Raw genomic sequence first — 144,179 nt, forward strand, 5'->3', positions numbered from 1 at the left:
CTTGGTGTATGTACTCTAGAAAACATTAATACCAGAAGCAGCAATGGGACAAAAAGAAATAATCCCCGTGAAACACAAGATCTACGGCCCTCATCTCGGGAAAATAACCAGGAGACTGGCTATAAGACACAGATGTGTCATGGTGGAAACAAAATGAAAGACAGTACATCAGCAGTAGCAAAAGGTGACCCTTTGAGTGGAAATTCCTCATGGCAGGAACCTCGTCTTCGACCTGTCTGTAAAGCCCCCCACACACTTATGGCACTATGTAAATAATAGAGTTACTGTCAAGTTGGGCAGCCTTGATTTCCAAAAACAAAACCTCTCTAGGTACGGTATACTGTGTGAACATCAAGTGCTTGAGAAGCAGAGCGCGGGTTGCATGGAACTAGCTGGAAATGCAGCTCAATCAAGCAACATTTGGCATAACGGCAACATGCATTATTTTCACAGCTAGTGCGAAGCGCAGGCAACTTTGCACGTCATGAGGCCACATAGGGCCAACCTGCAATCATCAAAAAATGGTTCTGCATGATGCAGCATCTTGCCGTGGCTGTGTCTCCCAACAGGGCTGTCACCACGGCATGCGTCTGGAAGTTATAAAAGGGCTATAAACAGACAAGGAAATGGAATCACTGAAGCCATAACAAGATATAAATATGATATTTATGATATCCAAAACCGCTGTGTGTTTAAGGAACATTTTGAATCGACAGTATATTCCTCAGCCCCAGATGGTTCTATTTTCCCACTAAGTTTTAGTCCCACTAGGAAATATCTGGCAAAAAAAAAATTCTAAGAGCAGTATAAATTTTGATATCTGAACATTTCCATTAAGAAATTAACTGCAAAACAGCCAGCATGAAAGGGAAGAGAGCAGAGTTGAAATCAGGACCCTGAGAATGGCTATGTCAAGATGCCCAGAAGATGCGTGGTTGAGGAATGGATAAGTCCTCCCATGGGCAGAGCTGCTGGAGTCACGAAAAAAAGCACAGAGCACTTGTAAAGAAGACGGGCAGCACATCAGCTGATCTACCTTGGTCACTAGGAGCTAGCTACAAAAAGTAAACAAGAACAGAAACGGAACATCCCTGGCTGGAAAAACAAAGCAGCTTGCCAGCCCACTTGGAGAAGGGTAACCCCTGCCCGCCTGCTGAGGCCCACACAAGGTCTCAAAAGCACCAGATGGTTGTAGTTCTGCTGACCTAGGTCAAGGAGAAGCCAGAGGGACACTGCCTCGGGGAATGGTGCACAACACAACGTGCTGCGGTTGCACAGTGCGTGTCGGCACACAGGGTTGGGAAGAAGGAATGTGTTTGGATCAGTGTCGTCAGAACGCACTAGCCGATATTCCAGACATGGGCACAGATGCAAACAGCCAGTAAGGTCTAGCTAATGGCCCCAGAGTGCATGTTTCTGTGCTCTGTCTGGGGGAGGGGGGCAGGTTCTATCCCCCAACCCTCAGGGAAGTCTCCTGCACAGAGCTAGACCCTTCCGGTTTGGGGCTGAAAAAAATCAGCATTTGGCCTCTAGGAGGGACCTCTGCAAATTGCCACATGTCCTCCTAGTTAAACGAATGGTGTGGTTTCCAGCTGGGAGGTGGAGGCCATTACCCAATGCTGCAGTCCCAGCCAAGCTTCCAGAGAAGAGTTGTTCTTATGGGGCTTTTGTTCCTCTACTTAAATTCTGAAAGGAAAAAAAACAAACACAAGCCGCAGCAAACAAAGGGATCAAAGGAAGAAGGCACCTTCTAATCTGCTGCTGCTACAACAACACAATGCACATTGGTAACGAGATTCATCTAGTTCTCACTTAAGTTCAGGCAGAGCTGCATTGTATGTCTTCTGCTGCTTTCCAGACACAGCTGGCAAGGCCGAACGGGAGCGAGACCGTTGTGAGAGATGCAGGGAAGAGGGAGGAATGGAAGGAAACCAAAATCTGGAGAATATAGAAAGGAAAAGCTGAGACAAGAAGGGGTTGAAAACAGACAGAGAAATGAATGGCAAAGGGGAAAAAAGCATAAAGGAACAGAGACATTGAGGGAGAAGGTGCTTTTAAAAAGCCCTGATTAAAACTAGTGAATTCCAGTATAGGGAAGAAGAAAAAAAACCCTGGAATCATTAAAAATTAAAGAGCAGAGATTGTGTCACTGGTTATTTTGTTACCATGTCAGCTGTGATCAGTTGTCTAGTCAACTTGGCGTCTTAAACTAAACAATGAGATCTCTCACTGCCAGCCATCAGTTGCCAGAGATATGATAATCAGTCCCCAGAGGCCTCTCAGATATTCACCACGACTCAGATAAATTTTCCACTCTGGGGCGGGTGGAGTCTGACAATGGGTTTGCACTGTAGCAGGCCCCCCACTCTCCTGAATCCACCAAGCACATTGGTCAGCAAGGGGTCTGCGCTGTAATGCACGCCAGCTCTTTCTAACGGCAGCCCAGTGTTTCCCTACTAAATACTGTATTGGGGGGAGCAAGGGGGGACTGGAGACTTCCCTGGGGGGGATGTGGGTACAGAGGTCCTCTGAGATTGGAGGCTGTGTCATGCCAACTGAAACCATCCCCTGCCCCAAGTACTATGGTCGGAACTGGGCCAAAACCCCAGACCTGCGACGTGGGTCTGGATCCAGATTTTGGATGTGCCGCAAAGTGCAGAGCGGCCGGGATTCCACGTTCTCGTTCAGTCCATTACAGAGACTGGGGGTCGGGTCGAGAGTTCAAGCAGGCCCCAAAGCTCAGGAATGCTCGGGTCGCAGGCTGGCTCACGAACAGTTTTATAAGACTGCAATGAGCAAACCCCATTACCTCGAAGGAGGAAACCACTACAGGAGAAGCCAGAATATTAGGCCCATACCCATGCCTTTCGCCAGGACCTTTGCTTAGCCTCTTTGGGTAGGCCTAGCACTTTTGCCATGGCCCCTAACCGGACCAATTCCGGTTCACCAGGACCCCACCATAATGCACATTGCTGGTCTCAGGACTTGGAGGGGAGAGGGGTCCGTGAGGCAATCCGTTGGGATATCCCCCCAAAGTGAACTCACTCCTTTTACATGAGCATTCGGGGGAAGAGGGGGGAGTGTGTTAATTTGAATCCTCCAAATCCTAACAGCAGTGGTTCCCAAACTTGTTCCGCTGCTTGTGTAGGGAAAGCCCCTGGCAGGCCGGGCTGGTTTGTTTACCTGCCATGTCCGCAGGTCCGGCCGATCGCGGCTCCCACTGGCCGCGGTTCGCTGCTCCAGGCCAATGGGGCTGCAGAAAGCGGCGCAGGCCGAGGGACGTACTGGCCACCGCTTCCAGCATCTCCCATTCACCTGGAGCAGCGAACCGCAGCCAGTGGGAGCCGCGATCGGCCGAACCTGCAGACGCGGCAGGTAAACAAACCAGCCCGGCCCGCCAGGGGCTTTCCTCGCACAAGCGGCGGAACAAGTCTGGGAACCACTGCCTAACAGCCTTCTCTGCAGAAGTGGAGTCCAGTTGCTTGTTCCTTTTTTTTAAGGTTCATCTTTCCATTCTAGCTCCAGGATCAAAACCAAAGGGTGTGAGGACGTGACCCCAGAAGCAGCTCTGGCTGCTTGCCTGAAACCTTCTCCTGTATTAGAGATGAGTAACACTGGGGTAAAGGCAATGTAAGATTTCTGTGCTTCCCCCCCACCTTGATGATTTGCCATTTACCTTCCAATTAGAGTGAGGCAACATTTCAAACAAAAATGCAGATTCTGGTCAACTGAAATATTTAGTGAATTTGTGCCAAACTTTGCAAATTGTTTTGGTAAAAAAAAATATGGAAAAAAAATCCAAAAAGGTCTAAGTGATTTGTTTTAACAATTTTTAAACTAAACATTTCAAACTTTCCAATGAGAAATGACTCTTCATTTTGAATTTTACTTCAATTTTATTTTAAAAATTTGTAAAAAAAAGTTAAAGAAAAAACCCTCAGAAACAAAAACGTCCTGTTTAAGGTCAAAAGAAATGTGGTGTTAACCTAAAATGATTCATTTTTCAGTTCAGTCACTGAACCAAACAATTGGTCATTCTCAGAGCTTTAATTCCAATAGCACCCCCCAGGGCACCATCTGAACACATAGGGAGAAATAGTCCCTTTGCCCTGTACAGCGTAAACTTACATCCTAAGGCCCTGGTCTTGCAATGAGTTCATGGAAATGAACACTTACGCCCATGCAGAGCCCAGCTGAAGTCACTGGAGAATCTGCTCCCACATTGCTCATTATAAACTGTGGACAGCTTATGCGAGGCTGGGCTGGGCATTGGAGAACTGGTGCCAGAGTAGAGTCCCAAGCAGCACGCATCTGGTTTTGCTCAAATGAAAAGTCAATCATTCAGGCCTTATCTCAAGCAGTCACTGTGTCAGGATCATTTCACGTTAGAGTGCATCCCAGGCTGCCAAAAGCATCCATCACTCTGACACAAGGTGGCCTGCCAGCTGAATCAGGGTCAAACCCAGGCTGAGAGAAGTAAAATGTGATTGTCAGCACAGTGCGGTACACAGGCAGTGGTGCCCGTGAACTAGACGGATACAAGAGCATGAACCCAGCGTCTGAACGCCTCTGGGGTAGATCGGCTGTGGCTTGGTTTGGTATCAGCATGAGCGCCATGCACTTCCTTCCCCAGGGCTGGAGCAGCAGGAGATCCTTTGCAGGGGAAAGGAGGGAAGAAAAAGTCTAGTTGAATTAGCCCATTTAATTCAACTGTCTCGTTATGCAGGATACCCGCTTATGGCCACAAGTGCTGCAGATCAGTTGTATCTAATAAGAGGTTGCATTTAAAGCTGGCCACTCCGCACGAACGCTGCCTTGGCTCATTCCCGGGGGGCCTCGCCTGCTCCCCAGTCACTATGGCTGCCCCCCACCTCAGCAAACAGTTGGCACAGATGCTATTTTAAAGCAGTTCCTGTCAGCATGGCCATGGCCCCCACCCCGGAATGCCCTATTGCCCAGTGGTCAGGGCATCCACCCGGTCTGCCACATCCCCAGGGAGTGCCCTCACACTGGGCTATTGGCCATTCTGGGGTGGGGTCTCTCTCTCTGACCCAAGGGATGTTTAATTCTTTAGACCAAGTGGAGCAGCTCCAGCAGGAGAGGCTGTCCGAGTGAGAGCCCGGCTCGGAGGAAGGTTTGGCTGTCTCGGATACGTTGCGGCACAAAGTTTTGGTTTCACCTAATCTGCATTTGCCGATGACAATTTTCCCTACTCCTCTACTGTCAACAGGCACAGCAGTGCCAGGCCAGTTCTGGTCGCCTGCCCCCCCTCTTTCCCTGCACCTCTTCACTGCACCCCGTTGCAATGCCAGCCAGGACAGGAGATCGGGGTTGCAGTCAGAGCATTGTGGTCAGTCCTCCCAGCTCAGTCACACCTTCAGGGACAGGGCCGCCCAGAGGATTCAGGGGGCCTGGGGCAAAGCAATTTGGGGGCCCCTTCCATAAAAAAAAGTTGCAATACTATAGAATACTATATTCTCGGGGGAGCCCTGCAGGGCCCGGGGAAAACTGCCCCACTTGCCCCCTCTCTGGGCGGCCCTGTTCAGGGAACGCTTGGTGACCTGCCCCCGACCATTCTCCCGTTCGCATACCACAGGCCAGGAACTGCAGCAACAGCATCTACTTCCCCGGACAATCCCTTCCCAGCGGTGCACTTGTGCACGGTACGACACAGTAATGCAGCCGCATGGTCAGAGGTGTGTTCAGGGCGCGGCTGCAGCGGCACCTGGGACAAGTGCTTTGCATGGATGTGGCACACCAGTTTTACAAGGAGCTGCCTGTGAGGGGGCTGTCTGCATCCAGCACTGATCCGGCACAGCAGCGCTGTTTGTATCCACATTCCTCCAGGCCTGACGTGCCCTCAGCTTTTGCCTGTTGACAACTGGTACTGCAGTGAAATTGCCAAGGCAGGTCTGGGAGCACAGAACATCCTGCTCCGAGACAGGTCTAGGCCCTGGGAAGTGGCAGGTTTTGCAGAGCAGGTTCTATAGCAAAGCTCATTGGTCCCTAGCACCATTAGAGAGAGGGGCAGGAAAAACCAGCCCTGTATCTGATAGCAGCACATGGCTGAGGAACTCTCCTATTTCCCAGCAGGATTCTTTACAAAACAGAAACACCAAAGCAGCTTTTGTCTGCCTAAGAACTTGATCCCCACGGGGCTGTGGCCGTCTTAAGCTGCCTAAGTTAATTTCACCAGTGTTCAGAACACAGCCTAATTAGTCTTGCAGTGTTTGCTAGTCACTTCTCCAGGAGGTATGTGCTCCTTTCTCCCACCCTTTCTTTAGGAGCTACAGAACAGTTGATGTGGGGTTGGGGTTCTGACGGGTCATGTTCTTTCTGATTATTTCTCTGTTTACCTGTGCAGCGAGGATTGGCCTGGGGGTGACTGTGGCTGCATGCCCTAGCGTGTGCAAGTGCTCTCCTGAGGACACCATACGCTGTAACAGAGCCGGACTGAGAACTCTTCCTACAGAACTAGCAGCAACTGCCGTTTCTTTAAACCTGTCTAACAATTTGTTAAGGATTCTTACTGCCAACACGTTCCGAAATCTGACTTTCCTCCGCAGCCTCTGGCTGGATCGCAATAACCTCACCTTCCTGTACCCGGGAACCTTTAGTGCCCTCAGCAATTTACGGGAGCTGGATCTCGGCTGGAATTCACGCCTGACACACCTGCATGCTAATACTTTCAGGGGGCTTTCCAACCTCATCAGCCTGGATTTATCGAGCTGCAATATCTTCGAAATCCACCCAGTGGTGTTTTCGTATTTGCTCTCTTTACAGGTACTTGACCTAACATCCAACAACCTGCGTTACATCCCGCAAGCCTTCAGAAGCCTGTCCAGCCTCACGAGACTGTCTTTGGAAAGAAACCACATCGAAGCCATCGGCCGAGATTCTCTGAAGGATCTGAAAGCCCTGTATGAGCTGAACCTCCGGAAGAATCGGATCTGGACGATTCAGAACGATGCCTTCGCAATGCTGAACAGGCTGGGGGTGTTAGATTTAGGGCACAACCATATATCTGATTTGCCTAATCAGCTTTTCGATGGTCTGATCCAGCTCAAGACCATGCACCTTGAGGCCAACAGGATCACCAGAATCAACTGCTCTTTCAAAAGCCTACTTAGCCTGAGAAACCTGTACCTGAACAACAACCACATCTCAGCTATCTCCCACGCTGCCTTCTCCGATCTAAAGAAGCTGCAATTCCTTCACTTGAACAAAAACAATTTAAGTTCCCTTCCCAAGCACTTGTTCGCAGAGCTGCCCAAGCTGAAATACGTGTTTCTATCCCACAACCCCTGGAACTGCGGCTGCAACATGCTTTGGTTCCCTTCCTGGATAGCAACATACAAAGGGGCGGTTGAGGGGATGCCATGTGCCCTTCCAGTGCTTCACAACCAAACCCGGCTTGACGTCTTCACTCACAGCGAATTAATCAACTGCTCAATACCACCTGGGCTGGCAAGTGCAGACAAGTGCGAAGAGACCAATGCCAACACTGCTGCCACGCCACATGCTATTTCTGACACATTACTTTGGATCACACTCGCGTGGTGTGCTTGGCATTTGGCAGAGACACCGGGCAAATCATTTTCTGGGCTTGGATCAGATGTGTCAGCATTTTTTCTGTAATCTGTTTATAAAAAGCGAACAATGGATTTAGTTGCAGGAATGTGCTGAGGTTTTGTAAATGAATAAACTATTGACAAACAGCATTTCCATCTTGCTATTGGCATTGCAAAACTAATTAACACAATTACTATGGTAACCGGATTCTAATGGGATTGCAGCATTCCGGGGGGGGGGAGGTCAGGTTATCAAGTTCTATGCCAGGGCTCAGGCTGTTAATCTGTATTAACGCTGCAGTGCATGACTGGAGGGAAAGACTGCTCCAAGCAGCACTATACTTCACATGAGACAAAACCAAAGTCCCCTTCGCTTGTTTCTTGTTGGCATCTAGTTGAAAGCTGAAGATCCTACTTTTTGGTCGGTATTCCTTATTTACAAAAAGCTTCTCATGTCCTTGTCTGTGTGAGCTGCTGTTAAATGTAGAGTGTCTTCACCACCAGCCTGTGATGTGGCACTTTGCACAATGCTTTGAGATGCCCCGAGTATGAGCATTCCTATATATATATCTCAAGCTCTAGTCTCTTTAGTTTAGAATTAATCAGGTTAACACAGGCTTTCCTAGGGATACAGAATGTCATCCTATGCATCTGGACAGCACTTCCCACATGTATTTGCATTTCTTTAGTGTGCCCAATGTCCCATCACATCTCAAACATCTATAAAACCACTTCAATAATTTAGGGTCTACTTAAATGTGCAGTGTTTTCCCCTCAGCTGGTACCCGGGAATGTGATACTGTATGAAACTCTTCTGCAATAAGAATTTAAAAGACAGTGAGTAACGGAGCACCAGCGAGTGCGTGCCGGTCACAGAACGGTGGCATAAAACAACAGTATTTTAGCTCTCAATTATTCCTCACAGTATCTTAAGCCTCATGTAGCACAAGCCTCTGTTTAGGTGCTTGAAGATGTGACTGTGGTGCACCCATTCGAAACCAGATTGGCCTTGTCACCTTTTATCAGTAAATATCCAGCACAGTGTAATTTCATCTCACACATTCCTAAACACCATCTCCAGCTTCAGGGAGTTTCCACAAGTCCCTGATGGTACCGCAAGACCCCTCCCCCACTATTTGAGCCATGCATTCTTTCCTCCCTGTCCAAGAAATTAGCCTCATTTATCTTCCCAGGAAGAATGTTCAGTGTATGTGGGTGTTTAAAACAACAAAGCCCAAAGCCCAGTGCTGGCCAGGGGACCCACTATTTGAGAGCTCTGATGTCCTCAAAGTACTATATTTAATACTAGCAGAATTGCACAGACGTGAAATAAACCTTTTTAGCTGTAAAAACCAAAGCAATCTAGAAGTAATTGTGTATTTAGTGATTTGGTATTGGTGGGTTTGTTTTCAATCTTGATCTGTGACTGTTCCTCTCTCAGCTCTGTGCCGGCTGGCCCGGGTTGATTTACTGCCTTTCTACTCCGAAATACCCCCTGCAAACCAGCTTCAAACATTCCATTAATATCTCTTGAAAATTGGCAAGCAGCCACCATCGGCCAGGAGGCTGCTTTCTGCGGAGACTCAAGTGAAGCAACAGGCCCGGCACAGAAATTCTGTAAACAGAATCAGTCAGAAATGGATTCCGGCTGGACAGCAGAGCCTGGCTGCAGCTGGGAGACCGTATCTGAAAGCATCCAGTGTGCCCTTTTGTGAGCTCATCCACTTTCTACATGCTACTAACCAGACATACCTCACTAGGGCTCTCCACAGACCGACGGCTAACTGCCCTAGGGGATCCCTAAAGCCCCAGCTTCTCACCGGCACACGGCGCAGTGCAGCTCCACGAGGGAAGGCAGAAGTGGCCTTTCTGGGATGACCACCATCTTTGTCCAATATTTAGGACTGAATCAATGTCCTCCAGAGCTAAGATCATAGGCCAGGCTGTGGAGACTCCAAGGGTACGTCTACACTACAGTAAAGGATCCGCAGCTGGCCCACGTCAGCATTGCAGTGTAGATGTTTGGGCTCGGGCTGGAGCATGGGTTCGGAGACCCCGTGAGGGGGAAGGGTCTCCAAGCCCAGGAACCAGCCTGAATGTCTACACTGTTCGTTTAGCCCCACGGCCCCAGCCCCGGGAGCCGGAGTCAGCGGCCCCGGGCTCTGAGACTCGGTGCCGTGGGTTTTGTATTGAAGTGTAGATGTGCCCAAAGAGACAGACTCACACACTGGGGCCGTAACACATTCACACCCTCTGCACCCCGGGCATGGGGGCACACAAGACACTGATCCTGGGCTGGCTGCATGCCATGCTGGGTCCCTGGCATACGGCAGAGCAGCCAGCTACCCATGCAGAAGCAAGGGGTCACTAAGGGTACGTCTGCACTGCACTGTCAACCTGGGCTTGTGGGACTCAGACTTGTAGACTCAATGTTTCCAAGCCCGGGCGTGAGCATCCGCCCTGCATTGTAAACCTGCACTTACAATCACCGGGCTGGGGTCCCACCGGCGCGCTAACACGTCCACACTGCACTACACAGCCTTTCTGACTTGGGTCTGCGGCGCGAGCTGTGGCCACACTGCGAAAGTCACAGCAGGACTCGGGCTGTGACCCACCCTCCAGCAGGGCCCTGGGACTCAGGTCCTGAGCACTGGCTGACCCAAGTCAGACCGATTTGTGCGTGGATGGAAAGGGGGCTGAGCTTCAAAGCTGAATCAGAACCTAGGCTTGGCGTGCAGTGCCGACGTACCCACAGGCACCCCACACCTGGCCACACTACCTACCCCAGCTCCAGCCCCAGCCCTCCCTCTGGAGCGATCCTCCCTCTGCACCAACACTCCAGTGAGAATCTGCCAGCACAGCAGTGCCAGGAGGCCACAGCACAAGCCCCGGGTCCAACCTGATTGGAGAGAGGGGCAACTGAATTGAAGGCAATTTAAATAAGTGATTACAGCACTTTTCCAGTCATGGGCGGCATTCTCAGGAAGTGCGTGTCCACAGTTTTAGCCACAAGGTTGTTGAAATTTGCGATGAGCATTGAGCAGGACTTTGATCACAACATAGCACGCTTCGTATACAATACACGACTCTAGAGAGTCACGCGACACACACAAAAATTGAAGGAGATTTCAGAGGGCCTTCGTAGATTACAGATTGATGACACTACTGAGACAGTCTCACTAGCAGGCTGGGTTGATCTAAGTTACGAAGAACTGGAACCACCCGAGGATAGAAGCAAAGTAAGGTTTAGAAAAACTATGGAATAATTCCAACTACTTAGCCAAAATCACTGAACAGAGACAGAGACCAGAACAGGAAACAGAGGTTGAAATGTGGGTGATAGAACATAATCCTCCTCTTCTAGCATTTCAACACTGAAGATCCAGATTTCTACTTCAGATCTATATTTTCAAAGAAGATTGAGTTGCACAAAAATGGTAGAAAACTGTGGAAGTAAAATCTTAAAATCTCACAAGACAGAACAGTTACATTCAGCACTTTGTCAATTTTTAAAAGTCCTGTGCTCCTTTGCAGGCGGCTGAGTGTCACTCAAGTGCCCTTAGTATTGGAAATTACATAATAGGATTGGTGCTAAAAAGTAAATATGTTGGTAAAAGTGTGTTCTTAGCTAAGGGCAGGTAACTGGAGTGGAAGGAGTAACTAGTTAGTAGACTAGGGACAGTTCTTATCAGCATTTCCTGTTGGACATGTGTGTGAGGATTTCCTATTGTCGCGTGTGGGGATTAAACATGCTTACAAAGTGAAGCGCACAAGGTGTGTTTTGTGTTTCAGCTCACAACAGCTTTCTTGGTTTTCTTGCATTTTCCTCAGAAGAAAAGGCACTGGGTGGGCAATATCCCAAGCCTGCCATACTTCCACCATATGGGGCTACTTCTTATCCGAGAAGTGATCAGAAATCAGGAAAACTCCCAATCGCAGTTCAGCCGAGGTGCAGCGTCCCTTAGGTTCCTGTAGATTATGGGCGTGCAAGGGATGGGACTTGGCTGGAAGTCATACAGTGACTTCTGCTTCCAGGAGGTTCTGCTCATTAATATCAGTTGTACAGCACTTGTCATCTGAACATCTCCAAGCACTCAAACGCTGTACACGGATTACAAATCTGCCCTCCACAGCATACGTAGGACTCCCAGGGACTTCGGTTGGAGGTGTGAATTTGGGAGGCCAGGGTTTTGCAGAATTATATTTCAATGTAACACGTATAGGTGTACACACATGAAAAAGTTTCTGCCAGTGAAATGCACCCATCTCTAGGATAGACGGCAACAGCCCGGCAGACCAACACAAAGTGAAAATAGCACATACAGCCGAAACTCCAGGAAACGTTTTAGTTCAGCAGACTAGAATCACAATTACACAGTTTGAATGCGGCCGGGACCTCCCTTACCTTGCAGAGAGTGTCAGAGGAGGTTCTCTCAGCTGCCGTGCTCAGGACCGAGGGGTGATGCTGGATTTGGGTGGGAAATGGCTCACCGCCAATAAAAACATTCAAGATTTCAAAAAACATGTCCTATTTCACATTGGGACAAAACGGAGACCTTTGCCAATTGCTCACGCAGAGCCCCCGAATAGCCAAGAGCCCGGTGGGAAAGGCCGTCCCCGAGGATGTGGGAGACCCAGGTACAAGCTCCTGCTCCAAACCAGGCAGAGAAGCTGTCAAGGCTGCGTCCCCACTCTGAACTTTAGGGTACCGATGTGGGGGCCTGCATGAAAACTTCTAAGCTTAACTACCAGCGTAGATCTGGTCCGCTGCCACCACTCCCAATGTGCCAATTCCCTTCCCTGGGTAGCCTTGAGAGACTCTTCACCAATTCCCTGGTGAATCAAGATCCAAACCCCTTGGATCTTAAAACAAGGAGAATCAATCAGGTTCTTAAAAAGAAGGCTTTTAATTAAAGAAAAAGGTAAAAATCATCTCTGTAAAATTAGGACGGAAAATAGCTTTACAGGGTAATCAAACTTAAAGAGCCCAGAGGAATCCCCTCTAGCCTTAGGTTCAAAGTTACAGCAAACAGAGATAAACACTCTAGCAAAAGGTACATTTACAAGTTGAGAAAACAAAGATAAACTAACACGCCTTGCCTGGCTGTTTACTTACAAGTTTGAAATATGAGAGACTTGTTCAGAAAGATTTGGAGAACTTGGATTGATGTCTGGTCCCTCTCAGTCCCAAGAGCGAAGCACCCCCAAAACAAAGAGCACAAACAAAAGCCTTCCCCCCCCCCCGAAGATTTGAAAGTATCTTGTCCCCTTATTGGTCCTTTGGGTCAGGTGTCAGCCAGGTTACCTGAGCTTCTTAACCCTTTACAGGGAAAAGGATTTTGGAGTCTCTGGCCAGGAGGGATTTTATAGTACTGTACACAGGAGGGCTGTTACCCTTCCCTTTATAGTTATGACAGGAGCACTTTAAGCACCACAGAATCCCTCCCATCAGACTGGGAGCTTAGTTCAGGACCAGTGACAAGGGACGCGTGCTGCTGCACCTATTGCATCTGGGATGCTTGTAGGCCATGCTCTCGTTTTATAGAATTGTCTGTCTAATAACAAAGTTGGACCCTAACAGTAAGTCTCTAACCGCTGACCCCACCTGACCTTTCCTAAGCAAGAAAAAGAGAAAGATCAAATATTTGACTTGAACTCAAGCTAAACAACCGTTTCCTCGACCAGTCAGCAATCTTGGCTGTTGGCAGTTTCTCGATTGAGGATCTTGTGACTAGTTTCATATTGCAGAGTTGCTGTCAACACCCCCTTACCCCTCACTGCGCCCGGCAGGCTAGCCAGGGGGTCTCCTGCAGGATGCAGACGCAGTGACGTGAGAGACGGCGCACTGCAAGAGCAGAAGGTTTCCATCTCTGCTTTTCCAGCTGGATTGGAAAGAGGGAAACATCTCAACTGGGAAGTTAAAAAGTGGGAGCACAACAACTTTGCACTTCCACGGCTACTTGCCAACTCTGCTGTTTGATACCCTGATTATTGCTCACGTGTAGCAGAGCTGGGCTGGAAAAAAGAGGACTCTAAAATCCTTAATTTGCTGCTAATTCGTACATTAAGTCCCATGATTTCATAGCTGGATTATGTTCCCTACCTGCTCAGTGAGTTACCTGGCGGGCAGTGCAGCCCAGTGGCTGGAGCACTGGACTGGGAGCCAGGAGACCTGGTGGAACTCCCAGCTCTGACACAGACCTGCTGGGCGACCCTGAGTGAGTCACTTCCTCTGTCCGGACACCAAGCTCCTTGGGGCAACCTGGGACAGCTCAGAGGCTCTGTCCACGTGTGGACAGACTGGAGGCAGCCCCACGTCGGCCCATTGCCCAGCAGGATTTCTGGAGCCTCCCCACCCGCTCCCCTGCAGCACTGCGACAGCTGCAGCTCTCAGGAGTCCCCTCTTGCTCCCCGTCCCAGACCAACAGCATTGGCCTAAGCCTGCCCCAGGCCCCTCTCCCGTCCGTCAGTCTCCAGCTGGTCTCCTCCGCGTCGGCAATGGGAACTGGGAATTTGAATTTTCCATGCAGGCCGGCAGACAGGATGTTCAGTATGCTCCCTTCTGGCCTTAGAAACTTACAGCTCTCCTCCCTCCATCTCGCACCTTCTCCCAAGGCTCCGGTTCCTCCCAGCCCCCCAGGCTTCTCTCCCCTCCACAGCTCTCCTCTTTCTTCCAGAGTCACCTCCCTTCACTGCCACCAGCTCTCGCCTTCCAAGCCTAGTTACGTGGCAATTAAAGTCGTCTATTCACACAGCAAGAGAACCCCAGGAGTTCGACTCTAAACTTTGAGAACTGGCCCAAGCACCCCTGCACTTTGGGGGACAAGGGATCTAGTGCTGGCTCGCCTCTGCTTAGAGCGCGGCAAAAGCTCCTTGATGCTGGCCTGTTGCTGAATCCAGTCTACCTGGCAGCAGGACACACCCGAGATTCCTAGCTAGGGGAGTTACCCTCCCAGTCTCGGTCAGTCCCACTGTCCGCAGCACGGGGTGTCTCTGCAAAGGGCCCTGCGTGTGTCTGCCACAAGGCTGACAATAAGTGGAACCTGAAGTGAACTCAAGGGTCAATGCAACCAGGGGCAGTCCTTAGGGGGATCATGTGCCGAAGCCGGACCGCCAGACACTTTTGAACAGGCCCCCAAACTTTTTTATTTACTTATTATTGTTAATTTTTTAAAATTATTTTGTCTGAAGCCTGGACCTTGACCAAGAAATTTGGACCTTGACAAAAAAAGAAATTGACTACCCCAGCTGCAACCAACAGAAACCAAGTTCTCTCCTTTCCCTGTGGCGTTGCTCTGGCTGGTACAATCCTTAGCCCTGGAGTTTGTAGCTGAAGATTTTGGCTGGCTCTATGCTCCGGCTAAGGTTCAATCACACCTCAGGATAGTCTGTCCCTTCACACGACACTCTAGGGCCCAGGCACCAAAGGTGATTTCCATTTACGTCTCTGGAAGTTAGGTGCTGAAAAGCATTTGAGGGTCTGGGCCAAAGCGCTTAGCAGGTGTCCCCTGGTGGCACCGCTTCCTCTGCCCCTGTGGTGCTGCAGACTTGGGGGCTTCCTTCATTATTTTCAGGTTTTTGACACTGACCGTTTCAGATCTAATTATTCTGCTCATAAACCAGAGCTCTTCCCACCCACCATTCCCACCACAACAGGTCTGGGAAGCCCACTCAGCCCCCGCAGATTGGGAGGACTTCCTTGACTATAAAGTGCCATAAGTCAGACAATATGGCATCACCCGACATGAAACGGAGGGATGGAAATAACAAAACACAGAGCTGCCTTCCCCATCTCTCTGCTGTTTATGTAACTGTTGGTACCACTATTCCCGGACTCCCAGCAGCCAGGCCCCAGACGCTGCATGGTCCAGACACACTTGCTAAACGCACGTTAACAAAACAAGGCTTTAGTGTTCCCACCTGCCTGAGAGAAGGCCATGCAGAGAACAACCCTTATTTAAGCAGAGAGACAAGACCCAGAGACCCCGGAAGGCAGCTCAGCAAACAGGCTGACTGATTCCTGCCGGCTGGCCTTGCCCCGCTCAGCACAGCCACCTTCCCTATCTCATACCCCACACATTTTCTCCTGGCTCAGCGATAAGAGAGAAGCTGCTAACTCAGCTTGCAAAGTGGAGGAGCAGAGAGAAAGTTTGCTGAGTGGGCTCAGGGGATACAAACGCAGAGACTTCAGCCCTGGTATTTGCCCTTACACAGTCGAAAGGAGCTTATCTCTTGAGTTCTTGGCTTTCCTTTGTGTTGCCGCCAGCTACCCTCTTGAGCAGTGCATTATGGGAGTGAGATGCTAATCCTGGTCCGACAAACCTGACAAAATGTCATGGAAATTGTGAAAGCATTGTGTTCTGTTTTCCAAATGAACCAACCTTTTATTTCTGAATATTTTCCAGAGAATATTTTTAAACCAAATCATTTTTCCCAGCCTGATTTTTTTTTTAAATTACACTTTTATTGTGAAAAATGTCACGACTAAGCTGACCAATCAAAACTGACAATGCAAAAACACAACTGGAAACAAACAAAAAAGCCCTACTTTGATGGGCAATACAACCCCCCCCCCAAAAAAATTAAAAAGAAAAACACGCTGACTAACCTTTGCACTTACAGTTCCTATGGAAAACATTTAGATTTTTATTTCAAACCATTTTATTTCTTAACCTTTTTTGTGAAACACGGTCTCATTTTTTAAAAACGGTCGTTTTTGGTGAAATATTGTCCCACTCCAACACTCCCCAGATCTAGCAGAATTTCTGTTTTCCTTCTAAATCAATGGCTGCTCCATGGCCTGCGTGGCTGATCATTCCTCACTGACTGTTCCCCTAACCTGCAAAGCCAGCGACCGCGCTGGAGTTCTGACCGCCACTAGAAAGAGCAGGGCTGGAGCAGGGTATTAGGCTCCCGCTGCAACACACACACACACACACACACACACACACACACACACACACACATTATGATCTCATCTGACCTCCTGCATAAGCCAGGCCACAGGACTTCACCCGGGAATTTCTGCATCAAGCCCACAACTTCTGCCTGAGCGAGAGCAGCTCTGGTAGAAACCGTCCTCCCCAGGCGTTTGAGACCTCACCCAGCAAGCTGCTGAAGGGGGTTACCACGTAGGCTGATCCGTAGGGTTGCGTCCGTGGCTTGGAGAAACAAGATGCTTCTTTTGAACAGCAGCCTCATACCACTGCTGTACAAAGCCAGTCGCCAGGTCAGGCCACAGCTGCAGAGGGGGGAGGGCTAGCTCAGTGGTTTGAGCATTGGCCTGCTAAACCCAGGGTTGTGAGTTCAATCCTTGAAGGGGCCACTTAGGCATCTGGGGCAAAATTGGTCCTGCTAGTGAAGGCAGGGGGCTGGACTCGATGACCTTTCGAGGTCCCTTCCAGCTCTAGGAGATAGAATATCTCCATAACACACTGAGCTGTCTCCAGAAAAATTAAGGCCCAGCTCCCCCCGGTGTCCTAATGGGGCTATAACATGCGGGTCATCCTAGTGAGGATTATTGTTATATTTGTTATTTGCTCATCTTAGCAGGGAAGTAGGGTGACCAGACAGCAAATGTGAAAAATCAGGACAGAGGGTGGGGGGTAATAGGAGCCTATATAAGAATAAGACCCAAAAATCAGGACTGTCCCTATAAAATCAGGACATCTGGTCACCCTACAGGGAAGATTCCTGCAAATAAAGGACACAGGCCGTTTGGGGCATTGACTTGTATCACGTTTAGTGTAGACAGGTGGTCAGCCACATCTCCCCTGGGTCTCCTGGAAGGGCAGCGTAGTTCTTACTGATGGTTCAGAGGGTCGGACAGGCTGGGAGAGAAAGGAGGGAGAACTACATGTGCTTATCAGGCCATGGCATCCTCTCCACTCCCGATGTAGCACGGCACCTGGGCTGCAGGAACAGAGCCAGGCTAGGGAAAATCAGCTCCGTGCTGGGCTCTGCAGTCTGACGAAAGCTCTGCTCCTGGACAACAAACAGCGCATCGGTGATACTCCCGCTGCACTCCTCTGGTGGGGGGGGTGTAGGGTTCATGCAGCCACCCACCACAGAGAAAAGCAAACTGCGTCCACACTGTGGCATGTGGCTACACGAGTCAGCAAAAGGCTCCTCTCCTCCTACAAGGAAAGGCGCAGGCCGGGCGAGGCAGTGGGACAGTATTTTAGCCATGTAAATGGAGCGTGCGTACTCAGGTACGTACCCACCCCATTCAGGCGTCTTTGCTATACTTGCCTAAGCCATGCTTCGCCGTCTACACTATTTATACACCTGGTATACATACCCTCTGAGCCGCAGAAAGCAACATGCAGTATAGACGTACCCATAGATTTTAAGCTCCCTGGAACAGAGGCTTTTTTGTTGTGTTTGTACAGCACCTTGCACACTGGAGTCCTGGTCTGTGACTGGGGTCCCAAGGTGTTACAGACATGCGACAATAACATTCACTAGCAACGACCAGCAACCAGAGCCCAGACCTAAAATCCCCCACCCTGCAGAGATCAGAATCTAGATTCAAATTTTGCCACTCCAGCCCCCGCACTCACCCGCTCCAGTCCATCTCTGCTATTCACTGAGGTACCAAGCAACATATCAGGGCTCTGTAGAAGTCCTTCCCTAGTGCAAAGAGAATGCAGGCCAAGGGAAAGCAAGAACACCGTGCATTTCCCATCCAGCAAGGGGCAGTCTACAAGAACACCTTGCTCAAACTGTCAGCACATAACGTACCCATTGCACAGCCTCATCCAGCTACGCGTGGGCACCCAAGCACACACTGTCCCTGGGGCCAGGGACAATCCGTTAGTTCTGTGTTCTTACAGCACCTACAGGAACAGGTCTTAGCCCATGATTAGGGCCCCTAGGTGCTACCGCATTACAGATAAACACCAATCTCTGTAGGAAGATCAATATTAGACATGATTTCAAAACACTTTGCCCTTTGCTGCCTACTGCCACCCCCCGTATGCCATCACCTTCCACGTGCCTTCTCTGCAAACAGGGTCATCCGCATGAGATCCACCCCATCACACAGGCAGCTACTGGCCTTTCAAGTAGCAACCAGTTGTACCCCTGTTACAGTGCACCCAGTCTGTACTGGCCGAAGTCACAAGGCTACTGCCTGGAGCAGCACGTGGGGAAAGGAGAAGAAAGAACATGTCAGTCTAATTTCAATTTTAAATGGTTTCACTGCCGGTAGCAAACTCAGCTGATTTCAGTACTATGGATCCGTGTGTTGGCAGCACTGCCTTGCTTTCCATAACCTGAGGTTTGTTTGTTAAACCCAGCCAGAATATAGAGCCACTCTCGGTTGCTTTTCTTTTTGGACCTTGCATCCGACTTCTATAGGTCAAGGATCTGGTTAGATCCATCGCAAAGCCGGAACTCCTTCACCGCCCCAAGTCTGCACAGAAAAGCGCACCAGAATTACCTTTTCCAATTGACATCTCATTTGGGGTGTTCAGACTCAATAGGATACACAATGTAGCCAGCTATGAGCGAATGCTTTATGTACATCAGAAGATCCCCCATCGCCAGAGAGATCCAGGGTTGGAGGTCTGCAGCCACCAATCGTTAGCATGTGGCACCAATCATTCTCCTGCACATGGTCCTGCCTATTTACGAGAAACAGCAGCTGATAACAAGTCTGATCTTCCATGGACGTGATGGGAGCCCTCAGATCCCCACCCCATCCTGCCCTCTCTCTCGCTCTCCCACACTCTACTTCACGCAGCTTAGAGAGAATGGCCATTAGCACCTCTTGACTCACGTGGCATCGCTTCTTTAAACTGTTGATCCATCAGGGAGGGCAGGAGATGGAGTCTGGCCTGGTGGGAGAAGGGATGAAAACACACAGGGGTGCGGTGACTGAACCAGCTGCCTTCCAAACTAAAACCACTGCAACCAAAGCGGCAGGATTTACACATTCCGTTTAAAATTGTATTTTGACTTCAAGGGAATAGTTTTAAGTTGTTGAAATTCATCTCACCAAAGACATGCCTGGGAAGGCCAGATGTTGCCCTTTGTTTGTAAGTTCAGCACAACCTGCCAAGGTGAGGACTGGATAGTAAAGATTCACTATTTGGAATATGTTAGGAGCTACAGACGGGGGGTTGTACACGTTCCTGAGAGGCGGCTCGGTCCAAAGCCTGGGACACGGGGCACAGGACTGGGACTCTGGTGATCTGGGTTCCAATTAAAGGACGCACTAATTCCAAACGGCACCAGACCCGGCCAGAACAGATACAAAACCTGCAGACACATCTCTGTTGCTACAATGATCAACACCCCCCACAACACACCTTTCAAGATCCATGGGTCCTACACAAGCCTATCCCAACATGTGCTGTACCTCGTCCAGTGCACTAAATGCCCCAATAACTCCTGTGTGGGTGAAACCCGACAATCACTACGCTCTCGAATGAGCTCACACCGGAAAATGATAAAAGGCAAAAACACCCTGTCACCTGTGGGTGAACACTTTCCCCAAAGCGATCACTCTACATCTGACCTCTCAGTTCTCATCCTCCAGGGAAATCTGCACAACACCTTCAAAAGACGAGCCTGGGAGCTTAAATTCATAACTCTGCTAGATACTAAAAATCATGGACTGAACAGTCACGCTGGATTTATGGCTTATTACAACAATCTGTAACCCACTTAACCCCCTCCCACCCCACAGCTTTCTCCCTCCCCTTCTGTGACCGGAGAGGTATTAATGGGCCACTTCACCTTGAAATGTGTGTTAGCTACTTATGCTGAACAGTCTGTTCCACCTCGTGTTTAGCTGTGGCACTCGGAGTCCATTTCCAGCCCTGAAGAGCTCTGCGTGCAGCTCGAAAGCTTGTCCCTCTCACCAACAGAAGTTGGTCAATAAGAGAGATTCCCTCCCCCACCTTGACTCTCTGATATCTTGGCACCAACATGGCTCATTATGAAAAAAAGACACATTTTCATTGCAATTCAGATGGAATGAAAATGAAAAAATATGTTTCCAATATCCATTTTTTGTATAAAGAACAGGAGTACTTGTGGCACTTTAGAGACTAACAAATTTATTAGAGCATAAGCTTTCGTGGGCTACAACCCACTTCTTCGGATGCATATAGAGTGGAACATATAGTGAGGAGATATATTGGAGTACACATGGCTGCCCCTTGGTGGCACCAAAAACAAAGAGAATTGATGGGTTATTCAAGCAAATTCCCGTTTAAGAATGAGAAATCACCTGAGTTCTAACTCAAACGGCCAGAGCACACGTGCTGAGGTATCCCGGAGGTAAAGTAATTGCATCACATGCCTTTCCTGAGCTGAACACAGACCGGCTGGGATCCCATCAAAGGGCTCCGGAGCGGTTTTATTCCCTGCACTATACGGCCCCCATCGCTACAGAGCTGGGGGGAGCAGAGCCTGCCCGTGGAGATAAATGCAGCGTTTCACCAGAGGAGGGGGCCAGGACATAATGGACAAGCTAGAATAAAATCTGCATTGGGAGAATTGCCCGGCTAACAAGAGCACAAGAGATGTCTATAAGGACAGTACAGGTGTGATTCTAGTGTAGACAGAAAGCAGACCTGAGGCATGGAAAAGTGCCCATCTTAGTCTCTTCCCTGAGTAGACTAGAGCCTTATAAGTGTGAAAAGCAACAGAGGATCCTGTGGCACTTTTGAGACTAACAGAAGTATTGGGAGCATAAGCTTTCGTAGGTAAGAACCTCACTTCTTCAGATGCAAGTTGCATCTGTACTTCTGTTAGTCTCAAAGGTGCCACAGGACCCTCTGTTGCTTTTTACAGATTCAGACTAACACGGCTACCCCTCTGATACTTATAAGTGTGAGACCCCCCACACCTCACAAGAGGGAGAAGACAAGGGGCCATCTGACAACAACAAGCCATAGCACAGTGTGTTGGAGGTAAGAGACGAAGGGGTTAAGTAAAAGGAGGATTTTGATGTTTTTAAGTTGCTCATCTCTTCCTGAGCCACCATTTGAGGAACTGCACTGCCTTTCTCCAGCTCTGTTAGCGAGCTCTAATGTGTGGCTGAATTAAGAAAAGCAGAAGATGAGTTAGTAAATATTTTATTTCCACCCCACTTACCATCACCCTAGGGACATGTCAGCACATTTATCTCCAGCCACTTCAGGGGCTCTTCTTCCATCTGTTGTCCAGCACACAGTGTCTCACGCCCCCTGGGAGCGACTACTTTGCAAAGTGTGCAGCAACGTGCCAACAGTAATGGCCCTTCACCCTGGGCAAGTGCCAAGGGTGACGTGACACGCCGTTTGCTCCTATTACTTGCCCAGTGGGCAAGCAGATGCCGGTATATTCCCCCCTCCCCCTCTTGCCGCTACCAAGGATGGGCTGGAGAGTGTTGGTAGAATGGACCCGAATGCTAGGAATAGCCGTCTGGCAACCCAGATTCTTTCTGGAGACCTAAGAGCACTTAGCGGCGTCAACTGCGGCTTCGTGCCTTGGCAGCAAAGTAAAAGTGATGTTGCAAAAATGAAGACAACGAGAGCTGTGGCGCAGTGGAATGAAACGAATATATAGGGCTCAGCTTTGCTGCTTCCGCTGCCCCATCCGGCACGGGGGTACCCGAGTGCCTAATACTAGTGCGAAGAGTCGATGGTGGGAAGTGGAACTGCCCAGCTAACATGCACCACAAGGGCAAAGGTGGTGGCTTGGGAAGAGACAGGCAACAACCCTGCAGTGACTCAGAGACTTGGGCCATCACCGCTAAGAGCAACGGATTCAGAATCTCATATGGGAGTTAAGACTTCACAGGACTCCCAGGCCCTCTGCCCCCAGGCAAAGGCTTCGTTATTCTCCATGGGTGAATCCGGCCCCTGTGGAGAAAGGCAGGGCGTAGAGACGTCACAAGAGCTATCCACCACTTCAGTGCTATTCGCAAGTCTGAAGAGTGCGCTGGCCTCATGCTGCCCCTCAGCACGGCAGTGAATTTCAGTCTTACTGGTTAATGACGGTGAAGAAATGTGGCCCAGAGCGGTGTAGACAGGCCTTCCGACCGGATGATCACAATGGTCCCCTCTGGCGTTAACACCCATGAATCTAAAGATTAAGCCAGCGGGTTAACTCACCACCTCTGTGCTGGAGCACACTGGCCAGCCACGAGATTCTAGTGCCCTCGTCTTCAGGTTTATTCCTTCAGCACTAGAACGGTTTAACGTACGTTCAACACGCCAGTCATTTCCTTTCCCACTGGCCCTGGGTCGTCTGCAGAAGCCTATCTGCATTGTGTTCCCACATTAAGCAGCGGCCTCCCTTTCCCAAGCCCAGGATATCTCGCCCTCAACATAGGGTAGAAGAGTTGGCAGAGGTCATGACTGATGTCTTCAGTTTGATTGGAAATTGCACCTTGACTCCTACCATATCACGTCTGTAGCTGCCCGCACGCACGCTAGCTGGGGTGGGGGCCGCCCGTCAGACCCCATTCTAACAGCAGCAGCAACCCAATATATAGACCATCCCCCTATTCATTGCTCTTACCACCTGATGCCTCCATCCCTACTAATGATGACTTTGTGGCTGAGGTAGGTTCTACTGATGGACAATCCAGTTTAAGGACCTCTCCCCTCTTCCAGTTTTTCTTCCTGTGCCAGTCTCTAAAGCGTGTTTCCATTCCCTACGCAGGGAACGTTGATCCTCACTGAGCTGACTTGCGAGCAGATTAGCTCTGCGTTTATTCTTACTGGACAGCTGCCAGTGCCGAGTGAGAGAACCTGCCTGCCGGCTGATGGGCTTCCCGGTTCCCTTCCACTGCCACCCCCCTTCTCAGCCGTCTGACCCAGCTGTCCATCACTACAACTTAATGAAAGGAATGGCACATCTCCCAGCCACTGCACTATGCTAATCCAAAATCACACCGGATACTGTAGCCTTCCCTCTCCCCATTTGTTTATTGTTTCTGGCCATAAACTTATAGCATAAGATCTTTGGCTCTGGGATGGTCTTTGTTTCACCCACTTGGACAGTGCCTACCCCAACGGGGCCCTGACTGGGTCTATAAACAATGCCATAATACAAACAAATAGCGAATGAATCCAGTAAGGTGCTTTTCTAACCAGAAGTTCACTTATGGAGGATAACTCATATGCTTCAGCTAGCAACCAAGCCAACCCCCACACCACCACCTTCTAAGGCACGTTAGGAGCCAGGAGATTTGCTTGCCACTGGTCTTCGAGAACATTTGCTGTAAAGATTCTGATTGATTGAACAGAAATGCATTTGAGAACGGCGTCTCTCCGGAGGCAAATCGTAGCATTTATGGAAAGCTGCGTAACTGGAGCTGCTCATGGATTGTATTCACTTCCCGGCCGTCAGAAAGAGGAACATGTTTTCAATCATTCAAACAGAACAAAGAGAGACTGTGCCTAACTTCCGTTTAAGCTGGGATCGTCCAAGGCCTTTCGTGGTGAAAGGGATTTTAGAGGTTCAGGGTAAGATTTTTCAACACTGGGAATGAAACCTGGGCTCTACCTTTGTAGTGTCCAGGAATTCTTTTCCACTTTGCTGCAGAGAATGACAAATCCCGGACGTGCTCTCCTCTCTTGGAAGTGCCTGGCCACGTGCTGCTCCCAGGAGCACAGCATTGCAGCACTCTGTCTCCCAGTTTATGGCCATAAAGGAGAGACAAGCCCCCACTTACTGCGGCCCTTTTACATGCTCAGAGTTTGGGGCTCACTCTCCTATTAACACATACATTCGAGACTGTCTGAGGCCCTCCTCTTGGCCAGGCACCGTTCTCACAGCTCAGAAACGGGCTACTCTGTGGCCTGGATCTCGGCAGACAGAACTCACAGGCCAAGCCTTCAAGTACTATGGTCTCTTCACCCCCAACTCCCTGTTCTCTGGGCTTTGGTCTGGCGTCCTCACAGTGGATCACACTGGATACCTCATTGGGCAACAGACGTGGGACTTGTTGGCCTTTGGTGCAGGTCTTGTTATCGACTTCACCTGCTCAACATACAAAAAAAAAAAGCCACGACACACTGCCCCTGCTGGCAGTCTGCAGTCACAGCATAGACGCGGTGATTGAGGATGCAGGGGAAATAAACCAGGAGCCAGGATAGACAGACATCTGAGAGGAAATGCTCACACTATTCGTGCCCAGGTACCTCACAAAATGGTGACATTTATCAATAGGTGCACCACACTGTAACCTAAGCACTTTGCTTCAAAAGCTACACACATCTGACTGGACATTTGCCGCTTCGCATGGCCCTTTGAAAACAGACATGCTTCTTAGTTTGAACCGGTTTCCCTTTAAATACGGCTCTGCTGCCCCATTACACGGATCGTAAATCTGACAAGGAATGCAGCTGATGTTAACTGTAGTCACTCATCTGCAGCTCAAGTCCAGAAGTGAATTCAGTACGCCTAGCGAAGCTGAGCGCTCAAATCATCTTTTGTGTGTGTGGATACTGCTAAGAACAGCAGGAATTTAGAGAGAAAACCAGTAATTAAGAAATAAAAAGACAAGACAGATACGGGTTTCAAAGTAAAACATTGGAGAGGTTAGAATGCTACTCAACTAGTCACACAGCATTTATACCCACGAATACCTAGGAAATGCTTTTGCTGAAGTATAAAAGCCGCCTCTTCCCAATACACTAGCTAGAAGACATTAGCAGCATTATTACAAATAATTCCAGAGAGGAGTTGCGAAGGCTTCCTCATTACTAGATCCAAGCATAATAAATCTGACTGCACAGAACTCTTCCTAGATGAATCTCCACGCTGGCTCTAAAGACTACAGTTACTTGCAGCAGCAAGTCTTTAGAGAAACGAAATCATCTAGACAGTAAAAATGTCATCTTTCGCCAAGAATTGGAAATATTTGGACAGCCTTATCAGGCAGTTGACACAATAATACTCAAAATATAAAGCACGTATTGCAAAAACAAACAAACAAACAGCAGACTGCACACAGAACAGCCCTGACAGGGCACATCTCCCTCCCGAGACCATCAGGATGGCAACTTCATAGACAAACCAGAACCAGATGCTCTGATAATGGAAGTTAAACATGTAATCACAGATTAAGTGCATCATATCAATACTGCTTCCTATCATGATCTCCAAATCATCATCGCCTGGACTTCCCATACGGAAATATTTACTCGATCACAGTACGCTCCATAGCAAAGCAAGGTCCTCACATGTTGCCAAAATTCTGCAAACACTAGCTTACAGCCTTAATTATGGATGAAAACTTACAAAAGCTAAAAGACAGAGGTCTAGGTATCTTTGTGCACTTAAACCATGTGGCATGCTGGCCAGGCCTGGAGCAAAGATCTTCGCGCAAACAGCTTTGACAACTATTGACAAAACAAAAGTTAGTCGAACATGCCCTCTGAACAGTTTTATATTGCATTGTGGAAGTTGGGCTATCCTTAATCTGTCACTGAATTCAGTCTTAAGGCACAGACTTCAACCACCTCGTTAATGATGCTTATGAAAAGCTTGCATGAAGTGCAGAGTACCATCAAAAGTGTTTGAAAACCGAATTAACAAATTTGCATCCACGCCGGCCATGTGGATCAACATGCCGACGCTTGACTTACGACAGTACCCAGCCTCTGCTCAAAAGCCAATGTCTTGCCTCTTTTAAGGTCCCACAACATCTGGCTGCACAACTGACTTCTCCGTGATGTTGCAGAACGCGTGGCATGCACCGTGCTGGCGATGTTACAGCTCCACCAACCCCTGTGGGAAGTTAGATCACAGGGCTGGCCAAGCAGCTACCAAACAGGAGAGGCCAGAACCCAGGCCTATTCCCTTTCTCCTCATTATTTGGCCTTATTACACCCTTTGGGATGAGGTACTACTAGTCCCCAAACAGCATTTACCCAGCCTCTGTGACCTAGGAGCTAGTTCCCTAATTCAAGAGGGTTCAGTGGTAGCTGGGACATCTCCGGAAGGGCACATGCTGGGTAGGCACACTGGAGTGGGAGACAGCCACAGAAGATTTCAAATGGTTAGCGTCCTTCCATAAAGGATACTAAGGATCAAGGTGGGGAAGGACACTAAAGTTGGATGGGATAGGATTCCCTTCGCAGGTCGTTTGAAACAACAAACACAGTTATAACTAACAAAGTTTTCACAAAGTAGCTAGTCTGAGATCAAGCAATTACGTCAACCCTCCTTGCCCCCAACATTACTGAGCAAAAGGGGAAAAAATTGTTCTTACGCAGCTCCCAGAAAGCAAACCAAAAGATCAGCACAAAAATCCCACACATCCAAACCATGGAAGTAAGTTGAAAAATTGAATGGTCAATAAGGAGAGACAGACAAGTGTGAATCAGATTAAATATGCAAAAAAAGAAGCTTGTATTTAAATGTTTTTATTTCAACTAATGCTTTGCCACCATATTACATCATTTGAATAGCTCAGAATAGCAACAGGATCTCAAAATATAGCAAACAGCTTGCCAAAGCAAGAGTACATTGACTCCTATGGATACAGCTCCTTCCTTCTTTGGTGACACCACTTCCTGCATAGTTGTAAAAAATAGTTTTGTGTCTCGGCCCTTTGCAGTTCAGATTACTTAACCCTGCTGCTGTTTGTAACATTTGCCTCTTCCCTTCACAACCGCCCTACAAGGTTTTATTCCCAACAGAATTTTAAATAAAAAAGTAATAGAAGTTTACATGCAGGATTTGTAAAAATTATTTTCTAGGTGCACACAAAATTGAACCAAGATGCGTACAAAAATGCATTCATTTTGATTCTCAGATTTAATGATGCCATCAGCATGTTATCTGATGCCATCCGATGTCCAGTACTGCCAGAGAGGCTGAGTTTTATGGTGGTATTCTCAAATATAGTCTATCTTGAAAGACCTTTAAATAAAGGTAGCAAGAAAAAAAAAAACGCTATGCTTTATTTGTAAAGTAATCAAAATATTTGTTATGTGTATAAAAAAGCACCATGTAGCGAGAATACTGCAGGAAGACTGATCTTCAGAAATACAATTTTCTCATTTAACCTTATAAATTGCGCTACAGATCCCAGCTTCTTCTGTAACTTTATGGTTACAGAGGCAAGGAATAAAAGCTCAAACCCAGAACACACAAGATTTGACCACAAGACGCAAGTTAAACTGTCTTTTAGAAAGAAAGTGAGATTTGTTTCTATTAAGATTCATGCCAACCACCTTAGCAACCCTCAGAAGAAAAACACGGACTATCTGAGAAACAGGTCCAGTGCAGCATTTTTTAAGATGCTGGTCTGATATGAATGCATTTCCGTGAGCACTTTAAATCAAACTTCCATTCTGGGAAAAGAGCAAATCTGTTGGTTAAAAACTCCTCTCCCTGAGAATGTTGATAATGTTCTAGTCTTGCAAAGCAAAACTGAGAGTCCTTGAAACTTCAACAGTTCTTAGGCCAACAGCATTTCATCCCGGACACAGCTGATCGCCTAGTCATGCACGGGGGTGGCAGGTTGGGATTTTTGCACGTGTCTCAGCATCTTACACTTTCTTCATTCCTCTGCCCATCAAACAGGCAAACACGGTCATAACCATCTTTGGTTTCACCTCCACAAGGTCCTCTGGAAGAGCATATACTCTGGCTCCAATTCTTCTGGCCATGGACACAGCATACCTGTTCAGCAGTCAAGAGAAATGAGTACATGTAAACGTTTGAAATCCCCCCTTTATCTGAACTTGCTAGCCAAACAGCCAGCCTTTGCAGTGTGATTTCAGTGATCACTAACACAATTTAACAAGAAGGTATTAACTCCGATTTCAAGGTGTGATTGTTTAGATCTGGGAAGTAGATTTGTTTTATATATGCATTTTTAATGTAGAGCAACTGGTTTTAAAATAACCTTATTACAGAGAATTAGCCGTTTTTAATATACACGTTACTTGATATTTTGAACCTAAGTCCATTCTACAAACAGTTAATGAGAAAGTGTAATACATACACCTTGAGTTATTCGTTGCATATTTAATATTCCTTAGAGATAAGTAAATACTAACCCTTATTAGTTCAGAAACTTAACTATTCACCATCTCCTTCTGTTCATGCTCCTTGTGTTTGCTTTCTATCAATATTCAAGCAAGCAGAGTACTGAAAGTTACCTGAAAGTTTGCTGTTACAGTTATTACAGAATCTTAATGGAAAGCAAGTTTCAACTTTCCAGTTCAGTACTCCCACTGGAAAATTATTTTGAAGATGACTCGTGCTGATCTCACCAGGAAACAGACTCACCATAGTGACCCATGTGTCTAAGAGTTCAAATATCAAATATTGAGATACAGGCCAAGTATTTATTAAATCAATCTGAATCAAACTGGAGAGAATCAGATCTGTTCACAGGGCTATCTGCTAGGAACTGTTCAAGCAGTTCTCTATTCCTTCCAAAAGCTGGCATCACAAGAAACCTGCCCTTCTGATATGCTAAGTGGGACGGTGTCGCTGGATAGTCCCAGTATGGCAAAAGATTGAGAACACTGGTTTTGGAGCACACCCATCTGCAGCCTGAAGGTCAAGACACTTACATAGCATTATTCTGTTTGTCATCTTCTGATAAGTCCCCTGTCTTTACAAGATCATAGTTGACACAGCCAGGCTGTATAGCATCAATTAAATCCACCACTGCCAAGCTAGTGCTGATAGTCTTGTCCTAGAAGAATACATAGTGACATACGGTGAGGATTTAACAAGTCTGGCTTCTCATTCCACAACAGTGGAATGAATTGATTGTGGAATGGGTAACAAAACTAAGGGGTTTTTTAACAGTCACAAAATTGCTACCACCTACTAATAATTAGTCCCCACGGGATCCTTTCCAAACCAGTTACAATGCCACATTACCATTATTACTCTGTTCAGCTGCGATGAAGTGCTTAGACTGTGCTAAACAAACAATAACTGGTTTACAGGCAGCAAATCTCCACCCATGTCCCTCAACGGCCTGCAATGGAGTTACCCAAGTCTGTGGCCAACACTGCAGCACAACGCATGCAAAGGAGATGCCAGTCCCCCTCCCATTGGAAAAAGGAGCCCTGTACCTTAAAGCTCTGAATGGAGGTTGACTTGCCAGCTTCTCTCAGTGTCCTGTTCACCCAGTTTACTATGATGTCATCATTTGCTTTCTGACCATCACCAAGGTCCTCGAGAACATTCAGGGTGTATCTGAGAATGAGTGGAAGACAGTTCCTTACAGCGCAGGGTAGATATGGTTCAGGAACAAAGCCATGGTCTGAATGCAGTACAGGATTCAGCATAGGGGTGGGTGGCTACTGAGCCCCCCCCCCAAAAAAGCAACCTACAATAGCAGACCCACCTTGGGAGTCCTGACTTCAGCCTCTGCTCTGTGTTACCTTTGGTGCACAAGGGAAGAGAAAGATTCTGTCTCACTTCCTCTCAAGGTGCCCCACCAGTTAGGACACCCTGAACAATACTGAACTGATGCCGTGTATTTAGTCACTTTCTAAGCTGGGTGGTCCCCATCGGTTCAGATGAAGTTAGTGACTGCACTGTGATTGACCTGCATTATTTCAGAGGGGTAACGCACCTAAAGCTTTGCATTATTAAAAAGGCAGATACAATTCTTTAGAGCGAATCACAGAAATATAGGGCGAGCTCTGGTTCTCAACTTGTGGCCTGCAATGATAAATAGGGTGAGAACCACTGGTTTAACCCATTCTTAAAAACCTCCAATGAAGGGGATTCCACAACCTCCCTTGGAAGCCTATTGCTAGTGCTTAACTACCCTTAGAGTTAGAAGCTTTTTCCTCATATCTAACCTAAATCTCCCTTGCTGCAGGTTAAGCCCATTACTTCTTGTTATCCATGTCCACTGAAGGTAGGACAATTGATCATATCTCGTTGCCCTTAACATAGTTGAAGACTTAGAAGGTTCCTTCTCACTCTTATTGTCTCAAGATGCCCCTTTAAAAAAAACCAAAAAAACAAAACAAAAAAAAAAAACACCCACCTTTCCTCATAGGTCAGTTTACCTAAACATTTTAGCATTTTGGTTGCTCTCCTTTAGATACTCTCCAATTTTTCCAAATCTTTCCTACAGTGTGTGCCCAGAACTGGACACAGAACTCCCGCTGAGGCCTTACCAGTGTCGAGTAGAGCAGGATAATTGCCTCCTGTGTCTTATACACAACACTCCTAACGCACCCCAGAATGACGTTTGCCTTTTCACAACTGCATCGCATTGTCGACTCATTCAATTTGTGATCCACCAGAACTCCCAGATCCTTTCCAGAATCACTCTCTAGCCAGTAATTCCCCAATTTGTAGTTTTGCATTTGCCTTTATTGAATTTCATCTTGTTGAATTCAGACCAATTCTCTAATTTGTCAAGGTTCTTTTAATTCTAATCCTGTCCCTGAAAGGGCTTGCAACCCCTCCCAGCTTGGTGTCCTCTGCAAATTTTATAAGCATCCACTCCAATATCCAAGTCATTAAGGAAAATATTGGCTAGAATATTGAATGTTATTAAGTGGCCTCATTTTATCTGTACAGTACATATTTTCAGTTTTGTATCTTACTAGAATCATTTAGAACTGGGTTTAAAAAGCAATTTTCGAGGAATTTATTGGGGGGGAGAGGAAGGAGGCTTTTTACTCCTACAATTTCAGAACAAAAAATTTCAGTTAAAAAAAAAAAACTTTGAAATTTGTTGCAGTTTTTCCCCTTTTAGAATTTTGAAAAAAAAAAAAAAAAAAAAAAGTTCTGACCTCTAGAAGTATTTTGTCAGATCTCCATCTGTGGTCTCGCCCACAGAGGGAGAGGGAGAAAGTCATGAGCATGGGATATACTATGTTACACTCAAATGCTGCATTCACAAAGTTTAGACATTTTAACCAAGCTTTGTACCTCCTCATCAGCTGCCAGACTAAAGCTAGTGTCAGTGTTTGGTTTCCATCATTCAGGTCCTGTCCACCAATGCCCACCAGAGAGAATTTGGCCGCATGCTTTCCCAAATCCACTGCATAGTTACAGTTTTCGAGCTACACACACAGGGAAAAAAATATATATATGTACAAGAACGGAAAAAATTAGAAATGCACAGGTCTGTCACATCTTACATGCATTTAACATGCACAATTTCAGCTTTACATGGTTGGCAAAAACAAACCAAAAAAAGAAAAATCACAATTTTAATACTGTACCTGTAGTGCGGGTGATTCCGCCCACCATTACACTCAATGTAATTTTGACTATACGCGATTTTTGCTTTATGAGCTGACTGCAGAACGTAACCCCAGCGTAAGATGCGACAGACCTGTACCTATAACAAGGCTTCCAAAACTTACATTTCTAACCCAGGCTTATTGTTATTGTTATTTCTAACCCAGGCTTATTGTTCTTACAGTAACTTAAAGTTCTCACCTTCTTCATGTTTGCACCAAGCTTGGGGTATGGTGGCTTGTTAACCTTATTCCAGTCAACAGGAACTTTGATCTTTTCGTATAGTTGTAATATTACTAGTGCATCTTGCAGGTCACTAGGATGGATTAGCATTAGTTAGTCCTGGTGTTCTGAGAGTGAAGCATACCTTGACTTTACATTTAACGTTATGACTAATTATGTTACAACAGTACAAAAAAGAAGCAAACAACCACCCCAGAGTAAAATTTCAAACTTCTCCCGCCTTCTGACATGGGGAGATAAACCCGGGTTATCATATGGCAAATCTAGATTCCAGTGCATCTCCAGACCGACTAGCAGCTAATATAGTCACTAGGCTTGCGGTTTTACCGAGGAGCACCTGTTTTAGGTAGTTTTAATTAAAAAAAAAAAAAAAAGAAAAGAAAAAGAAAAAGAAAAAGAAGAAAAAAAGACACCTATCCAAGGCTCTAGGTGCCCTAACATATCATTAAACACAATCAAAGATCTGAACAGGTTCAAATACCTATTTTACTTCATTTACATGTAAGGTTTCTTTTTTGGTCGATTAAGAACTGAAGTTGCATTCGATTAAAAGCCAACTGCTCTAGTGGAAGAAAGATGCAGAAGACCTACCCATACAGATGGTTTACGTGTGGATTCACACCGAGAGAGTTCATCCAGTTACGGAAGGTCCTTTCTTCACGTGTCTCTCCTACGTTAAAGGAGACAGACGTTATAATGCTGGCACGGCTGCCTCTCACCAATCTGGAGAGAAATCTGCCTTCGGGACATGGAGCATCCCACCGGCCCTGACAGGAAGTTCTGCACCGGGCAGCTTATTTTTAAGGTTGAAAAACAGTTGCCTCCATAACGATTCATAAAGGACCCACTTGTGGGGCAGCTAACTGGACATCTTTTCTCAATGCTGAAAGATCGAACTAGGGTTTGGGAAGTTAAGGAGTTTCGGGTCAATACAATGAACTATGACGTATGCACCACCTGTAAGAGGTGCAATATCCCAGGTGAGAATACGCAGCAGTGAATTTAGCATTAATAATAAATGGCTGAGAACCTGGCAGCCCAGTACTTTCAGTGATGCCTCTGAAAGCATCGTCTCAGTGTCTCAGGTAACCCATCTACCTTCCCAGCCTCTCAGCACGGTCGTGGGGGTTGGGCAGTCTTGTTAAAGCACACTATATATGACTCTACGTTCAAACTTCAGTGCAGAGCCTGGTATCTGACCCCTGTGCCAATATGCAAGAAGAGTTGGTCACATGCACATGCCTCATCTAAAATCCATTGGTAAACAGCATCGCTGAAAATGAAATACTACAGTGCTGAATCTTTCGATACTGCCACTCTTAAAAGCCTCCTGGCTCATCAGAATGCTAAAAGCCTTTTGTGGTACAAAACATTTCCATCAGGTATTTTTCCTTCAAACATCATGATAGGAGAGACATTTTATTACCTTCCAGTAGCGTCCAATCGATGTCCTGATTTTCCGGCTTGGTAAGCGCCGGATACTTGTTGAACAAATTTGCAACAAAGGCTAAATTCAGTTTGGGATTACCACTGACAACATCGGCAGGGGTAACAAACTGTCTGCAGCCCAGTCTGTCTGCCTGCTGAAGCATGTATTCTGCTCTCTTCAAGTCATCCTTCTCCTGCGGGGAGTGACAGAAGCATGAATAACCAGCAGACTCTGAGGAGGTCACTCAACTTCTTCCTGACCACTGCCTTTGCTGGACTGAATACACAAGTCCGCCTGCTTTCAGGCGGCATGGGGCATTTACTAACCAGACTGAATAAAAACAAAGCAATGAAGAAATATTGTAGTAATAAGCCATAGCATTATGGATGCACTGGTCATCATCTACCCGCTTTGTTCGAAAGCTCCACTCTCAAGCTTTATAGTAGCCAGCTGGAATCATAATTAGAACTTGTGATTCAGCGTGCTCACTAATACATCACCAGGCATAAAGGCGACTGAATCCTCAGACATTTGGCTTACTCCAATCGTTGCACTGCTCTTAATGCCCAGGTCTAAACACATCCTCATTTAACTGTATGCCAGAAATGTGTCTGTCTCGGTTTGCCCACTGATCACGGTGATCAAGAGGCCATAAGCAGACTGCAAAGTCTATACCCAGCTTTCAGTTTTACAGTGTAAGGGCAAGGGAAAAAACCAGACAGACTTACTGAGTACTTACATTGAAACCAGACATGTTAATATCAATCTGCGTCTCTCCTTCTTTCTGCCCCTTTGGCGCAATTTGGTGGAGGAGATGGAAATAGGCTCTCGAATCCTGAAATGGATTAAGTGGCATATTCAGCTCTCCCACATGGTGCTGAACACACACGAACATTACGTCACAGACTCATCTGAATCAAGTCACTGAATACGATTAGTGTCTGTACCTTGACTGAATTACTGAAGTCAATGAGCTTGACAGACAAGAAAGCAAAGAGGGAAAGAGCACCACAGCAGAAATCCCAGAGGCATGAGAGGAAAGAAGAACAAAGTTAGAAACGTTAAGCCAGTGTTAGAGCCATAAACCAGCACTTAAACGGTCAAAATAACTGGTCAGTATTGAATATTTTACACCACCACAATCTGCCAAAAAATGCAAGTTGGACGTCCTAGTCTTAAACAAGAGATCCAGTAGGCAGCCCATATATATTGACCTCTAGAGTAGCTTCATACTCCTGATGCCAATTACTATATAATTTCTCAGGCGTATAGACACATCCTCCCCACCTCAAATCAGAAAGGGATCATTCTGTAGGACTACAACATTGCTAAAGGAAACCAGTAAAGAGAAGACAATGTTGTTGATATTTTGAATACATGGAGCCTGCAGGTTTTTCTTGTTGCATCACATTTACACAATGCAGGGTTTTGGGTTCTCTCTTAAGGCAGATCCCAAGACAAGATATGAGTTTTGTGTATTCACATCAAGGTTTTAGCCATTCCGGAGATGATTTGGGAGTACAAACCTTTTGTCTAGTGAGAAGCAGGGGGGGATACAGGCCTGAGCTTGTTTTTTTGAAATAGAGGAAAAAACAAGAACTAAAACACTTTCCCTTACTGGGACCATGAAGTGTCCCATGAGATCCTACGAGCTGGGAGCCTGCACTGAGCAGAGCCATCTGGACAGAGCTCTTGGTGGAGTTTTTCTAAGGGTACGTCTATACTTACCTCCGGGTCTGGCGGTAAGCAATCGATCTTCTGGGATCAATTTATCACGTCTTGTCTAGACGCGATAAATCGATCCCGGAAGTGCTCACCGTTGACGCCGGTGCTCCTGCTCTGCAAGAGGAGTACATGGAGTCGACGGGGGAGCCTACCTGCTGCGTGTGAACCCGCGGTAAGTTCTAACTAAGATACTTCGACTTCAGCTTAGTACCTTAGTTCGTAGTGGGGGGTTAGTGTGGACCAGCCCTCATTTTGAAAATGGAGGGGGGGAGGGGGAATTGAAAGTTTCTGCAACATTCTCTGCACCTCCAGCCAGCCACCCTTAGGCGTCGATTTACTTCCTGCACTAAAGGAAGCTCCCTTTAGGTAGAAGAAAGTTTAAAATAGTGTAAAAGTCACATAAATCTCTTGCTTCTAACCCCCCAAACCGTAGGCATGTCACTGGATTCCAGGCATGTTTGGAGCCCTTGCTGTAGAAAGTGCACAAGAAGTCACGCCCAGGAGGGCTGCTAGCTGGGAGGAAGCAGGGCCGGCTCCAGGCACCCGCGGAGGAAGCACGTGCCTGGGGCGGTACATGCTAAGGGGCGGCATTCCATCCATTCCTGGGGTGGCGCAGTCCAGGTGGCTTTTTTTTTTTTTTTGCGCGCTTGGGTCGGCAAAAATGGTAGAGCCATTGGCATCAGGGTTGAGGCCCTCTAGGAGACACGTCTTCTCCCACCTACCACCCATTTCACCAGGTCCCCTGTGACAACTACAGGACTAGATTTCTCTGCAGTGCCATCTCAGGTAAAGTATCAGTATTTGCTCACAAGAGTTAGCATTTCCATACAATTAACAAGCTCTCCACTGCAGAACTGGGCAAAACATTTCGTGAAATATTTCCCCATGTTTTTGGATGAGTTCTAGTCCAGTGCTTCCTACGGACCCTTGAAAACAGCTTCTGAAAGAGAACGGTCTCGAGAATGTGCCTTTTAACCACATGAAAGCGTCCTAGCTATGTACTGCTTCCCTGCTGGTGCAGTAAAAACCCTGAAGGGCTTTTGAACTGGTATCTGCAGCTTTTGAAGATGAAGGCATCCATAAACAACAAAGACGCACCAGACTCGGTTTTATGGCTGGATAATCAGTACCAAGCAGAGAGGATTCAAGGGCAGAACCCCCGAGTACGCTAGTCGCCATTTCTCTACCGTACGAGGACAGCGTCGGCTCTTCTATTGAAGTAAAGCAGGCCTGGATCCTGCAAACACTAACAGGTGCTCCGCTTCACCAACCTGAGAGTCCCATTGAAATCAAACGCAGGGCAGGGAAGTTAAAAGCAAGTGTGTGTTTGCAGGATCAGGGCCTAACTGGTTAACGATTTATGTAAGAATTCAGGAGAGAAGTAAGTACTGCACAAATCGCTCTCTCTCTCACACACACACACACACACACACACACACACACACTTACACTTCACCCCAGCAACCTGGCTCAGATGCATCTGGCTGCTCCTCACAGAAGCAACGCTCCAATTACCTTGATGTCGGAGCTGAAGTTATTGATTTTCTGCCACCCTGCGTTTTCCAAATGGAAGTTTGCCCATCTTAGAAGCAGCTCTTCTGGGGACAGTTTCATGAGATCCTCCAAAGTCTCACCATCACGAAGTAAGGCAGCCAAAGCTAGAGGCAAACAGACATGCATAAATACAGGACAGTCTTGGTTTAAAAAGAGGCCTTCTTCTAAGTTGCAGTTAGAGCTGGCTGAAAAAAATTTCACCCAAGAAATTTGGACAAAAAAAATGACTGACCATATCTAAGTTTTTCCTCTAATAATTTCTGATTCTGCCAACATACCTTGGTTTTTCCAATAAAAATATTTTTTTAAAAAAATCATAATATTCCATATAACATGTTTCTAGAAGGATTTACCCCTCCCCCACTCCCGAAAATACTTACATTTGTTGATCAGCTCCAGTTACAACATTGCAGGTTGAGGCAATGTAACTGGTTTATTTGGGACATGCCCTTCCAGTTTAAATATCAGTGTGTAAGCGATTTCACATCTGTTTTTCTGAAAAATGACTACAACTACAAATACACCACTGCTGTAAGTCCATTGCTGATGGGTGTTAGGGAGCAGATTTGGAAATTCTATACCCAAATGTTACTTACAATGGTAGCGATGGGGGAAGGGAAAATGTAATAAAAAGGAAACCAAAGTCACACACAAGTCTTTGTGCGGCACGGTTAGTCCACAAGGATCCCAGAGCTTGTTGACTGGTGGGATCACTTAGCAGCTACGTGTGGTAGGCATCCTGCAGCATCACTCCATGGTCACTGACAAGGGAAAGGAAAGCTAAGCTACCCTACTGAAAGGTGCCAGGGGAATTTAGGTGGTTGAAGATGGGAAATGGCCAACGTGCAGTTATTTGTGATCCAAACATCTTCTGAAGTCTGTCCCTAAGAATCAGCATTTCGAGCTCTACCAAGAGAATGCCACTCGCCGAATCACTAACACCACTGCCTGCAGGCAGGGGGCCCCCATCCAAGTTCTGCCTCGGTCCAATTCTGCCTCATTCAGAAGAGCTGATGATGTCAAAAGTCCAGGTGCCCTAACCACTAGGCGGCCAGACATTTTGCTTGATTTAACATCCAAGCCAGTTTCAAGTTTATGGTTTAAAGATTACACCTTTTATTTTAGTCAGCTGGCTACATATTCAGTAAGCAAGATCTATCGTGTAACAAACTTCAACAACCGGAGAGGTGCATCAAGACATAACGAAGGAGAGAGTTAATGTACTTGTTCTTTGCTGCCTGGTGTTTTAGAGCAGGGAGAGCATTAGCATCGATACTCAGGTGATGCACCCTGGACACTAATAGACCTGGTTGAATATTTTTCATTTAATCTGGTCAAAAAAATGTTCTGTGAAAATTTCCATTTGGTTTAAAAAAAAAAAAGAGAGAGAGAGAGAGAGAGAGAGAGCGCGCGCGCAAGAAACAGTTTTGGGAGGTTTCTGTCAAAAAGCCAGAAAATTTTAGTTACAAAAAATCTGAGAAAAGAAGGTATGCTTTTTGACCAGCTCTAAGCATCACACAAGGATGCCCTGTGATTTGAGAACATCTACTTGCAGATAGAAATACATCCAAGTAATGGTCTATGGACATTTAGTGGTTCCCCCATTCCCAGTCAGAAGTTCTCATTGCTCACAGAACACGAGCTCATTCACACCTCTCAAAGCTTGCGCTGATTTAGCTCAAGGTGGGCCCATGACAAGAAAACCTTGTCGCTATTGCTACCACTGAAATGCAGCCACACTACCAGCGCGTGCCATCCAGCCTATTCAAGCCAACTCCATAAAGTGCTGGGAGGGTTCAGGACATCTCAATCTGAGAACCCAAAGCAGTTTCTTCACAATCAAAACCAGGGGTAGGCAACCGAAGGCACACGTGCCAAAGGCGGCACGCGAGCAGATTTTCAGTGGCACTCACGCTGCCCGTATCCTGGCCACCCGCCCGGGCGGCTCTGCATTTTAATTTAATTTTAAATGAAGCTTCTTAAACATTTTAAAAACCTTATTTACTTTACATACAACAATAGTTTAGTTCTATATTATAGACTTATAGAGAGAGACCTTCTAAAACATCAGAATGTATGACTGGCACGCGAAACCTTAGATTAGAGTGAATAAATGAAGACTCGGCACACCCCTTCTGAAAGGTTGCTGACCCCTGATCAAAATGATCAGTAAGAGAAGTCCCTTTGCAGAGAAGGGGAAGAAAAATGAAGAGTAGATTGGCTGGATGAGAAGAATGTGGCATGAAGGACCCACAGCTGAAAGGCAATGTCCCTCAGGCTGAGCAATGCCGTTGAAATGAGTAATTTCAAGTCTCATTCATATATTCCCCCTCCCCACAGGACAGTAATGTGAGACAGTTTAGGCAGGGTGACCGGGGCTGTGTCTTATATAAGCAACCTATTACTGCCCACCGCCATCCCAATTCACACTTATTATCTGGTCACCCTAAGGTTAGGCTTGACTAAGGATAAACAATCATTGACAGTTTGTTGCTACCTTCATTTCTGCTGAGTTCGATGTCGGCGAACAAGCCAATCTTAATAATCTGCCAGAGAAGCCCCAGCACCAGATGTGGTTTCCCTTCCCTCAAGTCCTCGGCTCCAATATTGACAACATGACACCCAATGGCGGAGGCGGAATTCAATGCCAAGTTCAAGTTTTCCTGTAAACAAGACAACTCAATGAGAGGTCGCGCTGCCTTTTGTTCAGTGCGTACAGCCTGGGGACTTCCCTGCTTTTAGCAGAAGAAACCTTGCAGTTTTATAGTAACTACAGCTGCATTAGACTCCAAGGGAGTTTTTTAAAGGCATTCCCAACGAAGGACTGAATTAATAAGAATTGAATTAGACCCAAGGGTTTAATTTCAGTGTCTGGTTTTTAGTTTCAGCCTCTGAATCAAATCTAGTGGCATCAACAAGATTAAGACTGGAAAATCAAATTGTTCATTAAAATATTGTGTGTGCACACAGGTACATAGTTTGTGTATTCAACATGTATCAATTTACTATGTTGTGTATTCTAATACAAACATACATGCACACCTATGGGCCGCCCTTCTGATAATAGCAGCATAAACCTAGAGGTACGTAGATAGCTACAGTATTTCAGTTTGAATAAAGCCTGTGAAGGGGACCCTTAGCAGCTTTTAGCATTACATCATTCCTCTTGCCCGTATGAATATTTACAGAACATTACCCATTTAATGCACAGTACAGAGATTCCTTTAAATTATTAAATACAATTAAAACTGATGTCTGCTCTGGACCAGAGTCATGAATTAATTCCATGGGTTGCTGTATTCAGCTCCCCTCACAAGCCCTGCATGATTTCAATCTTTGTCAGAGATAATGAAAGTCTTTTTATTCCATACCTGAACTATAAATGGTGTGAGTTTTTTCTTGTTGATTGCTCTTTCGTCAATTGTATCCGGAACAGAAAGATTGATCATTTTACTGACAAAAGACAAAAATATTCAAACACCATTAAGCGTTTAATCCTAACACAAGTTGTTGCAAATAAGCAGAATAATAATGAGATTTGATTAGATACTTTGTCCTCAGTTGTTTAAAATAAAAGGTTTAGATTTGTGACATCAAGAATGTGTTTGTAATTTATAGTTAAGCCTGATGAAACTTTCAACACAGTAACAACCATCTCGGAACTAGCTCAGTTGCTTGAGTTTTTCGCCTTCCTCCGCAGCATGGGGCGGGGGTCGCTAGCTGGAGGATTCTCTGCGACTTGAAGTCCTTAAATCACAGGATTTGGGGACTTCAACAGCTGAGTCAAGGGAAAGGGGGTGGGTCAGCTTTTGTGGCCTGCATCATGTGGGAGATCAGACTAGATGATCATACTAGTCCCTTCTGACCTTAAAGTCTATGAGTCTATGAGTAAAAACACATGAATTATTCACAATACCGTCAGCAAACGAGTGAAGACCCATTGTTCTACTGTACAGTCTAGAGTGAAGATTTGTTTTCTTCCAATTTAACCACGTTATGTGGTTCAGCATACTTAGAAGGGAGACACCTTGCTAATATTAAACATGAATTCCAAAATAAAAACCTAGACAGTGCACACATCCGGAAGAGATGGCATGTGAAGTGAATTCACAAAAGGCTCAGAATGGGTTTTTCCACTAGTCAGTCTGTAGAGCAATGCTTCAGGCATCACCTGGCACGATGAATCGAAGCAGACTTTTTGCTTTACATTATAAATTGTTCCCCACTTAGTCCTACTTCTATATCACAGAGGGGCAGGTGTCAAAACAAGGCAGGTAAAGACATCATCAAAGTGAAAAAAGGCAATGCCTAACCTACAATAGATCTTCAGCCTTTTGCTACAGTGCCACTGGAATACCATTCCACTTTGCTTTTAAATCTAAAAGCCGTTTCTACAGAGTAAAAATGTAGGCTGTTTGATGGCCCTGGAGAGTAGACTCCAAATTTTGCAGTGAACATCAGAGCAAGTTTCCATACTAAGGGGCCCCACCTTAGTCCTAGACCTAGAGCCTAATCCAGCTACCATTAGAGTCAATGGGAAGTAGATCAGGTATTCAGAGCTCCTATTGCTAGACACATTCATCCTTAGCCTCTGTTGAGGCTTCCAACAAGGGACATGATAGTGATTCGAGATACAGGTAAGTAAGGAAACTGGACTGATGTCAGAACATGCCCCCACAGGTCACTGTCACACATTTCTGTGCATCTGTGAATGTAGCTGGGTTTTTGTAAGACAGTCTTTTCCAAAGTCACTGTGTGTAATGAGATGAATGTGCCAAGCTAAATGTTGCTAATATAATATCCAAGCCTCTGAGGGGTAGCAGGGAGAGGTAAACTACATTTCAAACCCAAAGAGAAGTCAGAGTCGACAGACCATAGATAACTCCAGTTTCCCCCACATCATCAAAAGCTAGCATCAAAGCAAAAGCACTCTCTTGCCGGGAAAGTCTGCAGTGACTACATACCCCTTTGTATATGGGCAAAGTATTCTATCCAAACATACCGGGGCAGAAAATCAGTCTGGACTGAAGAGCCAAGTCCCAATGACAGAACTTCTGTAGGAAAGAGACTTACGACTTACCATAGTACAATCCCATCTCCAACAGCTTTGAACAGGTCGTCTGTATTTGGATTCATTGGAATAACATGCCTGCAGTCGGGATCATTTTCCAAGGCTTTGTTTATCCAGTTTACAAAGGCATATTTTTCTTCCTCTAAAACGAGTGCAATCGTAAAGCAAATGCAGGCTTTTTACAGCAGAGCATACAATTGAACAGTGCATTATTGCACTACATTTTCATTTGATTGGTCACAGGGCCTAATTTGTGCCAGAGCTTGCCGGGGGCTTGGCAGTTCATAGCCCCGTCACTTTTGGGTTGCTGCATCCATTATCAATGTAAAAAAACAACTTGAGCCCTGGCACCTAATTGTTTGAGCCCCAGTACCTCTATCATTACAAATGAAGCACTGATTGGTCATAAAAGTCAAATTCACAGCTTTTTATCCTCTGTCGTAGTAGAGGAGTTTTCGAAGTACAAGTCACTCACTGAGCTGGCTATAGTCAAATGCACTACGACTAGATCAGCAAACTGAAATCGCTAGCAGGACAAATCTAAAACAGGAATGTGGACATACTCAACCACTCGACTTAAACAGAGCTAACGTAGCATCACTTGATATTTAGCCTTGCTCGTCTTTCAATCTGACTATTCAGGGGGGAAAACAAACAAACATATGAGCTTGTTTTCTGCCAGTTCACTAAACTTGCTAGTTCTAGGGTTTGGTTTGTTTACTCAAGAAAGCATTCGAATGTCAGAGAAATACCTGAATAAGAATGTTGTGTTCCTTCACTGGAGAGCTCGGAGGTTCCACCAATAGCACAAATTCCCTCTTTTCTGTTGATGGCTTTTCTGAAAGTCTTAGCAATCTCACTGCTTTTCAGTTCTTGGAAAATCTACAGTTCAAAAAGTTTTGTTTAGACAAACATTCATTTTTATAAACTGGAAAACACGTGTTTAAACAAACTTTGTAATATAGTCAGTAAACATAAGACTGGTCTCGCAAAATAATGCCGGATTTAAATTTACTATGGGGGAAAACAATGTGGTTCCATTAGATTGAATCAAATCAAGTAGTACAAATACCTACTCAAATGGAAGCCTTAAGAAACCAGTAACTTACATACATTTATTATTTTAGTTCGGTTTCAAGAGGCCACCAGAAGAGCTCAAAACTCTGCAGTCTGAAAGCAAGTATACATGCATTCTCCATGTGAGCAAAACAATTCAGAAAGCTGTTGCACAATTTTAACCAGTTTGTGTAAGCAGGACAGCTCATGTGGATGTGTCTTTAGTTCATACAGATGTGACTTTGTCCACATCCCACAGAAAACAAAAACCTGAGTTCTTTAAAGCAAATCTGAGCAAGTGTGAAATAATACAGCTCTAAGATGGACTGCAGCAGTGACTTTCTTACCATATTTGTTACCTAGCAATAGCCTAACTTTTCAACAGACCAAATCAGTACACGCTCTTGATGTTTGAGGTTAAGAGAGAATCTTCAGCATGGAAAATCTCATGCTGGGATTTCTTTGCAGATATTAATGTACTGTCTATTGAGCTAATTATTAGGAAAGAAAAACTAATTCACATCAAGAAATCACCATCATCTCAGAGGTTACCTCTGCCTAGAACTATCGTAACCCAATCAGCTGTCCACACCTCCAAGAGCTCACCATTTTGCTCTCCTCGTGCTAGTCCCTGCTGAGCCCCAGTCCTATCTGCTCCTCCACGTGGGCTTACAACAATCTTGCCTCACACCTTGTATCTTCCATGAAATATTTGCCTAAGTGAGACTCAGCCATCCTCTTGGGGTTTTGACAATCATCCAGTTTTTCTGCACTCTTACTGAAAGCTTCCCAGCGGGCACATCCTCCTGGAAAAGCACCCAAGCGCTCTAACCTCCAGCTTCTGCTCCACAGAGGAACGCTCTCCATGCAGGACGACTTTGCCCCTTTCCCTGGTGCATTAAAGATGCATGGTGTCTTCTCGTATTTCCTTTTCCTCTTTACACAGTTCCCAGGTACACACATCTCCCCCTCTGCCTCAGCAGTAATACTGCACCTTCTGCTTCTCGTGTGTAAAAGGCACAGTTTTGGCACTGACGAGCTGAAGATAAGCCCCCATTTCTTGTAACAATCAGACCTTGTTCCCAGCACGGCACAATTCCACACACCAAGCTGGAGCAGTAGCGTTAGTCACACACCGTAGCTAGTCTGCCATATCCTGGCTAACTCAAAGCTACTACTCCAAGGGGGCCTTATGATGGGCAACAGAGATTAACCAAGAGGGCAGCAGGCCAGTGTCCTGTCAGGATTTCAAACCCATCCAGTATTTTGGCTTAAATCTAATGTCTACTCTCCTGTGCAGCTCTCGGCAGCCTTGCCAAGCATTTCAGAATTCCAAAGGCAGCATTTGTGGGCACACTGAATGCAAGTCCAGGAGAACTGGGGTAATGTCAGAATCTCAGAAGAACGCTGGGTATGGAGCATCTTTCTAAAAGCCCTCAGGCCTGGGACTCTTGGTGAGGTTGGGGAGAGGAGAAAAGGAAGAAAGTGCATGTCAGAACATCTCTACCCAACCATTCTCAATCGACTTCGACCCTCCTGAAGGGACTGACTTCTGTCTTCAGCAAGGGGCGCCTACACCCGTCACTGAAAGGCTGTCAATACTGTGTAGGTGTCAGACAGACTCCCATGGTGCTCAGGGGCAAGGCTCGGGTAGGGCTCTCAGTTACCATCTCAGATTTCAGTGTCTGGTGCTCAAGCTCCTCCCTGCCCCCAGTGCGCACTATTTTTTGATATGGAGATATCCCATCTCCTAGAACTGGAAGGGACCTTGAAAGGTCAACGAGTCCAGCCCCCTGCCTTCACAGCAGGACCAAGAACCGTCCCTGACAGATTTTTGCCCCAGATCCCTGAACTCACAACCCTGGGTTCAGCAGGCCAATGCTCAAACCACTGAGCTATCCCTCCCTCCCTCTAGAACATCGCTGTTCCTTACCGGTCTCAGCAATCCCCCTTCTTCTGGTACAGCTTGTAGTGGGATCCTTCGGCATGGGCAGGACTAAGCATTTCTCTAGTGGCCCAACATATTTTTCAATGTTTTCTTTATCTGCAGCTCTGGTTGCAGAACACGACTGTAAGCCCCCAGTAGCAGAGTGACTGTAGCTAGCTTTGTCCCCATTCCCTACTCCTTAAAGCCCTCTGCACCAGAGACATGGCCAGTCAACACAGCATTAGACACCAAACTGAATCAGCCCTTGCTGCCACCAGGATGGGGTAGCACAAAGGTGGCACTCAGCAACATCGCCTCTCCCCCCATCGCGCCTGCACCAGAGACAGCTTGGCTGGACCAGAGGATCAAGGCTCCACAGGGGATGGAGTGAGTTTGTGCCACAGATCTTTTGATTACAAATTTGGAAACGTGCAGCCTCGCACAGTGAACGATTTGTTGGACTATTCAAACGGACCCTTTAAAATCCTCTTTTAGAAGCAGTGCACTTCAGATGGCAGGTTTACTACGACCGCTTTGCAAAGTAACAAGCTGCTCACTAGATGAATTACTTTCATTTTAATAAGTTACCTAGGTGCTTTTATTTTATTTTCCATGACCAATCAAGGAGCTGCTCCAGCACCCTACTGTTGGAGTCATTCAAATGAACAAGGCTAGCCAACCCTTCATTTCAAGACCACTTTTTGGCAATGAAATCCTGGTCAACCTCAGATAAGTCTTTCTCCTCCTTCATATTTTTTCTCCAAGTAATTATACTGAAACTGTAACATGCCCTCTTTCTACACTTTTATAAATAAACTTCATAAGCAGAATTGTGCTAGATCTGATGGTCTCCACACAGAGGTTAGTTGCTGGTAGGAGATCTTCATATTATTAACATACAAAATTATTAAACACTTCACTTATGTGGATGAGAATCTTTTAAACTGTGTTCTAGTGCAAGTTAGAATTATGAACCAGTGCAAACTGGCATTTGAAACATGCACCCAACATGCAAGTGCTCACAAACGGCAAATGAACTCCCACTTACTATTCTGCTCCGAACTCAAGAGTTCAGAGGGTCTGAAAATAACTGAGGAACAAAAAGTTAAAAGAAATCAAGAGAAGTTTTGCACATAGAAACAGCTGTCCTTCTCACCCCACACATTCTGTGGCATTGCTGTCACATCACCGTCAGAGTGTAAAAAGGGTACAGGCTTTCAGAGAAAGCCTTTGCCAGAAATACTTCACTTTTTCTGATCCCTTTTTAGAGTCAAAGGCCAGCTTCTAGATTTGTCTTCCAGATTATCCTCCTCAGAAGGGAAAAGCAGGCCAATGGTGAAAGTTAAATCAATCAGACCAGCACCTAGAACTAATCACTAAGTGTACCTTATAAACCTGCCTCCCACCCTCATTTGTAACAAACAGAAGATTCTCAAGTGATTTGTAGTCACATGCACTCGAGAGGTAAGAAACTTTCCTTTCCTTCTGCTCCACTAGTCTGGGGAACCAAGCATTAACTAGCCACGATCCAGGAAGTAGGACAGGACTTAAGGCTTAACTACACTTAAAATTATCCCACTGGCGTAGGTAATCCACCTCCCCGAGGGGCAGTGGCTAGGTTGATGGAAGAATTCCTCTGTTAACTTACTGCAGTCTACACGGGGACATAGGTCGGCTTAACTCCGACATGTAGAGGTGTGGATTTTCCGCACCCCTGACCAACGTAGTTATGTTGACCTAGTTTTCTAGTGGAGACTAGGGCTTAGCAAGATGCGAAGTGGCATGAGTGCATAGATCCCATCACATCAATCCTGGTTTGGGTTGGGGACCTAAAAAGCGTTTGGAAAGATCAAGTCAATTTCAAGTCAGGATCTTCTGAGGTTTGATAAGTGAAAGAACCTTTCCCTCTACTCAGAAAAGGCCAAGTCACCCTAGAAAGGAACGACCTTCAGCCTCTCTAAGGCAGACAGATTTCATACTGGGAAAGTTGTGAGACATTTTCTGCTCCATTCCTTCAAAAGTAACCCTGCTTTTTCCCCTGGGGAAGGCCAGTACTTTGGTAGGAAAGGCTGGGCCTATCAGACAATGTTTCTAGAAGCACTAAGCATTAACTTCAAACTGTCTTAAAAAAAAAAAAATATCAAGCCCTAATACAAAGTAGACAGTCTGTGATCCGGGTGAATGGAATGAGAAGTTACACCCATTATTATTAGACTTCATCTAAAGCAGTTCAGACTGTGTCCTTGTCACAAAACCCTACAGCAAAAACACGGTTAGCTCAATTGCAGGGAAATGCAGAAATATACTTACAAACACAAATTCTTCAAAGCTAATCTTCCCATCCTTGTTCTTGTCACTGTCAATCATAAGATTCTGAATGATCTCTCTCACTTTGTATCCTGGGAGAGGCAGATTAGCTTCCTTGAAGAGTTCATGCAGCTCATAATCACAAATGAATCCATTGCTGTTGAGATCTTTACATAATCGGGGGGAGAAAAAAGGAGAGAATTGTAGAAACAAGTTAATCCTCCTGGAAGCACATCCCTGCAGTCACCAAAATAAATTAACCCCAAATCCCCCAACATGCTCTACTGAAACGTAAAATGGGTCTGCCCATTTGTTTTGTCATTTCTGTAAGGCACAGAGATGCGATGATACTGAACATGAGATAAATATCCTAAGTAGTCTACTCATTTTAGATCCAAATCTACCTGCAACAAACCGGCTGTTCCTAACTGTAAACCGGATTCACCAAGAATGTGAATTAAACAGAGGGAACTAAAGAAAAGTTGCCCATGCTGAATGAGCAAGCTGGCACAACATCCTCGTTTTTTGTGAGACGCCTGATTCCGTGCGTGACCAGGGTCAAACCCGGGCCTTGGAGGTCCTGCATTCAATGCATGGGCTTTAAATTTAGCAGGCAAGCACAGGCAGTGAGGCGCTGATCCTGCACAGACTAGCGGGCTTGATTTTACATGCTGCACGTAAGCCAGCTGACGTCAGACTCGATTTGAAGGGGATTGCTCACCTGCACAAGGTTTTGTATTGCATAAGTCTTTGTAGTACCAGCACCCACGTCTTGTATAAGACTCATTTTAATATATTGTCTGAGTAAGAATACACATCCTAAACACCCCCCTCTAGTTTAAATTATTGGTGTAAGATCCCATGCTTTCTGAATCTAAAGATGTTTAAAAAAAAAATCAAATACAGAACTGATTAATCACTTTGGTAACATTTACTGTGAGCTGCCAAAGAGCGCTATGCCATGACATTTGGTTTGATAATCAGCTATCAAGTTATAGCGCCACTGGATACTTAGTAATAGGCTTAAGTAAGCACCTACTTGGGTAAGGAGGAGGAGACTGGGACAAGACTTTCAGTTTATCTATTGCCTTTGATACAAGTGGATCCCCACTATTTTACAGTCACACAATGCCATGTAGCAAATGTTTTCCCTGCCACTGAAATACAGGCATATGTGGCATTGCAGGTCAGAATTAACACCAACACACTACACAACAGTTCAGGGACAAGAAACAATTATCCTGCATCCCACAGAAATCTTAAGAGTAGCTTGGATCAGCAGAACATAATTGTGCAATTTAGAATTTACCAAAGGTGCTGGGTCTAGTGCCCCCTACAGGTCTCATCTGGAAGACTGCTCCTCCTCCACCAGCCCTGAGGGGTGTTGGTTCACTGGCAGAGCGAAGAGTGCCACCTCCTGACTCACCCACCATTCTTCTTCGTTGTGCACTGGTTCTCTTTGGAACCAGTTTGGAAGAACGCAGCGTCGAGAGTACAGTGCCTTCACAGGCTAACCGCTGAGGCCAACAGCAGCCCCGCGTCGTTAACAGACTGTGCCCTACATCAACGCAAGGTGCGGGGGAGAGAGGTTAATCCAGTTCCTAGGGGATGGGACCACTTCACCAGTGACACCCTGGATAGCACTTAGACCAGGCCCGTATAGAAGCCGAGCTGCTGCCCACGTGGAATTAGGAGTTGGAAGGAAGGACTTCCCTCTCCAGTGCTGTCCACCGGCCTGCTCAGTAGCAAAAGAATCACTTAACAGCCACAAGCAGTCTCTGAAATAACAAAGGGCCGTGGTCCCAGAGAAAATAGCCGAGACCGGCTAGTCTCCTAGATACAGCAGCTGCTCTTGTTTGAAAGTGAAGCAACTGCCTCTATCTCTCTTTCCCTCCTCCCCTCCCCCAGGACAGGCATTAGGGCCTTCGTCTTTCATTCTTTTCCCTCCACAGCTCTGCAGTTACAGCCACCAGTCACATCAGCTGAGCACTGCCAAGCCTGCCTCCCCCAGAGAGCTGGTCTGCTGCAGAAAACGGAGACCACAGCTCCTCGCAGCTCCGGCAGCCACAGGTATTTTCAGCTGGATTCAGCCAAATGCATCTGTGGGAGTCACCCATGTAAGTTCTTATGCCTTAAGATCAACAAGCGCACCCTAGTCTTCACTCCTCGTACCCTCTCCGGGAGGAGATCAGTGCTTTGACCAAATGTGCGTTCTAGTCACAACACAGGCGCCTTCCTACGAGAGCGCAGAATTTAAACAGCCTGCCCCAGAAGCAACGTCTGTCACTAGAGCACGTTCAGATGCCAGGTTGTTGCAGACTCTACTGGATTGTGGCAACAAACAGAACCACTCGGAACTAATCCTGCATTAATCTAAGACCCAGCCAAAAAAATAATAATCAAGGTCAGTCTTTACTGATCTAACACAACCACCTTTAAACAAAGAAAAAACAACAGCACATTAAAATCATTGACAAGTCTGATTGATTATCTAAATTTTAGTTAATTTAACAACAGCGCTGTAAGCCTGATTAGATCTTGCCTAGCAAGTGTTCTAGTAAAGAAACCCCTCATTTGACCCGACCCCAACCGGCTCCGTTTCCCAGCTCCATGTGGTATTTTAAAGTAAGTTCACAAGAAAATGAAATGTAAATGGTTTAATGGCAGGTGTCCAAGGTACCATGGTACAACCCTATAGTCACTCCTAAATTCTTCCTTAAAATGTAATACAATCAAAAGTATTCCAACGTGAATTACTAAAAGATTAAAATCCTATACACAACTGCAGCACTTCCAGTAATGCTGACAAAATACAACGTGATTTGACCAAGGAGTAATTTTAGTGAAAAACACTGCTGTCTGGCCTTCAATTTTAGAACTTTATTCCAAAAATATAAGCTTACAAAGCAAGCTTTATTAAGCACAGCAGTGAGATGTCATCAGCAAGCTATTTCCCCTGGAGATAAATCACAGCGTCTTTCATTAAAATGTCTCATTTTTAGCACAGACTAGCTCCTTAATGTAGATCCTTTCACTGCCTAGAAGCCAATGAAAATGCCCAATGCATGAAGGAGGCAATTCACTCCTGTGCAGAGGGCCAGCTCTGGCCTTAAGAGGTCCTTCAATTTCACCCCAAATACCTCTGCAAATCAGTGCTAAGTCTTGGGTTCATAATGACCCACCAGAACCTTCTGCACTTGTGCCAAATAAGTCAGCGCAGCCCAGAGACACTTGTGCAGAGTTCTGCTGAATCTTAAGCTAACATTTGTCCAAGTCATGACTGCCAACCATTGTCTACAAAGGAAATAACCAAGCCAAAAGCTGCCTACTTGCAGCTTTAAATACATACTTTAGCCAAGACAGGAGGGCAGTTGTGATTTTTATTTCTATTCCTCATTTATTTTCATTTCGGACACCTCAAACTTGTATATAAAAAAATATTTGCAACCCAGGTTTGCCTACAGCACATCTGTGTTTATCCAGAGGTGTCCCGGGACAGGGGACGAATGGGATTTCACACGATGGGAAGCTGGCTGGAAGATAGTGAGGAAGTTTTACTTGCAAAGTCCCCAACCCTAGAGCTCAGGAAAGAGGCCAGCCAACCTTCAGGGCTGGCCAGCTGCTTTGGATCCACACCCTGCATCACAGAGGAGAAAGCCTTTAATGCCAGCGGGCATTATTTGGAGTTCAGGCCTATGTCAGAGGTCCAGCAAATTCTCCTCTCCCCTAAAGGTACAGACCACTCCAGGAATGTCACCAGCTGCGGGTTCACAACGTTTCCCCCTGTATTTCTTGCAGAACAGAAGAGAAACCACCACTTCCAGAATTAGAGGAGATACCGTAAGTAAGGACTGGCCACAAGAGGGACTTGCAATTTTAGCTAGTTTGTTTCTAAAGCCCTGGTTTGCTCATTTGAAATTCCATCCAGTCTATGCAAAGTGCTTTCCACAGCCTTTCAGGTGCTTTCAGATGAAATTAGAGTTACCTTTAAAAACAGACGGGAAAGCTGGGCCCTCATAAGTGCTTTATTACGGAAGACATTTTCACTAAATGACAGCTCGCTCTCCAGTGAAAGGCACAGAGGGGGAGGGGGAGGGGGAGAGAGCGAGAGAGATGGAAGCTTCTTTTATTTCAGAATGATGGGACAGCCTTATAAGAAAACCAAAAGGCCGACTTGATGCAGACAGATAATACAGAACTTCAGTTGTCATGCCTGGTTCACCATCTCTTGGCAAACGATTCATTCTAAAGCTCACCAACTCTATCCCAAAGGCAAAGATCACAGACGTACAATGCTACTTTAAGCTAGTCCCTTAACAGAGACATTTCAGCTGATTATAATCACAATTTAAGCTAATCACTAAACCAAATTTCTCATGCTTCTGATAATCATTTACTCTGGGATTTCTTACAGATCAAAAATTACTCCAAAATAATCAAATATTTGTTTATTGGAAAAAAATTATTTATATCACCAACCATATCCTGGATGGCTGGTCATTTCAAAGGAACCCAATGGCACATGCTCTTAATCAGGTTCTCAGAACACTTATGGAAAAAATGGATGATGAATTGACCAAGAATTCCTCCTTCGCCTGCAAGCAGACAGACCACCGCTAGACACTTAGACACTACAATCACATACCCACGGCTGGCCTGTCTCAGCTGACTCCGGCTCAGGGGCAGTAAAACTGCAGCGTAGCCGTTTGGGCTCGGGCTGGAATCCAAGCTCTGAGACCCCACGAGGGGGAAGGGCCCCAGAGCCCGGGCCCAAATGTCGACACCGCAATTAAACAGCCCCAACCGCCTGAGCTCCACGAACGTGAGTCAGCGGATACAGACGTGGGTGTTTAATTGCTGTATAGACTCGCTCGGGCTCCATCCACACTACCACACACCACCGGCGGCAGCGTGTAGCGTACACGTAGCTACATGCTGCGTCCGCACAGCCGTGCGTAGTTACACCTGCCGGGGAAAGGCTCTGGCAGAAGGCAGGCTGTGGGGAAAGGCTGCTGTAGCCTTTCACTGCGGAGGGGAAAGGCTCTAACAGAGGGAGTCAGTCCTTCTCTCCCCCCCCCACCCCTGACCAGAGCCTTTCTCTGGGGGCGGGGGAGAGAAGGACTGAGGAGCCTAAGTCCCTCGGTCACTTGCGAAAATAGGATTTGGGCCATTTTCGAAGTTTTACCCCTTGTCTCACATCCTCAGCCCTTTTACACACTGACTAGTAACACACAACCACGGAGCGTAACACGTATACCACCATAACGCCGATAACACTGCGGGCGTGTCCAGGCAGCACCTGGGTCCGCGCGAGGGGAGCATAAACTCTAGGTGGCATCAGCATGTTGTGCACTAACTGGCATGTGTGGACCCTACTGGTGCGCACTAACAAGTCCCATGTCAAACAGTACCCATTAACGCACACCAGGCAACTTGTAGTGCACACCAGCAGGGTCCACGCGGGCCGGTTAGTGCACATCACATTTGGGGTGGACTAGAATTTGCACCCCACTCATGTGGGCTAACGCACCATGTAAACGAGCCCCACCGTCCCTTTCTAGCTTACGTTAACGTTATTTAAATCTTTTCCCAGCTCGGTTGAGTTTGGTTGTAGTTACAATGATACGCCAGGATCACCTGCTTGCAAGAGTTACTGCTCTGATCAAAAACCTGGGGGAAAAACACCACAAAAACCCCTTATATTTTAACACTCTGCATTAGGGTGGGGCCATTGTGCCTTGTTTTATAAGGAGATCAGTGTCCCAGCTGCTTTCCAATTGGGATTTACAACTTAAATAGTTCTTCTTGCCCCAGCTGCAAGCCACCAGGCCGCACAGCACAGGGTTTACAATACACAGAGACTTGCATTTTCAGCCTTAACTCCTTGGCAACACAGCAATGGATTTAGGTTTTTAAAGTCTGATGGATACGCTGCCCCAGAATTTAAACCGTTTTAATGCAGTCAGAGCAGAACCCAGGAATGTCCGGATAGCATCCGTCTGAATAACTGAGAAGCACCCAAGCACTTAGAAAAACTGTTGAGAGTAATCCTGCAGACTGGACCTTAAACACCTTAAAGATCAGTTCTAGAAAGTTACTACGTCTTTACTGGGCAGGGCAAAGCCACAGACCATCTTTGTGATAGAAAGCAACAAGTCTACGATTTACCTTGTCATGGAAGGGGCCTATTACCTTATCGGCATGGTCACCATTGCTCAGAGCGAATTGTAAGCTCCTGTGTACTAGGTGAAGTTTCACATTTAGTTACAACGTGATTCAAGCAATCCAACGGTATACAGAACGCCTGTTCTGGAGAAAAGCGAGAGTGGAGATATGGGCAGAAGAGAGTTTGAGAAGGGGAACGGATAAGCAGAATGGAGATGCATATTAGTATTGGCTATACCAGGGGTGGGCAAACTACGGCCCGCAGGACCGTCCTGCCCGGCCCCCGAGCTCCTGGCCCGGGAGGATCACCCCCCGGCCCCTCCCCTGCTGTCCCCCCTCCCCCACAGCACTCTGGGCTCCAGCCGAGCAGAGCTGCAGCGTGTCTGGCTCCGGCCGACGCGGCAGCCAGACATCCTGCTCTGCTCAGCGTGGTAAGTGGGCCAGGGCAGGGAGTTGTATAAAGGGCAGGGGCCCTGGGGGGCAGTCAGGGGACAGGGGGCAGTTGAATGGAGCGGAGGTTCGGGGGCGGCAGGGACGAGGAACAGGGGGGGGTTGGATAGGCGTGGGGCCCCAGGGGGCCTGTCAGGGGGTGGGGTTGTGGGTGGGGTCGGGGTCGGGGCAGTCAGGGGACTGGGAGCAAGGGGGTTGGATAGGGGATGGGGTCCCAGGGGGGCGGTTAAGGGCGGGAAGTCCCGGGAGGGGGCAGTTAGGGGGACAAGAAGAAGGGGGGGCTGGATGGGTTGGGGGTTCTGGAGGGGGCAGTCAGGGGGCGGGAAGTGGGAGGGGGCGGAGGCCAGGCTGTTTGGGGAGGCAGAGCCTTCCCTACCTGGCTCTCCATCCAGTTTTGCAACCCCAATGTGACCCTCGGGCCAAAAAGTTTGCCCACCCCTGGGCTATACAGTCTAGCAACCTTAATATGGGAGAGAGAGAGCGCGCACACAGATACACAGCCTTAATTTATATGGTCTGGAGACATAACCTTTTCCCTTCAGATATCAGCAGGTCCTTGTGGTGACCCAATGAAAGTAACTCCCATAAAAAGACAAAGAGCTCTAGCCCCTGAACCAAGGGACATTTACTCTTCCAGAGGCTTACTCCGCACAGTGCCAGAACTAGTGCATCAGAGATTTTCAAGATTACAACAGCACATAGGATTCAAGACTTGTTTACAAGGGTCCTTATTGTGTGCTGGCAAGTTCTAGTAGGCCACCGTACACCATCTCCACAAACGCACTGCATGCTATCTGCCGTATTCTCTACTATTTGGCCAGACTTAAGATAGGAGGTTGTCTTGACATCAGCTCATTATTAGTGGAGTGAAGTAGTTTAAAAAAAAAAAAAAAAAAGTTATTCACTGGCTGAAGGTCCCAAGCGAGAAAGCCTGTTCCAGAACCAACACTTGGCCACCAGAAGAGCCAAGACTCCAAGGAAGCAAATATGAAATCGTTCTAACAGGCAAACTACAGACTGTGATCATTACACTTTGATGGAAAGGAAACTACAGCTCATCCGAAGTTTCCTATTTCTCCTGAAGGACGTACCCACGCCAGCATGCTGGACCCACTAAAAGGTCACTGCAATGATATATGGCATCAGGCTCTGCCCATATGCAGGTGGCGCAACAAAACCACAAGCAAAAAAATCAAAGCCACTTCAGTTCTGGCTCAGCTTCCTCCAGACAAAAACTTAAAATAGCTTAAATAACAGGATGCAAGAGGGGAAAGTAACCCACACATTTCCTTTTAAGGACATGTGCTCTTGGCGTGACAAACTCCTTCAGGATCACAAATCCTCTCTTTATTTGCTTTAAGTTAACTTTCTGGAGCATTTTTTATTGCCTTGCCAACACTTTTTGCTTGCTCTGAAGTAAATGACAAATGTTAAATCCTTGGTGTTTCCAAGCCGGAGGCCATCACCGGTATAGAAGTACACGAAATCAGGAGAAAAGAAGTTGAACAGATTTTGTTCTAGGTCGTTGGGGGGGGGGGGGGGGGGGGAAGAATGCTACAGACCGATAAAGAACCCGACATTACGATGAGACTGCCCTTATTTGAGATTTGGAGCAAGCCCCAAGCGCTGTGCATCACTCAAAATTTGGACGCAGCCAGTCAGGGCACCACCTTTCAGCAGCCCAAGTCGAGTTATTTCCATAAGCTATTGCATTACAAGCACACCAATCAGGGGCCATTTTAAAGGTTGCACTTTCAGCCACTGGTCCCTTTCAAAGCTGCCATTCACTTCCATCCTCCCACCCCACCCCCAACGACAGCCCCTGTTTTTGTAGGGCTTGTCCACACGGCAGCGACCTCCATTTTGTTTTCACATTCCAAACAAACCCCAGCTCTCCTCTGCCTGCTGTGCAGCTTCTGGAAGGCATCTCCTCTCCCCTCCGTTGTGCGGCAGAGTCTGAGGTGGAGCACACCCTCCACGCTGGCTTTGCAGACGGCATGCATGCATCCCTCAGATGCTGAAGAGAAAGGAGATGGCAGGAACAGTTCTGCACAGTGAAACTGGCCAGGGCGCGAGTCCTTTTAATTCTGGATGAAGCCAGTTAACCAGAGCAACCAGATTACTACCACCTGCCCAGTTCTTAGAGAACCTTTCACAGGTGATCTCCTTCCTGGATTTCTTTATGGCAAGGAGAGATCTCGGACACACTCCAGCAGAACTGAAGCTAAGGGATTGGCTACACTTAAAACGCGACAGCAGCACGGCTGCGCCGGCGTAGCACCTCGGTGTAGACACTACCTATGCTGACAGGAGAGATTCGCCCGCTGGCGTAGGTCATCGATGGAAGAATTCTTCCCTCAGCCTACTGCTATCTACACCGGGACTTAGGTCAGCTCCACTAGGCTGCTACGGGTTTGGATTTTGCACACCCCGGAGCGATGTAATGATGCTGACCTAATTTTCAAGAGTAGACCAGGCTTAAGACAAACAAACAGTGACAGAGAACAAGGTGACCACCAGTGCTCCTTCTGCCTTGGAAAGGAGCACTGACAGCTGCTGGTTTGGGAAGTTAAGATAGCCACACATGGAAACATGCACAGCGTTCGCAGCCTCGCACATAAGAAGCTGCTGCGAGTTACCAATGCAGCGAGAGAGAGAGGTTGGAAAAGCGAAGAGTGCCAGATGTTATGTTTGTTCAATACTGCACCCAGGAGCTCTTAAGAACAAGAGGCTACCAAAAACCCACCTCAGCTCAGGTGAGCCCATCCCCGGCTAGTCTCACCAGCACTATAAATGGAAGTCCACTGAAATGGAACAGCGATTTGCTAGATGCTGTAATCAAAGTGGTTCTGACAGAATGTAGTTTCACTTCATTGGTAGGATGCTAATAAAGTCAAGTATCAAAACCCCGGTGTGACTTACTTATTAATCACTCCATGGAATTCCTGCCCGGCCTGCGCGCGCGCACACGCACAGAGTCTAAAAACCCCAGGAGCTCAATTGTCCAAGGATCGTAGCTGGACTCGCCATAGTGAGAAGACGATTTCTTTGGAAACAGAGTTACATACTTTCACACTTGTTAAAGAAACCGAAGAAAGATTCCCAGAAAACAAGTCATAAATCCTGAGGCAAAAAAAAAACCCCATGACAGTCAAAACATTTCAGATGGCTTCAGGCTTTTCCATTGTTAAACAAGACTGCCCAGTTGTTATGCAGACAAGATGGTTAGAAGAGAGAAGAAGGAATCAAAGAAATCTACTGAGGGACAACAAGGAGTCCAGTGGCACCTTAAAGACTAACAGATTTATTTGGGCATGAGCTTTCGTGGGTAAAAAAACACTTCTACAGATGCATGGAGTGAGGTTGTTTACCCACGAAAGCTTATGCCCAAATAAATCTGTTAGTCTTTAAGGTGCCACCGGACTCCTTGCTGTTTTTGTGGATACAGACTGACACGGCTACCCCCTGATACTGAAGGACAAGCTCCTAAGTCACCCTTGTTGCAACTGCCTGAAGACAGCGATGATGTTTCAAAAGGTTTATACGTCACTTTTTACCTAAAGAGAGACTATCTCCAGAATTATCAGTGACCTGGAATCTCCCAGAGTAAAATCGTTTTTGACTTGGATCCTTCAGTCTTTGGCTGCCCTTGGAAATTCAGCTCAGCAAGTTAGTCTCTTTGCCCTACCTACCTGGAGCATATCTGGAGGTAGGGCTAAAAGAACCAGATGGGGAAATGCACAAATGCATAGGCCAAAATAGCCATTTTAATTTCTGCAGACCAGAACTGAAAAGTTTCGGAAGGGATCAAAGAGCAGCGAGCTCACAACAAAAGCCATTATGTACGTAATGCTCCTTGTTGCCTGGCTCTCTGTCTTTAGCGTATGTCTAAATTTTGAGTTTGTTCAAGCCTCTGCCTCCTGGAAGGTCAGAGTAAAACTGACTAACGGCACACAATACGTGACGAATTAAAACAGAAGAGATCTCTGCATCACGTACCTGAAAGACTTTGGTTTTGTTCTCTTCAATTTCCCTGCCCCCACAGCTCGTTTTTATAGAAATAATCAGTGAATGGGGTGGGGTAAAAGTCAGTATTTTTTTAAAAGCCAAAAAAATATTTTTTATTTACAATTAAAATACATTTTACTTTTTAAAACATTTCAAATGAAATTTGGAACTATGGCAACCTATGTTAAGGCCTAAACTAAACTATAATTATTACAATCATTTCAATGAAATAAAAATATTGAGCAGGACATGTGGCTGCCAAAGTCAAAGCCCTAGACTGGTGGACGTCACTGACTAAGGACTCCAACCAAAGACGGCTGAAGAGCTTAGCCAGATTTTGACAGCTGCAGTCTCTTCTGCAGGTTCAGAGAGAAAGTATTTTCTTCACTTCAGTTTATTGAACTAGCTCAATTCAGTGACTGCTTCATTTAAAGCAGAGGAATCAATTGGGGGTTGAAAAAAGCAAGAAAACTTGTTTTATTCAGAGACTGGAAGAGGAAAAATGAGGTGTGAGCAGATGAGACAGACAAATCCAAAAAACACAAAGGACACAACCAGAAACCGTCAGTTCAATTAATTAAATTCATTGTTTAAGTAAATCAGTTTTAAATTCAAATGCATTTTTTGAAAACCTTACTTGTTTCTTACAGATCCTGCACATTTAAGGTAGTTTTGTTTTAATAAAATTTTGGTTTTGTGCATTTTTAATTGAATTCCAATTTCGTCCAAGTGCCATCTGAACAGATCATGCATAAAAAAAAAAATTGATCTTGCAAAAGTAATGCATCATTCTCCATTTTCTAACACAAAAACATAAAAGTTAACCATCTGAATAATATGTTAAGTTCTATAATTAGCTAGCTAACTGTGTATAGATATAGTTATCCTTCCGGTTAGCAAAAGAATTCCAAATTCAGTGTAAAAATTCTATGTAGTTGCAAACCAACGTGTTGATTCTCAGGTGGTAACCATTAAACCCTCTCTCTAGGAAAATAGCTAAGAAGTACAAATGCGAAAAAAAAGTTTAAAATCAGTTATTTAAATCATTTTGCTTTAAATGAATGCTCCATCAGTCAATAAAACGCCTTAGACCATAGTCTCACCATGTTCATACAGCAGAGAGATTTCATACTGACTGATCTTAAACATGAGCGAAACAGAGAAAGCTTATAGGAACACGACTGGAAGTGAAACGCTAGGCCGGTCTTCATAGAAGGAGAAGAATTGGATCCCTGCCTACTTTGAAATAAGTCTGAAGTATGTGTAAAACTGGGACTTCCTCATGGACTGAATGCTGCTTACTTCCCAAGGAAACGCCATTAAAAAGGTAAAGTTAATAGATGGACTCAGACCTGCTCACCTTTGCAATTCATTGACACTTAGCACTAGATCTCCGTAGACTAACCTGGCCCCTAAGAAAGGTTTCAGAGTAGCATTAGCAGGCCTAAATCCATCCAAGAGCGGGCAGCAGTGTACATACACCAGAGTCACAATATGACAGTACCTTTCTAACCAATGAATGTCTTCCCATCGCCACAAGTTTGGTGTCCCCACTCAGCTGATTCATGCTCTAAGGGCTGTGACCAGACCCTCAGAGCTGCAGCTTTCCTGCCAGCTCTAATCCCAAAGATCACGAGAACCTGCTTTCTAAAATGTCACGTCTCACTCAATGCCTCACTTGTCCCCATAGGACAGGTCGTGCCCAACTTCTAGCAAGGATGGAGCGAGAGTGAGCCAGGGAGAAGGAGCAAAGACGCCAGACTGGAAGCACGCTCACAGGAACACTTCCCATCAGGAGACGCAGTTGTGCAGGGCCACTTCTCCTGGAACAGGCAGATCAGGCTGGACCCTGCTCGGATGGCAAAGCCTCCTGGCAGGTGTTGAAGGATCCCAGATGGAACTGCCCCCCGGTGGCTACAAGGGAGACCTCTTGCCAGTTTTGTTATGTCCCCACGTTTTAGCCAGTCCGGAAGGTTCAGTGCTGTGCTCGAGGGTTTTTCTCCGAAGTTGGTTACAGCACGTGGCAGGCCTACAAATGCTAAGACATCACCCAAGCCACATGCCTAAAATAATGTTTGTTTGTTTTGAGAATTCCACCTCCACTGGGGTCAGGAGATAACGAAGAACCTGGCCAAAAAGGGATCAGAGCAGATTGCACCTGCTGGCTAAGACAGGACTGCCCAAGGAACAGGCATTGCATGTATTCCACCGGCTTGCCCACGACACCATGGGGGGTGCTGTTAAACGGTTCACACGAGAAGGCACAAGTGCAAGGCACTACAATGGCACCAATAGCCCACCTATCACTTCCCTGGTGTTGCTGCTGACAGAGAGAGAACGAACCCGTCGGTCTGCGTTGGTGGCTCTGAGTGTGCAGACACGAGCGAGGTGGTAGGATCTCACCTCTATGAGCTACTTCTTACACTAAAAGCAGGAAAAGCGACTTACCAACTTTGGCAAAGGCCTCTCTCAGTTCTTCCAGCTCATCTTTGGAGATCTGCGTGGTGCTGGCCATCTCACAAACTTAGTAAGTGCCTGCCGGGAAAGAGGAGAGTTCATGAAACAAAAAAGTTTGGTTCACGTGCAGTTATGCTACAAAAGACTCTGCACGCAGATAAAGGCAAGGGTGATTCTTCCAAACACTTATCAACCCGGTAGGTCTGGTAGTTGAATTTCTCTAGGCGGCAAAATAAACAGCTGTTGAGCACAGATGGAAAGGGATGCCCAGGCCTGCCAGCCTTGTTAATATTTATCCATCTGGGTGTTCGTTTTACAAGCGGCAGCCCACACCGCAACTGCTCTTCGTGTTTCATTGAAGTGTCTGTCACAGGTGTGTTCTGTAGTCAGAGCTGCTTGAAAAACGAAAAGCTAGTTGTGTGAAAAATCTCAAACCACCCAAAACTAGAACCACCGATGGTTCCTCCCCTGTCCCCAATGCAATTTCAAAATATTATTTTCTTCCACGTTTATCTAAACAATTAAATTGCTATCAAAAATTTTCATTTACCAAAACCCGGTTTTTGGCAGCAAAACAAAAGATTCAAAAATATTTGGAAAGACGTTTCCAGAAAAGGCCCCAAATTCTTTCACAAAAACCCAAACTGGCACAAACAAAAACTGCTTCCAAAACCAGGCCATTTCTAATTTGTAAAACCGGTTCGAAAACCACCAGTTGTCTTTAGCCGTCAGCATCCTGAGGGGAGGAACGGAGGAGCCAGGGGCTGATTTCCACTGACACAAGCCTCCTGGCGGCAGGGTTCTGCCAGGCATGGGACAGGGGCGAGCACATTGAGGGGCTCTATACCATGCTTAACATAAGAGCGTATGGACACTGAGTGTTATTTTGTTCAGACTAATAACAGTTCCTCTGCCCTGGGTGCACTTCAGACGCACAGAGCTGAGCAGTGCCTCTCCGTGGGCTGCAGCTGACCCCTGCACAAAGGCATTTTTGGAGGAACACACAAGGATGGGGCCAGCAATGGGAGTTCTAGGCATAGCACGCATAGGCTGTGCCTATATTGCAATTAAATACCTGCGGCCGGCCCGGCTTGGGCTATGGGGCAATGAAAGAGCCCCATGAGCCTGCGTCAGCTGACCCAGGCCACCCAGGGGTGCTTACTTGCACTGTAGACATACCCACAGGGCCCCCTTTGCTCTGCCCCATCCCCTCCTTGGAGTGGAAACGTCAGGGCCCACGCACCACCACTCTTTGTGGCAAGCCAAATTCTCTTTCCCCACAGGCCACTATAGCTAGCCTTCAGTAGGGCTGGCGTCTGACCTGGAGAAGGGAGAACTCTGCCTTCACGCTGGTGGCGGGGGGCTGCTGCCACCAACAGGGGAGTCACGAGGGGGTGAGAGCAGGGAGGGCACCCAACACACCAGGGTCCGCTCTGCTGAGCGGTGCTGGCAGGAGGGGTCAGCACCCACACCTCGCTGAGGTACTGGGGTAGGGTCATGTGTCAGACCTGCTGGCAGGCTGTGCGGCTCCGTTACGCTGGTTAAATATTTACAAGGTTTAGAGCCGGGACAGATTTTATTTGACGAGAGCCAAGGTTCTGTGGTTTGTCACTGCCTCAGGGCAATGCCTAGGCACAACTTGGCAGTACCTCTGCCTGCCTTAATCCTGCCCCAGCCGGACACACTAGGCTGTAACACAGGCCCCACGTTCACGAGGGCTTGGGGACGTGACAAGGCAGCTTTGAATGGGATCAACTGGAGAGATCCAATCAGAACAATTTCTTCCCCACTTAGTGGAACAGCCCCATGGGCCGGGGGAGGGGAAGGGAGTTCAATCTACATTTTGTGGGCTGGCACAAGGAATATCATGCTCCGCTTTAGCGCCATTTGACCCGACAAGCCTACGCACGCACTCTGATCTGCAAGCTGCATTTGTTGCCCAGAGTTGTTCCAAACCATGGCTCATTGGGATTCTAAAGTTTGGAATGTGTGTTTGCCTGGGGTTGTAGATATGAAGTTTTACCTTGTTAAACTATTTATTGCCTCCAAACCACAGAGTGTAACAAAGCAGGAAAGGTTGGGCAGAGGCAGACTGATGGGAAAGCAAAGCAGATGGGAGCTAGTCACCACTGCCGTATTGCAACATACTTTGCAGGGGGGCAACTTGTTAACTTACTGGCTTTCAGCAGATGGAAGTTGAAGATGGAATTTTATTTACACTCATTTATAAAAAACCCGAATAATATTGCAGTCACAGACCGGCTGACAGTCCCTTAGCTATGGCAGGACTAGAAGCGTTATCCTGCTGCCACTTACATCCACGGCAGCACTCAGTGAGGTCAGTAATTGGACTATAGGAAATAGGGGGAAAGTACAGCACAGGGACGGGGCAAATTCTATGGCAAGATGTCATCCAAACTTCAGCAAACTTTAATATCAAAGCCAAACAGGCAGCAAAGACGGAGGGCTTGTCAATATCCAGTTCAATGCATGTAAACTGTGTGAAACGCACTCATCCACGGCTCTCTGGCTGTCTAGTCTGTACACGTCAGACCGCGATTTCATTTGGTTATTGAACTTTTACTTGAGCTTTCCCAGAGATCGGGAGTTGTTTCCCAGGGTAAACCCAAGGTGTTTGCTGTGGCTAATAGATGTTTGCCTCCAGTTGATTTGAAGCATAAATTTAATAGATTCCTGGATGTGCTGATTACACACATAGCTGAAATTCTATAAACATCACAACAAGGTCATTCAGCTGGCGAGCACAGCCAGCAGGAAAGCCGTACGTTTGACTTGCCACACTGTACTCCTTAAAGAACAGGGGCTTCAGCAGAAAGTGAATCTTGAACTTGAGGGAGCAAACCCAGAGTACTCCCAGAAGTGAGAATGCCAGAAACTCGAATATGGTGCAGATTTATTGCTTGAAAAAGCTTCAGGTTTTATTCTGCATATACAGAAGTTTTCTTGTAAATTACTGCAGGTTAAGGAGACTTCCGACATTGAATTACCAACCTTTCCTTCTCATTCCCCGAATCCTTTTATTTGTACAGCTCTGCTACTGTAAGGTTTTGTTAAGGTTTTCCTTACAAAGCCCTTTGAGAGGTTTGTAATTCAACCACGTTAGGATTCCAAAATAATGTTGACAACTTAAGTCTGAACGAAAATGTTCTAGCTACTATTGTTACAGTGATCTTAGGGGTGGCATGTAAGTGACAGCTGCTCAGCTGAGTCAGTTTACTTTGTGCGTATGCAATACTGGATATACGCAGTGTCACTCACGCTTTAGGACAAACAGTCATTTCTGTGGGTCTTATGACAACAGGGGAGGAAGAAAACTACATGAAAATTGAGAAACAAACAGGTTGTTCTTTATACAGGTGCTGACAAGCGGGAATGTGTCAGGAGTCGAAGGGAGTGTTTAGGTACTCGAGAAGGGAATGGGAGGGAAAATTGAACCAAAGAATTAAGCTGCAAATACTTGGTCTTGTAACAATAGTGTTGAATAAAACCTCTGCTGAAGTCTTGATTGTTTGTACAGCTTTAATGCTCAGGATGGCACCTATAAAAAACTACATCTGAAGCAATTAGGGTCCATCAACAAAGACCGCTTTTGAAAGTTAAGCATTAAGTGCTACACCCACCTCTGAGCTTCCTTGTCAAGTTAAAATCTCTATCTTGATTGCAAGCTGACAATGTCCCTGCAAATTCCATTCAGGTTGCACCAAGCTTGTTTTAGAAGGTTTTAGAAGTCATTTGACGCTATTTTTACCTGCTCTACCAAACCACAGCCCCACGAACTCTGCAGGAACCGGCCCTTTGGATGGGTGTGGCTTTGCAAGGCTCTCATCTGGGTATAATTCAGCCCACGTTTAGTGAGCTAGAAGTCACTGGTATATTTGCTTTGAAGGCAGAGGGATGGGGAAGACCGCTGTGCCCTCTTTGCATTTGGTCAGCAGAATGCCTGCTGCTCTCCGGGTCTGGGTCATCAGCACTTGCCTTGCATTCTCAGCTACACTATCTAAACAGAATAGGAGTTGCCCGTGACACTAGAGTTCGTCCTACCGGTGCTGTGGAATTATAGAATACAGTGGGCTCCCTTCCAAGCAGTCACCAGCCGGACAGAGTCCCCTGGACCTCACCCCCTCACCCGCGGTTCTGATGCATTTTGCCTCAGGGGATATGAAAGAAGAGGTATCCCGCAGGCACCAGACAAACCCCAACACAAAGAAGGGGTACGCTATTTTTCCGGACACTTCAGACTTAGCCAGATAAAAGGCCAGAGACAGAAAAAGCAAGCCACCGGTTGGCGAGTTTTACAGCGTGCCTGGGACTGACCACTGCCCTTGAAACACAAGCTCCTTGGACCTCCAAGTGAGGGAGCATGGAGAGCACACTGGATGAGGACACAGTTTGGGCTTGGCCATGCATCTGCTTGAACGATCAAACGTTCAGTGTTTGAAGCTGTGTCTGCACTGCCCAAAGGACGCGTTTGACAGTGGGGTAAACTAATGCTTGACGGCGCCTCAGGGTTTGCACAAGGATTTTAGAGAGAGAACTGGCATTTTTGCCAGGAGAGGTCATCTGCGGGCAAAGGTACAGTGCTGACCTCACAGTACGAGGTGAGAGAGCCCCATTAAGGCTCAGGATAGGTAATGCACATTCGTGATCCTGCTTTATACCCAAACCCCAGCCGCCAGCCGAGGCAGCGAAGACACAGATGGAAGGCTCTGCTAACCGGAGTCAGAGCAGAGCTGGCCGTCTAAGCCGATCTGGCGGAGTGCTTGAGGACAGCAGACAGCACTTGGCATGAGCACGAGGCAGCACGGAAGCCTTTATGAGAGACCGTCCCACAAATCAGAGTTAACGTCTTGCTTTTGTGTGGCCCTTTCCATCCGTACAGCGCCAGGCAAGTTACCAGTGAGGCCCCATCCCCACTTTAATGGCAGGGAAACTGAGGCACAGTGACGACCGGCCTACTGGCACAAAGCCAGTCAAAGACGTAGGGCTAGAACGCAGCAGAGGTGGGGCTAAAACCAAGCTCCTTCAGAGTCCCAGTACAGTACTCTGTCTGCTGGGGCAGCCCCCCCCACACACACACACGTTAGCCTTCTCTTTCCCTGGGTGCCAAGCTGGTCTTACCTACCGAGTGATATTTCTGTTGGGATCAATGTCCCAGCCAGGGCTGTGTAGGAGTAGATTGTGGCCAGATGACTTGTGCGGTAGAGTGGTTTCAGGCTCTGCAAATAGAAAACAGGATTCAGTTAGTGACGCCTCATCTACATCATTAGCCCAATCGTCCCCAAGAGGAGCAAGCAAACAGAACTACTCCGGCCTAAGCAGCACTCCCCAGCTGGAGACGGAAGGCCTAGAGAGTTTATGCCTTTCTACTGCACATATGTGCAGATGCAAGGGAATACAAGCAGGGAGTTGGCAGACCAGCATCTCCTATTGCTGCCCCATTATGACTTTGCCGAGAAGAGTGGCTTTTAGTCCGAGTTTCTGTCCCATACCAAGTCACGCCCCAGATGTGCACTGGGTCAAAATTCTGCGTCAAACAGACATTGTACAACTTCTAAACGCACCAGACACTGAGCCAGGGAGTTATGGCATTAGCCACGCAGGGTCAAAGGCACCCCGGGCTTTGTATTAACAGCTTTAACACGTGGCCTGGTCGTGAAGAGCTATTTAACACTCCTTGCTGCTCCAGTGAACACTCCTCAGAGCCCTGCTCTTCCCCGGAGCTAGCTGGAGTCTGGGAAATCGGCCCTCAGCCAGACTCAGGTTGACCCTCTGAAGCCAGGTCGGTCTGACTGGTTTGATTAGACAGGCTACGCTCGTTCAGAAGCCCCCTCCTCACACTCCCTTCCCCTCACACGCTGCCTGAGCTTGCTGGCTTGCCTGCTACACCTCCCAGCTGTTCGAGGGAGAGCGGTCCGGCCCTCTCCCGCTAGCACCTGCGGGGGGTCAGAAAGTTAAGCCTGCTCTTCCTTCCAGCCACACCCCGGTCAGAATCTTCCCCGGAGTGGGGGGACAGGCTGTGGGGCCATCCCTCCATGCAGCACCCCCACGGCCAGCAGGGCCGGCTTTAGCAAGAGCGGGGCCCGATTCCTGGGGGCGTGGCTTGCCGCAAGCCCCGCCCCCAGGAATCGGGCTGCGCTCCAGCCGGGGTCGTGGGGCTTGGGTCTGGCCCGGAGCCGCTCAGCCAGGGCCGGGCTGGAGCTGAGCCGGGGGGCCGGGCCTGAGCCGAACCCGAGCCGGACCAGACCCGAGCCGGGCCGGGGGGCCGAGCCTGAGCTGAGCCAAGCCGCGGGGGCCGGGCCGGGCCAGGCCGGGCCCAAGCTGAATTGCGGGGGCCGGGCCCGCCCGGCCCGAGCTGAGCTGCGGGGCCTGGGCCGGACCCGAGCCAAGCCGAGCCGCGGGGGCCGGGACGGAGCCGAGCCAAGCGGGCCGGGCCGGCGCGCTCAGCCAGAACCGGGGCCGGAGCTGCTGGGGCCGGAGGTGCTCGGCCAGGGCCGGACTGGGCCGCGCCTCCCCGGAGCGCTTCTCACGTCCCCCTCCCACACCCCTGACTCAGCTTACCAGGTGCTGCCTGCCCCACCCCCCCCCCCGCTTCTTTTCAGACTTCCCGCGAACCTCTGATTCGCGGGAAGCAGGGGCGGGGGAGGAGCAGGGGGCGGAGCGTGCAGGGGAGGGGAGGAGAGGGAAGTGAGCTGGGGGCGGGGTGGAGAGCTGTGGCGCGGGGCCCTCTTAGCGCGGAGCCAAATTCGGCTGAATCGGCCTAAAGCCGGCCCTGACGGCCAGGACCCAGGGGCCCTTTACCTCAAGCTCTGGGGTAGAAGGAGTCTTTTAAAGGACAGGGGCTACTGCATACAGACATTCCTTGGGAGGGCAGGAGCGGCACCAAGGTCTGCCTCACCTTGTAGGGGTGGGGACAGCAGATCTACCCGGCTGCTGCCCCCACTTTCCCTGAAGGGTCAGACTCAGGTTTATGGAGGCAGGGAGAGCGTGTTGGGGAGAATGGGGCCCTAGTTCTCTTTGGGGGGGGTGGGAAGAGAGAGATCTGTGTGCAGGGCTGGTTTGCAGGTGGAGGGAGGCGCAACAGCCACCACAGTTCCAATGCAAAAGACAGCACCAGGCACAGCAAGTGTGGGAGAGCTGGGGCGGCTGGGCTGGAACTCGGCAACGGGGCCCATGTCCTCCTGGAAGATGGTGATTCATCAAAAGCCACCGAGGAGAGCTCAGTTCCGATTTGCACAGCTCTACTAGAGACCACTAGCATGATTCACGAGTGATTAGCCAGCGCCTTTCACTGAGCACACGGGATACAAAACAACACAAAGCGAAGTGGACGGCTGCAATTTAACCTAGAAAGTAGGAATCCTCCATCAAGCTGGAGGAACCTATGCCAAACAGTTCCCCAATAGTACAAGCCACTCCTAGGGAAGGCTGGCAGTGGCAGGCGGCATGATGCCACTAGCCTCGTGAAAATGTGCACGCCCCGTTTAAAAACAAACGGCTCAGCTTTGGGCGTGCCTGGATCCGCGGCACAGCAGGATTTAGAAAAGCCTGCTAACCATTTTGGGCTAAGGCAAGGAGCGAATATCAGAAGTTTAAAAGTTCTGCAATGTTAAAATTTCTGCAAACACTAACATTAGACATTCTAGTACAAGGTAACAGGAAGCCAGCATTTACCCGTTTACTCCAGTAAGCAAATATGGAGACAGATTTTAAAGCATAAACAAGCAGTAAGGAAGGAACATGCACCTTCCCCCACCGCACAATGAGATTCATCTAGGAGCAAAGACTCCCTGAGAAGAGAACTGCGTATTGCAAATGAGACGTGATTTTGAGTTGTCTGTAGGCGTCCTCAAAACAACCAAAATTAGAAGGCAAATAAAACCACCATATTGTAAGCTCAGGGCCCTTCAACCCTGAATGTGCGATTGCATGGACAGCATGCCAGCTGGATCCACACCCTTCTTTCCCCATTAGTCAGCTGCATGGTAATGGACTAGGGCCCTTTCCAGTTTTGTAACCCAGGGATGCCCTGCTTTGCTATACGGTGCACTCTGCGGTGGCAGCGTCTCCCCCTCTGCCCTTTCACTCAGGCTCGACTTCAGTAAAAGCTGCCTAGGAGTTCCTGCTGTGAAAGCCTTCCCCTCAGCTCCCAGCCTTAGCCATCACTTTCCTGCTCTGGCTTGCACCTCCTCCCATACCTCCAGCTGCTCGGAGGAGCACTGGTCCCTTCCAGAAGCTTCCCTCCTTGTGGCGAGGATGATGGGGCATTGCTCTGCCTTCCCCCCCACCCCCAATCTCCTTGGAAACTCTAAAGAGAGGGCTGCTCATGCCTGGACGGTCACGTGGCCTTTTCAACCATCTGGGGCGAAAGGCCTTTCCACAGAGCAGTTTGAGAAGGCTTCTCTCCCTTCCCCGGCAATGAAATGGCACATCTGTGAGGCTTTCACGCCTCCTGCCGCGGGTTTCGGCGTACCCCTCGTATGGCCATGCTAGGCCAGCGTTGAAGCTGCCATCCACACACACAGGGAAAGGAGCGGAGTATTTGATGCAAGTTGAAAGCTTGGATTCTCTATTCCTCTCTGCTAGAAAGGAGCCAGGTGCGCTGGGCGCGAGGCACTCAATCACAGAGCGAGGTTGGGTGCTGGGCGCAAGTGGCCTAGAGGGAATTGACGGAGGACATCTCTGGGGAGGTGGCTGTTCCTTTGGGCCAGAGGTTAAATGCCAGGTTTGCAGACATCTGAGAGGGCGGAGAGAGTTTGCTGCCTGGCTGCCAGCAATTACAGCACATACTTGCAAAGGATCCTCCGATTCCTTTGATTCAGGTCCAGCGGGGAGAATTCTCTGGGGTTTTATTGCCAACAAGCTCTGTCCTGCATGAGAGTGCGGAGCTCTGCACAACACATGCGATTGATAAGACACTCGTTACACCAGAAGCGGTCAGCGAGCCATTCCCAGCACATGGAAACCAAAGAAGTGACCTGCCCTCTCATTCTTGGTATCAGATTTGGAAGTCTGAAGTCTACAGTGTGTTTCCGTGTTTACCAATTCTCTCCCTGCTTTGGGAGAGGACACATTTGTTTGTTACTGCAGGATTATTCCCAGGTCCTAGGCTGCTGGCACGTAAAGAGAAACTGAACTATTAGCTTTGGGGAAAGGAAAACCAGCGGTCTGTTTTGTTCATTCCCTCTCAGGCTTTGGCCACTGTCGGCAGACAGGATACTGGGCTAGATGGACCTTTGGTCTGACCCAGTCTGGCCGTGCTTATGTTCAGGACTCTCCAGGAACAGAGACAGCTGCAGGCTGAACTCTTGCATTTGTCCACGTGTAAGTGGGAAAAGTTTCTGGTGACCTGGCTAGCATTTCCACCGGGACTGGTTCTTGGGTCGAAGCGTTAAGCAAGCACTCGTTCCTGTGCAGGTACGGCTTTGCTTACAGTCGCTGTACTTCCGGCGCCTCATTGTTTGGAAATGCTTTAAACATCCCTAGAGTATTTATTGTCAGAGAAACAAAACTCCGCATGCAGAAGCGAGTGCACGTCAAGTTCAGGCCTATGAATTTCAGCTCTGTTCCCAAATAAAGTTTGGTAGCATTTAAGACTGGAAGGGACCATCTGATCTGAGCTCCTATATCATGAGCCATTAAATTTCACCCCGTTACCCCTATGTTTAGTCCAATGAGTTCAGTTAGACTAAAGCAGATCAGCTGTCAGAAGAATGACCGGCTGTGTCACAGGCAGACAACAGGAGAGACCAAGCTACCACCAACACCTGAGGCCCCTGCCATGGCAGAGAACTCATTAGTAAGAGATGCCCAGATGAGCCCATCAGGCAACCCGCACTCCATCCTGCAGAGGAAGGCAAAAAGCTTCCGGGCCCCTGCCAATGCAACATGGGGGGGAAATTCCTTCCCAACCCCAAATCTGTTGGTCAGTATCGAATCTCAGAATCGTAGGACTGGAAGGGACCTCAAGAGGTCATCTAGTCCAGTCCCCTGCACTCATGGCAGGACTAAGTATTATTGACCATCCCTGACAGGTGTTTGTCTAACCTGCTCTTAAAAATCCCCAATGATGGAGATTCCACAACCTCCCTGGGCAATTTATTCCAGTGCTTAACCACCCTGACAGTTAGGAAGTTTTTCCTAATGTCCAACCTCAACCTCCCTGGTTGCAATTTAAGCCCATTGCTTCTTGTCCTAGCCTCAGATTAACAAGAACAATTTACCTCCCTCCTCCTTGTAACTGTTATGTCCCCTCTCAGACTTCTCTACTCCAGACGAAACCAAATCCAGTTTTTTCAATCTTCCCTCATAGGTCATGTTTTCTAGACCTTTAATCATTTGTGTTGCTCTTCTCTGGACTTTCTCCAATTTGTCCACATCTTTCCTGAAATGTGGCACCCAGAACTGGACACAATATTCCAATTGAGGCCTAATCAGCGCAGAATAGAGTGGAAGAATGACTTCTCGTGTCTCGCTTACAACACTCCTGCCAATACATCCCAGAATGATGTTTGCTGTTTTTGCAACAGTGTTACACTGTTGACTCATATTTAGCTTGTGGTCCACTCTGACCCCCAGATCCCTTCCCGCAGTACTCCTTCCTAGGAAGTCATTTTCCATTTTGTATGTGTGCAACTGATTGTTCCTTTCTAAATGAAGTACTTTGCATTTGTCCTTATTGAATTTCATCCTATTTCCTTCAGACCATTTCTCCAGTTTGTCCAGATCATTTTGAATTTTAATCCTATCCTCCAAAGCACTTGCAAGCCCTCCCAGCTTGGTATTGTCCACAAACTTTATAAGTGTACTCTGTATGCCTTTATCTAAATCATTGATAAAGATATTTAACAGAACCAGACCCAGAACTGATCCCTGCAGGCCCCCATTTGGTATGTCCCTGAGCATGTGAGCAAGACACCTTTTGGGCATCTAGAAAGGATTTTCTGTACCACCTCAGAGCGCTGACCTACCCCACCTCGTATCCCATCTCCATCTGTGGCCAACCTCTGATGCTTCGGAGAAAGGTGAGAAAATCCAAATGCAGGTACCCAACTGTGCATCAGGGAGACATATTCCTTCCCGACTCCTGCAGGCAATTGGCCGAAGCTCTGAAGCATGAGATTTTATTATAGTTACCCTCATTTCTGATGTTTTCTACCAGCACTAATTAGAGCTGGAAGTGTTCACATTTCTATTTTTTTTTAAATAATTGATGGACATCAATGTTTATTTCAGCATTATCTATTTAAATTTTCACAGTTGCAGGAAATTGGGGGGGGGGGGCTCCATTAGTTATTTAATGACAGATGTTAAGATTCAAAAAGAGTTAAAACTTTAAAACCATTAAAACACAATCTGTCGACATCACATGTCCAAATACAGCAAGTAGATATCCTTAAATCGAAGTCGAAGTTCCCAAGCAGCATGGCTCTTACTTTGCCACTCTGAAAAATCGCTATCAGTGGGAATGTTTTTCGTGTGTGTGCACGGCTGTGTGTTCAGTGAAATCAACGTTTACTGCTCAAAATATTATCCTTCCAACACCTAGCTATTGCGAGCTTCCTGCGGCCAATGCAGGCAGTCCTGTTTTCCCCAGGGCCCATTAAGGAAGGGAACAACAGAGCACCCGTTACAGGTTCCAAGGCCAGAAGGGACCTCGGAGAAGTTCTGCCGCTCAGCAGCACGGGACCATTTGAAGTTTCGTCTAAAGATGCTGAACCACCTCTACATTGAATTCCACGCTTACTCTTATTTTTTTAATCCACCACTCCCTGTTTCTGCAGTGGCTCAGATGATTAACTCAGATTTATTGTCAATTAGAACTTGTTTTATGGGACAATTTAGAAACTTAACAAAATCCCATTGTTTGTCCCAAGTGTCTCCCTAGTTCCAGGAAGCAGGAAAATTGGGAGTGGGTGAAGGGGGAGGAAGTGCTCTCACAATGGGAATAAAAGTACTCTGATTTGTTCACACTGAGCTTTTGTCTCCAGCCAGATATGCAGGGACTCCCAGAGCTCTCCACAGGTATCCTACTCTGCAATAAAACACCCCGCAGCAGTCTCAGAGCCCAGCTCACTTGACTCTGCTCACAGGGCTTGGACTGCAGTGCTCAAGATACAGCGTGGACATTCAGGCTGGGGCTGGAGCCCAGGTCATGGGGTTTCAGATCCCGGGCTCCTGCCCAAGTGTCTAGCCCCAGAGCCACAGCCCAAGTCAGCCGACCCAGGCCTGCTGTGGCGCACCACACCAGACCATGCCGCAGCTCTTTTGCTGGAGTGTAGACGTGCCCCAAGAGGCAAACAGGTGAGAGTGGAGTGGGACACGGTCAGGGAGCATGCAGAGGAGAATCAAATCCAATTAGGTCGCCTAGAGTATGTTGACAAATGTGACCGTTTCCATGAACCCTGCCAGGGTGCAGCTGGCAAACCATTGAAGACAAGTTTCAGAGTAACAGCCGTGTTAGTCTGTATCCGCAAAAAGAAGAACAGGAGTACTTGTGGCACCTTAGAGACTAACAAATTTATTAGAGCATAAGCTTTCGTGGACTACAGCCCACTTCTTCGGATGCATCCGAAGAAGTGGGCTGTAGTCCACGAAAGCTTATGCTCTAATAAATTTGTTAGTCTCTAAGGTGCCACAAGTACTCCTGTTCTTCTTTTTTCATTGAAGACAAGCACGCCAAGAGAGGCAGAGACACTCTTTGTTGCTGCTCGGCTGATTTGGGTGTAGACGGGAAGAGATTTTGCTCCCGTCACTACAGCACTAGCTTCCAATATCCGGGGGATCTGCCGAATTCATCAGGGGAATTGAAATACAGTTTGGAGTTGGTCGCTGCAAGCCCCGGCAGGGGATCACGGCAGGATTTGGAGACGTGTCTCTGTGGAACAGAGCACCGCAGGAGTTCCACCATGCGGACACTCCTCCCCCAGCAGCCGGGGATTATGGAAATCCCTCTCTTGCTGGGATGTTTCTACCGGAGCTTGCTTTGCCTCCAGTAGCTCCCAAGAGAGATTTTTGCGGTGTTGGAGTGGGTGCACTGGGGCTCCTTCAAGAACAAGGATTTGTTTGGGGCTGTGTGGGATGGAGGAAGGGAGACCAAAGGGTGGAATCCCCGGCACCCCCCCCCCTCAAGACCTTTTGGGTGAGTTGCAAACAGGCTTTTTCAGATGTTCCTGGGAACTCCCCACACTCAAACTTTTTCCCAGGAGATAAAAAACAAAAAGCTGATTTGGTAAGTCCAGAATCCTCACTTTGGGGAGCTGGTCGAGAAGGAGTGTTGGCTTCTCCAGGCAGTCTTGGAAAACACCCAGGCTGGGGGCAGACTTGCCACCACTTATTCTAGGACCTGCTCAGACAGTTCCTATAACTCGAAGATTTCTCTGACCCAAGCAAGCCTCGCCAACGCACAGCGATAGCCGCTGGCTACGCAATCAGCAAGCATGGGGCCGGAGCTGGAGACTGTGAAACTCAAGCCATTAGGCACAGAGACATTTAGCATTAGCATGTTGGCAGGAAATCCCAACCGGAGCAATTAAGTAGTTAATAAACCTTATGTTAAAAGCACAATTACTACCAGGAATGTAGCCACAGCCCCTAGTACCCTCACTGTGCTGTGCTGCATGCAATCTGGAGCTTCACAGCAGCTATTTAGCTGGTTGGCAGAGATGGAGCACAGAGTGAGGTTAAGGCGATAAGGGCTATGTCTACACTATAGCCGGGATTGGGATCGATGCTCTGAGAGCGATCCACTGATGGTCGATTTAGCAGGTCTAGTAAAGACCCACCAAATTGACAGCAGATCACTCTCCAGTCGACCCCTGTACTCTACCCTGGACTAGAAGAGTAAGGTAAGTCAACAGGAGAGTTTCTGCCATCGACCCCGTGGTAACTCGACCTAAAGGTACGTTGACTCCAGTTATGTTATTCACGTAGCTGTAGTTGCGTAGCGTTAGGCTGGCTTCCCGCGGCAGTGTAGACACACCCAAGGTTGCTCAGTGCTGTGTGCTCTGCCTCCAACACGCAATGCAGGACAGGACACTGCCCACTCCAAATGTGGAGTAGCAGAAACTCTCCTGGGGGAATTCACCCGGCACACAGAGCAAGGAGGCTGCACCTAGGGGTAAGCAGTAGGGGCTACAGATACGTGTCCCAGTATTACCTCACCTCCTGCTGCCTTTCAGATGGCACCACCACACCTCAGGCACTTCCTGGAGAGAGAGGGAAGGATGAAGCACTGTCAAAGGCAAAACGACTCTGGCTGCTTCTCTTAGACTCAGTCCTCGGAACAGCCAGATCCAGATTGCCAGCCAAGCCCCTGGTGATTCGGCCTCCCAGTAAAAGCTCCCTTTGTTTCCTATCAGCAGGCAGCTCCGGTGACAGCATGCAGATAATTTTCCAACACTGGTGGCAGAGGGAGAGGAGAGCGCTAGAGATGCGGTGGACGTTCACTATGCAGGAACCGGTACAGCCTTGTTTAGTAAGACTCAGGAGAACCCCTTGACAAAAGTTAAACCCAGAGACCAGCCTGGACCAGGGGACAGAAATCCATCTGGACAAAAGGGGACGGGGCAGGGAAGTGGGAGACAGAAGCAGGGGCCGCACACCCCACAGGTGAGCTAGGGCTGCCCTACAAGCACTGCAGCGGCACTAGAGCACACCTGGTGAAGAGGCTCTGTGCTGACAAGAGAGCTCTCTGTCGGCAGAATGACGCCACGCCTGCAGCAGTGCTTAGCTCCGTGCAACTTACATCACTCAGGGGGTGGCTTGTTCACACCCCTGGGCGACATAAATTATACTGACATAACCTGTAGTGTGGACAAGCCCTTAGAGATAACACCTGTCCTGGGGAGTAATAAAGAAAAGGGTTAGGTGCTGAGCACCTAAAGACAGTGCTACCTTTAAAGGAAGAGAGCCATTTCCACGTAATAACTGGGAGAAGATGGAGCAGAACAGGTTTAGATTACCATTTGCTAACTGTAAATAAATCTAATATCTTAAGTGGCAGGATGATCATATTCCAAAAACTTAGTTATAAACAAAGCATTCAGAATTTGTCTAGCATGCAGCAGAAACCAGTTAAACTATTGCTCTAACTCAATCTTAAGAGACCTGCTTGCCAACTATTTCCGGAACGTTCTAGTTGAGCTAACATCTGTATTTTAGGAAAGCAGCCACTCCAGCATTAATGCATGGGCCATCAGAAAAACAAAACCTGCTAAATCGGTTTCCTTTACACCTGGATTACAACAAGCCGTAGTCACATCAACTGTGACAATATGGTGGCAGTCCTTCCTGTTAACCGAACGCATGACATTGCAACTAATGGCTTCACGTTCTGCAAGGAGCCGGCGCTCGTTTCAAGACATCTCCCATAGCTGTGCGTGTTGTGGGGAGACAAACAGTTGATTCTGTCTGGAATTTGTAACACCTGATCTCACCGGGTTTCAGCTCCTTTCTCAAGCCGAGCGCGGGAAGGGAGGCGAGAGAGAAAGGATGTTCTTGTCGTTAAGGGGCTGGTATTCAGTAGGTGCTGGCTCTACCATAGACTCATTATGGCACCTTCGGCAAGTCTGACTCTCCCTCTCTGGGCAGAGTGTTTCCTTCCTCCCATCTGGCTGGAATGAAAACCGTTCTGAGCAGGAAGCCTCTCTGACTAAGTGTGAGGAAAACACCCAGCACAGCAGGGCCTCCAGTGCTATGCCATACCAGGCACTTCCCTCCTTGACAAAGGTGAGTCAGACGACACTGCCTCCTCCCAGAAGCCACTGGCCCCTGCGCATCCGATCCTAAGCATTTCCTGACCCTTTGGCTTCCAAGCAGCTGCTCTTCCTTGGCGATTCCCCAGCTTGACCTGCCCAGCATTCAGCGTACCGGGAACTCATTCTTTATGCCTATGGGAGGAGAGGACGCTGCCTCCCCATCCCACCCCCAGAGCTGGGGGCTATAACTCATATCTTCTGAACAGGGCCCGCTGGGGAACTGACCAGCATGTGGGTTACGTGCACGGGCCAACACAATGGGTTGAACCCGAATTCCAGCTTGGGCCAGCAGGGTCTAGACAGGGCCACCAGCTCGAACGGGCTGGGCTCTCTCCAGAGCACTCAGCCTGGTTGAGCTCACGGTGGCACCACATACACAAGCCCTCAGGCGTTTTACAGATAGACCCCGTCCCTGCAAAGAAGCTTATTTCAGTCGTAACTGAGCGTTGTTCCATTCCCGACCCATAACGGAGTTAGACTAAAGCCGTGGGTCTCAAACGTTTGTACTGGTGACCCCTTTCACACAGCAAGCCTCTGAGTGTGACCCCCCTTATACATTAAAAACACTTAAATATATTTAACACCATTCTAAATGCTGGAGGCAAAGCAGGGTTTGGGGTGGAGGCTGGGAGCTCGCGACTCCCCCATGTAATAACCTCGTGACCCCCTGAGGGGTCCCGACCCCCATTTTGAGAACCCCTGGACCAAAGCAAGTTTCAGCAACTGCTTTCACGTCTCCATTTGTCAAGTATCAGAGGGGTAGCCGTGTTAGTCTGGATCTGTTAAAAGCAACAGAGAGTCCTGTGGCACCTTTAAGACTAACAGAAGTATTGGGAGCATAAGCTTTCGTGGGTGAATGCCCACTTCGTCAGATGCATGTAAACAAAAATACAGGAACACTCTCCAAGCAGTTTTCTGATCAATTTGAGAGTCAAACAGAGGCAGGCTTCAAGTTGTGAAGCCAGGAACAAAATGCCACCATAGCAGAGATTTGTACCCATTATGCAGATTACAAATAATACATTTTAACAGAAAAACGCCAAACAATGAATACATTCCTGAACTAGCAACAAGCCACTCTGACACCCAAGAGACCATTATCATGACCAAGAACTTAGTGTATTTTCAGGGGTTTAAGAAGAATTTCAGCTGACAGCTTCCTTACTAGAGAGAGCCGCTGATCAAAATGGCGTAGATTAGATATGGGAGGAAAGCAAGAACTTGATTTTGAGGGAAGAGAGACCATTCAGCCAATAGAAAGAATTCTCTCCCCTTGGTACTAGAAAGAACTAAAGAAAGCAAAAGGAAAATAACTTCTTGCCCTGCATTGAAGAGTTTCCTAGGATGGTGGTTCTAGAAAAAAATCTGAGCACTTCGTAATCCTCTCAAGATTAGCGGCGGGGAGCAAGGATGCTCCTTTACTGCAGAGAGGCTATTAAGTAGGAGACAGAGTCTTTAATAGAAGCAGATAAAAATTATACTACAGTTAGACTGAAGTACCGAATAGCAGAAAAACTCGGCCAGCCTTTCCCTCCCAAAAAGATTGCAAATCTTTGTGAAATTAAATTTGTATCTGCTGTAGTGAAATTAAGTTTTCCTTGCAGACAGCAGGGCGTTCCACTCTCGTCCCTAGAGTAAATTAATTACAAAGGAGGAAAGGCACATGGAGCCAAGGGAACACACTTGCCAACACGGTCATGCCCAAGGCAAGATCAGCCGAGCTCTGCTGCTGCAGAGAAGAGGCAGCTACGAACCTCTGTGATATGCACCAGAAGTTAATGGATATTAAGGCCAGAAGGAACCATTATGACCTAGTCTAACCTATATAACACAAGCCAGAGAATTTCACCCAGGGATTGCGGCATCAAACCCATCACTTCCGGCTGCATGCCTCGAAGAGAGCAACTCTGTCTTTAAAAGCCTCAACTGACACAGTATCCACCGTCTCTGCGGGTAAGTTGTCCAATGGTCAGTCACCCTCACTGGTAAACTGCCTTTTTTCTAGTCTGAATTCACTGCCCTTCACCTACCACTGAAATCAACTTTTTAATGTAAGATGTAAACTCGGGCCCTAAAGCCAGTTTTAGACTAAATGATAGACCAAGGTATTTCATTCTGTACAATTAATATGTGAAGAAGCCATACAAAATTCAGTTTGATAGGCAGCCTTAGAGAATAACTTTTGTGCTTTCTATTAAGGGCATCAACTGATAACTTATTCTACTGGACAAATAATATTTTCAGATCTAAGTTTTAAAGTTAATCAGCATAAACAATAAGCCACCCCAGTCTAGTACTCCAGTATCTGAAAAAGTCTATTAGTGAAAATGGCACCATTACTCAAAGTGACAGCTTCTGTTTAAGGATTTAAAACTAGTGTATTATGGCTTTCAAATAAGCCACAGGGCTACTTTTCACTATGAAACTTCTTATGGAAGATTCGTGTATTTCAGCCTCAGACATCAACATTTCCTAACCTACAATGCCAGATGCCTTCCATTCACTGAAGCACTGTTTCAGATCATGCCAATAATGTGCATTTAAACAAATGATCAGGGGGTATTGACTCCGGTTTGCTGTAATCCTCTGAAAAACAGCATTTGGACTCCAGAGCCAGTAGTAGTCCCAGATACGCCCTCAAAACTTGTTCTTCATGCTTAGATCCTTCATCCACAGAAGCAGATGTGTTTAGCACCTTTTCGCCAGTTACAGCGGAAGGCCAGCTGAAATGGTACTAGCAGTTAAACATTGCAGAAAGCCATTTAAATGATTAAACTATGGTAAGTGCTTGCGGGGGAGGGAGGAAGGGAGAACCACACTCCAGCTAGTTTTTTTAAAGAGTTACCGTATGTTATGTCACTTCACTCTCTAACAAAGACCGCTAACAAACTCTGAATTAGATTTACATCACAGCACTCCGAACGAACGAGAGCCATAGCTAACATACAGTGACATCTGATCAGGAGCACAGATGAAAACCATATTCACCGGGATTTGGTTTGCTTCAGCTAAAGCTACTCGCTTTGCATATCGGGCTACAGCATCAGAAGCTACTACAAAAAAATAAGGGAAAGGTCTCTCAAGCATGCACAAATTCATATACCAACTACCTGCACCCAGGGCTACCAGGAAATGTAGTAAATTTAAGCGAAGGTTATAATGCTGGCTCACAGAATAAGACATCCTTACCTTTCCTCCTCCTGTTCTGAGAGGAGAGCAACCCTGCTCCCTTGCATAGTCCCAGGACTAATGGCACCTTCACCCAGACCCACGCCCAGAAAGTTAATCTGGAAATCCAGCATTCCTCTTACAATTGCAATTCTAAACAGCAAGTTACAACACTTCCTGCCAGCAAATGAGAACATGCTGACAGAATATACTACAACTTAAAATATCCTTCCCGGGAAGCTAGCATTACACTGCAAAACATTCTCTTTCTTTCTTTCTCTTTCTTACACACACCCACACACGCTTCTACCGCTGCCTCTCCAGACCCTTACAAGTGTACTCAGTTCAAAACCGGCCTGTGTACTTTGTGATAAATATAGACATAAAAAGTCCAGCTACTTTTCAAGCCCAAACCCACGCTGTCTGTCCTAGAACACTATAGACAGGCTCCACATCAGACATCACAAGCAAAAGGCGAGTTACCAAGGAAGCATTGTTTATTACGTTGACTTGATGCACAGAAATACAACCATCATCAAGGATAAGTGAGGCAGGTTTTAGATGCTATTCATGTTAAGACATTGCTTTTATTAAGCCCCTGTTTTAGAGGACCATCCATCCCTCCCCCTTCATGCTAGCAAGGGAGAGTACTCCACCGGAATAAAACTCTCAGGTGACTGAAGAATTTAGAGTGTTAAAGAATCAATGGTCATTCTGAAGATTAAAATACTCTTGCCAACAAATTTTCATTGCATTTTATTAACAAAAATACTTCAGCCAGGAAAATGAGTGATCTGGTCTCAACTGCAGCTGAGGCGCACACAGCACAAGTCAGGAAGAGAGCAAGAGAAATAGAAAGGTGGCTTTAAATCTACCTTTTGCACTCCCTTGATCTTGGGTTGGCTGTGCACCAGGGCGGTCCCACTATGCACGTTAGAACAGTCTAAAGGCTGCTCTAACTTACCCTAACTGGAACAAACAGGGCATATAAGGACACCCCAGCCATGCATTCTACATCGGGTACAGGAGTGGATAGCATAGGCTGATATAACTGGTTGCCTGAGGAAGTACACAGTACTACTGTCCTTTGCCTTGAAAAAGGAGGTTCAGGAGACAGCTGTGTCGACCCTGAACTTTTTGAGAGCACTACGCGCAGGTAGGAAGTGTGCTACATAGAACAAAATAGCTAGTCTAGGCAAAACTACTGAAGACATTAAGTAAGATTCCTTTTTTATTTTATTTGTTTTTAAAAGAGAATTCTTATTCCCCCAGCCTTCTGCCCAACCCGACAGCAAGTCTCACTGCTAAGGTGCAGGTGTCCCTTATGAATTATCTCCATTCATGTCACCACGTACTCTATGCATGCTGTTCTCTGCAGGATTTTCCTTCATGAGGAATTATCAGTACTACAACATATTAACTATGACATCTAGTCCTTACCTGGTGGTTCTATCTCGGAACTGTAACTGGGTCCCAGACCATAGTTAAAAGTTTCAGTTTACGAACATGCAACAAGAAAGAAGAAACTTACAGAAGGTCAGTAGCCTGAACGGTTTTCTCTAGGTTCTTTGCAAGTGAGTCGCACGTGACGGCAAGACTTAGATACTGCAGATTTACCACATGGGCTTTCAGACGTTACAAAATCTCTTGGTATCGTGTGGTGTCCTTTAGATGTTCCCTCTGTGCAACTAAACTCTGGATTTCAGGACTTCTTTGCATGCTCCCAAGACAACTCTCAGTACCAGCATCTTCACTCTCCGGATAAAGGTCAAAGGGGCCACTGAGCACTTGAATACCAGCTTCTTCCAATTACCCCTCTCCTCCTCTGGCTACCAGGATACTGCCGAAGAAACGCACACCAGCAGCAGCTCTTGTGTGGGAAAGGTCATGAGACAGAAGCAGGGATGAAGCAGACACAGCCAAAACCCGACAGCTTCGGAGTTTGGCTGGACCCTCAATAATGTAATTCTTCCTTCTATCCCTTCTCTCTCCTGTACCTGTACCTATACCATCTGAATCTGGTGAAGACCAGCATGATGGTGCCTTTGAAAGCGGAGCATTGGCAAGACAAGGAAGCTATGCCATTCCCATTGCGGGGGGAGCTAAAGGAAGTCAGCTGCCAGTGCTTTCAGTCGGTGTGGACACGGTTGTGAGCACTAAGGGGACTTCAGAACCGTAGAGAGCAAGCTTTGAATGTGCCATCAGTGCACAACGTAATACACCCCTTATCTCTTCACATAGCTGTAAAGACACGTTATAAAGTGTTAACTGGTCGTTCTGTACCTTGAGAAGCAGTTAGCTCTCTAAACCTCCGAGTCCAGTACTGTCAATGCATGTGCAATTCCACTCGAAAACCTCAACCAGCATGAAAGCCAGTGCTAGTCATCCCAAAGTCATGCTCTCAGCCACACCCTGGAGCCAGAGCATCTCTGGGAGCCAGTGGAGTAGACAGTTTCAGGAACACTCCCCCTTCACTTCCTAGGGCATGCCTGGTCAGATCTGGTTTCTCTGTTCTTGCACAATAGAAATCTTACAGCCCACTCAATATATGATCTCAAGGGGAGGGGGGGGGGGGAAGGAGCCTTTCAGGGAGATTTACAGAATACATCTGAAGTGACTCTGAAATCAGGATGTTGTCAATTTCGTAATTAAAACCACTCTCCAAATTCTGTAGTTCACTACCCAAAGTGGAGGTGTTGGCACACGCAGAGAGTGTATTTTAGATAAGTCAAAGTCTCGCTCTCCATATGGAGTATGACTGGGAAGCAAATCCACTTGTCAATAAGACAGAACAATCATGCTTATCTGAGCTAGATTCCAGTGATACTAAGACATACCAGTTACACACACACTAATCTCTGAACTGTCACATTCCCTTCTGACAAATTACTTATTTCACACAGTGCAACTACTCTTAACGTTAACAGTGCCACGCCCTCCCTAAATGAACTACGTTTTAGACATAAGGAAACTCAGGCAGAGCAGTTAAGAGATTTGCTCAAGGCCAAAGAACAACCGAGTCAAGAACCGGGGATTAGAACGAAGGGCTAGTCTTCACTGGCAACGTTAAAGCGCTGCCCATGCCTTGTGTGGTCACGGCGCAGCACTAGGAGAGAGCTCTCCCAGCGCTCTAAAAAACCCACCTCCACGAGGGGCGTAGCTCCCAGCACTGGTGCACTGTCTACACTGGTGCTTTACAGCTCTGAAACTTGCTGTGCTGGGGTTGGGAGCAGGGGAAGTTCACACCCCTGAGCGGGAAAGTTGCAGCGCTGTAAAGTGCCAGTGTAGACAAGCCCTACGAAATTCCTGGATCCCTGCAATGCACTCAATCCACTAGGTGCACAGATACTGTCTAGCAGCAATTGGACAGACAGACTAACCATACCTGCTCCTGTAAGAGCCAACCGGACCATCCTAAAGACATACAGAAATCTCCGAGAGGTTTAAATTACAAACACTGAAGCCAAATCTGACCCAAGGAACTAATTCATCCAGCATTGAGAAAACCCCAGGAGGGCTTGATTTTTTTATGTATTTAATATTTGAAAGGCAAGGTAGAAGAAAGAAGAGCTATCGATTTGTTCAAAAGCCTTTGGAGCCATGATGCACAAACCAGCAACTCATAACAGGTCAGAAGTAGAGAAAGCAGGACTTTTAGTTCAGAGCACGCGGAGGAGCAGCCCCCAGAGGACTTGCTGGTAACACAGCAATCGCTCGCCTTGTTTCCAGCTGCTAAATTTCATTTTAAAGGCAACAAAATGCACGTTCGACACTCCCCTACAAACCTAGCCACCTAAGCAACAGCTGGAGCTGCAGTAGGCACATAGTGTGGTCACAAGTGGGAGAGGGGAAAGTCCAAAGCATGAGATTCCACGTAACCACTTGTCCCCCTCTTTCCTCCAAGCTCAACACACCTATCAAAGGGGAGGGAAGCTGAACGAACGCACCCACTGGAAAGCAACCAGTCACCCTTGATTACAGCTGGATGAAAGTCCGACAAGGTTCTTCCAGTGCCCTCCTAAACCAGGTTAGGGAGTAGGACCACCATTGCAGTGACCCGCAGGCTCCGGACAAGAGGAAGCCGGCTATTCCTGTAACCAGGGGGAGCTGCAGAGGTACCTGCCCATTGCTGCAGGAGGCAGGGCCAGGTGCAGGAAGCCAGGACCTGTTGGGGTAAGGCTGGAGACTGGAGCAAAGTTTGTAGCAAAAGGATTAACGAGTTTTGACATGGATGTCAATATTCACAAATCCCCAGGAGCTCTAGAGCAGGGCCAGAGGCCTCCTGGGAAGGAGGCATTGATGGCGTCACTCCACATTCCTCCTCCCAACCTTGGGAGGCTGCTGGGGCCAAACTGGCCACCTGGACGGTTTAGAGCAGCCTTGGGACTGCTCTAACTTACAGATAATAAATTAATAAATAAATGCTCTAATAAATTTGTTAGTCTCTAAGGTGCCACAAGTCCTCCTGTTCTTCTCTAACTTACACTGACCGATAAGAGTCTTGAAAATAACACTCGGCTAACTAGGATCAGTAGCCTGGCTTCCAACCTACACCGGACACACACACCAGGGCACCCCACCAAGCCACCAGGTTAGGCTCTGCCCTAGCTGCGGCATGAAGACCCTTTGCGCCACTGAAGCAGTGCAAACAGAGCTTGAAGGAGCTGTGGTTCCTTCAGAGATTTCAGGGTCATAAAAAACAAAACTGGGGGGGGGGGGGGGAAGGAAACAGGTGGCTGTTGTGCCACTCCAGTCACCATCAACTTGCCCTTGAGGCCTTGCCCTAAAGTCAGAGCTTAAAGCATCATTTAACCAGCAAAAACAAGGCCATCTGCCCTGCTCCATTAAAGGCTTCTCACGCTCCGTATCCTGCACCATTTACAGGATGGTAGGTGTAGTTAGGTTCTCAAGAGAAAACAAACGGCCCCACTAGACAGAGAACCAGTGACAGGGGAAGCACAGATCAGGGGCTAGAACTCCGGAACAGGACCACCTGTACTGCCCACTTCTTCGTTTGGCAGAACGTGCCAAAGGTCTGTTTGGCAGGGTTTTGGCAACTAACGCTGGTCTCTCCACCCCCCTGTTATTGACTTTGACTGGGATCCACGCAGAGCCACAAACAATTCAAGACAAACTGTCACCAGAGCCCTGTGTCGGGCACACCAAGCCAGCCCAGGGGGTTCTGGAGCACGGCCAGTTGGCTTTGGTGGCAGCTTCATTTACAAACCGAATTCAATTAAAAACTCAAACAGCGCCCTCTCCCCTCTGCGCTTTTCATATCAAATTCCATTTCACGTCGCTCCTCTTTTCCACCGCCACCCACACCCACAGAGTCAGTTGTGAGCATATTGCTGAAATGTATATCAACATACAAGGTGTAGGAAGAGTTTGACAACTAGGGAGCAGGTGGAACACCAAGGTTAACTTTCGCAGTTGCCCTCTTGAGGTTTCAGAGTTAACACCTCTCTGAGCTATTGTTTCAGGCTGCCCGCATCAGGAAGACACCATCACAGAAGGTGTGCTGTGTGCATTCAAGGATTTATTCACAATCACAGGGGCTAGAAGTTTGTGTGTTTGCCTTTAACAAAGGTTACATACTGGAGTATGATTCTGCAGCTCACAAAGGATATTAAGGACTACGTTCCACTTCTCCGCTAGCCCTGAATATCAGAGTTTGGTGTAGTAGCTAAACCCCTATTCATGCAGGGGAGGTGATCAAAGATATTCCAGGAGGCTGAAGGTGTAACCTGAACACAATGCAGAGGGCACCTCGTTTCTTGCTATTTCGTAAGCAGTCTCTCGAATAAGCTCCCCGTATCCACTCATTTCCTGACGGTGACAAGGGGGAAGCATATGTTACCGTTAGGAGTGAATCACCCACTTTTTTACATCTCAAAAATTTAAGGTAAGAAGCATGGAATGGGAGGGGAGGGTTGAAAAGGGAAGAGATCGTGCTGTCCAGTGAACCCAGGAGCACCTCTGAAATTCAGACTATGTGCAAGGGGAGGAAATCTCTCCTCCAGTTTTTGCTTACAACATTTCTGCAGATTTCACAGCAAGAAGCAGTTGTCAGCTACATTATACTTAGCAAGGCCAAACTGCAGAGAGCTCAGAGAGTGCTGCCCTACTGGGACTGGTTTAGACCGGCATCTGAGCAGTGTCACAGGGCCTGACCTCATCAGCAATTTGGGGGAATCCCCCACCTCTGCTCTACCAACAGGAGATTCGGGAAAAGCAGAGCGGGACTTTGTCTTATAAAAAGGGAGGTGAAGCTAGTAAGAACTTAAGCATGGAGTATTTTTAGCCCAAACCAGACTTCCCCTGCAAGGTGCACTTTGTGCTATAATCAGTGAGCACAGCAATTACAGTAAATTGGTTGCTCAGAAAAGGCACTTCACTGCTAGAGCGAGGGAGAGCTGAAGGGGGAGGGGTAGCTGAAGTTTACAAAGGACAAGTGCAAAAGGAGCAGATGTAAAGAGACAAGCAGTGAGCAAGGAGGAGGAGAAGGAAGAGGGAGTACCCATTTCCCCAAAGTTCTCTGTGCAACGGGAAGACCAAGAGACATGGGCAGATTTAGGCTCAACTATGTCTCATCTAAGTACCACTCATCTTGCTGCTCAGGACACTGCATCACCACCTCCAAGCCAGCTGCTGGTCTACCAGGGGTGTTATTCTGCTCAACCATAGACAGTGAATGTAGAGGCTTGTTTACATGGGGAAACGGACTGGAACAGCTCCTCGCTTGGACACAGTTCTGGAGTAGGAGTCACTTGTACTGAATTCCAAAATAACGTCCGCACAGAGAGCTGTCCCAGGCGGTTTTCCAGTGTAGACGAGTTCTTAAACAGTTCACACTTTGAACCCAGACATAAGCCTGGGTCTTCACAGAATGAGCTTCACCTTTTGCAAGTTAACCCAAGTGCTCCTTAATGAGTCAAACAAGCGTGTAAGGAGCAAAGTCTTCTTTTGACATGCAGCAAAAGTGTGACATTCGTGATCATTTAAAACCAGTCAGATACAACCAGTAGTTAAGTTGGCTTTTCAGTATCCCAGTGTGGGTATGAGGAGAGAGTAAGAAACTGTCCTTGCCTTTCAGCTTTCCCTGTCACAAGGGATATTCTGCCATTTGAACGGCAGCAACTAAAGTCCGCACAGTTACCAGCCATTTGTGCTTGTATCTTTCATTGCACAAATTCACTTTTGAAATAAAGACAGTGAAACGTTAACAGGCACTTTAAAGCATATACCTCATTTTAAGTCAGACTTATGGATTTTGCCTAACATTAAACACGCCTTTGTTTTGTTTATTTTTTCAGCAGAGCCCGGCACGGAAGGGTTTGGTCAGTGAGTGACTGCAGAAGTACTATATTAAGTTACCAAGCAGAAAGCAAATTGCTGTAATGGACAAGGCGGGATTGCTATTCAGGGAACAGGCTGTGGCTCTGCCGATGACTACAGCAGAAATGGCAATTAGGCATCACCTGACCTCCGGTCTTACAGCATCTCTCTCTCCCCAGTTTGCCCGGAGAGATCTTTACACTAACACAGTTAGAATAGAGGGGAGTTGTCCGAGCAGGTATTCTACATGATGGAAAATGCTGCCAACACACAGAATACTTCACCTACCAATGAAAAAGGTAGAAGTAGTAACTAGACCCATTGTCGGAAGCATTCTTACCGAATGCACACTTGTAAAATTGTCTACAAATTCTAAAGTAACCCCACCACCATAGCGCCAAGCAGGATCCACACCTTCACTATGACAAGGACAGACTTTGAACTCATCAGTATCTCCAGGTGTTAAGAACAGGGTGACCAGATGTCCCGATTTTATAGGGACAGTCCCAATATTCGGGGCTTTGTCTTATATAGGTGCCTATTACCCCCGTCCCAATTTTTCACACTTGCTATCTGGTCACCCTCCTTAAGAACCCCTGGATTTTATACGGCCAGCTGTCAACCACATCTGTCTTAAGTGCCTCTAGTAGTAGCTAGCTGGCCTATTGGTTCCTTGAAGCCAAACTGGTCACGGTCAAGTCAGGAACCAGAATCATGAACACTCATGCCTCAGACATCTTGGAGCCATTTCCAGCTGTTTAGCTCAGGACTAGATTTTCTGGTTTCTGCTAAAAATTGTTCCATCTAACTCTTAAGCCCCTGCTGGGAAATCCACTGTGACAATGGCCCTCTGGAGTAGTGAGCCCCAGGCTCTTTGGTAGCCCGCTCTGAAAGCTTTTTAAATGCTTAATGTGACTCAAGCTATCCCGGCTCACACATACAATGCAGGTCGTTATCTGTCAGACTGCGAGGCTCCCATCACCATAGCTCTCTTGATGTTGTTCATTAGTTAACTGTCCGAAGCATTCAGGCCCAGGAAGAACTAAAATGACTTCCAGCCTTCCTCAGTCCATTTAATCAGCTCCCCCACGTGACGGACCCTGAAGAGTTAGTTCATAAATTACCCCTCAGTTTGCATTAGCAGCCATGTAACCCGTCGCCGTAGAAGTCGGGTTTCTCGCTGCCTCTTACAGGTTAGTGTTCACCTGGCCATGTTATGGCACAGCAGCAGTAGCCCACGAATTTCAGGGATATTTTACATTAAAACATTAACTTACCAGATTCCCTTCCCCATGCAGTCCTGTGACCTGTATGGACTGCAAACCATTGCCACCTGGGCTACCCGAGTGCCAATGGGGTCACCAATGTGGCTGTCACACGCACAAGGACTCTCCCACCAAGGAGTAGAGTTGTCCTGAACATTTCAGGAACATCTCTGCTGGCCAAATGTAGGCTGCTTTCCATCAGTGCCTCAGCTCGCCCAGGGGGTGCTGAGGTGTAGCAGGGCTCAGCTAGGTGCCAGTGTCAGCTAATCCCAAGACAAGGCCAGGGCAGTAACAGTGCACAAAGGAGGATTTTATAGGTCATTCCCTGGTCCAACACCCCTGCAGGTTGCTGAGGACTCTACAGGAAAATAAGTGAACATGAGGTTTATTTTTGTCTTTTCCTAAGGCTGCACACCTCTCTGTAGGCATCTCCAGAGCTTCCCCTGAACCTGCGGTGTTTCGTCCTACTACACTTTCGCTTTCTGATCGAACGCACTCCCTTCCCTGATGCCTGATTTTTAAAGCTTGGTCTAATCACTACATTTTAAAAGGTTTCAGAGGGGTAGCCGTGTTAGTCTGTATCAGCAAAAACAGCAAGGAGTCCTTGTGGCACCTTAGAGACTAACACATGTATTTGGGCATAAGCTTTCGTGGGCTAGAACCCACTTCATCAGATGCATGGAGTGGAAAATACAGTAGAAAGATATATACACACACAGAGAACATGAAAAATGGGTATTGCCATACCAAGTCTAATGAGACTAATCAATTAAGATGAGCTATTATCAGCAGGAGAAAAAAAAAACTTTTGTAGTGGAAATCAGGATGGCCCATTTCCAACAGTTGACAAGAAGGTGTGAGTAACAGGAGGGGAAAAATTAGCATGGGGAAATAGTATTTACTTTGTGTAATAACCCATGCACTCTCCGTCTTTATTCAAGCCTAATTTAATGGTGTCCAGTTTGCAAATTAATTCCAGTTCTGCAGTTTCTCGTTGGAGTCTGTTTTTGAAGTTTTTTTGTTGGAGAATTGTGACTTTTAGGTCTGTTACTGAGTGACCAGGGAGGTTGAGGTGTTCTCCGACTGGTTTTTGAATGTTATAATTCTTGACGTCTGATTTGTGTCCATTAATTCTTTTGCGTAGAGACTGTCCGGTTTGGCCAATGTACATAGCAGAGGGGCATTGCTGGCACATGATGGCATATATCACATTGGTAGATGTGCAGGTGAACGAGCCCCTGATGGTGTGGCTGATGTAATTAGGTCCTATGATGGTGTCCCTTGAATAGATATGTGGACAGAGTTGGCATCGGGCTTTGTTGCAAGGATAGGTTACTGGGTTAGTGGTTTTGGTGTGTAGTTGCTGGTGAGTATTTGCGTCAGGTTGGGAGGTTGTCTATAAGCGAGGACTGGCCTGTCTCCCAAGATCTGTGAGAGTGAGGGATCATCCTTCAGGGTAGGTTGTATACATTTTAAAAGTAGTTTGTAGTTTTAATTTCCTTAGAAAATTTCTCCAACTCTTGAGGAACATGTTATTTATTGGCTTATGCCACCTCCACCTTCCTAAAACACTAAGGCTAATGAGAAAAGAGGTCTGGTTTTTACATAGTTATCTTGATCTCCACTAGCATTTTGAGGCACAGGTAGTTTACCTAGGTGTAGTTATTAGTGGCAAACCCCAGGTGGCAGGTTTGGGGTTGACTTCAGCTAGCTACACTGAGGTAAGAGCTACATGTGACTTGTCTCACTAGGTTTACATAATAAGTTTTCTCAATGTTAAAAAACAAAAACAAAAACCACTTTTTGAAATGAAGGCAAAGACTTAGTGTACGATGGCTGCAATCAAACCAGACCCCTCACTTAGCAGATTCGCTACTCAGTAAGTTTCATACATACTTCATGGATTGTGTTTCACCTTTGCTAAGCTTGTTTTCTAACTAAGCAATTAAAGAGAGATTCTAAAGCATACCAAACCTATTTCGACTGGAAGAACACAACTCTGCTTTGCAGACGGATAAAACTCAAATATTCATGGTGCATTTTACCCTTTATCAGTGTACTGACAGTGCCTCAAAAGCATCCAATGTGGACCAAGGCCAACACCAACTCATGTGCATTCTATACAGAAGACTTGATGTACCAAAGGACAGTGTACTCTACACATAGTATGGTATTGCCCCTCCTACCCTCTGCTGGACTTTTAATGGCTCCCCTAAAGCAAGACAGAGCCTTTATCACGAAGCTGAAGCGTTGACAGGTAGGAAGATAAAGGACTACGGACTAGTCAGAAAAGACTTTTAGATCGCACCAAAATCTCCAGATGTTCATATGTGACGGGTGATGGACAAACAAGGGTCAGGGCTCATATTTATCTAACCTGGGAGGCCTCTCCTCCCACAACCCTCTGCTCCCTTTCTCCTTCAGATCCTCCCCAGAACAGGGCCTTACATAACCCCAGTACACATACATCACCAACCATGCTAGCTTTGATCTTTGGAGAAAGGGCAGAGATAAGCCTTCTTCACATCATTCTACAACTGGCAGATGTAACTTGATGCCATCTCTCCAGAAGGGTTAAGGTTACAGAGGCCAACACCTCCAAAACCTTCCCAGCTGGACACCAGCAATGCATGTTTTACAAGCTCCGGATTGGTACATTCAAGGGCACTGCATTTCTCTGCGTTCTTGATTTAATTAAGCAGGGGCAAGCACCCCGGAGAAATCCTGAGCTCAAAATTGGATCAAAAGGAGGGGCGATTAGACGGTGGGAGCAAGATTGTGCTGGGACCTCCCCCGATCATTCTCCCCAAGAAAGGGATCATCGCATCCCTAGCCAAGCAGCGCAGAGCGATTGTAAGTAGAATGAGCTGCAGTCTGGGTTAGAGATTCGATCACAAGAGCTTTAATGACACAAAACACATCCAGGGTCCAGATCTTCCCCTCCACTCCGGAGCATTTATGGAAATCAGGGCCCAGGAATTTGCCTTCCCTGCGGTGGTATGGTGGAAGTTATATCAATAACATGGTCACTTTACCACTCTCTCCTTTTCCTACCCCCTTTGTTCATCGCACCTACCGGCTGAGTTCTGCCACAACCCACACTAAGATTTTAGGAGCAGGGAATGTGTTTTTACTGTAAAAACAACGAGGAGTCCTTGCAGCACCTTAGAGACAAGCAAATTTATTTGGAGATCAACTTTCAAAAGCTCATGCCCAAATAAAATGTGTTAGTCTCCAAGGTGCCGCAAGGACTCCTCGTTGTTTTTGCTGATACAGACTAACACGGCTGCCCCTCTGAAACCTGTCATCTTTTTACTGTGTGTTGTCACAGGACCTAGCTCGGCGGGACCCTGATCCCCAGCTGATAACCGTGGGCACTACTGCAATGCTAATAATCACGCTTAAGGGCCTAAATGAAACAATGTTCTTTTAACTTCATATTGATGGCAAAATGCTTTGTGCATGAGCCGTGAAGATGGGGACTGTAAGGGAATATTGTTGCCATTAACTCAACCCCTACAGCCCCCACAAACAGTTGGAGATGAGCACACTGTTGCTTTGAACCAGAGTGTAGAACATTTTACTACATCTTCTACAGTAGTTGGTACTCTGCAGGCCAGCTCTACACAGCTGCATCACTTATAGCAAAGACAAACACTGCTTTCACCCAAGAAAAACAGTGACAGATTGGAGTCACTGCCTGCCCGCTGGACTCCTGTTCGAGATTCCAGGGAGTGCTCCAAAACAGAAGAATATTTAAGCCTGTCTCCAGAATAGTCAGCGTCCTGGAATCTCAAAGCCACAACCCTGCTTAAAACCCAAACACAAATATTCACTTGATAAAGTCTGTTTTGCACAGACTCTTGCCAGAAGACTAGCAGGGAAGAGAATGGAAGATCATTACGAAGACAAAGTAAACGGGGACCCAGTATTTACATTCTTTCCAAAACTTTCTTCACCAAACAACCCCAATCTGAACTGTGGATTCATAGGATGGGAATTCCAGTTACAGGGATGAATAATCGTAATACAAATTTCCATCAATTGTGTCAGTGCAGTTATGAACATAGTTAACTTTGTTGCTGATCCACCAACTTTACCTGCCTTGAGACAGCATTCAAGTCTCCCAGCAGCACTCCCCAGCAAGTCGGACACAGCAGCCCTGGCGAGTGGGTAGGAATTCGTTTTCCCTCCCTCTTTCCAACAGAGTAAGATCAGAGGCACGTGAAAGTTCGGCAGCAGAACCACCCGTTATGGACGCCACGTTATTACGGTCACAGTAAGCAATGGGCAGGGCAAACAGGTTAACTTCTTTTAAAGACTGCTTATGCTCTATGCTCAGGGGCCTTCTCAGCGGATTCTCCTGCAAAGAGGAGAGTAAGACCTGCCCTACATATCCTACATCACAGGGGGAGAGGCTAACAGCAGCTGCCTAGATAGGTTACAGCTGCTTCTCAAGGCAGCACCCTCAAGACAAGCAGGGGAAGACAAAGGAAGGCACCCTAGATCAGTGGTTCTCCACCAGGGATCTGGGGCCTCCTGGAGGGCTGTGAGCAGGTTTCAGGGGGTCAGCCAAGCATGGCCGGCGTTAGACTCGCTAGGGCCCAGGGCACAAAGCCGAAGCTCTGTGGGGCCCCAGGCAATCAGGGCGGCCCAGAGAGGGGGGCAATTTGCCCCAGGCCCTGCAGGGGCCCCCACGAGAATATAGTATTCTAGAGTATTGCAACTTTTTTTTATAGAAGGGGCCCCCGAAATTGCTTTGCCCCAGGCCCCCTGAATCCTCTAGGCAGCCCTACAGGCAATTGCTACCCCCTAATGCCAGCCCTGCAGAATAACAGTTGTGTGGCACAGGTGGGCTGTGGAGTTTTTAAATAGCATGTTGGGGGGGGGGGGGGGCTCCAAAAGAAAAGAGGTTGGGACCCCCTGCCCTACATGATGGCATACTACTGATCTACCACTGCCCGAATTTAAGCCGATAATTCTGTTACCTTTCTTCCTGTGCATGGGAGATCTGTCAGAAGTCTGCCTTCTGCATCACAAAGGGCTGATACTAGATCATACCAGCATACTAACTACAAAGTACACTTACTGGTCCAGTCTCTTTGTATTTGTAGCCCACGAAAGCTTATGCTCATCAGGGCTAAAAAGTACAGAAATAGAAGTCTCCAGTTTAGTCCATTTTAAGAAATTAATGGGGATATGACCACTCTTGTTGCCATTGTGAAATAAAATCCACACACACAAAGCTGCGTTTCATTACAATCGCTAGAGGTGTTGCAATTTGTGTTAGTTACACGCACGGCTATTATTGATAAGGCTGAATAGTTGCAACATGTCAGTGTTACATTTGAATGAACTATGCAAGTTATGCCCCTTATCACTTCACCGCACTGAGGCAGAGCATAACCTTGTCCTCTGTCCAAGTCACTGTGGTGTCAGGCTACGTGAGGGAGTTGAGAAAAAGGGTGGGGATCTAGAGTGACTTTGCTCTCCAGGTCTTACAGTTATTCCACACAGAAGAGTGGGAGAATATTGAAGTATGTTGTTAGACACCCAAAAGTGTGCAAATGCCAGAGTCAAAGGTTGCACGTCCCCTTCTGTGCATGCAATGCGACAGGCTAGTTACAGGATTACATACCCTATTTCCCTGCTAGCTTTGCTACACATTTAGTATCTAAATATATTTCATTCTTTTATACTTGGTGTAATCCTAATGGAAGAGTAAGAGGTTTTTAGGGAGGGTTTTTTTTTTTGGCTGGTTGGTTGGTTGTTTTTAGAAAAACCCACACTTCTGATGAGTTCAAAAGGACATTGTTAGCAGCTCCACATCAGCATTTTGGACTTATATTCTTGCTTCACAGAAAGACAGTAGAGCTATCATCTGGAGTAAGTGCACCAGAACCAGTTTTATCAAGCAGCAGTTAAAGCACAATCTCCGTAGTTAATAGGAACCAGGTTGCTGGGGGGGGGGGGGGGGGGGAGGGATTATCCACTGCATTCCATACGCTGAGAATCAAGAGGGAATGACACGGCTCTAGACGTGCGTATATTTACTCCCCCTTTCTAAGTGCAATGCCAGGTTGTCCAAATTCACAGCAGCGTTTAGCATGAGACATTGGACGTTCTGTTGCTTTTTCTCTGTTTTCCAACTCTGCCCTTTTCACTTTATCTCATTGCAGGGAATTTTGCCTTTAGTTGGGCATGAATTTGTGACCAATCGTACAGCAAGGATCTCAGCATTTACAGGTTACTCTTACAAAGGGTAAGGGCTCACTGTGGCGTTAGTGTTTTCCTTCTTTAGAGTATTTTAAGATTTCCACACGTGTTCTAGAACAGCCTGATTCCAATGCTGCTGAAGAGCGTTAGCTTCTTACATCGAAGACTGTCATCTTGCTACAGCAGGAGTCAGTTTCTTCCACCTCTAAGCGAACACACAAACTCTTTAATCCCAATTAAAGTTGTATCCAGCAATTTAAAAGTGATTCCAACAAAGGCTCCAGCCCTTAGACTTTTGGGCAACTGAGTCCTTACTGCTACAAAAGGGAGTTGTATAAGCCACCTCCGGTATATTTACACAGTGCCTTCCAGAAGTGACACACACCACTTCCCGCCCTGAAGATCTTACAGTCAAAGTTAAGAACCACCAGACATAGAACAGACCAGGAGAAAGAGGGGCCGTGTGGTTTCAAAGGAAGTAAGATAAGGTGTTTGGCAGAGGAGGACAGGGAAGCCATTCCAAGCAAAGAAAGCATGAAGCCCAGAGTGGTCATTCTGGCCTGTTCATACAGAGCCATCTCTTCTTATCCACTCCCCAGTTATCCAAATACATGGCATACATCAGTGCTTGTGGCCAAACCTTTCTGTCCTCCAGCCTTTTCAGAGGCAGATTAAGGTTTCCTGGGACCCTGAACCAGAGCAAGGGGGGGAGCCTTTCCCACCCCTTCTGCCTGCAGCCCTGCCCCCATTCTGCCCCTTTCTGCCACGGAGCAGGGTCAGGGTGTGGGAGCTTCTCCTGCCCTGCCCTTCCAGCGGCCAGGGCTCCAAGCTTCTGCCACCCAGTGGCGGATTTTTTCCAGAGGCCCCCAGTTGGTCGGGGCTCCATTGACCCAATGGCTAATTTGCCACTGCTTAGCTGAAGTGTCCATAAGCCTCCTCCACCCCGCCACGAAGAGTAACTGTCCTGACGGCATTTCTGCATTCTGGACGTTGAGGATGCTCGTGGTCCCTCTCACCATTCCCCTGCATAGGAGGGAGCCGGGCGGAGGAGACACAGCAAGCGGCTGAAGTTCCTGGCACTCCCTGAACCTCTGTAACCCGGTTCTCTCTGCCGCAGACAACAGCTCCAAGTAGGAAAAACCCAGAGCCAAGATCCTCACAGATCAGAAAATGCCCCAACGGAGCTCAAACCCAGCCCGTCACTACCACTGCCCAGAAAAGGCGGATTTGCAGCAAGACACATGGGGATGGGACCTCTACACCGGTTCCAGTGACCACGCTTCCCTTTCCTGGTGTGGACGCTCATAGCCCAGCGCCAAACTCGCTGGGGGCGTTGCAGCGGTGCTCCAGGGAGTAACAGTTCCCCCAGAATCCTCAGCACTACACTTGTCCAGGGCTGTTTTGAAACCACAGATTAGGGGTTCTCCACCCTGAGGAGAAGGGACAAGAGACCCTAGTGGTCCCTACTTACTCTCAAGTTAAACCCATTAAGCCATGTCAGCCAACATCCTGGGTGTCTCAATCGGAGTTCGGACCAGGGCACAGAAAACAGACTGCTCCGGGGCACGGAAAGATGATCTCATGGCCATGGACATAGGTGTGGTGTCCAGGATCCAGCTGCTGGACTTCTCTGCAGCCTTGGACACAGCTGACCACACCTCGGTGAGGCAGCAGGAGCGGACCGCCCAGCACGCCCAATTGCTCCTCTCCAGCAGAGCTCAGGGAGTGGTGAGGGGTAACTGCTGCTCCTCTCAGACAACCCTCCTCTGCTGGGTCCCTCAGGGATCCATTCTATCCCTGCTCCTCTTCAATTCCGACAGGAGATGCCAGGCAGAGATGTCGTGGGCTCCGCTGCCAGCTGGTGACTCTCAGCGCTACACTTCATTCTCCAGCGGCGCAGCCACGGTCACTGCTAGCATGTCTCACGCCTGCGAGAGATCAGCTCGTGCAGGGAGAGCGGCCAGTCCAAGTTGAACTCAGGCAAGACTGAAGCAATGCTGATTAGAAAGGGGAACGGAAGGCTTTGCACCGCCTGAAGGCGCACCGCCCCATTTGTCAAAGTGTGGCCAAACCGGTTTGACTCCTCACTAAGTCTGGATGACCAGGCAGCATCAGTTCCCAAAAACGCCTCCTTACACCTCCAGCTTGCTAGGAAGTGACGTCCCTCCCTGCTGGACGAGGACTTGGCCACAGCAACCCACGCATGGGTCACTTCCCGGGCGGGTTCCTGCAACTCGCTGTATCCGGGGCTGAACATGAAGGTGATGCCCGAGCTCTAACAGCTGGGACAGAATGTGGCTGCTGCCGTCTCCATGGCTCAGGCCACCGTGAGCACATCAAGTGCATCCTCAAATCCCTCCTCTGGCTCCCAGCCAGCTCCAGACGCCAGTTTAAGGCCTGAGTCCGACTTTTCAAAGCAATTAGTGGGTCAAGCTCCAGCTACATCAAAAATCAAATTTTGATCTATGAACCACTGCAATAGCTGCACTTTTCGGGATACTGCTGATCACAAAGCCCTGGACGAAGCCTGTGAGAGCTGGGAGAAAGCATTCCCTGTCCAGAGGATACGACTATGGACCAGCCTTCCAGAGAAGACCAGGCTAACAGAGTCTGACTGTCTTTAGAAAATATTGCAAGGCTTTCCTCTTGGAGAAGCCTTTTCACTGTGACACAATTTGAACGCTCCTTTTATTCCCATACCACTTGTTCCTTTACCTCACCCCTGCCAAAACAAAACAAAAAAAGCCATTCTACCCACTCCAAGCAGAATTCGGGCCTGAAAGGAGCAGGGCCAGAGACACGATGCAGGGACACTGCTATTGATTTCATGTGAGAGTTGTAAGACACTGTGGGAATAGGCTGATCGTGCTAATGATTCACAGGGTAGCGTATTCAGTCTGTTTTTGCCTAAGCATAGCTGAAGCCCAGGTCAGTTTTTTCCAAAAAGGAAAAAACAAAATCTGAATCCTAGAGGCAGGGAAGAGTCAGCAAGAGAGAGCACCCACCTCTTCAGTCACTGATGTACTCTGGTAGGGTGCAGAGATAGGACCCCAAGTGTTATGAATTTATTCCTGGGCTACAGAAATCTACAGTCACCAACCTGCATTTTTAAAGAGCTTGTAGGACCTGTTACAGTACGTGACACAGTCCCTGTTTCTCCAAGCCTCTTCTGAAAAGCAGCAAGAATCGATGCTGGAAAATCAACTGCTATTCAGTCATAACCGAATTACCTTGCTTTTGTTGGTTTGCAATCAGGCACTTAGGGGAACTCTACACTACAAAAATTTAAGTCGACTTAAGTTATGTTGACATACAACCATCACGGTAATTGAATCAGTTTTACATGTCCACACTACGCTTCTTGGGGTGCTTGTCCCCACTTACACCAATTTAACTGCCAGCGTGGGGCATCGCAGGATGGTTTCTGAAAGACAGCAACAGTTGATGTAAGCAACCGTGTCTACACTGACACTGTCCATCCAACTACATCAACCTAAGCACTGTGACTCTCACGGAGGTGGAGTTGTTAATGAATGAGTTCTATCAGTCGACGTAAGCGAACTCCGTAGCGTAAACCAGACCTTAGCATTAACAGCCTCAGTGACCTAGAGTAACATACCAGTTCCTGCTGATTTAGTGATGAACAGTTCCTCTGAGGGCTTCCCATAGCTCCTAATGGTCTAGAGCCATCTACCAAGATGTGAACCCATCATGCACAACTTCTAGCTTATTGGAAAGAACATTGTTTTTATCCAAATTGAGATGGGGTGTGGCTCACTCTCTAGCCAGGCCAAGAATATGCCATTCTAGTCTATCCTAAGACTGTTGTCTGGTGACCTTTCGTTAGAGACTGTACGTGCTATTTAGGGACTATGGGCTTGCTTTTTTTATACTAAACAAATCCAATTTCTGTGAAAAGTGAAGAGAAGGGAAAGGCAGATCTAGCCTGTGTGTTAAGTTTCAAAGAGATGGGCCCTGCGTTTAGCTCAGGATTAGAAAGTATGTTCTTTTCCGTTTTGGATATGGTACTTTAAGATGTTGCCTTAAACTTGTGCTCTTCAAGGCACAGGAACATAAACAAGTGTATTTTCTACGGGTAAGCACCATATTTAAGTTAAGTTACAACTGCACACAAGAGCCTCTGTTGAGTGTGGTGGTTTGTATTCATAGACTTTAAAGCCAGAAAGAACCACTAGATCACCAAGTCTGACCTCCTGCATATGACAGGCTGGTACATTTCGCCCACTTACCCCAGGATGAAGCCCAATAACTTGCATGACGAACGCACATTTTCCAGGCTGCTGAGGACCCAGGAAAGGGAATTCTGAGCCTCACCAAGGACAGGCAAGAGGATGGGCCAGAAGGTACATTTGGCCCATGAAGATTAACACAAGAGCAACATTCAGCAGCAATGAACTAAAACATCCACGTCACACGCTGCCCTCCCCATACACTAACCAGCCGTAGCACCACAAGTTGGCTCAACATCGGTAAGCCATTGTATTTCTCCCACGTCACTGCTTCCTAAATATCACTGAAACAAGGGTTATAGTACAGAACAGCACGTTGCTAGTGCCGCTTACTGGGGGAGAGAGAAGGAGTCAGGCAATAGAATTATTAAGCAATGAATTCCCCCATTCCCCCTCTCCCCCCAGGGAGCGTCCAGCTAGCACATCACTAAGGTACTGCATGTAGGCACAAGCCCCACAGCGCCATACACAGTAGTACAGAGGGGACATTGGGAAGGCTGGTAGGTCTATGACTACACAGATCCACCAGCCAAGTACTCCTGAGTGTGTAATGGTCATGATATCGCCAGAAGCCCCACAGCTGAGATGGGAACTTTACAGCCTGGGGAATAGACATTTTGTTGCTACAATCCCTAAAAAAACTCCCTTTAAATAGTGCAGGGTTTAGATCCAACGCGCTACTGTGGAATTAGAAGCACTATCACAACGTTGCACCAAATCTCTGTGCAATACAGTACCGCACCAGCGTATTACCATGTTCCTTCCCGTACACGTCGTCTCACCCAGAGCCCGCGTATTTTATATCCGCTCTTAAATCCCAGCGTGATGGATTTGGGGCAGCTCTGTAACCATTTAGGAATACAGCATGCTGGCTGGTGGTCGGGGTGTTCTCGGTGTGAACAGACTCGTTCACGCAACAGGAGTTTGTGTGGAAAGACAGGAAAGAATGGCTCAAGATAGCCACTTCTCAGCACACACTGGACAGTTATTAAGGGACATTGCCAGCAGTGGCCCCACACTCCATTCCAGTCCTGCTTGTCCCCCTTACTCCTTCTGCAGGGATCCCAAGCCACCCTTGGCTGGGAGTGCCCCCCTCTCTAACCCACACCGCTGATGCTGCCAGGAGTCAGGTTCTCAGCACGCGCGGTCACACCGCCACTCGCGGAGCTCTGGCCCAGCGTCCCCCGGCTGGGCTGAGGGGGGGCCCAAGTCAAATGCTGGTAGTGTTGCAACCCTGCAGCCTAAGTGACGCGCCAAGTTGTTCCAGCAGCAGCTGTAAGGGTTTCATAAGGGACTCCTGTCTACATGAGGTCGGGCCATGGCCCTCTGGCTCCACAGCCTATGGACCGTTTCCAAAGCCGCTGGGGGGAAAGGTTAGAAATCCAGTTCAGCCTGAGCCTGACTGACAAGACCCACGTGCAGCAGGACTAACGCTTTGTTCAGGCCGGGAGGTTTGCAGGCTGTCAGCTGTCACATTAACCGGGTGGCTTAAGGTGACATGCTGTGGCCACTGAAGCTTAGCAGCACCCGTGGACTGTGCGCTGGAGCCCTACGCATGGCAGGTTTCAGAGAACGCGTGCCAGGCACATTCGCTGTTCTCTGCCTGCCTTCTGCTGGGGCTTCCTTGGGCAGCTATGCCCTGGCTCAAGAGAAAATGGTCTAACGTGCTCTAAAACCCACCTGCAGACGCAGATTTCACTTTGGAAGAACTACCAAGGAAATTAGCATGAATGAAGTACAGAGGAGATGAGAGACTCTAGTAATAGGGCAGCGATACTCAGACCTCAGTGCTTCAGGAGCCAAATTAGCGACATTACCCAAGAGAGTCCCTGTCTCCTCAATATATGTTCCATTCTATATGCATCCGAAGAAGTGGGCTGTAGTCCACGAAAGCTTATGCTCTAATAAATTTGTTAGTCTCTAAGGTGCCACAAGTACTCCTGTTCTTTAGTCGTATTGAAACAGTGACACAGGGGAAATATTTAGAGTCAGTTTCTCTCATATATATATTTTCTCTCACAGCAAAAGGACTGACCAAGTATTATTATTTTACCACCTACAATGAGTTACTAGCCTAGTAGAAGTATCCTCACAGGTTAATCCTGGAATCACACAGTGTTTTATAGCATGTGCTGCAAAAGCCACTGGAGCCACGTGAAAGAACCACTTGCGGGTCCCAAGCCTCAGCCGGAATCTCCCTGTATCAGGGTCAGGTAAGCCCAAGTCAGGCTCCTCTACCTTTTCCCTGAACAACGGGGCTGCGCGTGAGCAAAGGACAGCAAGGGAGGGAGGACATGAAGGGTGTTGGAGTCCTACAGGGGATGAAGGGTTTGGTGGGGAGACGGCTCAGCCTCTCTGCCACCTTTGACCCTTAGGACTGTGCTGCCGAGGGGCCAGCGCGGCGCTAGATGACGACTCTTATTTGTGTCGAGGTTCATCCAAAGACGAGGCTTTTGAAAACCCGATTTGAGACGAGAACTTGGAAGAACTCTTTCCAAGAACGCAGATTTTCTCTGATCCCTCCACAATTAAGGGATTGCCCACAAAGGGGCCTTTGCTCTCTGGGAGCTGACAGAGCAGCATCGCGGGGGAGGGGGGACACCTTCCTCTGCAGTGAGGTACTTGGAGGGGGAAGGTAAATGGAGCCCCCTGTGCCCTCCCTGTCACCCAACGACGCCTCCCCACAGCTGCTCCACCAGGCCATGGGTGGGGCTCAGGGTCTTTCCATCTCCTCTACTGATCGCTGATGAGAGGAAAGCACCCAGGACTCCCGACCTGCCCCAGGTTGTCTCCAGCACTTGCCTCAGTCCTCTTCCCCTGATGCTGCTGGTTCTAGAGCAAGAGGGGAGGTCAGAGCAGCGCAGGGAAATGTGGGGAGGAAAGAAAGGGGTCAGAGCTGTGCACTGCAGGATGTCAGGGGTTGAGCGGTACCCCCCCAAACCTCTCCCCACACCCATGACCCCGCCTCCATTTGTCCCTGTGTCAAACTATGCCCCCCACTGGCAGCCATCCCTGCACCCTCTGCCCAGGGCCTCAACCCGTGGGGCGGAGAGAGAACCTGCATGTGCTGGAGAGGCAGAGAGATGGGAAATAAGGAGATGATGCAGGGCAGTCAAGGGGCTAATAGGCATCCAGTGTCTTCTGTGCCAATCGATCATTGCCAAGGAGCCAAAGTGGCAGGAGAGCCGGGCTGTTGAGCCACCTGAGTGCTGAGAAATTATTTAACCAAAACAGAAGTTAACTGCCCAAAAACTTCATTAACAAAACGTTACAGTTGCTCAGTGGTGATGGTCTGGAAGGCCACAAGACAAGTTCAGCTACACTCAAATCTCTGAAAATCCAGAAGCAAGGTGCTAAGGTACACACCACCCCTGCAACATAACCTTAACTCTGCCCTCTTTGAGCAATGCCCCAATGTGCCAAAGCAACACTGGCACTCTGTCCTTCCAGATGCTACAGAACTCTCTGGGGACACAGCACACGAGCACTGTAAAGGCAAAATTCAGGTTCAGGTCAGGCAGAGCAAAAAGGCATTACCTACCCCCAGCTACTCTCAAACTCTGCACAAATCACACAAACCACCACCACCCCCAACATGCTAACTGTTAACACCCCTTCACCCTTGCTTTGAGGGTTCATTCTGTGACATTCTGTTACCTTCACTTACCCCTCACTAAGCCCTGGAGACCAGAGTTACATATGTGACCAGACTGCTGACAATCCCCATGACAAGACAACCCTGTGCACCTCAGACAACCTACAGAACTCAGCATATTTGAGCCATCAAGGTACACGTGCACCTCTCATTTCATACCGAGATCTCTTCCAATCTGCTCCAACTAATCCCTTCACCATTCAATATAGCTACACAACAGTGAATGCAGCTGGAGTGCATGCAGATAAATGCTGGCATTCAAATCAGTGGAGCACAAAATGTCCTTGTCTATTTACGGCACCCCCCTTCTTGAAACATTCCCAAAGGCTACGACTTGCGTGTCACCTCTGCCCCCTGGAACTGGAGTGGCATGTTCCTTACCTTTGTATTTCTTCTTTTTCCAGAGACCTGCGTGTGGCTGAACTCTATGTCCTGGAAAAGCACAAGACACTACCACCCGGCAACCCACCTCTGCATTAAAGTTGTTGAGCAGTTAATGGAGAGTGGCCTGACACCAGGTGATCTGCCCTCAGCTAACCAAACCTGACAGGTGTACATACAGGCACCCTTTCCCCAGATATTGACAGAAGCATTTGTACACAAAACTCATTTGTGAGCCAGTCAACAAATGCAAATATAGTCGTCATTGCTTATACAACAGCCTAGCTCCTCACATGTCAATGAGAGCAGATGCATCAGGATACTGACAACAGAGCCTGTCTAAATATTTGGGATGGGCATGTGGGAGAGATGACCTCTCATTCATTAAATAAAGATAAACAGCATAAAGGGAAGTTAGAAACTCATGTGTTGCCCTAACATAAGATAACCTCCCTTACTCTTTTGTTTCAAGTAGGTTGCATCACTAGCCTACTTGAAACAAAGGATATTCAAGAACAGCTTTTGCTCTGCATTTCTGATAAGACTATTTGGCAGATTTAAAAACTTATCTCACCTACAGCCTTTAACTCTGGTAGGGACTAAAACTGCCATTCGCAGATCTGGAAGTTTCTGGAGAACTGTTGTGTTTTGCTTTTATAGGCTAATTAAACTATTTTTCAAATGAATCTTTTAGGAATACAGCCATCAGAAAGTTACATAGAACTCAGCGTGTACACACTAACTACTGTGTAGTCAGCCATATAAGTACTAACACATACGTCACACAGCAGCTGTTTCCAACATTTGTTAGAGGGAAGAGAGCTTCTTTGTTACAAAATTAAGTGAAAAAAAGTTTAACCTATCACATAATCCTGGTTGTCAGTCATAGAACTGGCATTGATTGTGCGCATAACTCACCGATGAAGGTCTGATTTTTATTACTGAAGTCATAAGACACCTCAATGTACATTATAGTTAAGTTTGGGTTTAAACCAAGATACAAGGCCTTAATTTAAACACTTTGTTTTGTCACTTTTCCATTACTTCACTATAATAGTCTTTGATAAAATTAAGTTCCAGCCAAAGTAAACTAGACTTTATAACGTAGTCCTACTTTGGAGGATGCAGAGAGGAAATCATGTATTAGCATGTGAAATTAGACAGTCTCTGACCATAACACTAGAGACACTTTCATCTCTGGATGTGGCCGTATTTCACGTTCACCGATACCTGTCAATTTAGCAGCTTGCATAGCTGGTTGACACATATTTCAGTCCCATGACGAGCATTCTGCTCTGGGGTGCAGTGCAATCCGCAGCTGTTAGTTTATAGAGTGTTGTGGGGCTCTATGAAACCCAATCCATCACAAGCAGGCCACACGTTGTAATACAATCATTTCCTTTGCCACTGGCAGTTCACATGAAAATGGTCTTGGGAAAGGGACAAAAGACACAGACATTTCTCTTTAGAGCATTTAAAAAAAAAATAATAATAAATCGATAATGTTGTGCTTGGCATTTAAGAGTCACAAAAGCTAGTTTACGTCAACAAATCAGTGATTGCCGCAAATCAGGAAGAGTTTTGACCATAATGAATGTTTTATTTTTTGTTTTAAGTGACACTACTGTAGCGAGGAACACTCGGAACGATGTGTACTTTTACCTTTGCTGAAAATATACCCTTCACGTTGCCCTCGCGCAGTCACCTACGTCTATAAAGCATTAAGTACAAATCTCATCTGGCAGGAAAGGTAAAAGCATTTCCATGACTTTAAATGAGGTGTTAATTGGCATTTTAACAGATTTACTGAATGAACACTGCAACCACAGTCAGATGATCATATTAAGATCCCAGTAACTAAGATGGTCGGACATTTGATGAAGACGGTTTTGTACTTTCCATCATGTTTTCTTTTTTTCTTCTCTCTTTTGTGTTTGTTTGGGGGTTTTTTTTGGGGGGGGGGGGGAGTTGTTTCTTTGTTTTGTTAAAAGTTTCTCTCCCCTGTTATGTTAAGATCCACACAAGTATCAGGGAGAAAAGTAACTAAGGTGCTGATCCTACAAATACTTAAGCACCCGTGCAGCTTTACTGGCACAAGTAATCATGCTAAAATTAGGTTTAATCTATACAGCTGTATGCAACAGTGTTACCATTTGCTGGACCTCTGGCAGCTGCTATGAACAGTAACTCCATTCAATTAATCCTTTAGGGATTGACAGACAGGGAGGATATAGTTGAGGGAAGGAACCAGAAATGTAGCCGTCTTTAACAGTTAGAACTGTTGTATCAACTCCTGCAAGGCAAAGGAGTTGTTACTTTAGAGCACAGGGCGACAGAGCAAGAGAGCCACTAGAACGGGGGTTCTCAGACTGGGGGTCGGGACCCCTCAGGGGGTCGTGAGGTTATTACAAGGGGGGCCGTGAGCTGTCAGCCTCCACCCCAAACCCTGCTTTGCCTCCAGCATTTATAATGGTGTTAAATGTATTTTAAAAAGTGTTTTTAATTCATGGGGGAGGGGGTTGCACTCTGAGGCTTGCTATGTGAAAGGGGTCACCAGTACAGAAGGTTGAGAACCACTGCACTACAAGGTCCTATACAGGTAAACTCAGCAAGCAAAACCATTTAACAGGGTGGCAGTCACCTCCACAAACATTCTGAATTCCAGAACAAGTTTACATTTCTGAAGTGAAACTGGGAACACAGAAATTAGTAAGGAAAGCGTCAGGGGAAGGGAGTTCCTCTGGATTTTTGTGTGATGTCCAAGCATCCCATCAGCTAGCTATCTGATGCGGTCATCAGACCCAATGCCCCACCCCATTCTGAAACCAACCACAGTAAAGCAACATAAAGCTAATGAAGAATGTGTACACTTCTAGAAACTTTGTTCTAGTCATCCAGTGTTATTTCACTCTTTATAAAAAGGAGAGCCTTGTCATATAACAGAGGGGTAGCCGTGTTAGTCTGAATCTGTAAAAAGCAACAGAGGGTCCTGTGGCACCTTTAAGACTAACAGAAGTATTGGGAGCACAAGCTTTCGTGGGTAAGAACCTCACTTCTTCAGATGCAAGCCTGAAGAAGTGAGGTTCTTACTTGCATCTGAAGAAGTGAGGTTCTTGGGAGCATAAGCTTTCGTGGGTAAGAACCTCACTTCTTCAGATGCAAGTAAGAACCTCACTTCTTCAGGCTTGCATCTGAAGAAGTGAGGTTCTTACCCACGAAAGCTTGTGCTCCCAATACTTCTGTTAGTCTTAAAGGTGCCACAGGACCCTCTGTTGCTTCTTGTCATATAAGTTTTGATAAAAGAACAAAGAATCTGAGTACAGTCACCCAAGGCTAAATATAGAGCAGTGAATTAAATAATCACTGCTGTGACCTTTTAATCTAGATAAAGAATAAGCAATCCATCTTCCACAAAAGGAGAACTCCTTCAAAAGAGTTCAGTTACATCCAGGCAACATCCTCAAATTGTTTAAACAAATCATGCTTGGTAAGATTAGCAAATTGTGATAAGAGCAGTGCCGTAACACTCCTAGTAAGTTACTTTCTAGCATATTTGTTTATAAAAAGAAGTCATTCCGCTCATTACAGCATGTTTGGAAGCATTCCAGTAGATCTGGCATCAGAGATCTACCATATATACACAATTGTACATTAACACTCATGGATGAATAAACAGTTGCAGAACATTACACTTAAATGATCATGCTTCTATCCATTAACATCCAAGAAATATTGTCTTAGACTGTGGGCCTACCAACAGGTCCCCTTTGAACAAGGCCTCTCTTCTTAAATATTGACAATTTCTCTACATTAAGATCTGCAGTATGTATACACATGTTGATCTCTCAAGCTATGTCCTAGCCACATCCACATTCCAGCTGTCATCTTTAAAATTAATGAATGTAATTCTGTCAGTCTGAAGGTTTTCTTTTTGGATTACCTTTAACTAGACTCATCTGAAAGTTCCTAAGTATTACTGGTTGAACAATATATCTGAATTCTCCAGAAAATGTTTCATCTGAGATATCTATTATATTTTATAGTCCATCTGCAGAAGAGACCAAAAACAGGAAGCATAGCTTTGGTTGTGCAGATACATTCCACCGGGATTTTGTAACATGTAATAATAGTCTCAGAGGTTATAATTCAATGGCATTTTCTCAGAGCTATAACAATAGGTCTTTAGAAAAATCAAATCAGTGATGTCCTCATATAAAATAAGGAACGTACCATAAAGCAAGCAGACATACTTCCCTACAGGAGGGAATGGTTAATATTCAACCAAGGTTGGGGGGTTTCCTTATTTTGTTTGTTTTTTTGCCTACATATGGAAGTCTCAATACAGATCCCCCACTCCTGTCTTTTGATAACCCCCCCCACACACACACACACACACATCTCCGCCCCAGAGCAAGAGTTAAATTTCAGTTAAAACATCAAGTGCATCAGATCAGATTAGACATTCACTGCTAGAGCTAAATGCTTGCAAATTCTTAAGAAGAGGAAATGTAATCCAGCCCCTCCTGGAAGAAGTCCACTCCTCACAGCTCTGCCCTACCAAAACACCAACATGCACAATCATTGTTCAGTGGATCTCTGGTCACACCGCCTTTCTGATCCCAAATTAGAGATGTATAAAAATAAACCAAAACAGTCCCCTATTTCCCTTTAGTTCAACACAGGTCTGTTGGATTAGAACCTTTCCCTTGCCCAGGGACTGGGCTACCTTTGGGCTACCTCTCTGCATAAGTAAGTTAGAAGGGAAATTGTAACGAATTCACTGTTTCCTGATATCACATGCAATTCACAGCAGCCGCCTCCTTTCCCCAGAGGAAGGCGCTGATCTTGCCATTTTTCCACAGGTTTAACTTGCCTGGAAGTCATTGAGAATTTTCAGCACCGATCATTTGCAGACGGATTTATGGGGCGCAATCGTTCAAGGAAAACTGCTCCGGCACCTCAGAGGGCGGCTTCCCAGCAGCACCCTCGTAAGGCTGTGGCTGGAGGCAGATCCGTGGAGGAGGCGCCCAGCGGGCACCGTTGCGAGCTTGCCCTGGCGTGATAACCCAGGGGGACTTCCAGGCGCAGGGCGCAATGTGACCCTCGCCTCCCTCCCCACACAGGACGCGGCTCTCTACAGCCGCCGGGGGCGCGGACAATAACAACTGCACCGGAGGAGACAAACCCCCTTCGCAAACGGGAGCTGCCGAGCTGGGTTCGTCCCAAGCGAGTCGGGCAGAGCCGGTCACTATTTGCAAACCAGCAGGGAAGAGTCTCGCCTACCCGAGCTCCGCTAGCGCCGGGGTCCCAGTGCCTGCGCCTCGCGGTTATTTAACGCTGGCCGGGCGGGGGCGGGACCTCGCAGCCAGGCGGGTTTGTTTTTAGCGACTTCGCTCCCGGCCAGTGCCCGAGGGGCGGCCGCAGAGTCCCCGCCAGCCCCGGACAGGGCGCGTCTGTCCCTGGGGAGGTGTAGCTGGGCTGGGGCCGCCCCACGCCGGCGGGACACGGTCCCAGGGCGGGTTCCCGGCAGCCCGGCTCCCAACCCGGCTGGCACCGGGCGCGCAGGGCGCACCGGGCTCCGGGGCCGCCGCCAGCGTCCCCCAGCCCCGCGCAGGGGGCAGCGCAGCCGGGCAGCTCCCGCCCCGCCCCGGGGACCCCCGCGCCCCCGGCCGCCACTCACGCTCCGTGCGCTCCGGCCGCCCCGCGTCTCCAGCGCCCGGCACCGCGCGGCGGGGCTGGCTCCGGCCGGCCGGCGGGGGGATTGGGCCGGCCGCCTGCACGTCAAGCCAGCCGCGGGCGGAGCCATCGAGTCACTCGGGACGGGGCGGGACCGAGCCGGCCGGGAACCTCCCTGCCCAGGCCGGGGCTGGGACCCCGGCTCCCCCGCCGCCCCTCCTGCGAGCCCCGCAGCCCACCCGGGCCGAGCGGCTCCGAGCCAGCGGGCGATGCTGGAGCGGGTCGGGCTGGGGCGCCAGGGACCCGGGGTTGTCCGCGCAAAGCCCCCTGTGCGCGCATCAGTGGCAAAGGCGCAGGTGACCAGCCGCCTAGACAGAGAAACTCCGTCCCCAGGTGGCGGCCCCGGAGCGTTTGCCCCCTAGCCCGGGGCAGCCCGGCGATTCGGACCCTGCGTGGCTCCAGCCGCACGTGCAGGTTTAGGGGGGTTCTGGTTTGTGTTCATTAACAGAGTAAAGTCAAACAGCGCCTCAGCATGTCCCAGTCTTGTCGTTTAACTTTTTACCATCATCAGTAAATTAAACTTCTAGAAACCCTACAATTACTTACCAAATTATAACAATGGAGAGGAGACCGGTGGCACCTTAAAGACTAACATTTAATTGGGCATAAACTTTCGTGGGTAAAAAAACCCACTTCAGATGCATGGAGTGAAAGTTACAGATGCAGCCGTTATATGACACATGAAGAGAAGGGGGTTACCTCACAAGTGGAGAACCAGCGTTGATAGGGCCAATTTGATCAGGGTGGATGTAGTCCACTCCCAATAATAGATGAGGAGGTGTCAATCCAGGAGAGGCAAAGCTGCTTCTGTAATGAGCCAGCCACTCCCAGTCCCTAGTCAAGCCCAAATGAATGGTGTTAAATTTGCCTGCATCTGTAATTTTCACTCCATACATCTGAAGAAGTGAGTTTTTTACCCACGAAAGCTTATGCCCAAATAAATCTGTTAGTCTTTAAGGTGCCACCAGACTCCTTGTTGTTTTTGTGGATACAGACTAACCGGCTACCCCCGATACTCAAAAAGGGAGAGGTATACCAAGATGAGATCATTCTTTTGTATTGAAAAATTGGGTAGGTGTAGAAATGTGTCTGACTAGCAGTACCCGATAACCTCCATTATAATACATATCTAGTCATGTAAGGCATAATATATAGGTGCACGTTTCTAAGTCTAAAATCATTAATAGTTCTGCCTGCTGGCTCCAGAATTTCGAGTTTTGGTATGAATTATTTAACGAAAAGACTGTCATTCTGATCATTACTGGAAAAAGCAAAACTCTTTGTACTGTCAAAATGTCAGGGGGAAATATTTCATGTTGAGTTTAATTTGCCAAAGCTGCAAAATAAAAAGCTGATGCCCTGGTCCTGTCTGATGGACCTGATCCTGCCCACAGTGCGAGTTACATTCATTAATAGGAGCAGGATTCATGACAAGAATTAGATTCTCTTCCTGTAGCCTTTTTTATTGATATGATATGGTCGAATGTCTCATTGTAAGTCTGATTATCTTGCATAGTCATCACTTGATTAGAGCTTACGTGATATGGTTATAATGATGGAATGTTCCATCTCTGTTTTGGACTCTGTAATGATGAGAGTAGGCAAATGTTTCCCTTTAACAGCACACTTTACTGTAATACTAACAGGATAGTCAGAATCCCACGTTATCAGCCTTGGTTGGGTTTTTAACAAAAATTTGATTTTAAAAATTCCTGTTTGTCAAATTATGGTGTAATTAGTAACATAAAAGATTTTGAGATGAGTTACGTTTGTAGATGCTGACTATTCAGAAAATGCAGACTACAGGTTTCTGTCATGCCTTTGTCAAAACCCATACCATGAAACAGGCATCCCTTTGTCTTCTGAATAAGAGGGCAAAGTATATGACATATTGTACATCTACCAGTAGCCTGTTTGTTGGGCCTTTTTCCTATAACCTCAGGCACCACAGAAGTTAATCCACCATTTGTGAATCTAGTAATTCATCTACAAATGCCGGGCAGCATCCAGACTACAGTGATAATATGAAGTTTAAAGCACTTTAGGGTATATCCAGTGGAATTACTATATTCTGTGTAATGCTAAAATACATCCTGGTGTGACTCATTTATTCAGCCAATGAATTCCTTTCTTCTCCAAAAAGCAACAGAGGGTCCTGTGGCACCTTTGAGACTAACAGAGTCTCAAACTTTCTTCTCCAAGTACAACACTGAACAGTCTTAGATGGTTATGTACAATATGTTTACAGCATTTCTTAGTACAATATTTCATATAATAATGTCTTCCCTGCCTGTTGTGAAAAGTCAATACAAATGCTCAGTTTCAGTGCACTGCAGGAAACAACAGGCATATGCACCAATGACCACCAAACTATTTTCAAGATCATCTAACAATATCCAGAGCAAATCCTAGGGGTGCAGATATCTACATTTATGCAGCCAAAGCGTATGAGTGAGGGGAGAGGAAATTTCAGCAAAGGCTAACCCTGATACAAAGGCTACTAGGCTACTGGTATTTGAGCTGAACTTTTTACTAAGTGAAAGTGAAATATTTCTTTGGAAGACAATGTGGATATATAAACCACTGACTTTGGAAACTGCTTAAAGGGACAACAAATAAGCCACATTTTATGCCTTTGAGCTTCAGCAGCCTGACATTAATTTTCTTCTTCAGCAGAGTGACCTGGAATGAACAGGTGTGAGAGAACATCCTGGATAAAACACAGCAATAACAAGGGCATCCGCTGTATTTGTGTGTTAAACATTTTAAATGTTAGGAATATGTATTTGTTTAAACCCACTTTGTGTAGAATGTATATAACTGGACATATTAAACTTCTGTTGGCGTTTTGACTTCAGTGGGAGCAGGGCTGGCCTTTAACATGCTTTCCCATGTTCAGATTAGTGCTAACGTAGTAACTGTATATTTCACAGAAGTAAATGGTATGGATTCTAATGATACCTGTTTAAACATAAATCTCGTAGCTGGCAGTTTGGCAATACATATTCTGTATCTGCTTTGCCTCCTTATAAAAATCCTGGCCCTGTCATCTTCTCTCTTGTCCAAGTTATTTGTCTGTGCTTTTATCATGTCCTTGTGGTTGGTGCATGTGACATATTGCCTTTAAGATGTCAGTAACAGGGTGAAATAAAGTTAAGTCGGCGTTATAAGGAATCAGTGAGCCTTGTCTCTTTCATGGCAGATCAGATTGTTTTCGGGTGGACACCACTAGCTGAGACCATTCACATGTAAACGCATGGTCATTAGATTAGGGCAAAGGGCAGACGGCCCTTTGTCAATCAAATACAAAGGTGGGCCTGGAGACCATTATTGTCACCTTCTAAGTCGTGCAAGAAAACAGGAACCAAAACAATCCAAATCAACAGCAACATCATAGAATCCTAGAAACGCAGGACCGGAAAAAGACCTCAATAGGTCATCTAGTCCAGCCCCCTGCACTGAGGCAGGACTGAAATAAATACTATAGACATAGGATTTTACTAAATGAATGAAGAAACAGACACTGCACAGGTCATAAGAGACCATGATAACCATCTTAGAGTGGCATCTGTGTAAATATCTCTGTGAGGTCTGTCTGATACGATAACGTATAAGCTAGCTTCTTTAAGGTCAAGAGGATCCCAGAGGAGAGGAGGGGATGCTCAGGAGAAAAGGGAAGATGCCTGGCTGGGTAACCAAAGGCTTGGTCTCACCTGTGCAGTCTGTGGAAAGGGTAGAGGACTGCTGAACACGTTAGAAGAATTGTAAGGGGATGTGTTCAGAAATCAAGTGGGCTTCTAACATTCTTGCACTCACCCAGGTCAGTGGCAAAACCCCCTCTGGCTTCAAAGGGTGCCATATTGGTCCTGTTACTGTGGTTTGCAACAGCTTTTTTACTACCTTGTTTTCTTTTCTGTAATTACCCACAAGTTTTCCAGCACTGGAGATTGTTTGTCTAAGAGCTGTAATACTAAATAATAAAGTAATAAAAAACCTGCATTAAGGTTATCAGAGAAAGAGAACAATTAAAGTGCCATGCTGCATAGATTAATGAGCCTGCACTCGTGGGGATTTTTTTTTCCAACTGCGGAAAGTACAGAAAAATCTGAGTAATGTTTTGAGGCTGCAGCAAATAGGATTTACCTCCTGTTCTAAACATTGACCTGACTAGTTCTGGACACTTCCCTACTTACAAACAGCTTCTAACAGAGAGACCTAAAAGAGCCTGATCTAGCAAGCCTGACTCAGATGAAGAACTGTTACCCACTGGTGTAAGGATGGATTACTCAGGAAAGTAAGGCTGGCAAGGCCAGTCCATTGGACTGAGGGATGGTTATTACAGTGGGCTGGCTCTCAATTCCTGCATGTTCACTTGCTCTACTGCATGCTAAGTGGTGGATCATGTCATGGGACTTGTCAATAAAATTGAATTGTATTGTGAAATCACCAGCGCCTTCTGCTTATCCTGCTTGTGTACAATAAGCTCATTAGTGACAGCTGGGCTGCCCAGGTTTCACGCAGTCTATATTCTGCAGTCAGGATGTTATTTCTCTCCAAATATGCTCTTGGTTTCCCCCATTGGAGACTGGATTCAGCAGAGGAGTCACAGTGTCGTTCCAAAAGGACAGGGAACAAGGCAGAGCTGTGTGTGCCACAGAACCGTGATAGGCTTGAAAACGAAGAGCTTCTGGAGGAGTCACTGACCTCTGGGGCATTCACCACGTAGGAGAGTGGGTGCCTGAAGCCTTTATTTGTAACTCATATCTACAGGCTGAACTTTCCTCCTGCCTAGCCACAGGGTCCCACGTCCATATTTACCCTGAGACACAGCACCTGGGGGAGTTCCCCCCCCTCCAAGCCCAGCCATCTCCGCTTTGGGGGACTTGCATCCACGCTCACGTCTTCCAGCGTGGGGAGCCGACAAACAGCTATCTCCAAAGCACGAGCCTCTGAAATCTCATCTCTAGAGAGCAGCAGGTGGTGAAGGGGCAGGAAGCAGTGGCCAGCACATTCTGTATCAATAAACCAAGCTGCAAACGGTGGTGAAATATGGTCACTACCCATTATGCTTGTGTAGAGCCCCTCGGAATCCTCGTCATGCACTAGAGCCCCACCGTGCTAGGAACTGTACAAACACGGAGCCAGAAGTGGTTGCTTCCAAGTGAACATTTCACATGCAGTAACTTGGTTATTGTTGTGAATTGAAATGACACATCTAGCCTCTTATTGTTAAAGTGCTGATCACATGCACAGGGCTGGGCAACAGCCCCGAAATGAGTCTTAAGGAAGGATGCGAAGGAGGAAAGCCAGGTGGTTGGCCAAATGGGACTGGGACAGTGTACATAGGACACATACATAGGTCACTGCTACAAAGGTGGGTGTGGGCATGCGCTAGGGTTATAGCAAAATCACTAACACCAGACAGTTATCTCCTGGTAATATCCTAATGGGCGAGTGTGTTTCCTATCCCATACACAGACATAATGAGAGAGCAGCCCAGTGCCGTAGAATGTGATAACCTCCAATTCCTCTCTCAGCCCCAGTCTGCCTTCCCCGAGCACAGCACAGCTGAAATGAGGTCTAACAAGGCTGGCTAGGGGTAGCGAGCAGGATTAATCCTGTATGTGATGGAAAGCAGGAAGGGAGGTGGGGAGGAGAGATAGCAGGACAAGTTCTCTTATTGCTTTGGAATTTTTATGCCCTAAAAGTAAACTTTGTTTTTTTAAGTGGATTTGGTGGTAATTGTTCTGGAATTTGTTCTGGTTATTGTCCTGGAATCCATGACAAAGGGTGATTATTTGCCACAGACTAATCTGTGAGTTTCTCTTTCCCTTTCTCTGTATTTCCTCCTTGTCCCTGCTTTCTTTTAGTTTTCATCTTTTCTTTCTTTCTCCCTCTCCTCATCCCTTTACTTCAGTGGTTCTCAAACGTCTGTACTGGTGCCCCCTTTCACACAGCAAGCCTCTGAGTGCGACCCCCCCTTATACATTAAAAACACTTTTTTATCTATTTAACACCATTATAAGTGCTGGAGGCAAAGCAGGGATTGGAATGGAGGCTGAGCGCTCGCAACTGCCTATGTAATAACCTCGCGACCCCCTCAGGGATCCCGACCCCCAGTTTGAGAACCCCTGCTTTACTTCTTCTTTCGCTTTATTAATGCTGGCACCACGTCGTTGCTTCGCTTCAGGGATGGAGCAGCACTCCAAATTCCCAACCAGCCCTCAGCCCAGGGCCGGCTCCAGGTTTTCTGCTGCCCCAAGCGGCAGGGGGAAAAAACAAAACAAACAGCCGATCTGCGGCAGCTCAATCGCCCCGCTCCAGTCTTCCGCGGCAGTTCAGCGGCGGGTCCTTCACTCCCTCTCTTCTTCTTCGGCGGCACTTCGGCGGCAGCTCAAAGAGGAAGAGAGGGACTGAGGATCAGCCGCCAAATTCCTGCCACCCCAATAGCGGACGGAGTGTCGCCCCTTTGTATTGGCCACCCCAAGCACCTGCTTCCTTCGCTGGTGCCTGTAGCCGGCCCTGCCTCAGCCTCTGAGATCCACCCAAGGTGGAAGAGGGCATCCTTGCAAGCCTGGAGCTGGGGAGACAACCTGGATGAGTGCCAGTGCTAATAAACATGGAACCACTGGTGACTTCATAAGACAGGAAAATCATAGAGCAAGATAAAACGTACCGAACCTGTAATTCAAAGCCAATAAGGTGATTTTCAGATAACCCTTTTTTGTAAATAAACTTTCCTTATCTTTATAAATATATGCTTGTATCCAATATTACACACGTGTGTGTGTGTGTGTCTCCATTTCTATGGGCAGCAATAATTGGGGTGAAATTCTGCACCCACAATTTAGACATTTAAGTAACCAAAATACTTGTGATGCCAGATAAGGGTTTCTCTACACAGGAACAAACTATTCAGCAATAGCTATTCTGGAATAGCTCCCTTTGTGGACACACTATTCCAGAATAATTACTCCGTGTTGGAAGCTCACTAATTGGCTGCATGACAGGAGGCCCTACCCTGGAACATTTGTTTGTCTGTTTGAATGTACTGCAATCACTTTTTAAAGGCCACATTCAATTAATTCCAAAATTAAGTGAACATTCTAAGCATCAGTAGGTAGAGTCCTACTGATTTTGGTGAAAACCAGAAACCTGGAAGGGAGAGATGGGGGACACGTGGCACCCCTGGCATCTGGTTAGCAGATGCAGCAACTTCAACCACCTCTGTAATTGTGGATAGATCAAAGAACCAGTTGATGGCACTTTCCCGCATAACAATACCCCCTATTTCAACTCTGCCCGTCCTCCCAATACTGTTAACAAGTGGACATCCTGAATGACTTATTTTCTGACAGAGACAACGGGTCGGGGGAAGGAAGAGAGGAATAGGTGGGTGTTGTCAGTAGCTACCGGTGTGGTGCTCTGCTCTTGTTCGATGATACCAGTCGGCTGCGTGCATGTTCCCTCTGTGTGCTGCCCCAGCTCTGCGCAGATCGCTGACACAGCAGACCCCAAGAGATCCCCCAAAGACCACAGACTCTAGTAAGGTACGAAGGAACCCGAGCCAGGTTTATTGACAAACGAAGCACAGTAATAGTTTCCAGTAGACTCTACAAGACATACTACGAATTTGTGCCCCCTGGCAATGGACTGGCTCAGTCAGTGGCGGGACTTTCCACTGCCCCCTAGGCCAGACAAAGATGCGCACTCCGGGACCTACTTTTATACAGTTACAGGACAGATTACCCATCCCTACTGACGTATTGAGGTACAGCCCCTTGGCTCATTAGGGTGCTGTCTCCTCCTTTGATCATGTTGTTTCAAACAAACAGATCTATCCATCATGCTGTCCTTTTGATCCTGTCTTTAAGATGCACCTGCCTGTTCCTTGTTATGTTTGTGAAGTGTCCTCGTATCGGGATGTCCAGGTGCCATCTTGGCACAAGTGCCTCTTATTAGCGCTTATGCGTGAATGCACCTGCTTCTAACAACCCTCTTCTCGCCAACTTCTGTGAGTGGGGCCTGCCTCTGGCTCACAGCCCAGCTTTTGCTTAGCAATGCCTGGGAGTACTTTGGTTCAGGCTTCAGGCCTCAGACTGGGCCTCTGACACAAGAGGTTATGTTTCAGGGCCTCATCTTACTACAGTGGGCGCACACAGCTCCTAGCCTGGTGGGGGCGAATGAGGGACTGTGGCATGGCGGGAGGGGAGAACGTGAGAGACAAAGAATCCCTGGCTGGGGGAGAATGAGGACCCTAGAATGGCGGTAAAAAATGGGAAATCGGGTACACACCGAGCCTTCAAGTTCTACCAATGCATCCCATTAAAAAAAACAACACTTACTGACAAAGTGCGGTAAACGGCTTGTAAAAATGTCTCTCCGTGCTGCATAAAAAAGGAACTTCTCCCAGAATTCCATCCAACTGTTTCCATTCATGTCAGATGGGGCGTGCGGCCAATAGAAAGGTATTAATAGCTGCAACGTGGCTTAAAGAACAGAAGAAGAAAATCCTCTAGCTTTTCTTTTTGTGGGTTTGGCGTAGACAGAATTAGAAAGTGAGTTGAGGACGTCCTAAGAGTTCTGCTTGGAACCAAGGATGCTGAGGAGGGTCCTGTCTTAAAATCACAGAAGTTAGAGATTAAAAAAGACCAACTAGCTAGCGGTTCTCGGATGTTCTCATTCTGGGGACCTCTGTGATCCCCGTCCCACCTAACCTGGATCGAGTCAGGGCCCTCATCTCATTTAGCAATGTGGGGAGGGCAAGGTGGCCAAGCCCCAGAGTATTCCAGCCCTTGCCAGTGGAGGATTGACTCCTTCAGTAAAAATTCTAGTGCCATTCTGCTTTTACAGAGCTCAGTCTCTTTGTGCCTCTCTCTTACCTAATCCCTGTAGCCGATTCGGCTGTGTGACTCACAGCCACAGAAATGCCAAGGAAACACTCAGGCAATGCTTTGAGAATTTTCCCCAAAGTTTTCAGCCTGGTTCTTTTCCCCAAGGGGTTTCTGAAGCAGGTGAAGCAAAGGCGGTGGGTGGGGACTTGGGGCACAAGGCTGGCACAGAGGCCCTGGGTCTCCGCACCAGTGTCCTCAGCCGCCTGTAAATCCCGTCCGATTTCCACTTAGAGATAGCAGTGGAATCACTGCCCCTTCTCGGGATACCTGGCTCTCGCTAGACAGAGGCAGGGCTCCCTCTTTCCCGGGGATTCCAATGGGACTGCTCACGGGGCGGGGGCGGCAAGGCGGGGCCCTGCGTGGCGCTGTGAAGACATACCTAGACATAGCACTGGGGGGTGGAGAAAAGGGCGTTGTGCTTTTGGACACTTTCCTGTAATTACAGGAGTAACCAAATGTCAGGTCCAGCTGGGTGCAAGGCAGTGCTCAGGGCTCCTGTGCCACACTGCGGCTGGGCAGGGCCGCCCAGAGGATTCAGGGGGCCTGGGGCAAAGCAATTTCGGGGGCCCCTTCCATAAAAAAATGTTGCAATACTATAGAATACTATATTCTCGTGGGGGCCCCTCCGGGGCCAGGGACCTGGGGCAAATTGCCCCACTTGCCCCTCCCTCTGGGCGGCCCTGCGGCTGGGTCAATCTCGCTATATACGTTCAACCAGGCGCAGCATCCTAGCGGGCCCTCCTGATGACAGGGAGTAGGCTCAACCAATCAGAGACTCCGAAGACCTACCGTGTCATTAACACCACAGCGCATAACCCCTCCCACGGTAACCTGAATGAGCCAGAGACACTCAGTCTCATTTATTTTCACTTGACCGTTTCCCTTACAGACCTTCGCCTTCAGTCCAGCCTGATTCCTGACTGACTGTCCCTCATTTGCCCCGGGCTCCCACCACCAAGTGTGCCAGGTATCTGCCTTCATCCCCCACTTGTTCCATTTTCAAACAAGCACCTTTGTGGTTTCTCCTCTGCTGCCCCTCGTGCTGGGGAGCAGCTGCCCAGGAACCACTTCCTTGTCCTCCCAGAAAACCCTTCTGAAATCTCTCCTTCGCCCTCATGCCTGCAAAACACCTGACAGCATGAGAAAGCTGGCGTGCAGCTGCCACCGCCCGGCGACACGCCAACTGGTATTGCCTCATTGTTTCCTAAGGTTCCCCTGCCTGTTCAAATCCACCGGCTGTTTCTCATCTCATAGATTGTCAGCACTGTGGGGCAGAGACTGTCTTTTTGTCCTGTGTTCGTACAGCACCCGACACAGCGGGGTCCTGGTCCGTGACTGGGCCTCTAGGTGTTACGTGTGATAGTAACAATAACAGGGTGCACTGAAGGGTGACGGGCTGGGGGAAAGTGAGGACAACACAAAGCTGGTTTGATTTCTGAGGGCAGACCTCAGGGTTGCACAATTTCAGGTTTCACAAGGAAATTTCCAGGCAGCTCTAGTTCTTACCTCAGGCTGATGCCCTGATGCCAGAAAGAAGCTTCCTCTCCCCTGCCAGAGGTGATGCGCTCTGCACTCTTGGTCACCTGGGCAAAGAGAAGGCCTTGCTTCACATGACTTGACCTTTGCCAGAAGTTTTTCAAGGTATTTTTTTTTAAAAAACAGGCCAGCCAGACTCTCAGCTGCTTGATCCGGAGGTAGGTGTGGAGATTACTACCCGTGAGCCCGCAGAATGCCAAATAAGAGCTAACAGACGTTTCAGGGAGGAATTAGTCAGATACAACTGCTGAAACAATATATGGCCGAGAAAGTAATCCAGCTACCAAACGGGAGCTTCAGCTGTTGACTTGAGTGTCGAGAGAGCAAGAACAGGAGGGGGATAAAGACCACATGAAGCGCACCTGTTGCAACAGGAATGGCTCTGGGTCAATATTCATTTACACGCCCATGACAACTTGATTTGCAGCTTAATTGCCATTATTAAAAGTAAGCTATAAAACATAGGACAAGTTGTGTTCTTTCCTTGCTTCTCTGACGAAGTCCACATTCCCCGGAGGATCGACGAAGTGCCCTGTCACTTTCACATCGGCGGATGCTGGCACTGAAGGGTGGAATAAGGGCCATCATTTTTTTCACGTGATAAAACAAGCGCAGTATTGAAAGCAGCAGATACAGCACAAGTCGGAGGAACCGTTGTTGACAGTCATTTTTCTATGGCATTAAAGTAGCTCTTTGAGGCTCCAGTCAGGACCCCCATTATGTGGGGCCCTGGACAAAGACAAAGGAAAAAGACAGTCCCTCCCCAAAATGCTCACAGTCCAGAGGCCTGATCCTGCCATGAGCTCCATGCAGGTGACTCACTGTGCCTGCACAGAGCCCCGGTGACTTCCGCGGGACTCCAGGGGGCTGCCTGCAGGGAGCATGGTAGAGCTAGCCTGGGGGCGTAGGTTAATGGCCAGGGGTGGATGACTCTAACAAAGAGAGGGGCAGGGAGGAGTTTGATCTACAGAGTTAAGTAAAGTGAGCAGAGCCAAATGTCTAAGGACTGGTGCTCTCTTCCCCTCACGCAGGTGGGGAGCTGTGAGACCCGACACCCCGGGGCACAGAAGTGGGGATGTCGCTGCCCTGCTCCTCCTCCCCAGCAGCAACTCCACCCAGCTGGGGCTCTCTGAGACGGGAGGGGAGCGTTCTGGGGGCATGTCCAGGGGTAGCCTGACTTGAGCAAGGGACGTGGAGGCCAGCAGAGCAGCGGTTAGCCTGGCTCCTCGCAGTGGGGGTTGGTCCCCAGATCTGTGTGATCCAGAGGAGGCAAGGCCTGCAAACCCCACCGGGCCCCTCCCCACTATCTCCTCCTGCCGGGGGGAGGTGGGTGCCAGGAGAACTTTACTGAGCTTTACTCCCCGCAGGAGGTGGTTCGGTGGGGTATGTTCACGGAGGGGCCCTTCTGGATCATGGCGGGGCCCCTGTGTTTCTGCCCAGAGCCTGCTGTTCTGTGGAGTTCACCCACTCAACGCGCCGTGCAAACGTTAACTCCGTTCCATGTTCTTGCCTGTGCTCTCTCCCCTCTGAGAGTGCGGTTATCTCCAGTGCCCACAGTGTGCTCCACAGAGAGCTGCCGGTGTTTATGGCTTTGTCAATGAGCAGCGTCTCCTGTGACCTGCTCAGACCCAGAGCATACATTGGCAGGGACAGGAATGGAAATGAGCAATGCTAGAGGAGCAGGGGCCTTCTTTCTGAGATGAGAATATGAAACACGTCAGAGATGCCAACGTTAGTAGACCTTCCATGCTGCAGAGCCCTGCTCGGCATGAACGAGGCCGCCCAAATATTTTACAGACCCGGTAGATATTGACAAAGGATTACGAGCATATGATAGGTGTTTGCCCTAATACAGAGAAGTGCCGAGAAATGGTATGACATGAATGACAAGAAATAAGAGTGGAACAAAGGACTCAGAACGACGTATTCTGCTTTCCCAGTGAGGTTTGGTAAAACACAGCGTTTGATTCTCACAAGCGTATGAGTCCCGCAGCGTCAGGCTGGTTACAGCAAACATCCTCCAGGCAATGTACAAAGAAGAAGTACAATGTTGCACATTAACTCAGAGAAGGTTTGACAGCCATTCCTGACGACCTCCACAGCAGGAATGAACTGTAACCTCACCGGTGCGCACCTTCCCGTTTGAACAGCAAGGTGTGGGAACGGGGGGGAATGGGTCACTGAGAATCCACCTCCCCATCCTTCTCTGGGAGATGCTCCTTTGATAAGTATTCATCAGATCCTTTGTTCTCTGTCATCCCGCAGCTTATTGTGAAATGAAAAGAGAGAGCCGTGCTAATGCAGCATGAACGTACAGAGCCCTTCGCTGGTGCGTGGCTATTACCCTGGGGGCTTTATATGAAAGTCTGGTTTCTCTTTCCGGTGCATCTTCTCCCATTGAAATAAACCAGGAACAAGGACTAGCATTTAAAAGGCTTGGTGCCTACCGTGCCCACAGCAAGCGTGGCTAGAGAGTCATTCAAGGGCAAGCTGGGACTCTTTTATGCGTGTGCAAAGTGGGTGGAGGGAGAAGATCCAGGGAGCCCTTTCATTCCACACCAGCTCATGGACTGCAATCAAGGGAGAGCAAAGATGACTCTCCCCAGGGTTCCTGGTAGCACTCGAACTTGCTGGTGTGAGTGTCGTGCAGGCAGGGCGCAGCCAGACGTGCAATGTCTCTTCATGCCTCCCCCCACACGCACACACACTCTGACCGAGGGCTTGTCTACACTCACCGGTGCAGTTGTGCTGCTGGAGCACGTCAGTGAAGATGTGGCCTACACCGACGGGAGCGATCCCACCTCCCTGAGAAGCTCTCCCGTCGACAGTGCTGTCTACACCAGAGGCTAGAATGGTCTGACCGCTTCGCTCAGGACAGTTATCCTGACGGAAGTTCCTAGTGTCCACCAAGTCTGACAGGTGTCACGGAGCTGCAGCAGTGCGGGGGAAAGCGGGCCGTGGAAACCAGTGCCTCTGCTGAAACAGCTGCATCTTGCAGCAGGGAATTCCTGAGGAGTCATGGATGCCCTGAGCTCCCTTTCTGCCGCCCAGCACCTGGCAGGAGGCTCTGAGCAGGGAGGACGGCCCTAGAGCACTCCTGTCTTGCAGTGTTGTCCCCCGTCCTCTGAACACTAGTACAGTGCTTCTCACCCCTGCTCTGTGGAGTCCGGGCGCTGTAGTAGAAGGAACCCTCTGTGGTGGTCCACGGGGGAGGAGATTACCCCTAGACAGACCGGGAGGGGAAGCACTCCGTAAAGGGAGCGTGTTCTCACTCACAGCAAAATGGCATCTGTGAGAACCTCAACTCCAGTAAGCGCCAATGGGCTGATGAGAAACTTTTCCTGGTGGGATGTTGCTTTATGATTCTCTCTCAAAAAATAAGGAGAATATTCTCTGTTAATGACACTTCCTGCCTCAGTGATTTGCAATGTTTTATCTAAAAAACAAACCAAGGAAATTGTATGGGGAAAAAAGTTTGTGAGAGATGAGGGGGCTCAACCCACTTCCTAAGAAATCCTACATGCCCGCTGCAAGGCTGGATACCTGAGAATTCAGAGCCACCGGTGCTTAGGCTGCCTGCTGGAATGCTGTTTGGTAGCTTTGACAAAGAGATTTCCCCCACTAATTGCTTCCCCTCGCGGATGGAAATGCGTTTAAAAACCAGAGGAAGTAAGCATGAGACAGCGCTGTCTTTGTTGCAGATATGACAGAACTTGTATTAGTTTGACCTATACCGTGGACCAAACCCACAGCAGAACAAAGAAAGCCAGATTAACACCCTTCTAAATAAATAAAAACAATCCCCACAGTGTCTGTTAGTACCAGAAACTCTTTGACGCAGGTAAATCATAGCTCTGAGTCACTTGCTTTATCTTAGATACTAGCAGCTCTTCTGAAGCACTTACCTCTAATCTTTGGCAACCACACTACATAAGGGGTGAGCTAATATCTGAATTAGGGTCCTAGAGCAAAGGGGGAAGGGAAGAAAAACCGTCACAGGTGATCTGTCTGCCTGTTTGCTCTGCATCAATACTCACAGGAGGAGAGTCCCAACGGCACTTATGCTCCCAACCTCCAATGACAGACATAATTCCCGCAAGGTCCTCTGTGGGGAGAAGTGTGGGGCAAGCCCTGGCGCGGTGCTGCCTGGGAGTGCCCAGGGAATGAAGAGGAGGAGGCCTTTTCTGCCAGCAAGCAGTAAGACAGAGTCTCTCTGGGAAGCGCGAGGAAGAGCCCTGAGTTCCCACCAGGAATGTGGTTGTGTGTCTAGAAGGCAAATCCAATCCCCTGGGGACTAGCCTGCAGGGTGGATGGATGTGCTGGCAACAGGTGCACACTGCACCCCCTCAGAGCCTGGCATCACATTCCCGTGGCCAGGCTCAGCCATCCTACCCTGCAAGGGCAGGTCTCATCGGAGGTACTTACCCGGCCAGCGTCACTGGAGTGTCTGAGCACCTCCAACCCTGAATGTATTTATCTCCCCAGCCCCCGGGAGGCAGAGCAGGGCTGTTATCCCCACTGTACGGGGGAGGAACCCAGGCCCAGAGAAGCTAAATGACTTGCCCAAGGTCACCCAGGAAGCCTGCAGCAGAGCAGGGACTTGAGCCCCGGTCTCCCAAGCCCTAGGCTAGCATTGTAACCACCTCTCTTCGTGCATCTCTCTACCATAGAATCAGGAACTTGGCCTCTGACTAAGCAGCTACCACGCTTCACGCCTGGCGATTACTGGCACGTCGCAGAAGCTATTTCTGAATCCCCCTGAAATTGACCTTGGCTGCACGTCTGTTCAGTGTAAAGGGGTGAGGAAAACGAAGACAGATGGGGCTGGGTTGAGTCTAGAACGGCTGTGCCGTACCACAGCCCCTCCAGGGGGACTTGCTGCAGTCCCTCGGTGGTGTGGTTGTTCCTACAAGCCGCCGAGGGAGCGCGCCAGCAGGCGTGGCGTGTTCATTTAGCACCTAGGAGCAGGCTGGCATTGAGATGCTTTCTGCATTCGGGCCCCACTATTCGGGAGAGATCTGGAGCCCTCCTGAGGCTGTAATCTGCAGCCAGACATTAACACTGCCCTCCTCCCAGCACCGAATACCCCTCCCCGCGCCTCCACCTCCTCAGTCTGAGGTGTCTTGGACAGACCTTCGCCAGCAGTCCCCTCCCTCTGTATCGGGGGCAATCAGTCGGTGTTTGCCCCTGTCGGTGGGCTCTCCAAGCACCATCTGGCCTCCTCAGCCCTGGGGAATGGGCTGTGCCCACCAGCCACCACATTTAGAGCAGAAAAGGCCGGGGCCGCCCAGAGGATTCAGGGGGCCTGGGGCAAAGCAATTTTGGGGGCCCCTTCCATAAAAAAAAGTTGCAATACCACAGAATACTATGTTCTCGTGGGGGCCCCTGTGGGGCCCGGGGCCTGGGGCAAATTGCCCCACTTGCCCCCCCCTCTGGGCAGCCCTGGATAAAGCGGCAGCTCCCACTGCCCATTAGCACTGCGGACTGAGAGCCACGGACTATCCTGAGGGAGCTGTTAAATCCCTGGGGCCTTGGAATGGGGAGCTGGCCAGGTGGGCACCCCTGACAGCAGTAGATGGCAAACACCAGTGAGACAAATTGTGCCGACATGTGTGACGTTCAGCCAACAAACTGTGTGACTTGCTGCCCTTGCTCAGAGGCTGGCAGTTGTTGCAGTCACAATATAGTCGTTATTTTTGTTTAAACACTACCCAGTGCCTCCCTTTTGAATAACAAACATCCTGCTCTCCAGAGTAGCCGCGCACATTGGGCTGGTCTACACTCCCACGCGAGGTCAATCTAAGTAAGATAGGCAGCTTCAGCTGTGTGAATAACGTAGCTGAAGTTGACATACTTAGACCTACTCACCGCGGTGTCTTCACTGTGGTGAGTTAACTGCTGACGCTCCCCCGTCGACTCCGCTTGCACCTCTCGCGGCGGTGGAGTACAGGAGTCGACGGGAAAGCGCTTGTCGGTCGATTTATCGCGTCTAGACTAGACGCGATAAATCGATCCCCGTTGGATCGATCGCTGCCCGCCGATTCGGCGAGTAGTGTAGACATACCCATACTGTGCAAACGCAAGCTTCAGTAAAGAGCTTTGAGGGCCTGATTCTCCTCTCACACTGGTGCAAACCAGGAGTAAGTCAATGGAGTATTACAAGGGTAAAGCAAGTGAGTGAGGTGAGGATCAGGCCCTGAAGTCATTCCAGTTGTGTCCAAGAGCCTTTTATTATGATTCACTTTCCCCAAATATTCCAGTAAACAAGTTTGCTGGCAAGACTGTCATGCAAACAGCCCCACAGGTTCCCAGAAAGCTGATCCAGAACTTGTGAACGTGAGCGTTCCCACGAGCTGTCTGATTCTAGAGGCTGCCCCCTTCCCAATAGAGCGACACAGACTTACCATGTGACCTGTGCATCCAATCAAAACGAAGCACCCCACCTCGCCTATCAAATATCAGGTAGTCAAAGCAACAAACTGCTCACAGATAATCTACTGAACATGATTTTTTCAGTGGAGATGATTTAGAGAGAAATTTCAACAAGCAAATAAATTTGAGAAAATTGTAAGCTGCTGGTGAACAAATCACAAACAGAAAGAGAAGGAAAGTTAGACTTAATTATTCAGCCACGTCTGTTATCTGGTCCTTTTTCTTTGGGAAGCTAAGTAGGATGCCATTTTAAAACTGTGACACTCACCCCACATAATCATGTCATGACCTTCGGTACGTCACTGTTCATTCCACTCTGCAGCTTGAATTCTTCTGCGCTGCTAACGTGTAAGGTTGTCATTAAGAGTTGGTCCAATATTCTATTTGGTCCTTACTTTCACTGATCCTGGGAACTGGTGTTGTTACATGCAGTTCATCCCTGCAACCATAGAGAAATTCAGTTACAAATGATTTCCTTGGCCTGTTTTCTTTCTTGGCAGTCTAGATACATTCCTTAGAATGCAGCACAATTTCCCAGCTTCCGTATTGAATCAAACAGATACTTAGTCAGTGTTGCATTTAACTTTGTTAGACTATAAAGTGATCTGGAATTTCTGTGCATTATATAAATCAGGGGTATTATTTTATGTTGAACGGCTCTCTCCCAGCTGTGATGTTTTGTGAGAGTCAAATAACCGTTTTCTAGACTTTTGTTACGTGGATTTCATGAGGTAATATAGCTAAACTATATGAGGTGATCATGTGATATACATATTCTAAAACCAAAAGAAAGACAAAAATACATAAGTCCCTCATTTAGCGTATTTCTGTGACAGATGTGGCAATTTCCTGCAATATCCTTTAAAAGACTTATTGAATTAAGCATCAGTATCTTTGGGGGTCCACTGTATTAAATGCACAGGTTCTGTATTATTGTGGCCAGGATTGTGTGTGAGCTCTTTAGGGAGGAGATGGACTGTGAACCCTTGCAAGCGTTATGAACTTCAGAGGACTGTACTGAACAGTGAGCCAGGCAAGAATGGACAAACAGTGTCAGGGGGGTTGCCAGGGGCCTCTCTAGGGGGAGGTGAATTCTTTCCAGGTGTCCGCCTCGTGGGTCTTGTCCACATGCTCACAGTCTAACTCATCACCATATTTGGGGTCGGAAAGGAACCTCCCTCACCCCCCATTTCAGATTGGCAGAGACCCTGGGGGTTTTCACCTTCCTCTTCAGCATGGAGCACGGGTCACTTACAGGTTTAAACTAGTGTCAGTGGTGGCCTGTCTGTACTTTAAGTCTTTCAACCATGATTTGAGACGTCAGTAACTCAGCCAGAGGTTAGGGGTCTCTTACAGGAGTGGAGGTGTGAGGTTCTGTGGCTTGTGATGTGCAGGAGGTCAGGCCACATGATCATGATGGTGCCTTCTGGCCTTAAAGTCTGTCTAAATCTATGCATGTAGGTTCTTTTATTGATTTTAGTATGGTTTCTCTGTAATGCTTTCACCTTAAGAATAAATGTGCTTGCTTAGAAAGCTATGCGGTGACTTGTGACTGCTGGCAATTGCAGCTGGTCATAGCCTTGGGAGAGACTCTTTAGGCAATCTGGCTTGCTGGAGATACCACAGTGCAGGCAGGGAACTGTGCCACCTGGAAATAGTCCTGGTCAGGAGGGAGAGAGATGCGGGTCTCTGCCCAAGAGAGTCCAGGAGCCTAGAGCTGGGTTCCTTGAGGGACCATGGAGAGGGGACACAGGTGCAATTGCCCTGAACTGTGACAATCTCCATAGCAGGGTATCCGTGATAAAAATATAGTTTTTGGTTAGAGTCGAAGTTAACATCAGCATGCCCAGTCCAGAGCTGCAGTGTGTAATAGTAGTCGCAGGCTTAGAGCATAATTACAGTGCCAATGAAGCATGAACATGGCCTACTTAACCGAACTGGAGACATTGCACCAGCATTTGACATACTCTATCATGTTCGCTTGAGACAGCGGCTTGTACAATACGTTATTGTTTTGAATGCTACAATAATACTGTGCACCCCCGCTTCCTGCAGGCTGGTAAATTAGACTGCAATCCTTCCGTCTTGCTACGGATCTCATCGCAAACACCAGCCCCTCGGCTGGCATGTGACTATGGAAGTGGCATGTGAATGTCCCCAGGGATATAAGTGCTTTAAAAATGTTTTGTTCAGTTGTGTGTTTGTGCCACATGGAAATTCCTGGTTCGTGCCTCCTGGGCACACGCGGGCTGCGGCACTCAGCAGACTGAAACAAAAGCAGACATGCAATAATTTCATCCTGATGCTGGGGGTGGGGTCGGCAGCCATCAGGCTGACTTTCTGGGAACTGGAATCATGCCTGGCTTGGAAGGCCCAACAACAGAACAGAGTTCACATTGTGTCGCTAGCGCGGCAGACAAACAAACATTTTAAATGGGGCAGGTGTCGATACGTCTTTCAGAGTGGGGTGACAACCCTGCTCTTGTTGCTGCCTATAAAGATGATAGTCATTGGGCAACGGCGTGGGTGGGGGCGGTCTGTGCTTTCCTCACTTACGTGCAACTGTTCTCATAAGCAAACTAGGGAAACGCAGCCTACATGAAATTACTGTAGGGCTGATGCAAGACCATATGCAAAGAGCAGTTGTCAATGGTTTCCTGTTAACCTGGGAGTGTGTATCTAGTGGGGTCCACAGTCATCAGTCCTGGGTCCAAAATGTTCATTGATGAATTGGATAATGGAGTGGAGAGCATGTTTATAAAAATTGCAGATGACTCCAATCTGGGAGGGGTTTCAAGCACTTTGGAGGACAGGATTCGAACTCAAAACAACCTTGACAAATTGGAGAATTGGCTTCAATTCAACAAGATGAAATTCAATAAGGTGCAAAATATTTCATTTAGGCAGGAAACACCAAATGCATGACTACAAAATGGGAAATCAATAGCTAGGTGATGAAAAAGGATCTGGGGGGTTATAGTGGATCACAAATTGAATGTGAGTCAACATTGCAGCTAGAAATATTCAGAGTCAGACAGAGATTTAGCCTTGAAATTTGTATCAAGCAGAATGGGAGTCACCCAGCTAAAGCCCAGCTCGCTGCGCTGATGGAATTCCCCCTTGAGTCAGCCATTGCGATATCTTTTTGTGTTGTGGTTGATTGTCTCAGTAGAGCTGTGTTGTGGCGCATAGTCTGGCGGTGGAAGTGGCACTTGTGGATGGAATTCATTCCTCAGCTTTTCTATGATTTACTCTGTGAAACCATTAAACCCATAAAGCAAATGATAGCCTCATTTTCATGCCTCATGAAAAGATGGCATTAAGCAAGCTTACATGGGTTGCCAAATGTGTATATTTAGAAGACCAATCTGTACCCAGCTGGGGAGAGTGCAGGCCAAGCTGTTCATGAAATAATGCCCTGAATCATGTGCGCTGATGTTATGGTTCTGGTTTACTAAACTTAGCAATAGAGTAATGGTTTCCCAAATGCCTTTTCTGCTCCAATTTATGAGTAGCCATTCCCCTTTAGTGTTCCAGATTTATTTCCCACTGCTCTGAACAATTTGTTCTCCAACGATCTGAAGAAAGAGGAAATTGATTGCCGGGCTCCTGTCTCTCCATACAAAATCATTGCTAGACTGTTGCTTTTCCTCTTTTCCTTCAGGGCAGATACATTGAAATATGATCTGGCTACAGCCAACTGGTCTTACACATGCAATGGGCAGTTGCTAGTATCATGTGATTGGCAGGAAAGCAATGGCTTGTGATGTTGCACCATAGTTGCCCCAGTAGGCTGGATTATTCCAGAGCCTTCTGAAGCTTTATGATTGTTTTTTTCCTACGTTGTCATCTTGAGCTGTAACGCAGACAGGTTGTAAATCAGTTGGTGTTCTCAGAGGGGAGTTTTTCCTTTGCAGAAGTGGCATGTGTGCGTATGTATATGTGTGTGCACAAGAAAGAGACAGAGACTGATGTTATGGAGAAGAGTGCTGTAGCCGAGGAGGAGCAAAAGAAATCTGTGTCACAGTTTTGGGATTTGCGTTTCTCTTTATTTTTCTGCCAAAGTCTATTTTAAATGTCTGACTCTACAATTGTCAGTGGTTACCGAAGGGCCATAGTGTCTCACAGCTCAACAAATCTCCAGAGATCTCATAAGCATTGAGTGCTGTGCAGTTCGCACAGACTGTGCCCGGCCTTTGTTTATACCTCATGCGCACAGAGGAGCTCAGGGCGTCCTACAACAGCAATTGTCAACCTTTTCCAAGGGGCACCACGGTGAAGGGCAACTTTACAAAATTGTTTTCATTTTCCTCAGATTTGGTTTTGTACAAAGGTTGGGAAAGTTCGCAGAAATCACTGGACTGGATTCGGCACCATTGGTTCCAGCTGGGGATGGGATCTGGTACTGCAACAGTTGACTGGGGATAAGCAGAGAGGTGGTGTGGCTGTGCTGTTTACATCCAGTCTGAAATGCAGGAAGCCTCCACTCCCAAAGCCGGAGAGGACCGTGTGCTCACTTGTTGTGCGAGTCCCCAGGAGGGGTTAAGTCCTGGCGGGCTGTAGGGTATCAACCCCCATTGCAGTGTAAAATCCCTGCAGGAGCTGATGAAGTTCCTCACCACAGAGGCTGAGAGTGGTCAGTGACCTTATCCACCCGGGTAAGAAATCCTGAGAGGCAGATGTGGATTTTATGGCCACGGTCCTATTCCAGGTGATTATTGGCCCAACTCGCCGCACTGATCACAGTCTTGACCTGGAGTTTGGCAGCTGGAAATTAGATCACTGTCCTGGACTAACAATTATCTCCTGCATTTCGAGATTGGGAAGCATCTAGGCGTTTGGGGAGAGGGCTCTGTTTTCGTGGTCCACCTCAAAGGCTAATGGAACCAGAATATTCCCAGAGGCCTGGAGGGAATACACTGTTCCTCCAACAGGGCACTCTATTAATGGTGTGGGTGGACTTATCCCATAATCGTCAGCAGTGCAATGCCCTCCCCCCACCCCGGTGCCCTCTTCTCTGGCTCCACCCTGACAGGTCACTTCTTCGGTTTACTGCTGACCGATGAGGCAGGAGGCAGGGTGGCCAGTGGACCAGTAGTATAAGCCTTGGGCTGAAAAGGAGGAGACAGTATAACTTCGTGGGGTCAGATCTTGTTGACCCTGGTCAGTCTGGGAACAGCACCGAGGCTACACAGGGGCGATGGAGGAGATCTGCCCCTAGCGACGGATAGAGCTGAAGGACCAGGTTCTTTGGACTGGGCAAGCTGGGCAGAGCTCGACCCTGGATCCAATGGGACTTTTGTGACCATGATTTGGCCCGTTGATCTTTCCCAGGTACAAATCTGGCCCTTCTGCCTGAGACGTCACCCAGTTCCAGAGCTGTCTTCTGACTACGTCGGAGTTTTAACCGAAAGCCCCTTGGCAGTGTACATACAGTCCCCTTCTCTCTCTGCTTGAACTTCTGCTTCAAAATCAGGCTTTGTTACTTTCAGTTACTGCGTGCTTATTAACCACACAGACCTCTCTCGTTGGACTGCTCGGAAATGCAGCTATTCCAACACAGGTTTCCCAAGCCTAGCAGGGATGCCGGAACAACTTGGATAGCAGGAGCGCTGAGCGCCACTGTAACCCTTGTATGTGATTGAAACCACTTCAAGCCAGGGAGTGTGGCAGCACCCTCAGCCCTCCTGGTTCCAGCTCCGATGCCGAACAATGTACATGGTTGGTTCCTGCAGTGAAAGAAACACATTTTTCCTTTTCCTGTCACAGGTGCAGTCATTTCTGAAATGTCTGATGAATCCCATCAATGCACTCTTCGTCTGAAGGGGTTTGAAGTTGCCTTTGAGAGAAGCTCTTTCAGTGCACTCTAACAAGTATCATTCCAGTTCCGTTCCCTGCATCATTTATGTAATTAAAATTGGCATTTGAACAATAAACACAAGTGCTGGTCAGTGATCCAGTCCCTGGTAAACAGGTGTGTAGCCATTTACCTTCTTATCTCAATAGAAGGAGAGGTAGACACGCATTGAAATCCTTGTACAATAAGGAGAGCATTAATACACCCTACAACATACACAGCATGTTATTCATTGGACAGTGTCACAGGGTGAGTGACCCCTTTAAATGCAGCAGGGTCTAATGCCGCTGGACTGATCACCTGCTGCCCAATAGGGTTTAAGGGAAGGCACCTGGGCCTTATAAAGGGGAGAGCTGCTGGTGGCTGGTAGATGGCTGCAGAGAGAAGACACCAATTGGGAAGACTCCAGGCAAGAGAAGCTGTGAGGAAATGAAAACAGACCTCAGCGGGGTGGGGCTGAGCCTAGCTTGGGACTGGGGTGAAGACATAAAGCTGAGTTTTCTTTTGAAAGATTTTGTGCAGGACTTAATAAGCTGGACCCCAGATGTTCTAAAGATCTAGCTTGTGGACTTTCCATTGTCCTGAGGGAAGGGGAAACTTGGCCAGAAGCCCCTAACCCCATGATACTCCATAGTGAACATTATTCACGTGCTAGATAACCCGAGCACTGGGCAGGGATCAGATCACTTGTGTGACTGTCAGGGCCGGCTCTGGCTTTTTTGCTGCCCCAGGCAAAAAAGCCTCCGGCCGCCCCCCCGCACCTCCAGTGCGGCAGGGGAGGGCGGACGGAGCCCCGGGGGGAGGGCAGTGAGCCCCGGCCGGGGCTCCGCTCTCCCCGACGGCCAGAGCGCCAGGGGAAGGGCGGTGAGTCCCGGCCGGGGCTCCGCTGTCCCCGGTGGCCAGAGCGCCCGGGGAGAGGGCAGCGAGCCCCGGCTGTGGCCCCGCTGTCCCCGGCGGCTGGAGCCGGAGCACCGCGCCGCCCCCCTCCAGGTGCCGCCCCAAGCACAAGCTTGGTGGGCTGGTGCCTGGAGTCGGCCCTGGTGACTGTGGAATTAGGCAATAAGCATCAATGCAGAAGGGCCTATTGTTGTCTTTGCCACTCGAGAGTAATGGGGACTGAAATGAAGCAGAGGGGGGTCTGTTCCAGAGTGCCCTGAGGTGCTCATGGCCCCAGGATGCAAAGAACAGCCCAAAGATCAGTAAGGCATCAAGGTAGCCTTGCTTGGCCTGAACCAAAGGTCTAGCTGAGAAACGCAGGGAACGAAGACATGATGTTAATAGGAGAGACTGTAGCAGATGCGATAGCAATATTAAAGCAGGCAAGGTAACTTCCACAGCAGCATGATGGGAGTCCTACAAAGAAACAAGCTTTTAGAACAATGTTTTTCATCCACTTAGGGATCTGGGGCAAAATCAGTACTTGGTCCTGCTAGTGAAGGCAGGGGACTGGTCTCGATGACCTTTCAGGGGCCCTTCCAGTTCTATGAGATAGGTATATCTCCATTTAAAAAAAAAATTAACAGTATCCAAAATATCCTTCCAATAATGTGAGATCCAAAGAGTAACTGAAAGCAACAGCATGTCCTTTATCACAGAATCCTGACACTTCTACCATGCTGGTTAGAAACCTTATGTTAATGAAATAAAATTGGACTAAAAGGTTTTTTTACTGAAATATGGTTTGCATTGAGTACAAACAGAACACATTGATTTCTTAGTAGCTTGTGCACTGAATTCCTCTTTAGCTTTATATTAAAAACTATTTGAAGAGAAAATGTCAATCCTATTACTCAACTCTGATATTTTTTTCTTAGATACCATCTGGACTGGGCAAACTTTGAAGGCATAAAAAATATGTAACGGGATCATATGAAGACAATGTGACTGCAAAAGAACAACCAGCCACACATGTGAGAACAATAACGCCTTGTTTCATGATGACAGTTTGGCTAAATGCTGTTAGGCAAGTGGGTTATGATAACAGTTTATAGAGGCCAGCTGTTAAAAATGAATATGTAATGTAGTGTAAGATAGGGATCTCCAACACCCAATTGCATATGTGACATCCAACTACCTGTAAAAAAAATATGGCCCATTTAATATTCAAAAAATGCCAGTTAAGTCTTTGATACCAGACCATAATATACACACAAAGCTCTACTGAAATAAAAAATGAAAGAGAGGAAAGGAGACTTTGCCCTTTAACCATATAGGCTCTTCCCCAGGGTACTGTTAAATATTTGCAACCCCCAAGATTTAAATCCTGGGCAGACAAATCTGTATTAAAAATGCTGACGCCATTTTTTTAAAAGTCTGTTTACAGTATTATCGTTTTATTTCTTGTTGCAAACGAGACAAACACAGCATGGCAAGTAAAAAAATAAAACCCACCGATAAGTGCATTATACCGTGCTGAGCGTGCAGAACACTTCCGAACTGAAAATGCCATTTGCACAGCCGCTGTGACCCATTCTTCGATAACGTTAGTAGCTGAGCAATTCAGTCTTCTCCATAGCCACTGACTGAGTGGGGCTGCAGTGTTTGGGGCAAGAACCCTGTAGTATCCGTTTGCTAAGGAATGCTATTAAAGAATAACCTGAAAATGAAAGGAATCCTGAAAAGGAACGGGAAAAGATGATTGCAGATAATGGGTTGTTCTGAAAACACTTAGGTGATCTGAAGCCCATTTTCCATTAATCTTTAATGGACTGAAAGCCTTAAAATATGCAGCCAAGTGTTTCGAAGTGACTTTTGACATATCCTCAACAGAGGCATTTCAATAAATCTTGCCCAGCACACAACTAATGTAACCCTTCTCAGAAGTACCAAATGTTATAGTCAACCAAAAAACTCCTTTGCAGGTCACCCATGATGACTTGGTACTAATATATAACTGTCTGTACTGGGTATTAACACACAATTCAGTGGAGACCAACAGAGTTCAGTCAGCATTTCAAATCTCCAAAATCCAGTAAGGTAAAGATGAAGGAGAACAGCTTAAATGGTGCATGCTCCGTCATCCTCTCCCCGGCCTCTCACTCACATGTCCTATGGAGTTACAAAATTGTAGTAACCATATTCAGCTTTGGGCTGGTTCGTTCACAACCCATATTTCCTCAGTTTGAGAGGTGTAAGAGTCTAGCGAGTGAATGGAATAGTTGCATTTCTTTTTGAGACTTAACAAGCCAAACTGCTCTCCACCCCGGAGCAGCCATCCTGCTTTGGCTGCCAGTGGTCCTACGTGCTGGAGTTTCTGGTGGGCTTACGGGATCAATGCTTCTCATCTCATCCTAATGATGCGTTTCTGCCATAGTCTAGATGACAGACTGTGCTGGGCATTAGTGCAGTTTGCACTTTCATCCTCCGTGCTATGTCCCAGTTAAAACGCAGTCTTCCAATCACCGTTCCTACTCCAGATCATAGCACCGCATCGGGTCGGGACACAGAGTTCCACCAGGCTCTACTGTCCCTTGTGGCCGCTTTCTCTGCACTGCACCGGCTTGTCCTCTATCCTCGTGTTCACTGGCCCTCCAGCTCGGTCACTTCCCCACTTCCGGGGTAGCAAAAGTCCAATGTAATAAGTTCCGATCTGTTGGAAACACGAGGTCCTTTGCCCCTTCACAGGGCTATGCCCCAACTGCCAACTTCCCTCGCAGTCCCCACTCAGGTCTTCCTCACAGGACTCCCATTCTCAGCTTCTGGAAGAGTCTTGCCCTGTCTGCAGTCTCGCTCCCTCGGCCTGCTTATAAGGCCCAGCGTCTAATGGATCATCACCTAGCCGGGCCCCGTCTGATGGGGAGGCAGTCAATCAATCACCCCACAGGTGTGGCACGTCTCTAATCAGGCATTCCCCCCCCCCTTTCTAGCTGGTGCTGGGGGAACCCTATCGCATTTCCGTGGACAGTGGAATTCCTCCAGAAACTAAGGGCCTCCTGCAAGCCGTGTGAATGGCCTGGTCTACACTAGGGGGGAGATCGATCTAAGATACGCAACTTCAGCTACGGGAATAGCGTAGCTGAAGTCGACATATCTTAGATCGACTTAGAATCACTTACTTCGCATCCTCGTGGCGCGGGATCGACGGCCGCCGCTCCCCCATCGACTTTGCTTCCACCTCTTGCCGAGCCAGAGTTCAGCAGTCGACGGGAGAGCGATCGGGGATCGATTTATCATGTCTACACTACACGATGTGGCGGGTAGTGTAGACGTATCCAGTGATTTCGATTATCCACAGACGCCGGGGGTTGCAAGCTAGGTTGGTTGCTTACACTAATTACCCTGGTGACATGGTTTGGCGATGCGGAAGTTTCGCTTACATCTGTGCATGGAATCGGACTCTTCTTTAAAAGCTGAGGGGCAAAAATGAAGTCAGTAAAAACTGGTATATCCCATTATGTTGAAAATACATCCCAGGGGGATGTTGAAAAATTGGAAAGGGTTTGGAACAGAGCCACCAGAATGATTTGAAGTCTGGAAAACCTGCTTTATAGTGAAAGTCAGTAGATTTAGTTTTTCCAAGACAAGGCTAAGAAGTGACTTGATCACTGTCTATAAGGACCCTACAAGGGGAAGAGATTTTGGATAGGAGGGGGCTCTTTAATCTAATCAAAAAAGGTGTAAGAAGGACCAATGACTGGAAGTAGAAGCTAGGCAAATTTGACCAGAAATAAGGTGCAAATTTTTAACAGTGAATGTAGTTAACTATTGGAACAACTTGCCTAAGGATGTGGTGGTTTCTCCATCACTTGAAATCTTTAAATAAAGACTGGCTGTCTGCTCTAGCTCAGACAGAAGTTATTGGGGGTAGATGCATAAATTACTGGGTGAAATTCTTTGGCCTGTGTTAGGCTGGAGTCAGACTAGACGACCATAATGGTCTCTTCTGGCCTTAACATCTGAGGAGATATGTTGTCCAACTTCCCTTTTCATGATATTGTTTGAAATATGTTGGTGTTCAAAGTGACGTGCAGTGGGATAGGTTCTCTACTCAGTTCACAGGGGAATGTGTAGGCCTTCCAGCACTATCAGAATATAAATATTTACTACTCATAATGATGCTATAATTCCCATTCATATTGGCAGGGCTTGCACTGAACTGCCGGCAGAGAGAGAAGCTCCCCTGTAGCATTCTATGATATTACTGATGTTATTACCTCAACTAGCATTGTGATGGGTTTCCCTCCTCGGGTGCAACCTGGAATTGGGATACCGCTGAGTGCTCTGTCTCACCAGCCTGGGCTCCCTCTCACACTGTGCTGCTGTGACAAATTGCAGACCGCTCCCAGTCCTGCACTCACACAAGCACTTTCACAGGCAGGGGCACACCCAGATGCAGTTACATGAAGGCTTCTCCTCAGTCACTCATGAACTAACAATAGAGAGATTCCAGCCAGCTCACCCCCCCAGCTCCCCAACTTAGGACCCCAGAGCTGTACTGTCTTGCCCTGGTCAAAAGTTCAACCAGTATAAATTTATTATTCAGTCCTCCATCCCTCGATGTGGAGAGGACAATGCACCATCCCCTGTTCCTGGGCAGAGTCCCCATGCATTTCAAGCAAACCACATTGTTTTAGGTAAAATATAAAACAGATTTATTGACTACAGAAAGATAGATTTTAAGTGATTATAAGAGTGGCAAACAGATCAAAGATGGTTACCTAAGAAATAAACAAAATTGCAGTCTAAGTCTTAGACACTAGAGAGGATTTGAATCAAGCAGAGTTTCACCCAGTTAGATGGTACAAGCAGGTTAGTTTTTGCATACACAGGCAGGGATCCTCTTTTTCTGCCTAGGACCAGCATTTCCCTGGTCAGTTTTTGCTCCTAAGGTATTTGCAGGTGTTCTGCTGTAGAGAGAGCGAGGCCCCGTGGTGATGTCACTTCCCCCCTTGTATTGCTGCTTCCAGGTGGAGGGAACTTCTTTGTTTCCAGGCAAGCCCCCCCCCCCCCCAGCACCGTTTGTGGAAAAGTACAAGCAACAAGATGGAGTCCAGTAGCACATAATCTAGTCACATGCCCTGGCATGCTTCAATGAGACGTGGCCGCCATTATCCATATGCTGATTGAAGGGTCCACAGGTGAGGATAAGCCTTTTCCCATGGCCCATTGTCTTTGCTTATGGGCCATTCAACTTGACTAGGCCATTCCCAATGTGCTGCCTAGACTGGACGTAAAGCTTTGTGTGTGTTACCCAGGAGCGAGCACATTTGAAATACAGATGCAGAGTCAATATTTATAACTCCAGATACGAAAATGATACATGCACACAAATAGGATAAAAACAACAAGGCGTCCTTGTGGCACCTTAGAGACTAACAAATTTATTTGGGCATAAGCTTTTGTGGGCTAGAACCCACTTCATCGGATGCATGGAGTGGAAAATACAGTAAGCAGGTATAAATATACAGCACGTGAAAAGATGGGAGTTGCCTTACCAAGTGGGGGGTCAGTGCTAACGAGGCCAATTCAATCAGAGGATGTGGCCCATTCCCAGCAGTTGACAGGAAGGGGTGAGTATCAACAGAGGGAAATTTACTTTTTGTAGTGACCCAGCCACTCCCAGTCTTTATTCAGGCCTAATTTGATTCCACTTCCCTCATCCTTCCTCCCCCAAAGGCCCCACCGCTTGCTGAGTCATTCCACCCCCCCCCCCGAGACTCCCACTGCTCGCCGAGTCCCTCCCCTCCCCCAAAGACCCCACCGCTCACGGAGTCGCTCCACCTCCCTCCCCTGAGACGCCGGCCGCATCCCTCCTCTCCTCCATCTCGCGGGACTCAGCAGGCAGCGGGCGCCTCAGGGAAGGGGGATGGAGGGGGGGAGGGACTCGGCAAGTGGCGACCGGCGGGCACCTAGGGAGAGGGGTGGAGCATGGACAGGGCCACGGGGGAAAAGTGGGAGGGGGCCTCAGGGCAGAGCGCAGGTGGAGCCACCACAGCCCAGGTGTCCGCGCTCTTAAAGGTGGCGGTTCGGTAGCTGCGCCTCCCCTGGCCTATTATACCCACCACCTCTGAGGCTCATTGTGCAAAGATTTATATTTTCCCCCCACGTTCCCTGAGTGCTGGTGCTATGTTAAATATGCACGTCCCAGAAAAGTACTGAATTGTGTTATCACTGTGTGTATAGTCAATGGTACAGTTGTGATTGCAATGGCATAAGTACAGTATTATTTTTATATAGCATACAGATTTACATTACCAAATTAGAACAGTGTTAAACACTAGGAATTATACAGACATTTAAAACCCTTGTCATCCACACTAAAAAGAGGGTGCAAATATAAAACTCTTTATTTAGTATTTTTTTAAATCAAAATTGAAGGCTTGGCGCACGTTCCTCTTTCTGAAAGCGGGTGAGCGAGTGCATTCCGGGTTGTGTGGATGATGTTTCCTGAGCTGGACAACTGAAAACCACCTCTTTGAATCTGGCAACTCTCTCTGAAATGAGGAGAGGAGGGAGGTCACTTTGCGACCAGGGCTAAGATTCTTAAAAAGAGGAGCAAGAAGTGAGACTCCTCACTGTATTTAGCCACTTGGCTGCCTTTCTGAAAGGCTGAGCACCCAGCTGCTCCCACGGACCTCAGAAATGTTCTCTAACCTCAGCGAGTTTGCTGGGTGTCAGCAATCCTGACAATCTGGCAGGCGCCGAACGCTGGACGCAAGAGACTAACTTTACATTTCTTTTTATAAATGTCTTGGCCCATGTCTGCCATTCTGGGCAATGAAACTACAGGAACAGTAACCTACAGTTTGCTCAGTGTTTGTATAAATATAGGAGCCTGAATCTATTCTCTCTGCCTTTTATTTACTGTGCAACATCCTTTCCTGAGAAAGGAACCGTCCAGAACGCAAATGTTCCTTTACTTAAAACAGAGCGTTAAGGGCCTGATCCTGAACACACACAACTCCCACTGATTTCTGAATCAAACCCGAAATGGACACACACCAAAGAGGTGTTCACAGCAATGTGGTAGCGATATGATCACATGGAAAATTATGTGCACCAAGGCCTGGTGTTTACAGCGGCTACCAATACTGAATGAGCTGAGAGTGAAATTCATGATCCACACAGAGCACTAGACTCGTTAATAAGTGTTTGCAGGATTGGACCCATTCCTTGGCGTAGTGTTCTGTTCGGCTGCTGTTTGATTTCTCACTAAGTAGTTTTGCAGAGCTGGAAAGTATTCTCCTAACAGCCAAAGCAGCAAATGAAGATACACATATGGGTAAGAGCGAGCTGCCCAGTGGAGCGTTGGCTTTCAGGAAGTGAAATGATTTTGTCCCAGTTCATCATGGTTCATCTGTATTTATAGTGGGTGGTCGCCCAGGCGTGGTCTCAGACAGGCGTCTCTTGGTGAGGGTCTGAGGTGGGTTCTACCACAGCTGCACTAATTACCATCAATAACTCCGGGTGCCAGAGCCTGCATCCACTGAGGTTACAATTGGCATTGAAGGGAGCAAGAATGGGTTGGCAATTCACTGCTGTCTAGACTCATTGGGTGAGATTCTGTGCTGCGCCTCGTCGAACTCGTGACTTGGGGAGGAGTGCCTTAAGCCACCTCTGCACCCTGCCAATCCCGGACTGCTCCAGAGGATGAATGGACCCCGGTGTAATGTAGACAAGCCCTGGGGACCTAAAACTGCAGCTTCGCTTGGAGCTAGGGAGGTGATTCCCAGCTCATGTAGACTGTGACAAAGTTCCTCCTCTATCTTGGTGGGTCCTGCGCTTATTGGTGGATTTTCTTGCCTCAGAGATTCGCCATGTGGGTGGGGGAACAGCCCAGAGACCTTCCCCTCTGGGAGAACCCACAGTCCAGGTCAATTGGGAGGTTTGGGGGGAACCCGGGCCTGCCCTCTACTCCGGGTTCCAGCCCAGGGCCCTATGGACTGCAGCTGTCTATAGTGCCTCCTGTAACAGCTGCATGACAGCTACAACTCCCTGGGCTACTTCCCCATGGCCTCCTCCAAACACCTTCCTTATTCTCACCACAGGACCTTCCTCCTGGTGTCTGACAACGCTTGTGCTCCTCAGTCCTCCACCCGCACACCCTCTCACTCTCAGCTCCTTGCATCTCTTGCTCCCAGCTCCTCACACTCGCACCACAAACTGAAGTGAGCTCCTTTAAAACCCAGGTGCCCTGATTAGCCTGCCTTAAAACCCACTTGCCTAACCTGCACAAGTCTTTCCTGCCCCCTTGCAGTACAGTTCCTGCCCCATATGCCACCACAGCAGCTTCTAGGGGCCAGGACAGAACCTGCCCCAATGATTTACTGAAATATCATCTACTGACCCTCATTGATGGCAACAAATATTTTACAAAGAGGCGATCACTATACCAGCCAGAAGAAAAAAATGGTCTAGAGTTAAATGCCTCTGGAAGACCTTCTTGATACAGGATAACTAGTATATTGTGGGGGCTAGACAAGGCAGTTAACCTCTAATATCTGCACCCAGCAAAGCGAGGCGTTTGAGCTCTTCGGCCTGCTGCTGGCAGACTGATGGGCATGTTGTGTTTGATCGTTTCTGGTGCAACTACTGCCAGCTGGGAACATTCGGCTGGGTAAATGTCTGGCGCCGGCTGAGGACATATTAGAAATATTAAGATTCTGCCCACAGCCCACTCGCCCACCCTTCTGCCTTCAGGCAAGGATGCCTTAGAAAGAATCCAAAGGGGGGAGACAAGTGATTGTTTGGTTTGTCCTGTGCTCATCCTGAAATAGTGCAATTCAGAAAGGAGAGCGAGGCCATTCAGCTCCCTGGCGTTTCACAGAGCTCTTAGCACCCACATGCACCCATTGCATAATATTGTTGTTTAGCTGCCCTGGCTTTGAGTTTAAACAGCTCTCAGGCTATATTCATTGTAATGAATATCATCAACTCTAAGAGCACAGGTCATAAATAATCCAAACGCAAATTATACTCCTGGTCTAATTCAGTTACATCCTTAAATTGTATGTTTCCTCTTTCCTTCTTGAGGACTGCAGTTTTATCTTCTATAAAGAGCTGAACATTTAACCTTCCTGAGACGTCAGGTGTTTTGTGTCTAAACGAAGCAAACTCCAGGCTATTTGTGTGTGGACTAAAGACACTATATGGCCCTATGGAGGTGATTCAGGGCCCAGCTCTTCAAGTGCTCCAGGCCTGGCTTCCTAGTTCTGCCTGAAGGAAGTGCAGGATCAAGTCCTGGTTGCAGTTTCAGCGAATCACTTCTGACTAATTGCACAGGGGTCAGGGGTGGGCTCGGTGGTGCAGGATAAATATTTCTGGAACTTCTGACTTGCACTCACCCCAGCTTGAGTTCAAATCACTTGCTGGTTGAGCAGAAAAGTACCATGAGTGGAGATGGGCCAAACCCACTACTATTTAATTGATTCCAGCACAGGATCTGAACCACTCTTGGGTTTGGTTTTGCACAAATGAATGCTGACCAATTAAGTTCTGAAGAAAAAAAAACCCACTGAGATTAGTACTTGGAAGCTCTTCTGCCTCAGATTTCCTTGTTTTGCAGTACTTCAGGCATCTACATCAGGCTGTGGATGTGTCTTTAACTTTAAAAAAATTCACAGGTTATTGGCTTGAGCTGTTACTTTATTGTAGGCAGTAATAGCATAAGAACGGCCAGACTGGGTCAGACCAATAGTCCATCTAGCCGAGTATCCTGTCTGCTGTCAGTGGCCAGTGGCAGATGCTTCAAAGGAAATGAACAGAACAGGACAACCATTAAGTGATCCATCCCCTGTTGTTCAGTTCCAGCTTCTACCAGTCAGAGGTTTAAGGACACCCAGATCATGGGGTTCCATCCCTGACCATCTTGGCTAATAGCCATTGATGGACCTGTCCCCCATGAACTTGTCTAATTCTTTTTTTGAAAAAGAGCCAGAAAACTAGAATCTTTCATTTTTAAAAAAATGAAGAAATGAAACTTTCCAATAGTTTCGAATTTTTTTTAACAAAAAACCTCAAGTTGATAAATTTGTCAAAACCAGCCCTTTCCTGCAAAAAGTTTTGGTTTTGACAAATTGGCATTCTCAGATGAAAACTGTTTCATTGAAAAATTCACAACCACCTCTACTAGGTAATACCTGTTTTATTCATATATTTTCCACTCTTTTGCTTCCTGCAGCTTTTGGGGAAGAATGAAGTTATGCTGAGTATTCAAAGGAGACTATGTTTGAAATCTTTCATTAACAACTATATTCTGCGCCCTATATAGCTACAGATACACACTTTTAGAAATCGCACGGCATGCTGCAGAATGAAGTAGGTAGGATTAATATAGCTTTATAGTATGGAGCAGGCCTTGATCACATCTACAACTAGCTATTGGGCAAAAATAGTTTCTAGACAATGAAGGTTACTTTCTCAGCCCCAAATGAAATGTTTATGCTTCGCTGGGAAGCTAACTCTGCACCAATTCCTACTCCCATTCAATTCCCAAATGGCCATTTTGCCCTGGAGGCTCTGGGAACAGGACCATGCCCATTAGTTTATACACCTTCCTATCAGCAAAGTTTCGCTAGTGACACTTTGGTCCTCAGTGTGTTTTAATTCAAGGCAAAGCCAAGGCTAGAAGTGGTCTGGGAGGGTTGTCACCAGATACAAAGTAAATCAAGCTGGGTGGTGATATCCTGGGCCAAAGAGGCAGGCTTGTAACCAGACTTCAAAGGGACAAAAATTCACCTTCCTTCTGCTGGGGTTGCCTTAAGACTTGCAGAGAGACAGAAGGGAATATATATTGCAAGCTAATGAAAGTCATATAATAGGAATGGGAATTGATATGAAAGGCAATCTAAACTGCAGGAACTTTGCCACTCTGTTTGCATAACCTTCAACATGCTGATTCTTTATTTATTGAGATGTTCGGAAGTGAGAGTTAAATGGTCTTTGGCTCAAGGCTAGAAAGGTATTATGGTTTTGAAGCAGTGTGTGTGTTATATCAACCAAAACCCTAAGTCCTATTATTGGCTTTCCTGGCTGGGCCACAGAGTTACATGTGCTCATTCTCCGTGGAAAGTCAATATTCTCTCTACCAACGCCAACAAAGCAGTCTGCACTACATTCGGTACAAACACAGGGTCGGATTCAGCATCCCTTCATCAGGAAAAGCCCCTTTGAAATTAATGGAGGTTTCGCCTAGGATTGGATTTGCAAGAAGTTCAGTAACAAAAATTCCAGCCTCAGTCTCCTGAGTTTCGCTGTTTGATGATTGATTGATCCTGAATTTCCTGAAGAGCTGAGGTAGCTACACTTAAGAGCAAATGCCAGCCGAGACTGGGAAATGGGATTGTATAATACCAGTAAGATAATTCAACCATGGCCTCCAAACAAGTGACTTAATAGAAAGAAATCCCTTTTCCTCTATCAATGCTTGGACTAGATCCACCCTCCACAATCACTCACCCTAGAGCTGGTCGAAAGAAGTAAATGTTTTCACGGGTTCATTCTGAACATTTTAATGGTTATTCACAATCGAAAAACTTCAACCAGCTCAAATTCAGCCCAAGATGTAGCTCACCCTTTAGTCTCTGCACTTTTCTTCTTCAGTTCTCCTCAAATACTGAAAACATCTGTTCCACAGTCATATCCTGTACCCCTTCGCAAGAAGAATTCCACCAGAAGTCAGTAAGAGTGTTCCCTAAGGGTACGTCTACACTTACCTCCAGGTTCGGCGGTAAGCGATCGATCTTCTGGGATCGATTTATCGCGTCTTGTCTAGACGCAATCAATCGATCCCGGAAGTGCTCGCCATCGACGTCGGTACTCCTGCTCTGCGAGAGGAGTACACGGAGTCGACGGGGGAGCCTGCCTGCCGCGTGTGGATCCGCGGTAAGTACCTTGTAGTTCGAACTAAGGTACTTCGACTTCAGCTACGTGTTGCGTTTCTTAGTTCGAACTGAGGGGTTAGTGTGGACCAGCCCCAAGTGAGAAATGCAGGTGACTGGCCGCCATTAGAATACCTGGTGTTAAATTTTATATTCCAACAAAAATTATTTCTCAGATGAAGAGTGCTAGACAATGTATGAGATGGGAACAATTTAGGAAAGAATTCTGTGGCAATTGCAATCAAATGTCTAATAAAATGGTTTATAAACCGTATTAATCTATGCTATATTTAGCACTTGGATTGTGCTTCCTATCCAAGGCCCTCAAAGTGTTTTACAGAGGTGAGCAGGAATGATTATCCCCCATTGCAAAGATGGGGACCTGAAACTCAGAAAAGTTAAGTGACTTGCCCACGGTCATACAGCAAATCTGTGGCAAAGCCAATAATAGATCCCAGGCTAGTCTGCTTGACCATGCTGCCTACCTTCAGACTGCCATCTGGTGGCTAATTCTCCTCAAAATTGAAATGGAGAGCTGCCTTTCTAAGAATGTGGGCACAGTTCTCTGATTAAGAATATTTGATATAGAAGAACAGTCATTTTATAGGTTTCAGAGTAGCAGCCGTGTTAGTCTGTATCCGCAAAAAGAACAGGAGTACTTGTGGCACCTTAGAGACTAACAAATTTATTGGAGCATAA

General features: G+C 47.5%; 2 protein-coding genes across 26 annotated transcripts; one reads left to right on the forward strand and one right to left on the reverse strand.

The window, feature by feature from the left end:
• Positions 1–5,908: 5,908 nt before the first annotated feature.
• LOC101931783 (nyctalopin-like) lies at positions 5,909–13,890 on the forward strand. The gene has a single exon (XM_065556788.1). The coding sequence runs from the start codon at positions 6,328–6,330 to the stop codon at positions 7,636–7,638; it is 1,311 nt and encodes a 436-aa protein (XP_065412860.1). The 5' UTR covers positions 5,909–6,327; the 3' UTR covers positions 7,639–13,890.
• Positions 13,891–26,931: 13,041 nt separating this feature from the next.
• Positions 26,932–108,590, reverse strand: PLS3 (plastin 3). Of its 25 annotated transcripts, none has more exons than XM_042851203.2 (18): positions 108,490–108,590; positions 65,302–65,395; positions 60,150–60,236; positions 47,082–47,245; positions 42,541–42,670; positions 41,798–41,930; positions 40,089–40,170; positions 39,215–39,380; positions 36,679–36,821; positions 34,386–34,412; positions 34,178–34,273; positions 33,436–33,631; positions 32,601–32,679; positions 31,968–32,082; positions 31,452–31,585; positions 29,627–29,750; positions 29,114–29,238; positions 26,932–28,211 (listed from the first exon to the last, which is right to left on the reverse strand). In XM_042851203.2, the coding sequence occupies exons 3-18, from the start codon at positions 60,214–60,216 to the stop codon at positions 28,079–28,081; spliced, it is 1,914 nt and encodes a 637-aa protein (XP_042707137.2). In that variant the 5' UTR covers positions 60,217–60,236; positions 65,302–65,395; positions 108,490–108,590; the 3' UTR covers positions 26,932–28,078. The 25 variants fall into 25 exon arrangements, with proteins under 25 accessions (XP_042707137.2, XP_042707135.2, XP_042707136.2 ...); XM_042851201.2 differs by lacking the exon at positions 108,490–108,590 and adding an exon at positions 107,888–107,944; XM_042851202.2 differs by lacking the exon at positions 108,490–108,590 and adding an exon at positions 107,491–107,647.
• Positions 108,591–144,179: the final 35,589 nt, after the last annotated feature.

Source organism: Chrysemys picta, chromosome 9 (assembly GCF_011386835.1).
Source record: "Chrysemys picta bellii isolate R12L10 chromosome 9, ASM1138683v2, whole genome shotgun sequence".
In the NCBI taxonomy this organism is placed as follows: Eukaryota; Metazoa; Chordata; order Testudines; family Emydidae; genus Chrysemys; species Chrysemys picta.

Coding starts and splice junctions, on each gene's coding strand:
- LOC101931783 (XM_065556788.1), top strand. CDS start 6,328: ATGTTCTTTCTGATTATTTCTCTGTTTACCTGTGCAGCGAGGATTGGC.
- PLS3 (XM_042851198.2), bottom strand. CDS start 108,013: ATGGCTCCGCCCGCGGCTGGCTTGACGTGCAGGCGGCCGGCCCAATCC. Junction 47,246..65,301: donor CCCAACAGAAATATCACTCG/GTAGGTAAGACC, acceptor GATTATGTAAAG/ATCTCAACAGCAATGGATTC. Junction 42,671..47,081: donor GCTTTGAAGAATTTGTGTTT/GTAAGTATATTT, acceptor TTTGAACTGTAG/ATTTTCCAAGAACTGAAAAG.